Source organism: Mauremys reevesii, linkage group 13 (assembly GCF_016161935.1).
Source record: "Mauremys reevesii isolate NIE-2019 linkage group 13, ASM1616193v1, whole genome shotgun sequence".
NCBI classification, from domain to species: domain Eukaryota; kingdom Metazoa; phylum Chordata; order Testudines; family Geoemydidae; genus Mauremys; species Mauremys reevesii.
In genome coordinates, this window is record NC_052635.1 from 48,255,299 (window position 1) to 48,399,477 (window position 144,179).

At 49.3% G+C, this 144,179-nt stretch overlaps 1 protein-coding gene across 5 annotated transcripts; it reads right to left on the reverse strand.

Annotated features, from left to right (window-relative positions):
• Nucleotides 1-16,823: 16,823 nt before the first annotated feature.
• Nucleotides 16,824-103,490, reverse strand: CTNNBL1 (catenin beta like 1). Of its 5 annotated transcripts, XM_039498365.1 has the most exons (17): nt 103,280-103,488; nt 88,597-88,785; nt 86,217-86,323; nt 83,015-83,154; nt 78,377-78,474; nt 75,143-75,236; nt 72,118-72,209; nt 68,352-68,424; nt 68,064-68,122; nt 66,718-66,866; nt 55,649-55,830; nt 37,815-37,912; nt 35,814-35,894; nt 22,065-22,202; nt 21,849-21,937; nt 21,365-21,437; nt 16,824-17,059 (listed from the first exon to the last, which is right to left on the reverse strand). In XM_039498365.1, the coding sequence occupies exons 1-16, from the start codon at nt 103,307-103,309 to the stop codon at nt 21,410-21,412; spliced, it is 1,647 nt and encodes a 548-aa protein (XP_039354299.1). In that variant the 5' UTR covers nt 103,310-103,488; the 3' UTR covers nt 16,824-17,059; nt 21,365-21,409. The 5 variants fall into 5 exon arrangements, with proteins under 5 accessions (XP_039354299.1, XP_039354298.1, XP_039354302.1 ...); XM_039498364.1 differs by lacking the exon at nt 21,849-21,937 and having other exon boundaries at nt 103,280-103,484; XM_039498368.1 differs by lacking the exons at nt 21,849-21,937; nt 103,280-103,488 and adding an exon at nt 102,743-102,997.
• Between the last annotated feature and the right edge of the window lie 40,689 nt (nt 103,491-144,179).

Consider the following 144,179-nt stretch of genomic DNA (forward strand, 5'->3'; position numbering starts at 1 on the left):
CATCAAAAGCCCATGTGCACACGCTCCTAACCTCCTTACTCCGCTGGGTGTAACGTTTCCATGGTGGGGCTGTGCCTGAAGGAGAAATCGTTCTGGGAAGTCTGAGATAAAGCCCGTCCTCTGTTTTCCAGTGGCAGGGGAGGCAGAGAACACTCTTCCAATTAGACGACCTTCTTTTATCGCCCTGATTTTCTGGTTAAGTGACATGGCTCAATCTATTACAGTTAATACAGTAACACATGGAAGCCGATACCCTCAAAGAGAGATTTTAAACACTGCATTACTGGCGGCTGTTTGCAGGTAGCACCCACAGCTTTTTGTACGAAAGGATTTCTCATGGAAATTTGAAAGTGTCTCACAAATCTCAACTCCAGCAAGTTCCTCTTCATAACAAAAAGCTTAATAGGCTCTAATACAAGGCTGGAAGTATTCTCGATCTACTGTATATTACCGAGCAGCAATAATCTAAGTAAATCCTATCTTGATGATTTCATTATGGTATTTTATAGGAAGACAGGCCCCTTGAATGTATTTTCCCTCCCCCACAATGGAAAATGTATTATTTATAGTGAAATAAAAGAAGCCGGCAGCATTAGACTCTTACAAAGACTAGGCAATAGCTCACACACCCGTTTGCTTTAGCCACGGGGATGCTGCGTGATCCCAGCCAGCACTGGGGCTGAGCACGAGCCAATGGCTCTAGCACTGCTGTTTTATAACGATTATTGTAATGATTAGCGCACTGCATTGTAATCGTGCTGCCTGGGGACAGCAAGGACACGATCCTGAAATCCTCACTCGGGCAAGGCTCCCATCAATAGCAGTGGGGGTGCTGTCTGAATAATGGCTGTGAGACTTGGCTCATATACAATCTAAGGCCTGTGTGAGTGAGAAGAGACACTTTGCACCGTGGCACTTTCTTGCTGTAAAAGATGTTCAGGAAATGATTTAACACAATGGGCCTGATTCTGATCTCATTTACACCCATGTAAATCTTGGAATAATTCCACTGACGTCAGTGCAGTTTTCCCAGATTCCACCAGTGTAACAAATCAGAATCAGGCCCACTCAGAGGGCACGACCTCTAACTTCTGTCGACCTGCTCTAAAAAGGTAACAAACACAAATAGGAGCCCGCAGGCAACATATCACCCGTCTAAATACCAAGCTTCTTCTCTAAGTCACAGCTACTGTCTTCACTCCTCTGATGGTATCTGTGCACTGCACAGGAATCCAAATGACATTTCCTCTCTAGATAAACAGTCAGAATCAGATTATGTCAGATATTGCTGAGAGATGACAGACACATCCCCCCACTCTTCAAAGAGATTGTTTAAATTGGACTTGAAAATACAACAGTATTTCTTCACCCTTCACTCAGCGGGATTTCTCCCACAGAAGTGGCAAGAGTATTTTTCATATTACCACCCTGGAAGGCAGGGTCCCTGGAGGTCCAGCTGAAAAAAGTGCTAGACTATAGACCGTGTAACTACTGACAGTGTAATACCAACATTACAAATCAATAGGTTTAAAAAAAATTCTGCATTCTGCAATGTTTTCCACATGTCAGAATAAATCTCCCATAAGGACAGAGCAGATAGCATTGATCTCTACTCAGGTTCATTACTCCCTCTAGGATTTGGGGAGTGGGGGGCAGGAATAAAGAGCAATAATTGATCATCCTGGCCAGGTTGTAGTTTTGTATCTTATGATGCTCAGACAGCTGGTTGCAGTTCAGAAGGTTCTTGCTTTGTAACATCAAAAGTGCAGCAGCATCAAAGGCGAAGCTTAAGGAGTTCCCGGTGGACAGGTTCTTGGAACCGCGCAGCAGCCTGAGCAAGTTTAGGGAGATTTAAAGTTTTAAGCAGATTATGGCAAAACCTTGGGAGAGTCACTTGTCTCCTAACTTCAAGGGAGGCCTTGACTGTAGAAAAGTGAGGGCATCTCCGCTGCATCGGTCTCCTTGCGCAGGAATCTCACTAATTTTAAATCAGTTCAATAGAATCCCACTTCAGTGGAGCATTTGCTGCACTTGACCAGATCACCGAATACGGCGGTGGAGGGCAGGGTGTAGCGAAAGCAGAAGCCTGCCCCACGTGGGCAGAGATCCAGAAGACAGCGAGAATACTTCACATCAAGTAACTAGCTGTGCAATGTGGCACATGGAGGAAAAGTTCTCCCCAATCCTGGCAAACCTCACTTTACAGTCAGAGCCATGAGAACTGGTTGCCTTTAGCCAAGTACAACTGGAAGAAGAAACCAGCAGTGTGTAACAAGCATACGGCAGTTAACTAAACCGTGGCAGCATGGCCTAAAGCGATGGGCTGGGGCTCAGGAGACCCGGTTCTGGTCCTAGCTCTCCTGCTGGCCTACTGGGTGCCCTTGGAAAAGCCACTTCATCGCTCGTGCCTCCGTTTCCCCATCTGTAAAATCTGGATAATTATGTTTACCTCTTTTGTAAAGTACTTTGAGCTCAAAGGATGAGACACGCTTTACATGAGCTAGATATTGTGATTATAATCACAGTCATGGCTAAAGCCTCCCAGGAGGTGAACATTCGCCTCTTGAATACCAGTAGGAATCCTTGTCCTGAGGTACCGAGAGCCCAGCCCTGCCAGGTGTTCTCTCTTACCTGGCTGGTCGTACCTGCTGAGTGACATGCAGGGAGCATACGTATTGATGGTCTCTCTTCGGAATCTGGATACTGACGTCGTATCATCACAGTTAAATGGCTGGAATCTGCGAAGATCTTTTATTGCATAATCAAATATATTTAAATGATGCCACAAAGAAGCAACGAGAGCATGAATTTCCTCTTAAAGCTCGGAACATCTCCAGATGTAGAGCCTGAATTAAGTTCCATTTCCAGATGATTTTCTATCTTCACAGCATGATGATTAACGGACAATAAGTCTTCCCTGCAGCAGGGTGACCAGCCCTGCAGCAAGAGAAAGGGAAAATGCCGGACACCCTTGCACCATGTGCACATGGTCAAAATTTCCCTTTCCACCCTGATCGTAACTCACCGGTGAATGGCACCAGGCCCTGCCCCCTGTTGCACCAGTACAGCCCTGCTGAAGCCAATGAGGTCACCCAGCTATGAATGAAGCAGGATTTTCTCCTTTAACCCCATGCCTGTCTCAGCCAGACACAGGTGACTGGCATTCACAGTGCAAATAGGGTCCCTTTATTTGCGCATTCTGTATTTTGTTTTTCAAACCCGTGGGCACTCTTTCAGGGCTGGTCTTAGTGATAATGGAACACCCGCTGCAGCCTACTCTCAAGGCTGAAGCATTTCTTGTTTCATTCAGTGACAGATTTCCCACCCTCTTTCCAATGTTGCATGTGCAATGGATTCCGCTTGCAAAGTGCTCATCTGCAAAATGGATGAATATCAATCATCATTTGCATATGCAAATTAGACAACCAAGCTCCCAGCTGCACAATTTTCATATGAAATTGAAAGCTTTGCATGTGTAGAACTGGTGTGCATCTGCATTTAGTTGTGCTTGCAAAAGTGAGCATGCAAAATTGGAAGCTGAATTTGAAACAGTCTAAATATTTGGACATAAAATAGAAAACTTTTATATTTGGAATCATTTTACCTGCAACTGAACTCAACTATAACGGGACAAGAAACAGAAATTCTGTTTGGTGCAACACACAACAGCATCCTTTTACACCAGACAAAGCTGTGCTCGTCCTTCCAGCGTCTTTCCCCCATTGCAGTCTGTCACGGACTCACAGATCGTGCCCACTCTTGGTTCCGTGCGGTCCGAGGGGGGAACCCCCTTTCAGTGCGACAGCCCTTCTCGGGGGTCCACTCTCTCTCGGGGTCAGGCCCCTCCACCTCCTGGAGCCGCACCTCTCTGAGCCTTAGCACGTCTGCCTCTGCCGTGGGCCCCCTCAGGGAGTCCCCTCGTTCTGGACCCCCGGGGCCTCCTCACCTCCAAAGGGGACGATGCAACCCTGCTCTCTAGACCGGAGCGACTCTCAGCCAGCGTAAAACAGGAGGGTTTTTTGAGCACTGAACACAGCACAGGAAACTCTCAGGCCTCAGGCCTGGCCTCCCTCAGCCCAGCACATCCCCGTCTCCCTGCATCCCAGTGGGCTCTGCCTGCTCCCCCTCTCCAGCCCAGAGCCCCGCTGCTTCCCAGCTGGGCATCTGACATCCCCAGCACCAAGCCCGGCCTCTGTCCATTGTCTTCTCTCCAGGGAAACAGAGTCGTAAACCCCATGCCTGGGCCTCCCCTCTTCTGTCCTCTGGCCCATCTGGCTGGAACCGGCTGGGCAGGTCACCGGGGTCCTCTCTTCGCAGCCCATTGTCCTCCCACTGGCCAGAACCGGCTGCGACTCCTGAGCTGGGTCTCTGGGTCACCAGTCGCTGGGGTCTCCATCCTCCAGGCCATTGGTCGGGGTCCCAAGTTCCCTCTCTGGTCCTGTGTAACCACAAACTCCCTCTCCCCTCCCCTCGTTAAACCCGTAACACCCGGGGACACTGAGTCCCACCCTGTCTGCGTGCAACCCACTGGAAACCAAGACAATCCCCCACTTCGTCACATTGTCAGTGTTGCTCAAAATTTCATTGCAGGAGGAAAACTGGAATCGCATCTTTACCGAGTAGCTGATTTATTTGTTATGCCTGTAAGTGCTGACAACAATTTTGACTCTTAAATTCAGATTTCAAAATAATTTATAAGTTAATGGAGAAAAAACCAAAGGAGAATTAGATGCCATGCGCTGGGCTCGACAATAAATAAAAACACGGAGCACCTTCCCGATGCCGTCCAAATGCGGGGCCACAACCTCAGCGGGAGTTGACCGGCGCAGCTCCATTTGCATGCGAGTAACTAGGGCTCGGGAGGGGTAGTGACTTCCATGCAGCCAGGCCGCTCAGGGGCTCTCAGCAATCCTCAGCTGCCAGCTAACGACGTGAAAACAGCCCCCGCCCAGCTCCCACGAGAGCATTACCCTGACTGAGTCCTCACTGAATGCCTTGTTCGCACTGTATGTCCCCAATACAGGCCCCTCCCGCAACCGTTACTCCCTGCCCAGCTCCGTCCTCCCCACGCCGCTCACCCGTCCGTAGTGGCAATGGAAAGAGCAGGCTGAGGCCCAAACCTTTCACCCCCCAGCAGCCACTGCTCATGGCTGGGTCTTCGATGCCGGGAATAACAGGTGTCAAATGCTGCCTATTGCCTTGTGAACTCAGCCCAGTGAGAGGCTCATTCCCTACCAGTGGCCTCAAGCCCCCGAAGACAAAGCTTCTAACGGTATGAAGAGGGCTCTCATTTAGAGTCCAGCTACTAAAGTGGACCCAGGCCCTGTTAGCATGGGCTCAGGTTAGCTTCTACCGCTCCACTCCATGCCTAGAACGGTGGATTGGTTTGTTCATTTTTTTCCTGGGCAGAATAAATACCATTCGGACTGATACTGGACCCGTTTCTGGTCCTTGTTTTGAATCTCAACAATCTCTGTTGGAAAGGTTCCTTTCACAGCTGAAGTGTGACTGTCGTGTGCTATTCGATTATTTGCCAAGGTCTGTGTGCATCGCAGGAAGGCACATTACCACTATCTATAAATAAGATATTTTATTACACAAACAGGTTATGACAATGATAACAGCACCATGGAGACGGCTTAGGGCTGATTTAAGCGATATCGGAAAATCAAAGGAGGGTTGTGTCGACACGTCTGGGTACTGCCAGACAAGAGAGCACAGTCCAAAGCACTCCGTGAAAAGTACAGGCGAGTAGGACCTGGGTCTGGGAGAACACAGATTCCAGTGTCAGTCGGGAGCGGGCACTGCCTCAGCAGGGGATGACGGTCTAGTGTTGAGAGTAGGGAATCATAGAATCTCAGGGTTGGAAGAGACCTCAGGAGGTATCTAGTCCAACCCCCTGCTCAGTCCCCAACTCAATCATCCCAGCCAGGGCTTTGTCAAGCCAGGCCTTAAAAACCTCTAAGGAAGGAGATTCCACCACCTCCCTAGGTAACGCATTCCAGTGCTTCACCACCCTCCTGGTGAAATAGTGTTTCCTAATATCCAACCTAAACCTCCCTCACTGCAACGTGAGACCATTGCTCCTTGTTCTGTCATCTGCCATGCATGAAAACGTGCAGCGCCGAAGGAGGCTGTTGGTCTGTGTAAAGAACTGGACCAAGCTTTTTGAGTTCTAGGGGAGTGAAAAGTCTCGTGTTGCTGGCTTATGCAAGAAGTGCCCATTATTCCTCGGGAGAGGGGGAGGGGGAGGGCTGCTCTCTAGAGTCATTCTGAGCTTTGAAAGGACCCAAGACCATTGTCCTGAGCCCTAACCACTAGCAGGTGCTCGATAGAGACCTGAACGAAAAGAAATCCATAAACCCTGCAGTATTTCTGCACCGAGAGGAAGGGTGGGCTTATAACTAAGGCCCTGGTCTGGGACTCGGGATACCAGGGTTAAATTCTCTGCTCTATTAGTGTCCTTGTGTGACCTTGGACAAGTCACTTTCTCTGAGCTTCATTTCCCATCTGCAGCATGTTGTTAATACTTCTGTACCTCAGAGGGCTGAGGCGAGAGAGAATCATGGACTCTGCAAAGTGCTCACATCCTGAGGTGGTGGAGATACAGTTTCAGGTTCAAGGCCAGAGCCAGCAGATCCTTAAAGATTATGTCTTTGCTACGTGAACATTCACCAGGAAAAGAGGCAGCCAAATTAAAGTTTTCACAGCTGCCCATGACCAACCAACTGAAAGTTCCCGGGTAGCTTGACAGAGACTGAGGTAAAGGGAGGATCACACAGTGTCTTACCACTGGTGGAGCACACTCCACTCTGGGCATACGGGCTTCTCTAAGTCTCACAGATCTGACTGGAGCAGCCCACCTGCTGCGCAAGATTATCCAAACCCTAGAACCCTCCGGACAAAGAGGCCTTGGTAAAAGAACCAGCATTTCTTTAGGAATGATTAAAGTTCATTTTCTGTCATTTAACTTCTTCCTCTTCTCCAAAACCCACCGTCAATTTCCCAGCAGACAAAGGGCTGTCATGGGGTATCAGTGTCATTTCTAGGACTGTTTCATGTTCCAGATCATGATTTTAATGGCCAAAAATCAAACACAAAAAGACTCTTCCTCCCTCCCCCCAGTGCCTTTTCTGGTTTATTTACTGCTGCTCATGATAAGATTTCCTGCAACCAAGATCTCTTAGAAAAATCCCTGGTGTAAGTGACTGTATTTGCACGTCAGACGGTTTGGTTCTCAATTCTGACAGTGTCTCTTTGTATTTAGTGTTGCCTTGGTCCCTGTACAAGGATGCCAGAAAACATTCCTCAGTCATGATTTGCACTCACCTCGCCCCATTTAGAGATGCTAACAAGCTGTTCGGGGGAGCCAAGCCGGAGATGCATCCGGGCACCCAGTGAACACGGCTATTACTGTTCTGTGCACACCAGGGACCCCCGCATAGCTTCTGCTGGGTTCCCTCCTGCAAGGAAATCAGAGAGGTTATGTTGCTTCAATTTGAAGTCTTTCCAGGCGCTATTATCTGGTCCTGTTGCTCTGTGAGAGATGCTCTAACCCAGCACTTATCAGACGCCAAGGTTGGCGGGAGCCCCAGGGGGTTCCAACGTCGGCCGCTTGCTTTCTGGGTTGCTGTCACACAGGGGCTGCACCCGGCCCCGGCAGCGTTTGCACGCAGGGCCTTATGGCTTCAGTTGCCTACACTCAGGCCCTGCATCGGCTCCTGTGGCAGCCGAGTCTGGCTAAGGATGGGTCTGAAGCCCTGAGTGCAGATGAGGCAGAAAGAAAAAATCAACAGCAGGCTCCCCACAGCCGCCACGATGGGACTTGGGCTGGGGCTGGGGCAGCTACTCTCCCCTGCCCCCAGTGTAATGCCCTCTGCAGGCGTGGGGCGCCACGCCGGGAACGCTGATCTCGTGTGACGCGGCACATTCGGAATTGAACAGAAGTGTCCAGGGAGGTCGCACGCCTCGGAAGGGCAGTTGATGTCAGCAGGCAGGCAGGGCTCTACAGGCAGCCACGCGGAGCTGGACTCTGGGGCCAAGATCACCCCCCGTCTCGCATGTGCTGAGCCTCAGCCAGCGAACCCTCATCTGAATCTCCACCTCATTCACCCTGCGAGCAGGTCACGTCACGGCCATGGGGGAGCCAGGAGCTGGGGCCGGGACAGCACTGCGTCCCCGACCTCTGGACTAGTCCTCCCAGCGACTCTGAATGGAGCGACGGCAAGAGGCGTCCCGCCTGCAGACGATCACCCACCCACGGCCACGAGTTGGGCTTCACACAGGAAGAAGCAGAGCCCCTAGCTGGGGACTTCAGCAGAACCACCAGGCCTTCGCAGGTCAGCAGTACTGATGCCGACAGATCTCAGGGGATCAGCCAGCACCAGCAGCCAGTTCAGTTGGGTGCCAGGTCTGAAACCAGATCGCCGAGGGATGGGAAGCCTGGGGGACTCCAGCACAGTCCAAGACTTGTCGCCAACGGAGTGAGATGAGACCCAAGTCGAAGTGGGAAGCGTATCAAGAAACGGGCCCTAGAGCCAGCCCTTACGATAGGTTCCTTGGGGACAGCTGGCATGGTGGGTGCTCCACCCCCGTGGAAAGAGGCAGGGACAATCTGTGCCAGCAGAGCCCTTGTTTCCCCTCAAGCCGTCAGCAGCCAGAAAAGAGGTGGATTTGGTTCAGAGCCCCCCCGACTCCCCAAGAGGCAGGCAGTGCAGCTTGGAGCTGAGTGACATGATGCACAAAGCACCATGAAGACTGCTTGCAGCAGGACAGACTCTGCCCCGTTAGCCTAGACTGACCAGGCCACCCCATGTCTGGGTCCCACCGCTTGGGCCTGTGGGTGGCTAAGGAAAGGACGAAATCCCCATAGCTCTCTGTGCTGTGAGATGGGATACATACCTGCCCCGGCACGGGGGCCTTGGGGCAGTGCTCTGACATGGGCAATTAAGCCCTCTTGTAGTAAGATGAGGCCCTGAAACAAATTCTTATGTCAGAGGCCCAGTCTGAGGTCTGAAGCCTGAACCAAAGTACTTCCAGGCATTGCTAAGCAAGAGCTGGGCTGTGAGCCAGAGGCAGGCCCCACCCACAGAAGTTGGCGAGAAGAGGGTTGCTAGAAGCAGGTGCATCCACACGTAAGTGCCAATAAGAGGAACTTGTGCCAAGATGACATCAGGACACTCCACAGAGATAACGAGGAACAGGCAGGTGCATCTTAAAGACAGAGTCAAAAGGACAGTAGGATGGGTAGCTCTGTTTGAAACATGATCAAAGGAGGAGACGGCCCCCAATGGGCCAAGGGGCTGTACCTCAATGCGTCAGGAGGGATGAGTGATCTGTTCTGTAACGGTATAAAAGTAGGTCCCAAACTGTGCGTCTTTGTCCGGCCTAGGGGCAGTGGAGAGTCCTGCCACTGACTGAGCCAGTCCATTGCCGGGGGCACATATTCGTAGTATGTCCTGTAGAGTCTGCGGGGAACTATTACTGTGCTTCGTTTGACAATAAACCTGGCCAGGTGCCTTTGTACCTTACTAGAGTCTGTGGTCTTTGGGGTCTCTCGGGGTTTGCTGTGTCAGCGACCTGCGCAGAGCAGGGGCGGCACACAGAGGGAACACGCACGCAGCCGACTGTTCTCATCATTGAACAAGAGCAGAGCACCACACCGGCAGCTACTGACAACACCGTATCTGTCTAGTGCTGGTAAAGGGCTTTGAGCTCCCTGCTCTGCAAATGCAGATTCCTTCTCCCCGGAGCAGGAGGCGGCTGGAAGCCAGGCTGGGATAACTCCAGCCTTCCTTTCGCACGGGCATGCAGGGGCCCAAAGGGCTCTTCCCAAGCAGGCCCCAGCTGGTGGGACAAGGAGGGCAGACAGCATGTTCTATTCCCCTGCCTCAAGTGCAATGTCACCAGCTCCAGGGCTACAGATCCCAACCCACCCACCCAACTCCATGGCCAGAGCAGTCTGCGTGGCAGCTGCTGCTGGGTGGGCCCTGCTGGGTGTGACACTGCCAACCTCTCGTCCGGGAAGAGATTCAGAAGAACAAGGGCTACAGTGCTGGGGGGGAGCGGGGGGGGGCAGGTCATCGCACCAGCCGCAGAGGCCCCCTGCCCCCCTTCTGCTCTGAGTGTAAGAAGTTCCCTCACCTCCCAAATCACCACAAAGTGTCTCATCAATCATGTTCCCTCTAATTAACTTCCAATTTACCTCTTTAGTCAAGTCTGTTTACAATCAGAGACAAGAAAACACGACCCAGAGCGAGGTGCAATAAATCGGTCTCTCTCCCTGCACGCTTCTCCGCCTCTATCTTATAAATCAGCTCCCAGCTGTGTGCTGAGCTACTCTCGGGGGGGGGGGGGGAGAGATGCCCAGTCCTCCTGTCTTACCAGAGCTCCGCTCTCCTCGGCCCTCTTGTCAATTCTCCCACCTCCTGCACACTCGAAAGGAACATGACAAGGGATTTTCTAATCCCCTGGCAGCAGCCAGAGAGCAGGACACGGAGCAGCAGCAGCACCACAGCGAGTGCTGCATTCTGAGCGCCGAGCACGCGGCAGCAAACAGAGGCCCTGGATTCCGGAGCAGATGAATCCACGTGCCAGGGGCTAGCAGAGGCCCAGCTGCTTCGGACGGGAGCCCAGTGGATTTACGTTACGCTGTCCACAGGAGTGCGATGTGAAGGAAGGGGAGCGCGACAGAAGAGACCAGTGCCAATGATGCTGAACCCGTCTGTGCCAGGATGAGCACGTCAACAGGTGCTTCTAGCCGGGGCCCTGGGCGCCCAGCACTGAGTGCACAAAGCTATCAGAGTCGTTTCATTCCCTGGAGCCAGCACTGCCAGCCTGGCCTGGCCGGGCGCACAGCACAGGGCTACGCAGCCCGCTCGGGTCCAGGCAGAGCGATGGCCATCAGGAGACTCCGGAGTCTGTTCCCAGCTCTGCTGGGACCATGGCAAGTCCCAACCTCTCTGTGCCTCAGCTTCCTCGTGTGCCAATGGGGGTTATTTCTCCCTGCAGGGCGGGAACGTGGCGAGAGGTCGCTCCTTCGATAGCTGGGCTGCTCCTCTGTCCTGCATGCAAGGGACTTCCCCTCGCACACCCCTCCCAGAACCCGCCTCCGTCCAGGCTGGCTTCAGCCCAGACACCTACCCGAGTCTCGCCTCCGCTCCCGAGTGGGCTCAGGCTTAGCTGCTCTGCACAGCAAGGTGGCTAAGAGCTGCACAGCTTCCCACTGATTTCTAACCCCGGAAAGAAATGGACCCTGCCCCCACCGCCTGGGCGGAGAATCTGAGGAAAGGGTTCTGGCTGCCGGGGCCAAGAGAAGGGAGGGGGCTGCGCTGATCCCAGTATCTGTAGCCACCCTGGGGGTGGGGAATTCCCTAGTGCAGGTGAAAAGGGGAAGCACAAGGACCAGCCGAGCACACTACAGGTGGAAACCCCCACCCCACCCCTCTCCTGCAGTCCTCCACCCCCAGCAACTTGTGACCAAGAGCCCCAGAGCTTCCTGCTTCGAGGGCCTTGGGTTATAAACTCAGTGTGGAACTAGGCAACCAAAACCCAGCACGTTTGCACCAGTGGGAAGAGCAGAGATTGGCTCAGCTCCCTTTATTTTGATGCTCAATTAGCAGTCTCCGGCAATGCTGGGTGGTGATTGTGCAGCATGTGTTGGTCAAACTCCAAGAGACCAGATTGGAGTCCAAAGGGGATTATCCTTAACATGGCATCAGAACGCCACTCCTCGCTAAGAGCCGGGAGAGCTGTTTTACCGGTGCTCCACGCGACCCCCGTGTCACAGCCAGAGCTCTATTTGGTGCTGTATGCGGGCAGGCGATGTCGTGGCTCAGTCCTACGCCCGGCCCCGGGTACCCGCACCAGCCACAGCGCTGCACTAGGGACAGCGCTAAACTTGCGATTCTAAAGCGCCGTTTACCTCCGGAATCCCAGCGCATTTCACAAACTGCCCTGGGCAATGCAGCTTCCACCCAGCATGGAGCCTGGGACGGGACACCTAGGCCCAGACACCTGCACAAGGCCCTACTTACACAACAAGCGGGTGCAGAGCCTTCTGCTAGGAAGAGAGAAAAGTCCATCTGCAGCCAGGTAACACAGCAGACGGCGTTCCCATTCCGCTGGACTTCACTGGCACGGCACACTGGAGACAAGAGTTGTCCAAATGCTCAATAAAGAGACAGGCCCTTCAGGTGTCTGTCACAGGCAGGTGAGAGCCACTTGTGCAGGGCGACCGTTCTGATCCCAACGCAGCTCGCACTCTTGATCACAGGCAGTTGTCTCTGCTGTCCCCCTTCTCCCAGGGGCAGGTGCTGTTTCTCTCATGGCTTTTGGCTGAGATGTCTGCTGACTCCGGACAGTCCGAGACGTCACTCTCACGCTCCTTCCTCCTTCCATACACGCTGCTGAGGTGCGGCCACCTCCAGCAGGGTGGTCTTGAAATGTCGGCCAAAGCCCCATAAATGAACGAGGCTCTTATTTCCTCTGTGAGAACAGGTTCTTCGTCGTCTCCTGTGGCAGCTCACGCTGTGGGGCAGTTGCTCTTCCCCTGCTTGGGACTTAAATTTAACTCCCTATTCACTCGTCACTATTAACATCACGCATTTAACACACGCAGCCCTGCTCGCCGTTTATTTTTTGCACAGCTACTGTTGCATTGCCCTCTGAACTTTAACCCAGGGTCAGCAGACCGAGGCAAGTTCACGGAGACAAATCCCCGTCTACAACCCACAGTTTTTTCATTAAAGAAGTTCACTATTCGCTCAACCCTTTAATCCTTCCCAATTATAACAACGTTATTTATCCACAGCTGCACAGACTCCTCGTGCCTGGCTTGCATCTTCAAGGCTTTCCCGTGCCACTGAACATTAGTGCAAAAGTGACCTGGCGTGCAGCAGGAGCACTTTAAGCAACAGAATTATCTTAATTAATAACCCAGGGCAGAGGAGACGGCATCTCACACTTTGCTCTGTGGTAAGAGGCTGAGTCGCCCTCCCCACCCCACGCACAGCAGCTTAGAGCGGGCTCTGGCATGTTGCCAGAGGGAATTCTCTTGGCTAGTCTATCATGGCCACTAGAAGTTGAAAGAAGCAAGTGCCCAGGTGCTGCAGGGGCAAATTTTGCAGGTGGAAAAGCTCAGCTTGCAGCAGGTCCCAAACTCAGACCACAATTTATTGCAGCTGTTTCTCTCCCACTGCAGCTCCCTCGCCTAATGAAAATTTAGTGCAGGTGGGAAGATGACTTCCCAGCCCCACAAGACTCTATTTATTCACTGAAGATACATATGTGCTGGATGGTTCTTCAGGCACAAATGCCAGCTAGCTGAAGAGAACCCAGAAATTAACCAGCGGGTACACACTGTTCTTTGGCATATCTTGAAAAAGGAGCAAGGATCCCGTGACTTTATCTTCAAGGGGAATGGTGCCTAGTTGTTCCACTTTTAGGAACCTCTGATGGCCTCACTGGAGTCCCCAACACCTCAGACACCCAGAGACATTTGTGCAAGATGGTTTCACTCTGGTTTCCACCTTCCCAGGGTTTATGTGGCCTTCGCTGAGGCAATATAGCAATGTTGCTGCTCTCGCTAGCAGAGGAGCATCTTGTTGCACTAGAATCACTCCACTGTTTTAAGAAAGCCTGTACCAAGATAACAAGCTCTGTGCTAATACCTCAGTGACATCTGGCCCACTCTTCTCATCTATCACAAGGAAGAGACACTCCGATTGCTTTGTGTGCAGATAAGCACTGGCATTTTAACTTTTTATAATCCCCTCAGACATTTCTTTCACTGGGAAAAAGAGTGAATTTACTCCTTTCTTGAAGCCCAGATTGGCCTGTTTGTGCTTCAATTGACTTCTCAATCAGGCTGCTTCTGAATCGCCCTCTAAGCACAAGTCCCTGTGATGGTTTTACGGGTCAGATAAGGGTGCTCAGTGACAGGCTAACAGATCAGCAGACAATGCAGAAAGAGGGTATTACAGCTCCGGAGGATTTAGGCTGGTATAAATGGTGTGATAAGGCTCCAACCTACCCCCTGGTCTGGGCCTCGATTCACTATTCCAGCCAAGCTAGTGCAAGAACTAGGGGAGGGGGTGGAGGAGGAGGAAGGCGGCATTACGCTTCCCCAGTTCTGGAGCTGGTTTGGCTCTGATGCAAGTAGAGCAGCCTCAAGGCTGGTCTAATTTGCCCTCTGCTGCAGTAGTTGTCTAGAGGCTGTTGCAGCAGCTTGGAATAGGCAGAGCACCATGTGCTCCAGCCCCAGGTCCTCACTTCCCAAGCCACAACCCTGCACTCAAGGCTGCATGGGAGGGAGAGTGGGGGGCAGACTGCAGGCCATTTCGCTGCCTCTGCACCACCAAGAGGGGGACCCCGCTCCCCCTCCCCCTCGCCTGAATCTCTAGCTGTCCTCCCTTCCAAGTGCCAGGGGCGCATCTGTCCCTGACCCTAAAGCTGAGAGCAGCTTCTGTACCTCAGACAGCCACTAGGAGGCACACAAGGCAAAGCCTGAAGACCGACCTGCGAAGTCAGGTCCTCCGCACCTCACAGCTTTTCCCACCAACATTCACTCCAAAACAATAATTCCCTTTGCCCATCCCCCCCTTTCATAAACATTCGCGGAAGGAATTCGCGGGCACGACTGACTGTGGAGACAGCCCTGGGAGCAAATGGAGAACGTGCACCGCCAGGGGTTGTGAAACCGCAAACACAAGTACTTGCACCAAACACCTGTTCTACAAGTGACTTTAATCTAGTCAGGGAACAGAAACCATATCATGTGGCCAAGCTACAGCAAACATAACTGGCTGCAAGAATTTGATACTGAGCTATCTGCAGACTGAAATGTAGCTGGCAAATAGCTAATCAGGTCAAGAGAACGTTTCACAAAGAGAAAGGCTGTTTAATAAAATGGTCACTGCCAGTGTTCTCTAAGCTCCACTAACAGCAGCACTTCTGCAAACACTGCAGAGCAGAGCAGAGCAATAGCCCTTTGGTATCTCCCAGCCCTGGGTCTCTGCACTTGATGGCCCAGCCAAGGCCCTGGGTCTGGACAGAGTTAACGGAAAACAAACATTAGATAGCTGTAAACTAAGGCCACTCCACAGCAGCGAGATTGGAAAGCTGCTCTCATTCCTGCCACAGACATGGTAGACGAATCTTGCCCCTCTGGTAGGAAGCAGAGTTGAGGTGCGACTGTGCACAGAATGCGTCCCTAGCTTGCACCCACAATTACTGTGATTAAAGACACAACTTGGGTCACTGTGCACAGAAACAGCCAACTCTGATCATTTGTGCCCTTTTGTGTGAATGCAGCTGCAGTAACTGAGTGCAAATTATGTGCACAATTGTATATCTAAACTAACAACCTGGCCTGTAGTCAATGCTTCACATTACTCTTTTCTACTCAGCATATTCAAAACCATGTCTCTCGCTCTCCTTTAAAAAAAAAAAAACCACATAGCGCCTAGTTTTTAAGACTCCTTTCATCACTACTGTCATGTCCCCCGCTACTCCACCCAGCTCCTCTTTTCCCATCCCCACCCCCTTGTTTCTCTGGTGCAAAATGCAGCTTCATGAAGGACCAACATGATTTCCAGCAGGTCATCTTCCAGTATGAAAGTCGAAAGGCCAGGCGCAAGCAGGAATTCACCGTGGAAAGGGAAGAATTCCAGGGTACAGCACTGGCAAGAACGGAAGCCATCTCTGAAAGGATAAGGTTAAAGATCCTCTTTTCTACAGGGGTCAAGGAGGAGGGAGGAAACAAGGCAGAACAGATCATTTCTGCACCACAAATGCGTTTTTGCAGCTTTGTGCAGCTGCTGCCACCACGACTCCCACGCTGATCCCTAAGTAATGGCATTCAATACACCCAGGCCAGCGGTGCCTCCTGAAGTCATGATTGAAGGAACCCTTTAAGCTTCCCTGACAAGACATTTTTCTGAGATAAAAAACGAATGCTGCCAGCATGCAAATCTCTCTCAATTAGGCACAGCCCAGCTTACTGGAGCTCCGCTGTTTGGTGATGACCGTCATTAACGCTAGCAGCGCAGAAAAGGAAGCAAGGATGCTCTCAGTTGGGTGCCACTGCTCAGAGAAACACTTGGGTTTGGCTGGCTGACATCTGGAATCACACTGCTAGCGAAGGAGGGCGAGCGAGAAAAGGGCTTTGGTCAGCTTCTTTACAACCCACTTGCCGTGATGCCCTGGAAAGGAACAGAGACCTGCACAGTGCAGCTGGGACAGTTTGCATCTGGGGTTCTCCTTCCCACCAGCACTGCATTCACGGATGTGAGATCCCAGATCGATAGCTCAGGGGCCAGAGTTCTGTTTAGCCACAGAACAGGGGGGACAGTAGGTTGAAACAGGAGGGTGAGATGTGGAGGGGCACCGTTTACCCAACTCAGAGCAAGTGCACTCTCCTCCGTTCCTCTTGGTTTAACCCCCGCTACAGCCAGGCAGGGCTCTCTAAGCCTCCCTAGGAGAGGGGAATTCTGTCTCCATGGCCCAGGGAGTCTGGCAACAAGAGTGCCCAATCTGGGCCACTTATGGAAGCTTGTGTCCTGTGGAAATTGCCTGAGACCATCCCCCAAGCTGCTGAAATGTGGTAACATTCCTGACCAGTGTTCCCCTGGGCTGGATTTGACTCTGCTCCCTGGAGGTGAGCGTCTCCCTACCAGGCCCCCCCTCTACTCTGCTGTCGACCCCCTCAGGCTGTGCGCATGGGATTGCTTCTCAACAGTATGCAGGAGAGAGGCCATGGGATGAAGCTGCACTAGCGTCTGCAGTGCTCCGAGGTCTCTTGGCAGAAAACATCAATCAAGAAATAAAAAAATTAACTTTAATGTCTCAGAAATCCCTATTAGAACTGGTTTAACCGAGAAGTCGTTTCTGTTGGGCAGCCGGCGGTGGAAAGACTCAATGTGCTGGCTGTGTCCTCGTTATGAGACACCCAGATTTCAAACCCAGGGGTCTCAGAAATTCTCCAACAGCTCCAGAATCCGCTTCTGCTCGCTCTCCCGGAATTCCTGGTTCTTCCCATCCCCGATGTTCTCTGCGTACTCTGCAGAAAAACACAAACAAGCCCTGAGCAAGATGCGATGGCAGATAAACCTCCCCTATTGCAGCGACACCACCGCAGAACCTAAACGTGTGTCCTGGCCTGTGAACAACTCACTTCAATACCTGATGGAGAGTCAGCCAAGGGACAGTGATGGACTCCTTTTCCTGGTGATTCAAACTTTGCATGTTAAACATCTACTGACTCCTCATTCAAAGATTTGTTTTGGAAAGGATGGGGCACTAGGAAAGGATAGGTGCTCTTCTCCCTCACTCCTCAGCACGATGGACATCAGCAGGGAGCCCAGAGCTCTAGTTCAGATTACACCCCCAGCCTCCATCTGGAGAGGAGACAGTTTAGGAACTGTCCCCAAGCCACATTCAAAGCCCTCCCATGAGATCTGGGTCAGAGCCAGAGGCAGTTCACCCTGCACCTTTACAAATTATTACAAAACAAAAGGCAGATTTGGGGCTGAAGACATGAGCATCTTGGTGAACTGATGCTGTCTGCCTAGGAAGATGTTTTCCAGCCTCTCTGGCTCCTCTCATGCATCCCCTTCTTCCCAACCAAACAGAACAGCTTGTATTCAGTGTCTGAATGGCAAAGCTGCAGAAGAAAGTTTGCTTTAATATTTATGTGTTCAGCATTGCTACACATTTCTGAGCTCCATCAAAGCCCTCATTATAAGAGCACTGAAAAGGCTGGGGACAGGGAGAAGCTAGTTGGTGTGGGAGCCTTCTCTCATGCACACTCACTGTCTCCACAAACAAAGCAGAGAGCTCTTTGCCAAGGCCTCTGGGATAAATCCGTTTAATATTTATAAACTGCTATAGTCTCTGCAACAAGAGATGCCCGGTGCCACCACGGTTTGCTGCTAGTGGGTCCGTCTGACTGGCATCCTGGAGACAAGGAGGTGGGGGGAGCACCTGACAGAGGGCTCTCCTGCACAAAGCAGATAACGCCCCCCCCCTCCATGGTTAACAGCTCAGATCCTGTTCCAGCTGCCCAGAGCTTGCAGAGTGAGGCTCAGGGCCATGCCCTCTCTCTGCTGCCAGGCTCTCAATCACCCTGGCCTGGGGGTGCATCTTGAGCCCAGTGACGGCCCAGCCCACTCTTAACACTCCTCTCCTGGAAGAGACCAATGCCAGGTGCTGAGCTGGGGAGGGGGAGGGGGGGGGTGCCTTCTCCAGGAAAAGGTACCGACGGATGGCAGTGTGTAGCTCAGTATTCCTGAGTGCGTTCCACATACCGGCACCATCCCCACAGGGAAATAAGAGGGGGTGCAGGTTCTGCCCCGAGCAGGCCATTTCACTGGCCCTTGTGACTCTGAGTGCCTGAGAGATGCAGCAAGTGGCCTGGCCTTTGTTCACGAGCAGCCGAAGGGGGACTCTGCACCCCATCTGAGTGCCAGGAGGGACTCCGTCCCCGAGTGTACTGCCCGGTGGTGGAGCAGTGGGATAACACCAGGCTACTCAGATCCTCTCACTTCAAGCAGGAACCTGTGGCCATTTTCTGCAGAGCAGGAAGCACTAGCCGAGCTGGATCATAGCTCAGTTAGCTATTAAGGATTTGTTCAAGGAAAAAGCACCTGCAGCACTTGCCTCAAGTGATGTAATTGCCACAGGGGTCACTGACAGCCATCCCCCCTCCTGAGCCAGTGAAATCTCCCATGTGAGAACAAGTCACAGATTTTTTGGTTTTTGCCCAAAGCGCAGCACTTTTTCCCTCCTAAGCATTTAGCTTTGTAAGACTAAGCCTCACAACGACTTGCTGGGAAATTGTTTATTAGGTCACTAACAGCTGATGACATGAAGTGAAAAAAAGGGAGATAAAAACCCAATGAGAGTGGGGTTTAATGTATTTATTTAAACGGTGTGTGTGTGTGTGCGCGCGTGCGCACCCGCCTCACCCACGCTACCTCAGAGCTGTATGCACTGCTGCTGCGCAAACAGAAAGTGCCTAAGATTGGCTTCTGCTTCATTAGACAAAAGAAAATACAATGGTTACAGAACAGTCAAAATCAATAGGGAAATATTTCCAGGTTTCTCAGAGGATATTGGAAACAGCAGAGAACATACACTGAGGGAACATGGGCCAAATTTTGCGCAGTTATAAAGCATTCGCCTTTTCTCTTTGGTTAAGCACAGAACGGGCTTTGGTTTAACTTTTAACACACATTCCTCCCTCCCAGCTATCTTACTAGTGGGCCCATCACTGTAGCATCTAGGTGCTTCTGACGCCTCATTCACCAATCAGGATATCATTCAGAAACCACACAAGGGCCCACGTCGGGGCTGGGGCAATGGCATGACAAGGGGACAGAGGCAGGACAGAATGGCCCCTCTATGGATCAGCAATCACCAGTCCATGTTCCTCCCTGTAAGGGCAAGTGTCCCTGTTTATACAATTGTTCCTTGAGCAGAGATCAGCTTAAATAATACCACCATCACCACCACGATTTAATACAGCACTTTTCATCAGTCTGTCTCAAAGTGCTTTACAAAGAGTCATTAATCCCATTTTACAGATGGGGAAACTGAGGCATGGGCAGGGCAGTGACTCAGCAAGGTCACCCAGCAGGCCAGTGGCCGAGGCATAAACACAACCCAGGTCCCCTGCGTCCAGTGCTTTATCTACTAGGCCGAACTTCCATTCCAAAATCTGCTCCCTCCCAGTCCAAGTACCCCTGAAGAGCATACTAAGGCTCCAGCTGTAAGTGCGGCTGGATATTCAGGAGAACAGGCCGGGGACTGCCTGGTCAATCTGCAGAGATTCACTTATCCCCTGCCCACTCCTCCCCCACTGAAAAGCCACCGGAGGAACAGAGGCTACCGCTTCACTTGCATGATAAGCAATTTGCAGCACTCCCCAGGGACCCATCAGCTGCCAGAGAAACATGGAGAATAAGTAGGCCATAAAACCAAACTAAAAAGCAGGCACCTAATTAGTATGCAAAACCAGAAAATAAAAACGGAACAAGAGAGAAGCCCACGGAGTGGAAAGCAAGACTATGCGTGAAGGGGCGATCCCAGACTGCGCCCAACCCGAGAGTGAGCCAGACACTGGCGGGGGGGAGGCTTCAGCAACGGCTCTATCCACAAGGCTGGTGCCGGAGTTACGCCACTTTGCAGTGCGGGATTCCTGCTCCCGCTGTGCCAAGGGCTGGAAATCCTCCCCCTCCTTGTCACTAGCCTCTCAAGGGGGACACGCAGGGCCAGTGTGTTGGACTCCTCCCCCAGACTAAACCCGGTCCTCCAACTGGCAGGCAGCTTCCCCAAGTTCATTCCTGGGGTAACTCCTGTTAAGTCAGTGGAGTGACACCAAGGATGAATTTGGCCCAAAGTGCATGACCCCTGACATCTAAACACCAGCCTGGAGCGCAGGTTAGCCCCTACATGGGCGGCTTCTGCACCACGGCTGCCAGCACTGCAGCAGCTGTCCAGTGCCCCCAGGAAGAATACCCTGGAGTCCCTAATCACCTCAATCTTTTCCCCATGGCCCCAGTGCACTGCTCACTCCTCGCCCTCCCCTCTGAACGGGTGGGGAGGGGTGAGAGAGAGGAAACAGCTGCTCTCTCTCTTCCTGTCCGCACTGACACTGTCTGGCGGAAGGGACAGGCCAACCGCGGTTCTTTGTTCTGGACTCAGAGCCAGGAGAGCCCTGATCACTGCACTGACAGTGGCACAACTCTCAGCCCCACACCACATTCGAGACATTCCTCCCTCCCTCAGAGGGAAGAGACTCATCCCCCAGCACCCACAGATACCAACCCAGCTCCTCAGGATCAGCCAGCCATGGCCGCACTGTACAATAAGGAATTGCAGCCTGGGCTGTCAGGGAATTTACAGATGTTTTAGCCAACTCTTAACAGACCAGCCACCTGGAGTGGCAAGTCAGAGGGGGAACTTTACTGCAGCCTGCCACGTGTCTCTGCCCTCCTGCTCCTCAATCCAGATGACTATTTATGTTGGAGAAGAGATGGGATGGCCTGGAGCAAGCACTGCTTTTTTGCAAACACTACATTAAAGCTAGGGCTGCAAATCACAACAGCTACATCTTAAAACTGGAGAGCGATACTTTAACGCCTTAATCCATATTCATCTGCTGCTAAGAACAAGACTAACACGCCATGGACACAGATATGCCACAGATGGGGCGGGGCGGGGCCATGGGAACGAAAGATGAGACTCAACTAGAACTTTGCTTAGTCTGAACAAGGTCTGTCTATTCCCTTCATCTCAGGGAGAATGGCCCTGGGGAAAGGCACATGACTGGGGTACTACAAACCAGTGAGCAAGAGAAACTCACCCTTTATGATGTGCCGAACAATTTTGATGGAGCTGCCTCTCATGTTCAGAATCTGATGGACTCTCTGACGAATCTGGTAGGGAGAGAAGAGAGGACAAACAGACATCATTCCCAGCACAGCTGCAGAGAGACCATGAATGTCTTATTTTCTTGGCAGGAGTGCAGAAATCCTGAGCGTTCTAAACTCCCATCTACCTTCAGAAGCCCACTCCTCTGAGTGCACAGCCAGGCAAGTTTTGAAAGGCTCACCCAATGGGTTTGCAAAAGGTGTGCCCACCCCCAGCCCACAAAGCTCCATATTCGTGTGCACAAAGGACCATGGCACATCACATGGTTTGAGAGACCCCTAGCCAGAATGAGCTGCCGTGGGAATTCACAGGAGACCTAGGTGGTGCCTACATGAGACTTCTGGGAAATGGCACTACATCCAATGGTAAGACAGGGTACCAACATTTCTACCTTTGGGACTGCTGGCCCTACTCACAGCTGCTCTAGCTGATGTGGTGGTAACAATGCTGGTGTTCTTGGCCCATTAGTGCATACCACTGGTGCAACTGTGATTGGAGCAGAATTCTTAAAAAAAAAAAAAAAAAAAGTCTAGTGCAGAGAAGTTCCTGTAGGGAAGAGGCGCAGTGGAGGGGATTCAGAGCGCTGCGTGTCATGGCTGGAAACCCATGGCTGAAGCAGGTGGTGTCTTTACCTGGGGGACATTGGCATTGCAGATCTCTGCCATGATGTAACAGATGAGCTGTAGAATGAAGAGACCAGCATCTAGGCGACGGAGGTAGAATTCATCCTCCATGTCATCATCTATTATCTCCCCCCGGCGCACCATATCCTGAAGGATGGCACAAGGAGGTGTTATCAGATGGATCAAGAGAGCGCCCTACCCCCATACTGCTGTGGTACATGTAACAAAAGACTCAAAGTATCTGGCATTTTTGTAATCTCACTATAGAGGGTTTACCTGCTTTGCCGTATATTCCCAGCTTTCCCCCACTAGGAAATGGAGTCTCTGACCGAGCTCCTAGGATCTGATCCCTCTGCTTTCCCACACCCCAAACTCTCAACTCAGCCATTATGCCCACCATCCTCCTCCAGGCCAAGAATCTCTGACATTTCCCCATAAAATAGGCTGTGCAAAACTAGAAAAAACGGGGAGGTGGGTTCTTTAAACAAAAATGATCCCAATTCCATTTCATAGGATTTTCGCACTTGCAAAATTTGCCAATACTCTTTCATTGGATATACTTTATGCATCAAAAACTGTAAGTTCTCATTTACTTCGCTTACAAAATTATAGTGCTCTTGAAAATGGATTTAATTTCACTCAATTCCATTCACTTCTGAGCAAACTTTCACCCTTTGTCTCTAAAATGTGCTCACCTGCAAAGGATCACGTTTTTGTTTTTCAGTAACAAGTTTATAAGTATTTCAAAGTCAGGCTGATTTCTGATTCCATGACAAAATGTGACAAAATAAATTTCAACTGTTTCCAGTTTTGATGTGAAAAATGTGCATAGTTCTCTCCTCAAGGTCCCTTTTTAGTGACGGGCTGCTACCAATCCTCAACAGACTCGAAGACCTGTCTATTGGAGCTCCACGCTTCTTATGGCCATGTGAACAAGACAGAACCAAGCCTAGAGGTCCTACACAGTATGCAGATGCGCCACCACTAAACTACTGGCTACTCCAGCTTCATTTACTGGGAACATTCATGCAGCAGATCCTCAGCTGGTATAAACAATCATAGCTCCACTGGCTTTCGTGACAGTTGCACCAGCTGAAGTTCTGCCAGACAGTCTTGGGGCACTGTAGGTACGATGACCTACAAGGGGTCGATGCAGAACAGCACGTTAAGGAATGCTATCCAAAGCACTCATTTCAGCATGATCAGTTCCCATTCAGGACAGAAAGGGTGTCTGGCATAAGAGGAGTGTGGGGTTGGTTCGTTTGGTTTTTTTGAAGGGGCCGGAGGAGGATCCTTTGGGAGCCTCTCTCATCCCCTTTTACTCCTCCCACTCTGAAAGGTTCTACAGCATGGTGATTTCCTGTCCTATAGGGAGGGCCAGATAGAGCTTCCTTTCAAAGCCAGTCAGTGCCCCCTTCAGTCAATAGGGGTTACAGAGAGCAACCTGGGCACTACTTCTTCCGCTCTTCCCCCAGGCTAAGCATCTGGACCTGTAAGCAGACCTCGGCAGGCCCAGCGCTTGTGTGCTGAGCAGACAATAGATTGTCAGGCCCAGGCAACAGCAATATGTAGGGGAAGCTGCCAAAGGAAGTTCTCACTTTTCCTACACACAGGGTACGGAGGTTAAAGGAAGCAGCTGCCAGCATCTAGCCCATCTCCGTGGAAAGTCATCACACTGCTTAGAACATTTTCTCCAAGGATAACCCAGCAATAGACTCAGACAGTCCCTGTCTGGGAAAGGCCCACCAAACCCACCCACATAGGTATGTGCCATCCATTCTCAGAGAGACCAGCTGTAACTCCTGTCACGTGTGACCTTTCACAATCTTCACAGTGGAGTTTTTTTTTAGAAAATAAAGGAAGCAGCCTGTCAGGCCCTGCTAGCTCTCTGCAGCTCGTTTGATTTATTATGCAGTGGTCTGGCAGGTGGGCACAAACCAGCAGAGCAATATTTTCTCATTAGAGCCATCGCCAGCGAGTACACTCTACCTGCAATGCTCAGCAAGGAGAACCGGGGAGGGGGGGGGGGGCACAGACAAAGATGCACACAAGGTCACAAGTGCCACCAGCTGATTTCGGCTACCAACTTTTTCTGGTTTTCGGAGCCTACCTCTGCAGTGCAATTACAGGCAGAGTCCCTTAGTCACCAGGAGGAGAATTAACCCTTCCCACCTCTGCAACAGACTCTCACATTACAAACTCCTGAGCCCAGCGTCTGCTGGAGAGGACACAGACAGTGCTCAGGAGGTGTCCCGCCTCATGCATAGCCCCTCCAACACATCTATTGGGAAGCAGAGTGTGTGTCCTGGAGAGAGATTTAACACCAGGCCAGCATCAGTGACTCAAGCTACCAGGGCCCTATAGAACCCCGTAAGGGGGGGAGGGGCACTAAGCCATCCATCTCACTCCTCCCCACTGCCCAAAATACTAACCACCCTAAGGGGTCTGTCTACAGGTTGAGTCCCTGCCCTGCACTTAAGAGTCATCCTCCGGGACCTCCTCTGCCCTAGCTCCTTTGTCATCTCGGGGCCCCGAGAGAGACTCCCTCCCGCTTCAGTTCCTGGCTGGAGCTAACTTTGCCCACCTGTCAGACTGGCAGAGGCCTGATGTACACTTACAGATACTGCCGACATCTGTCAGTTAGGAGTGTGGTTTAAAAAGTACCACACTCTCGACAGAGATCTTTGCTAGACACGACTATAATGGCAGTAAGCGCTTACTTTGTTCAGGGAACAGGTATAAGCTACACCAGCAGCAGAGCTCTTGCCAGTATAAGCTGGCTCTGCACGGGCAGGTTTGCCATCAGAGCCCTACTGGCAAACTCCTGCTAGCACAGACAAGAGCTTAATATTGACACTGCATCTTAACACAAGGTTTCAGCATCTTAATCTAGTGTGACTGGAAACCCCCGCCATGCTCTCCTCTGCAGGGTCCTACCGTCTGCTACCATTAGTCTTCCTCTTCAGATAGTCAAGGGCTCTTCTCAGTGACTGCTCGACATGCCTGAGACACAGAACTAGGACAACTCAACTGATGCCTCCGAAACGGGGAAGGAAGACAAATCTCCTGACCAGCCATATGTGGGATGAAATAAGTCAGTCCTCTCCGAAGGACTCAGTGTGCGAGACTCAGAAAAGGCTTTAAAGGCAACTGGGTTATCGACAACACAGGGATGCCCAGGTGGCAGAAAACCCTGGACTCTCACAGTCCCAGGTAACTTTAACACACTCCAGCTCTCTGAAGAATGGACACAGACATGGCTGTGCAGAGTTCAAGAGAAGGATGTTGCTGCCTGTGGAAAGGCTTCTGAATCTTATGCAAGCACTGAGTTCCCTCCCACTCGAGTTCAGGAGGTTGGCACTAGGACAGGCTTCCTGGCATCTTGCAAACACCTTCTGGAGAGCTCACCGGATGCCACCAGGCCTCACAGGCCGAGAGCGCTCGTGATGGACGGCAGCACTGCGGAGTGGGATGTTACAGCTCTATCTGCTGCATGTGAGTCGTCACAAACTGGCAACCCCACAAAGGAAAAACAACTGTCCTTGAGCCCAACTAAAACAAGCCTGATCGGGAGACGGGCAGGGAGACCGACTCGTGCAGTGACAGCCCATGCCGTACGAGGAGCTCTGCGGCAGCCCCAGCAGGGACAGAGAACTTTCCATTTGTAAAGCTCTGCTCTGAGGGCAGCCTTCATTCCTGAGTTCAGGGGAGAATGCCCAAACTGTCCTGTTTCCCCTCCACACTTGCCCACCACGCCACAGGCACAAAGGGTTCCAACAGCAGACCCAAAACGGGTTCTCCTGTTTGAAGTGGGGGGAGGGCGTGGCAGTTATAGGGGGTTACAGACCGTGCTGGGGGCCTGGACACCCCAAAGTGCAGCTCTTCAGGAGCTCCCTGTGCCCCAGGATGTAGTGGGGAGAGCTTGTGGCTACACCACCGTGCAGCTTGCCCAGACATTTCCCCCCATATGGCAAGGAATGCTGCAGCTCCAGGTTTATTCCACCCCATGGGGTTGGAGAACAACAGTTGCCAGTCAAATGCCTGGGATGCTCTGGGGGGGAGCGGGGGGACGACGACTCCTGACAGCCCGCCCACAGCTCCTATTAACTTCCCAGTACACCAACTGCCTACCTGACGCATACAGAGTCTGTTAGGGACGTGCTGGCCCTTTAAATGCTCTCAAAGTTCCATTCTCAGCAGCTCCTCCATCACCCCACAAGCCCCGCATGGCCTATCGCCCTTGACGGCACTTAATTCTTACACTGAGCACACAGTAACAGGTACGATTTGCAGACTGCCAGGGCTGCAGCCAGTTGTGGATTTACAGGGGTTCGACGCCCCAGCCTTTACAGAGTCTCTTTGGGAAAACCCATTAATCACTAGGCCTCAGCGCAGCTTTTTATAGGGGTAAGCCACCTGGCAACACAATGTGGGCGTTCCCACTACAGTCGCATGACTCTGCACAGAGTCCAGATTCCTGACAGAAATCTGGGCCTTTTAGGGAGCAATGCAGCCAGTGTCTGCAAGGAGGCAGAACAGGCTTTACAAAACAAGGCAGCGATTATTAGCCAGCTGGACTACAGCATAGGAGGGTCCAGATTAGAATGGCAAAGCCAAGTGTACATCAGAGTACACCGTAACAGAGTAATCTCCCCGACTCTTACTGAGCCTCCTGGGTTTCATCAGTTTCTCAGTCACTCTCTGACCCTCAATGTGCAGCAGCCACAGACTGTCTGGTCACTCCTGGACCCTTTGCCTCCGGTTGGAGCCACACTCTGGTCACACGGTCAGCTTCCTTGGCTCCCAGTCGCTGAAAGCTACTGTTCAGTCATTGGAACGTCTGTTGTCGCTTCAGGACACATCATTCACTGGCTCCAACCTAGGCAGGCATCCATTGTATTCACTGTTTAACTTCCCCATCCCGGAGAGAAATTAACCCCTTAGCACTCAGTGGGTAGGGATACAAAGTGGGTGCGCAAACTGAGGCACACATTGTTCATGAAGGTATTGCAAAAATTCCCATATTCTCCACATAAAGGCAACCTCGTTATTTCTCTTACGTACGTCGCTACCAAGAAGAAGTGATCTGGGGAGCAGCATTCAGCTATTTGCTTGACTATGCAGGCAGCAGCAAAGAAGATGCTCATACCTTCCATAGATATAACAGGCTCTGCCGCACTGACAGTGAGGCAAAATTGCTGTGTACCAGTAAATTAAGCAGATACAACTCATGAGACACATCGCAGGGAGATACCTACAGTACTAAGGTGCCTTTTTTGTGTGTGTCTTTTTTAACCACAGCCCCTTTAAATGTTAATCTGTCTAGCAGCACAACACCAAATAGCCACCTTTCCACTTTGTGTCTCTCTGAGCCGTCAAATTGCTACCCTCCAAATGAGACTCAGGTGCCATTTCTAATCTGCCACCAATATTCACTGAGATGCCCCTTGCTGATGGGAGAAGACAGCAAGAAGATGGGCTTCTGTGAAACTAAAATGAGCTCCTCTCCCACTAATGAGGGAGGACTGACAGGCCTAGAGTGTCACGTGAAGACTCAAAATCTACAGACGACGATGGATCTGCCACTACCATGTAGAGCGAGAACATTTCTCTGCACAACATGGCAAAGTGGGCTTAAGTGATGCTCCACACCCTTCTCCTCACATATACGGCAGTTCATCTCTCTCATCCGAGGAGAGCTGGGTCTGACAGTGCAGAGCCAGTTCAGACTGTCACGAATGCCACTGCACCATTCTGAAGGTCTATCTACTCTTAAACTGCTGCGGCACCTCAGTGTAGACACTAACCACAAGAAGAGGAGGGGTTCTCCCGTCAGCACAGCTAATTCACCTCCCCGAGAGGCGGTAACTACGGAAGAATTCTTCCACGGGCCTCGCACTGTCTTACACCAGGGGGTGGGGTAGGTCAGGCTCAGTACAGTTACGTCTTTCAGGGGTGTTGATTTTTTACCTCCCTGAGAGATGTAACAATGTGAGGTAAGTTCCCAGTGTAAACCAGCCCTGACCAGCCTAAGGAAAGCGTAGAGCTAAAAGCCAGAACATTCTACATCACTTCAGGCATGGACATGAAAACTGCTGTTAGGCCTTGGATCCTGCACTAATGTAGGCAGCTCATCCCCTCGTTCCCTTCACCCTGCCGTGTTGGGCAGGTTCACATGGGGAGAGGGGAAAGGCAAGGAAGGAGGATGTCTGCCACACTCCTGAGGTGATTTCATGACTGAGGCACTCAGCACATCCCGTGAGTTAGGTATCCACCAGCAACTCACTCACCATTAAATGCCTGATCCAGCCCAGCACAAAAAGAAAAGCCTGTGGGACAGAGAGCAGAGTACGTGCCTGTAGGATTGGCAGGAGGAGCCAACAGAGAACTGGGGCGTAAATCAGTCACCAGGAGGATCAGGAATGACCAGGACCAAGTGTAAAGATTTGCAATTTGCTCTCAAATCACAGCACCCCAATTGCACAGTGAACTGGAACAATGTCCAAAGCAAAAGGAGAGAGGGGAAGACAGATAATACTACAAAACACCAAAGACCTGGCAATTCCATCCCTACATCCCAGCAGGACCTAGCTTTGCTGCTGTGACCCACATGCACTAGGGGAGTCCTATAAGCCGTCTAAACTGAGATTTAAAGGTGAAACGTTAAGCTAATGCATAAGCTAATGTTCTTTAACACATACTAAGGTGGCCAAGTGAAAGCCTAGACTTCCCCTATGGTCCCCACTAGAGTTTGAGAGTGTGTTAGCGAACACCACATCTTTTATCTTAGTTTGGACACTTCACAGAATGAAGTGGTTTCAAAAGATTGTAAAGAAACAGCGTTAAGGGCCCTGAGTGAATTTACCAGAGTCCAAAAGGCACTGGAGGCCCCACACAGTGTTACCAAAGGAGAGTGACTTGTTCCATGCAGCCTGTGTTCTTGAACAATATGCCAAAGATGCACTGAGCTGGTTTTATGCATCCTGCCATCTCAGTGAAAACAGACACTCTGATCTCCCAGCTTCTCTCACACTGATTTGCCATCATGTTCCTTGAAACGCAGGCTTGGGACTGACTCCTGGATGGGGTCACAGCTCCTACTGCAGGCAAAAGGGCAGGTCTACATCTAGGGCATGTCAAAGTGACAGCTGAGTGCTCAAACCTGCATACGGAAAGCAACTGCACTGTCTTGTGAAGTTTTCTTCATTTCTGCCTACATGCCGAGATGTGCTTGTGCATCTGTAAACCGAGCGGCCAATTCGCAATAGCTGAAAAGCTCACTGGTTGCTACAATGCCTAGCATCTCCAGGGAATCAGTAAACATAAGGCTGCAGCTACAGTAAACTTTGGGGGCTAGAAATGGGAAGTGTGACAGGGCATTCAACATGACTTGTCTAGATGACCCAGCAATCCCAGCAGTGGAGCTTATAAAGCTCCACTTTAGCCTCTTGGCTTGTTCCTGAAGAAGCTCACAATACAGACAGCAAGACGACCAAACAACTGCATAACTGTAGCCAGATTCCGCAATCTGCATGCCCTCCAGGGAACATAGTTACACTGCTTATACTGTACATTAACCCCCCTCATTATCTCTGGCCCTCAATTCAATTCCATGCAATTCAAACTGAACTCAAATGCCAGACTAATACAAATCCCCATTTAAGCTATCAAAATCTGTGGACACTGCTTCAGTTCTAGTTCAGTCCATCTTGTCCTTTCAAGGGTGGAATGACTTAACTGTAGCACAATTAGCATGTAATTTGTAAGTCATTATAGTGCAAAGTATCTGGTGAGAACATTTTATTGAATAAACCTGCTGAGCATAATTTTCTGTGGAACTAAAAAAAATATTAAACCGTCTCTTGCCTTTTTCTTCCCTTTTCAGAGCTCGCCGCGGTTACTGCTGCCTATAATTATATCTCCTTCTAGACAGAGCTAAGAGCCCAGGGGGTTCTGCACCTTTTCCTACAGCAGGGATTAAAAAGCTCGAGAGAGAACAAGACACTTCCCTCACAAGCCAAGGATTCGATATTTTCTAGGCTTTATTTGCTAGAAACTCAGCCGAAAAGCACTAAGACGTACTGGTGTTGGAAAAGGAAGTCCCCTGCTTCACATGGCTGTTGGGATGAATGCTGCTAACTCATCGCCTGATCACTTCCAACCCCGCAGAAAGTGCATAGCTCCATCATACTGATATGAAGCCAACTCTAATACTGGGCCAAATTCTGCTCCACTAAGTCAGCCTCTCAAGCGCCCTGCATAATGTGGCTTTCATCTCGAAGTCTCACTCATCCCAGCCCAGGCAGTAATGAACCTGTTGGGGGACATGGACCTGTAGATCCAGATTCTCTGGGAACAGGGCCCTTCATTGCAGGAGATCAATCAGGAGCATGAGTGAAGCTCTGCCTAGGAAGTTACCTAGAAGGCGAAGGCCAAGAGGGCTAAGCCTCTCTAAGCATGGAATCCTAGCAAAACCTGAGGGCAGCTCCCTTCACGCCCATCACCTCGGTGAAGGCCTCGGGCACTATGTTGACCCTGAGTGGCAGAGCGCAGTCCTGAAGGCCCAAGCACCAATGGTAGATGGTTTGATGATTGGGGTACAGTAGGTATGTGCAGGTAGGTGTCCTGTGGGTATCAGCGTTAGGGGAGTCTCTGCTCTCTTTGCCTACTTCTACAAGAGTAAACTCCCTGAGCCACTTCAGAGCCGAATGGGGCCTTCAAAACAAAGCAAGCAGACACCTCCAAGCCTTTCCCAGTTCCCACTTCTGCAGTTTTTAGTGTCCAAAGCTCTTGTTTTTTTCTAGGCATCCAGAGGGGAGACAATTTATTTCTGGGAACCAGGAGAGCAGCAGAAACTTATTCCATAACTCCTGTGAATACCCACCAACGCGCACTGTGCCTGTGGTGACTGACTCCCCTGCCTCCCTGGAAAGTGAGAGGGACGCAACAGGGCCATGAACTCAAACGGTCTCGACTCCCCTCTGATGGGGGCATTTGCTGGCAGAACCATCTTGAAATGACCAACTGAAGGAAGATGCATCTCTAACCTCTAGCTTCTGTCCCTCAGCACCTGCTCCCGAAGGGGAAGCAACTTTACACATAACTGGAAGTTTCCGATAGAGGGGTGGAGTCCCAGTGCCCTTCTTGGGTTACTGCACGGCATGCCATACTTTCTGCCAAAATCCGCAGCCACCTTGAGCAGTCTTGTGAAGGCAAATGGCTGGACAGGACTTTCTGGGAGGGGCTTCCAGGCTTCTGTTACTCAGTTATGGCCTTGGCAGCACAGAGAATGCAGAGAGATTTAATATTACAGTACCATCTACAGATCCCAGCCAGGATTGGGACCTATTGTGCTAGGACCTGTAGGATCAACTTATTAATGTAATAGATTCCATACAGCGTAAGGCCAGAAGGGACCATTAGATCATTTAGTCTGATCTGTGTAATACAGGCCAGTCAGTTTCACCCAGATCCCCTACTCTGAGCCCAATGACTTCAGTTAAGACTAATGCATTGCAGTCCTCAAAAGACTAAACTTGTGTCCACAGGCAGAGAACAGGAGGGACTAAGGTGCCACCAGGGCCTGAAGTCCCTACACTGGCAGGGAATTGTTTCAGTGAGATGCCCACAGGAACCTAACAGGCGAACCACACTCACCGCTGCAAAGGAACCCAGAGTCCCAGCCAGTGTGACCAGGGCAGGAGGGGAGAAGATTCCTTTCCCACCTCAAATCTGGTGAGCAAGACACACAAGCCAGGCATCAAAGGATTCTCTGTATACCTCAGAGAACTGGTCCATGCTGTCCTAAGCCCCATCTCCAACTTTGGCCAATCTTTGATGCTTCTGAAGAAAGTGAAAAAAACCCAGATTGCATCAAGGCAATCGTGCATATGGGGTGGATTCTGTCCTGAGCCCCAGTATGAGATCTGGTTATAGTCATGGTCTTAACGCAGAGCTGCAAGGCTCATGAGCATGTTCAGGACAATGCAGGCAATCCTGTTCTCCCCGTGGCCCAAGAAGCACAGGGATAAACAGGAGGATTCACAGAGTCACAAAATCCCAGGCCGAAGGGGCCACCATGACCATCCAGCCTGACCCTCTGCACACATACGCCATAAAACTTTTCCTAGAAGCTTACAGTATAAAATGTTGGAAAGATCTTTCATCTTGGGGACCTGGCGCTGCCCAGAGGAGCTTATAATACAGCTTTCAGACCAATTATTTTAGCATTAATGTGAGTGCTGCAGTTAGGACACCTCCTGAGCCTCTTCCCTGGTGCCCACCACGGTGGAGCCAAAAAGGACATTGCTTCCAGTGGGACCTGCCTCGATGAGACAGAGGAAATTGGAGCTGCTGAGAGCATGCAGAGGGTGCTAAAAATCTGTTAGGTACTTAGAACATCAGAACGGCCAGACTGGGTCAGACCAAAGGTCCACCTAGCCCAGTATCCCGTCTGCCGACAGTGGCCAATGCCAGGTGCCCCACAGGGAATGAACAGAAAAGGGTATCACCAAGTGATCCATCCCTCTTCTATGGCCCCCATCACCAGAGGATCTGAGCAAGTCACAATCTTTAATGGATTTAACTTCACAGCACCCCTGGGAGGCAGGACAGAGCTATCTCCCCATTACACAGAGGAGAACAGAAGCCCAGAGAGATCGAACTTGCCCGGTGACACACACGATGTGTGTGACAGAGCAAAATTTGGACCCTGGTATCCCACAGGCCAGACTAGCGCACTAACCACTGGACCATCCCTCATTTAGTCACCTACTGGCTCTGCTGCTGCCTGCCAGCCTTGAAGAGGTGCAAACTGGCACCCCTGGATGCAGAACACAGACCTACTGCACATGGACGATCTGCAGCGTCACTTAATACCTGTAAAGGCCTTTGCGATGCTCAGAGGGAAGGTGCTGCAGAAGGTCGAAGGACATGGGGGACATTTCTGCTCTCTCCCAAACATCCCTAGAGCTAGCGGAGGCAGGGTAAGAGGGAACCATTTATTCTGGCCATTCCAAACTACGGGGAGCTGGCCCCGGGGAGTGGCGAGAACACTGCAGGGAGGGTGCAGCCTGTCTAGCTGCACTTCGCTAACGGAGGATCTGAGCTGTAAGAGAGTCCCCTTTTCCCATGCCCCTAAAATAGGTAAGTCAGGCAGCAAAGCCAGCTGGGCACAGCACAAGCGGAACAGATCTGTCACAAATGTGCTGAGCTCGGTGAATGCACAGGGCTTCCTAATGCCACTCATCTCTGAGTAGGAGAGGCCCAGACCTGGAACAGCAGGGAGTGGGGCAAACCTCAAAGGTGAAATATTTATATCTTTGGCAGGGTCAATTCAGCCCCTCATCGTTACCATGTAAATGAAGCGAGTCCTGCGCAGTTTAACTACAGGTGCTGTCTGCTCTCCATGGACGCTGAGGAACTCTGGCACAGTCTGTAAGGGAAAGGTCCCCACCCAAGCACCCTGGACCCACGTGCTGGCTGGCGGCTGCCCGAGGGCTAAAGGGATTCTGCAGGTGTAATATTCATGGAATGCTTTGAGATCCTTTTGGATGAAAGATGCTCTATAAAGAGCAAACAGAGCTAGTGAGGGGAGGGAGGAGGGAGAGGGCTCTAAGCAGCAGCTGCCCACACTCTGCTAGGCACCAGACAGTGCCCTTAGTCCGGATCTTCGAGCTCTGAACCCCACCCACCAACACTGAAATGCACAGAATCAATCATTTCTTGCTGCATTTGAACAGGAGCAATGGAGAGGGCGGGGAAGGAAGGGAAAACGCTGTTTTGCTGCAGGCCACTGTTCATTTGTGAAGCTGTAGCTGTCCATATGGAGCCTGAACGCTGGCAGCGGATGTGACTCAATTCATCACTCACCCCTCTGCCTTTTTGAGCAGCCAGGAAGCTGCTGAGCTCGAATGCCCTCAGAATGTTTGCCCGTGCCCAGTGAACTGGCCTTGGCACTGAGGAGACAGATGTTTGTCAGAGACTGGTGGGGGGTTTGCAGCCTGTGTCATGCAGAGTCAGCTCATGTGCTAGGGAGAGCCACAGCCGTGATTACTCTCCCTCAGTGCTAATCAATTTCACACTCTCTTCAGTGCTGATACCCATAATCTTGTGGGAAGCGGGCCAAGCTCACTAACAGCTCCGCAAGCTGCCTCCTGACTCCAACAGCTCGTCCTCTCGTTCAGGGAAGTCTGTGTCGGCTTCAGTTCCAAGAAAATACAACCTGGTACCAAAGCTCATGTCATTCAGAACGATCCACTGTAGGTATCTGGAGCAACCACCAGTCTTTGGCTACAGCCCCATCTAATCTGGAAGAAGCTCCCTCACAGCTGATCAGGACTCTAAAGAGGCAGGAAGGAGGCCTTGAATATTACCATGTAATTGTCACACTGCATGTCACTTACTCCCCCCCATCTGCCAGCCCCAGTAATGTTTCAGTCTAGTAAAAGTGACTGCAAAGAGAATCACAGCTACTGCAATCCTAGACTCAGGAATCACTGTACAGTGTGTGTGTGTACACATATATACACATATACACAAATAAACAAACCCAAATATGTTAATCCAAAACCCTTTACACCTAGCCCCTGTGCATGGTGGAAGCACAGCCAAGCTAGTTACACTGGTGCTGAAATGCGGCTGTTGCTACCAGGTCCTGCTATTAGCTTCCCTAGCCAGCGACGACAAGGATTTTCACCAGAGAACTTGGCTAGACAACTGTGCTGCAGAGTGAGCGACCCAACCCAGTAGGCTGTAGCATGATTTTACAATATGGTTCTAACCTTGTTTCTCAGACAAAAATACCAGCCCCCCATGCTCAAAGTAGTCATGCTGGGGCCTTGCTAGCAGTAGCTGTGTTAGCACTGTGAGGATGCCTATCTGGAGAAGGCTAATGAGGCAGGACAGAGAAGTGCTGTGTTACAGAGCTGAAAGCGAATAAAACACACCAATGGAGCTGTAGCTGAGCAGGAAAAGGTGGCTGCCATTTGAACAGTGTGGTGACAGGCAGACAGTTAGAAGTTAGAGGGTAACAGGAAGGCAGGGAAGCCTGGGCACATTTTAGAGACAGGGTTAATCTAAAGCACATAGGGAACTTTTAAAAATACGGTAGAAATCAAAGAAAGTGAGTCCTGGGATAGAGCTTTTGGTAAATGAAGACCCCCCCCCCCCCCCCCAGAGGAAACCATGGCGAGAGAGGTCTCAAAGCGTAACTCTCAGCACAGAAACGAAGGCTCAGTGCACAGCACTGGCTTGGCTAGCCAGGAATTCGTTGCTATGTTCGGCCCCCTCCCAGCAGGCAGAATGCACTGAGCTCTCTCTTATTACCTGCACAGTACAAGAGCGAGAGTCTGTGTGAGTGACACAAAGGTGCCTGTCCTTTGAGTGGTGAATTGTGTTCCCAGAGCTCGGGGATCCACTGTGGTCTGGCTAGAATTCACCAATTTGGCTGCTGAGCATCTATAGACAGGAACATCTGCTTCTTACACAGAGATTCACATCTTCCTTGCCCAACAGCAGCGTGCCAGTCAACCCCTGTGTACAACCTTGTCCCAAAGGATACCCACCCCTGCCAGAAGAAACTCCTCTGCAGGCAAGCAGGCATTCAGCTCTTTGCAAGAGGGTGGGGAGAAGGCAGCCAACTCAAAACCGTGCCATGTGCAGGACATTAAAACACCTCCTCCCTGGCTGAGGGCTCAGAGTGGGAGGAAGAAGAGGAGTTAGAGACACGAGCTGGCAACACAAGGAAGCAATACATACATGCTTTTCTCCTTCTATCTTCTTGTCAGCCACCTGCATTGCATCCAAGTATTTAAAATGCAGTTCCATCAGCCTATCAACCTGTGAGGGCAGGAGAGACACAGACCTAAGCAAGGGAAAGGCCCACTCCACTCAGCATTCAGCCCTTCCTACTCCACTGTTCGTCCTCCCAGAAATCTCACACAGCAGCTTGCAGCTCTGCCACTCCCAGGAGAGACACGGGAATGAGTGAATGCCGGACAGGTGAGTGCTTTGGATTGAAATGCCAGTGATCTCTACACCTTATCACAATGTGATCCAATCAGCTCCCACTAGAAGGTGGGCAACTAGGCCATGAGCTCAGCCCACTCCTCCGATCTGTGCTCCTCCACTTTCCCCAGCTCCCTAAATGCAGCTGCATAGATGGCAGATATAATAGGCCAGGGAAGGCACAGCCATGGGATGCCAGGTTGTGGGGTTTTACTTATTATTATGCGCTATGCAGGTTCCAGGGCAGCTGAGGAGGTGGGATCTGCTATTCAGCTTCCCGAGTTCATCAGTCATCTCCCTGGACTCAAGAGAGATGACTGATGAACCCTGGGAAGCTGGGTAGCAGATACCAGCTGCTCAGCCACCCTGGAACCTGCATGGCACATATAAAAAGCTCGGCATTCTCCCGCTGGGTGGCTGGGAGGTCTCGGGAAGGGAGGCACACCGCCTTTCCCATTCTCCGACCAGCGCAGCTGGGGCGGCTCGGGCCAGCCTGGGGCTCAGGTGGGCTGGTTGGCCTGGCTGGGACTGTTTGGGCCAGTGCAGCTGGGGCTGGCCCAGGGCTCCTCCGGCATTGGAGGGATGGGGTTCTGGCCGGCCCGGGGCTTCTCTGGCTGCGGAAGGGTTGGGGTGGAGGGCTCAGGGCCACAGCCATGGCGGGGGGAGGGGGGCACATAGGGCCTCAATGCAGAAGGGGTGGGGCTGGGGGCTAGCCTCCCCAAAGGGGGGGGTCCACCCACCACCCATTTGTGGCTGTCTGTCCAGCCAGGCTGTGACCACTCAGACCACTGTTACACATTACGGGCTAAGGCTGCCCTCTCTGTTGCACTGGATTAAGCAATTAAACAAGGCCTTTCAATATGAGAGACTTTCAGTTATGGGGACAGCCCGTGAACAGCATGTTGAGGGTTTATGGCTGTGTTCTGCACAGAGCGACCAAGATAATCCTTAAGGGCAGGGTGGACTGTGCACCGAGGCAGTACTGGGCGTTCTCAGATGCTTGGTGGGTGGCTCTTGCTCACATGCTCAGGCTCACACCAATCACCATTTTCAGAGTCAGAAGGAATCCTTCCCCAGATTAGACTGACAAAGACCTTGGTTGTGTTGGGCGTGGGTCACTTGCTGGGATCAGCTGGGTATATCTTGCTGGGCCCTGGACATTCATGCACCTTCCTATTGTCCCCCGAGGCACACAACAGTTTAGTCTCCCGAGACCTGGCATGCTTTAGTCTAATCCAGGTTACTGGGACCAATACAGGGGGAGCTGGGTGGGTTTTAGTGGCTGTGGAATGCAGGAAGTCAGACCAGATGACCTGATGGTCCCTTCTGGCCTTAAATTCTGACTGAATTTACAATTCCCATTGGAAGAACTGGTTTGAAAAAGCTGCTTCTTTGCAGATGGCTACCCTGGCTATCCATCAGCTGGTGGTACTTCAGGGTCAATTCCATGCCCAAATGCCACTCCTGCTAAGAATGAAGCACTCCATGGATTAGAGGCGAGGGATACACGTGTGGTACGTAAGAGCACTAGCCCACGTACTGGCCAGCAGCTAGCACAAGTAACTAGCATATTCCTAAGTCTCACTGCTACTGGTAGGGTTTGGCTTTTTTCCACCCCTGGAGATACAGCAATTAGACCCATTTTTCATTTTTCCACAGCCACTGAAACGCTGGCACCATGCCAGTTCTAACCATCTTCCCCTGCCCTGTACTCCAGCAGTGGGAGCAGAGTTGGGCCTCCAGCGCACTAACCTTCTCGCTGTCGTTCTCTGTGAATTTATTCAGCAGCCGCGTTCTCTGCTGCCCTCTCAGATTCCGCAGCAGGGAGGCCAGGATGGAACAGATGTGCTCTGGTGGTGAAGAGAGAGAGTTGCACACAGGTCAGGAAAACCGGATCATTTCCTCGCTGGGACAAGGTGTAAGAGAGGCACACGTTTGGTTCCAGCTGCAGGGATTTCCTGCCCATGATCTGGGGTGTGGTTATAAAAGAATGGGGAAGCTGTTGCAAGAATGGGTCCCTAGGTGCCTCGTCTCTTCTCCCAGCTAGCTGAAAGCTGGAAAAACCTCTAGGCTTTTATCAAATTTGTGTGTTACTTTGAACCTGTTTTGGAATCTTCTTGCTGTTAATTACAGCCCTGAAAAAAAAAGGACGTTATAAAATAAATGGAACCAAGTTTGGGCTGTAACTCCCCTGGCTGAGGTCTCTCTCAGTGGCTTTCACTCTCCTTCTGGCACTTCCTTTCCTAGCTAATGGGATGGCGTTGCTGCTTCTTTCACGGCTAACAGCCATACTGGACCCAAACCAGGCTCCATTCAGAAGCTGGCACTGTCAGCTGAGCGACCCTTACGTTACCAAGCAGGGAGCAGTTGTTAGACCAGCATAGCTCAAGGAAGGTAGAAGCACGCCAGAATACAGCTCCTGCAGAGATTTAATTGGCATTAGCTAGAGCAAAACCTTCAAACAAACCTTTTATTTACAGAAAATCCTGTGTTCGGAATACAAATTCAGCACAACACACAAGGAAATAATGAACAAATAAATCTGCTCTACAGCCTTCTAGATTCTACTTAGGGGTCAAAATTTTCACAGCCCAACCCTGGAACAGAATAAAATATTAACTGTGCAAAAACACAAGAGGCAACCCAAGTTCATGTTCAACCCCACTAAATTTCAGAGTCTGAAGGGCAACTGAGCTAAGTGCCTCAAATTTGTCCTGATTCTTTTCTTGTGTGTGGCAGGTCACAGCTTCAAGGTGTTCTCTTTATGAATAGCCATGCCGATGTCCCACAAGATGCTGTTCTCCAAAGCCACAGGAAGAACAGGGTTTCAGTGAGGGGAGAGAGCATGGCAAGCGTCACATAATTTCTTTCATTCTTTACAAATTTCCTTCAGAAGCTCTTCCCTGTCAAACTTTACAGCAGAATCTCCTCTCCAGAGCCTTGCTAACAAGAGAAGGCAACAGTCTCACTCCCGGGGTCTGATTCTCACAGCACTGGGCACCTACCATGGGAGTTCAGGTCACTCAGCATCTCATGGGAAGCGAAAGCTCTGTTCTAGGCCTCTTTGCTTGTAGGGTGTGATGTGGCTCTCTAATGCTTCCCAGGAGCTACATTAGGTAGAAAAGGAAGATTCCCTGCTGGCCCCTGTTCCCTTAGAAGGAACACCCATGGAGGGGAGGGATAGCTCAGTGGTTTGAGCACTGGCCTGCTAAACCCAAGGTTGTGAGTTCAATCCTTGAGGGAGCCATTTAGGGAACTGAGGTAAAAAATCTGTCTGAGGATTGGCCCTGCTTTGAGCAGGGGGTGGGACTAGATGACCTCCTGAGGTCCCTTCCAACCCTGAGATTCTATGATACGCAGCCCCAACCTCGCTCGAGGCAGAATCTGGTCTCACACAGGGCCTGGTTTTTAGCCTGACCTTAACTGGGCTTCCCTCTTTGTGCCCACAGTTTACTTCATGTGAGTGTCTAACTACTCGGTATGTACCTGCCTGAAAGACAGGTTGTGCTTGAACACGTTCTGGGGGCTGGACTAGACGACCTCTAGAGGTCCCTTCCTGTCCTACAATTCTGTGATAGGTTTTTCAATGTATTCCAAATAAAAAGTGAATTAAACATCTCCATTCCTTTCTAGCCAGGTTCTCCAATTGTAACGCTTTCCTCGGCTCCTCTATCTTGCCCATCCTTCAGACACTGACAATGGCTGACAGAGCCTGGATTCACATTTATTTTGGGGCACAAAGGTGGGTGGAAGAGGAGAGAGAGAGATTAATGGGAGGCTGTGAAAACAATAGCAGTGACTTACATGCCCTGCATCACCCCACTACAGGCATGGTCACTGCAGGGGGTGCAAATCATTTGCAGAGTTTGTGCCAATGTCAGATATGGGGCAGTGCACCAAAGGGCAACATTTAAATAAGGGCAGATAGAAGCGAGCACAAAGCCACAGAGCAAATGACAGCCTTCACCTTCTCTCCCTCACTGAATCATTTGTTATCGCTTCCTGCCTTCCCGTATGCATTAAGCACAGACCTCAGGTTTCATACATTTCAATGTATTCTGAACTAGAACTTCTCAATGATGTCTTTGCTTTAATCCTGCTGATTAAGATTGATGAGAAATAGTGGCCGTAAAAATCTCCTCCACTGCCTCACTGACAAGATGGGGGAAAGGGGTGTCAAGGTCTGTTATTTTCACAGAAGAAAATGCAATATACAGAGAGGAGGGATCATCTTCTCATTGCCATCAAACCAGATTAACATGCATTTCCACAATTCTGCCTAGCCTGCAGCCAAGAGAAGCCTCGCTCAATTGCACTGGTGTACAAAGAACAAACGACATTTATCTGTTTGCATGGCACTTTCAAATAAACTGACAGCTCATCTTTTCATTAAAAGGCTGCAGTCACCTAAGTAATCAGTGTGCCATGCCCCAATTTGGGGTCTGCCCCTTTGCACCACAGGTTATCTGCGTGCCACATAAAGGCAGCAAAACAACCACAAAAAATAGAAACACACAGTTTTATTTGCTACTAATAAATGTAGCTTTCTCAGGAACAGATTTCTGCTGGAGGTGGTGTCAGTTTTTCATGCACCAAGGAGATGGGGAGAGCTGCTGGCAGGAAAAGCAGAGGAGATAACAGGTTTATCTGGTGGCCGGCACCGTTCAGCTGCTCTGTCATTTCGACAGGATAAAATGGAGGTGAAAGATGGCCATGGATACATCAGTGCAGCCTGTGTGAATGCAGGCTCACTGCAGAGGGGCCTTCAGGATAGCAAGAGGCAACTACACCACACACACTATATCAAATGAGTTGTCCATGTAAAAAGATATGACAAAAAACCCCAAATGCTATTGAGCCCATTTGTCCTTAAAATGAGGAGGATGACATTCAAAAAAGTTGTAAATATCCTAGCAGCTTGTTCTGCTGGCTTGGAGGAAAGCTAGTGTTTCCAATGCGCCAGAGTTCACCTGCTCTGCGTCTACGAGAGGAGGCTATGAGGGGGCTGCCAGTGGAGTAAGAAGTTGCTTCACTTCCTGTTGTACCAGGGCGGCCTGATCTTTTCTAATATGAGGACCCCTTGTCCCCCAATCCTGCTCCCATGTACCAGTCTCACTCTCTCCTGTGCATCACCTCCCTCTTCAGGATTTGTAGTCAGTAACTGAACACCGAGCCAGTTCCTTCAAGACGAGGTGGATTTGTCACGGATACGCCCTAGGGTCTGTCTACCTAGCTTCACTGATGTATAGGCCAGAAGGGACTAGTATGATTCTTTGTCCAACCTCCTCCACAGCACAGGCCATAGGACTTCACCCAGTGATTTCTGCATCAGGCCCATTATTTCAGGATGAGCTAGAGCACATCTTTTAGAGACACATCCAGTCTGGATTTAAAGACTGTAAATGACAGACTCCACCACATCCCTTCGTAGCTGGTCAATGGTTAGTTCCCTTCATTGTTAAAAATGTGATTTCCAGTTTGAATTTTTCTACTTTCAATTTCCAGTCGCTGGATCTTGTTGCTTTTATCTGCTAGATTTAAGAGCCCTCTTATCAGCCCTCTCTTGTGTAAGGTATTTACACATAAGGACCAGGTCACCTGTTACCCTTCTCACTGATAACCTAAATAAGCTGATCTCTTCAAGTCATAAGACAGGTTTTCCAGACTTCCTGCCAATTCTTGCAGCTCTTCTCTGGGCTTTCCTTTTTTTAACGTATGGACACCGGATTCCAGTAGTAGAATAACCAATGTCAGATGCAACTGAATGTCACCCCACTTCTCCTCCTCAATATTCCGCCACTTAAACATCTACATATTAGCCACAGCACCTCCCCACAAGCTCACAGTCAGGTGGTTATGTATGAGGACCCCTCAGACCTTTTTAGTCACTGAATTTATGGAGAACCACAAGGACACTAGTCATAAGAATGCTTCAGTGTTTATTCTTTGGCTACAGCACCTATCCTGTCCACTTTCTATAGATTCCTCCACAGATACATGGATGTGAAGTCTTATTTCATGATACAATGCATGAACAAAAACTATGAGCCCAACCATACAAACACTTACTAGTGGGTGTAGTGCTTACTACTGGGAACAGTCTCATTGACATTAATGGGCCCATTTTTAATAGTGAGCACTATGCTGGGTAGCACTGGCAGGATCTGGCCTTCTCCATTTAATCTCTCTTCCCAAATGATGGTGTAATTATTCTCCAAGTCTAAAATATTTCTGAGCCAAAAGGAGGAGTCTCCACTTGCTTGGCCTATTTCCGATGAACATGCTCTAATGCGCCCTACTGCCCAATTAATACCAGTACCTATGGGCAGCACAGGAACACAGCTAATTGAACTGCCATGGACAATTCTTGGCTTATTTAAACCGAAGTTGACATGAAGCTTGGCTGAATCCACTGTTTAATTAAATCAAGCAGCAAAGAATCCTGTGGCACCTTATAGACTAACAGATGTTTTGCAGCATGAGCTTTTGTGGGTGAATACCCACTTCTTCGGATGATCAGCTTTGTCCTCATCCTACATCTACAGGCCATATTTCATCATTCCCTTGGTCACATATGGCCCTCAGACTACACCTAAGGCAGCTCAATCAACTCCATAAATACTGGCCCTGTTATGTGGAAGCTTTGCAAAATCTGAATGGAAAATGTTGGTCTGGGGGAGGGAAACAAGGTTAGAGGCCAAAGGTGCTACCTACCCTGATGCCCCACCCAGAACAATCACCTTGCAAGACAGGCCTAGATGCTTCTCTTTTGAAAAAGTGTCAGACCCAGACCCACAAAAGCCTGGTCTGCACCAGGGGAAAAAGGTGTGTTCTTACCATTATTAGCCAACCTACGATAAACAGGAGGTAAAATCGGAATGAAGACAAGGCCTGTTAGTAGGCTGAGATAAATAGTAGGCTCACTTCTACTGTTTCCTTTGACCTGCTAACACATGAAAACTAGCCACCTTTTTTCCTAGTGTGGATGCAACCGATTCCCAAGAGTCTGCAAAGACATGCATGAGTGCAAAGCAGAGCTGGTGACCAAAAGCTTCTGCTTTGGACTCTTAGCCATACTCTATCCTAGGAGATAACATTGTCTTCTCCAGTGTAATGGGCCAGATGTGATTAAACTGTTAAACTCCTAACCAATGCTATGACTCGCCTTTGTTTCTGAGCAACGCACAAGGCCCTTAGGTCTGTCTTTGTTCTAGGTAGGTCACATACGGCACATGGTCTCCTACTGCACCAGAGATTCTTCTCAGTCCAATATCACTTTAGAACCTCACAGACCTCCCTACTCCTCCCTAGAGAAGATGGCCATGGAAGATTTAGGATGCAAGCAGCTCTTAAAATACCTAATTAGATCGATCCTGACTTCAGTAGTGGTGTGTTGGAATACAGATGAATCTAGTCCACGGCTGGCACTGGCAGCTGCAGCAGCAGGAGGTCCTGTCAAACCAAGCCATAACATTACACTCTCTGCCTTTATTATTATTTCCTCCCCTTTTTAAATTTAATTCTAACGGACATCTGGCTGGCAGGGCAGGGCGCTGGCAGACAGAGCCATGCACAGTGGAATACTGATGCAGATTAAACCAGCCTCATACCAAAGACAGAGAGCTGTACATTTTGGGGGTATCAAAGCGGTGACAGCACACACTTGGTGGAAAGGGGAGAAGAAAGGACGGGGCAAGAGCCCACCTAGCATGAATTCTGATGAACCAGTGGAATAATTTAAAGAGTTTTAAATCATTTAAAATCAAAATTAGAAAGATCTACAGGATACGCCCTAGTTCAGCCACCAGTTCTTGGACTCAGCGCAAGAATTACTGTGTGGAATTCTAGGGCATATGTTATGCAGTCACAAGGAGTAAGACTACATGACAATAATGGTCCCTTCTAGTCTTAACATTTATTCATTTATGTTAATACTTTGCACTTCTACAGAGCCCTCCAGCCATGATTCTGAAAATGGTACAAAGATGAATTACCCCTCGGAACCCCAGGATAGAGGAGGGCATCACTCCGATTTTACTGATGGGTAAAGTGAGGCCAGAGCCAGCTGTCCAGGGCACATGAAAGCCTGTAGCAAGACAGGATTAGAGCACCACACTAGGCAAAGTTCCCTTCACACCCTTAGCAATGTTATTTTCCAGAACAATCTCTTTATTACAAGAACATTAAACAAAGTTGAATCTTTAAAACTAATTAAGCCCTATTTTAAAACGCTAATTTAAAACATTAAAACTAAGACTCATTCACATAAGAGGATCCTGTTGTATTCTGAAAAGTTGGTGGTAAAATAATAAATTGGTGCAATAAATTTGTTTAAACAGATTGATTTCTTTAGTGGGCATTCGTTTTGGCAGACCATTGTGTGAAAAATATTTTCTGCTGGCTCACAGATGATGTTCAGTTAGAAGAACTAATCTCTATCTTGTCAGTTTTCTATTATATTTTACCCGTTTCATGCCCTGGGAATGTAGTCACATAGCAGATACTCATTTTAAAGGGTGTTGCTACATTTCAGTGCATGTTACCATGGATCAAGAGAGCATTTTTAGTAGCAGAGCTATTCCTCTAAAGGAAAACTAAAAAGCTGTGTCACTCTAATTCGCTTCTTTTTATTATGGGGCAGACTGGCAAAATACACAAACTGCAGATACTTGGTAAATAGGAAAGTGGGTGAACTTCTTCCAAGGTTAGAAAATAAATTATTCTTAAATAAAACTGACATTTGGGGAAAGTGAAGGCAGTTAAATTTGGATGACTTGGTATGAACATCCTCCCAGTTCATTACAATCTCTTGGCGTGCAAGGGAAAGATTGTTTTCTCTCAGGCTGGGCACACTAGCCAACATGTGGGTCTAAGGCTACCTGATGATCCACAGAGAGGAGGGCCCTTGCCTCTCATACCTGAATTTATGTTTCCTCCATTTTAACCCACTGAGTGTGTTCAGGAATTTTAAACCAGTAGATTGCTCCAAGAGCAACAGCCTAATAGCACAGTTTGAAGATCAGCAGACAGGCCTCTCACCCCTATGGGATGCTAAGGTGCCCCATCAGACTCTTGGCTTTTTTGCCAGATGAATACGCTTTCTGAAATTTAGGAGTGCTGCTTTTTTAAAATGTTAATGTTCTGCGCTCACGTACCCAGGAAAAGAACATTTTATCCCATCTACCTCGCATTTAAAAATCCAGACGCTTGTCAACCTTCTTTATAGAATTACCGAACTCTGCCACATTCCATTTTATTCCTCAGCTCCCTTATACTCTTCAGGTACCAGACATCATTGCATCTTCCTCCCGGCCTGTCTACAGTGGTGGGGCAGTCAGTCCTCCTGCGATGACCCACTATCTGGAACAGAATTCCTGACCCTCCTTCACAATTTAAGACTCCCTTTAGCATCTTCCTCTCCTTGGTTTATGATTCATAACCATCTTTATAACAAAACAATCAAACCCAAATCTCAAATTCAGTTTGCTTCTGATCCATCAGTTCCTCACAACCCTGTCTACAGATGCTAGCTGTAGGGAATGCCATACTTACACATATTACTTGCATTTAGCTGTATAGATTAACAGCCTGTGAAAGGCCATTACCAACCCACATTGTACTGTAAATCATGCATGGTATTCAGTCGTCTACTGGGAGGCTCGTCTGGATTACACTTCTACAGGAATCCTAATCCTTAATCAAGAGGATTATGGCAAGTAGCTAATCCTAAAAAACAAACACAAAGTGTCTAGTGGAATTAAACTTTTTTCTGTAGAGCCCATTTCTCCTCCCTTTCCCTTCCTTGTGACCTCAGCAATCTCAGACAATATCTAGAAGGGCTTGGTTAACTAGGTCCAAGAATATCAAGACCTTATCTGCTACAGGGCAAACTCTCAAAAACATTCCGTTTTAGATAACAAGTAGTGTGTTAAAGAAGCAGACAAGCACCAAACTAATATATTTTTATATATAGCGAGTAGAGAGGGCGACTCAAATAAAAAATTCTCCACTTCTCTGGGAATAGGCAGATGCGTTCCATCTCCTGTCATACCTCAAATACTCATCTGGATACAAAAACCAGAGCACGAGTACAGAAGTAGACAGGATTGCAGTGGCTTTCTTGCAATAATAAAATTCAAAGTGCTCACTGTGATCAAATATACTCAGCGTCTCTCCTTCACAGCCTGAAGATGACTACATATACTATTGTCTCCAGTTTTAGCAAGACAGAAGAAATTTCTTTTCATCAAAGGCAGTTTTGTTTGTATGCAGAAGTATCAAAGATAATGCAAACAGCAAGACTCTTGATAATGTAACATCACCAGACTTAAAGTATTAACAAAATATCAAAATAATAATAAAATGCAACAAAATAATCAAAAAGATAACAAAATACTTAAAAATTCATTGCATGAAGACTAACAGTTTTGCCTCAGAAAAGTCTAAACTCAACACTATTCTGGTACCAAGACACACACATGTAATAGAGTTCATAGGAGTAAGTTTTAAAGCAATCACAGGCCTTCGCCAAAACACAACATTAATGGCAAGACCGTTGGATGAGGCAATAGCTCCCAGAGATCAGTTGGATTACATTGTTGGTGTGTTACAGTCGAAGTTACACATGATTATGTCCCAGAAACCCAAGTTTTAAGATCCAGCGTATAACTCAGGAAAGCATATCCCATAACAGACTTCACTCTGGCCGAAAACTGGAGATTAGAACAGAAGTCCAGTATGGTCAATTACACAATGTGGGTCAATCTTCAAAGTTTAAGTGATCCAACAGGACTGAAGTACAAGGAGTCTCTCATTAGTAGGACCTATTTTTTACTTTTATCCCTTGCTACATAATGTATAAAAACCACACCTAACCCAAACTATGAACGAGACACCTTACAATACAAATCACCCATTAGGCACCATGTCATTTTTATTGGTATCAATACTATAGAAAATTAGAGACAAAAATGTAGTTATCCCAATCACCAGAGTTGGCATCTTCATGCTAGTTTTTAAAGCGATAAATACATTATATGAAATTGTGCCTATAAAATTTAATTTGGACTATAAAATTTTCTGTAATGAATGAAAACTGGCCAAGTTGCATTGACAAAATAATAAATACTCTAGCAAAAATTCCATAGCCAAAAAAAGATTTTTTTAGCTATGAGGATCAATGCTATTTCACACATGAACTCCTATCTGAAAAGCACATTCCTGGTGTACCCATCAAAGTCAAGAAAGTAGAGAAGCAGGATCCTCTCGCTGTCAAAGGTGCATGTGCAATGGCAGCACCTATCTACAGACAAATGGAACATAATGCCAGGTAGGTATGAGCTCACTGGACAAGTGCTACTGATGAATGTGTTTTGTACATTGTCCAGTGGTAAACCATTTTAACAGGGTAATTATTTAAATGGTAATTAGGTTTTAACATTCAGATGTTTGAAGAAAGATGCGAACAACTGCACTGCAAGGTGTGAACTGTCTAGCTGCAGTCTCAATTGCTCTCTAGTGGGTTTGTTTATCGCACGAAGGCCATCAAACTTCATTTTTAATGAAAATACAGATTTTGATTATGAAACTACAGTAGTTAATGCTAAGGAATTATTATGATGTTTAGTAGAAGTAGCAAAGAATCCTGTGGCACCTTATAGACTAACAGACGTTTTGCAGCATGATGCATCCGAAGAAGTGGGTATTCACCCACGAAAGCTCATGCTGCAAAACGTCTGTTAGTCTATAAGGTGCCACAGGATTCTTTGCTACTTCATTATGATGTTTGATTCTGACCTCTTTTCTAGTTTCCAGGCAACGTCAAAAGGTCCTTTCCACCTGAAAGTTTGCATGTGCAATCGCTTGCTGGAAAAGAATCTCTCTCTTTTTGCAGCAAGGTGTCAGGCAGGTGGGATGAACTGTTTATGAACAACAACATGAAAAGTGACTACTAGTACCTGTCAGTTGGAATCACTTTCTAATGCTTTTTTGAAGAATCACTTTCTAATGCTTTTTTGAAGAATCAGGGCTTGGAACAACTCCATGTGTAGACAATTAATTGTTCCTGATTAATTCCAGGTGTGGACACTCTTCCAGAGCGCTTTGTTCCTGTTTATCTTAACCCACTTTCAAATGCGGTTAAGCTAAACAGGAACAAGGCACTCTTATTCTGGAATAAGAGAGTTCACACATGGAGTTAATATCAGGAACAACTCTATGTGTAGACAAGCCGTCATCTCTCAGAAACTGAAGAACTCCAGTTGTGTTGCATTCACCAGTCCACCCAAGAACTAGTGCATAAGATTGTTTTCTTTAAGCTGTTTACTTTCGTGTTATTTTAACAGACACCCACCCCCCCATTATGTGCACCACTGTAGCAGAAAACGACAATACATAGGCATGCTGATACAGACATGAATGTGCCTGGGTAGGACCAAAGCACATTTCACAGGCTTTAATGGGGCTATATCCTGAATCCCTCCTGGAATAATAGGGTTTCTAATGGAAATGCTGATAAATCTGTAGCTACATACAGCTACTGGACACTCCTATTAAAACATTCTTGGAGGCTATAGAGGAAGTATCTAATATCTACGTATTTAAAAAATGAGAGCTTGGTCAGGTTTTTTGGACACATCTTTCTCTCTCTCTCTTTTTTTTTTTAAATTAAAAAGCTGTTTCCATACATCCTCTAGTTTACCCTTTACGACCTCAGAGCTTGCCCTCAGTATTCAAAGGGAACACCGCAAAGCTTTGTATTTTGCTACTACTGAATTTTCCTTTTTTGGATATACAAAAGGCATCCACATGTCTAAAAGTGCATCATATCATGTTTGTTTTACACTAATCTGATGCGTGAGCTTTCTCCATGGCAAGGATATCCCAGACTCTAGCATACCGTGCTGAAACAGCAGAGGGATTCTTTTTTTCCCCTCATTGAGCCAAGACAATCTTGCTTCTACTGTGTTTACTATTGAAAGAAACTGGGCAATTTTAATGGAACATTTAATGATTAGTCTATTTGTTCTCAAATTTTGGACCAGCAGTTACTGAAAAAAGGAAAAATGTGTTTGGGAGATAATCTTAGAATTATTTACTACATAATGTGACCCTTCAATGAACATTGCAAAATAGCCATAGACACAATTCATGAGGAGCCCATAGACTGTGTCTCTTTCACACACCATAGGCAAAGCTTGCCCAGTTCATTAACTCTGTACTCCAAAGCCTACAACAGAGAACTCTGAAGCACCATGAGGCCAAGCCTTGAGGCAACGTGCCAGGGTGTCAAAGCATCAGGACAAGGACATTGAGATGCCAGTGCCACGATTATTATTTGTGTTACCATAGCACTGAGGAGTGCTAGTCATGGACCAGGACCCCATTGCGCTAGGCGCTGTACAAGCACAAAACCAAGACAGTCCCTGCCCCAGAGAGCCGACAATCTTAGCACGAGACAAGAGATGACAGGTTGATACAGTCAGATGGGGAGCACAAGGGAACAATGAGACGATACTGATCAGTATGATGGGCAAACTAGAGGCCTAGCCACTGTAGGCACCACAGAAAAGGAGAGTTTTAAGGAACCACAGAACTGAAGCTCCCCCAGAGTCCCTGGGAGGCGGGAGCCTGGGGCATTGGTGGCGCTGCCAGAGCAAGTGGTCACCAAAATAAAAACTAAGCAAAAGAAAACCCAGGTCTAACTGGAAGGGAGGGAGCAGAAAAGACCCCAGGAAGATGTGCCGAGAGGGAAGGTGACAAACACCTACACAGGTGCTGATATCAGTCAAGGACTGAAAGGGTCCAGTGGCGAGAAAGTTAAGCTCCATAGTGGCATGTGGCAATGGGAGGGGAGATGGCTTGGGCTCTTACTCACTACCACTGTCTTTTCGGACCTTCAGCACTTGGGGAATCCCACTCGTCTCATGCCACAGAGCCGAGAATCATCAAGGAGAACCCTGCAGCTGGGGTTTCTACTGTTCCCGGCAGACAGAGAGAGAGCGAGAGAAAGCTGAGGGGATGGAGAAGGACGGATGATAGATGGGTCTGAGAAAAGAAGTGGATTCAGAAACCACTTAGTAACAAGGTTTCCAAACAGCAAGAAAAGCATCAAACATACATTTTAATCCTCATTTAACAAAGTGCCTGTTAACAAACGGCTTAATGCCATTCTTTAAATTAAACACTGTTTACTCCTCCCACTGCTCATTGGCTAAGCTTCCACAGCAAGGCAGAAAAATCCCCTTTACCATTTCCAAGCTCAGGAAAAACAAAATGGAGAGCAAACACATTCTCTGTGTAACATGTTTCACCAGGAGGTTTATTTTAGACCCTCAGATCTAAACGCTTGGTGAAGATTTTGTAGGTGTTGGTCTCTGTCTGAGGGGTTAGAGCAGATGCGGTTGTACAACATCTCCACCAAGCATTCTCAAAACTACAGTACCCGCACGAGGAAATAAGGAAACAGATCAACAGAGCCAGACGTGTACCCAGAAGCCTCCTACTACAAGACAAACCCAAGAAAGAAACCAACAGAACTCCAGTGGCCACCACATACAGTCCCCAGCTAAAACCCCTCCAACGCATCATCAGGGATCTACAACCCATCCTGGACAATGATCCCTCACTTTCACAGGCCTTGGGTGGCAGGCCAGTCCTCGCCCACAGACAACCTGAAGCATATTCTCAGCAGTAACTGCACACCGCACCATAGTAACTCTAGCTCAGGAACCAATCCATGCAACAAACCTCGATGCCAACTCTGCTCACATATCGACACCAGCAACACCATCACAGGACCTAGCCAGATCAGCCACACCATCACCGGTTCATTCACCTGCACGTCCACCAATGTAATATACCATCTTATGCCAGCAATGCCCCTCTGCTATGTACATCGGCCAAACTGGACAGTCTCTAAGGAAAAGGATAAATGGACACAAATCAGATATTAGGAATGGCAATATACAAAAACCTGTAGGAGAACACTTCAACCTCCCTGGCCACACAATAGCAGATCTTAAGGTGGCCATCCTGCAGCAAAAAAACTTCAGGACCAGACTTCAAAGAGAAACTGCTGAGCTTCAGTTCATCTGCAAATTTGACACCATCAGCTCAGGATTAAACAAAGACTGTGAATGGCTTGCCAACTACAGAACCAGTTTCTCCTCCCTTGGTTTTCACACCTCAACTGCTAGAACAGGGCCTCATCCTCCCTGATTGAACTAACTAACTTAAAATCTACCTTTTATAGTCAATACATTTGTTTAATTGTTTATATTTACCAGTGAATTTGTATGAGGTGTGGGGCAAATCTGCTCAGGTTTGCAAAGGCTGGTGTATGTCCACTCTCCAGCTAATAAATGTGCATTGCCCAGCTTGAGCAGTGCAAGATGGTATATTCCTGAGGTACAGTGCTGGGGGGATTTGGCTCTGGTACCTTTCTCTGTGTGATCCATGAGTGGCTCTGGGAGCATTCATGCAATAGAGCCGGGTGTGAGGCTCCACATGCTGTTGTGCTGAGTGATCACAGCCCCTGGAGGGGTTTGCTGCTGGTCACTAGCAAGGCCTTGTGAGGGGCAGCCCAGGCTGGAGACAGTTCAGGGGGCACAGTGGTCCCCCAGTCCCAGGCTGCACCCCGGGGATGCTGTCCCAGCATGGACACCAAGAAGAGATTTCAGTATTCCCGTTCTATCAGTGACTCGCAGTGGCTATCCTCAAGCTGTATTTCCCCAAAGCACAGAACTGCTATTGGGTTGTATCACTGCTGGCGAAACATTTGGCAAAGCACAGGCACACGTACACATCAGGACAATGGCCCTGACAGACTCCAGGGGAACCCCGTTAAACATCCCAATTAACTTAAACGGCTATAAATCCAATAACTCACCTGCCCAATGATGCAAAACATAGAAAATTGGACTTATGGAAATAGCGGATTTAAAAAAAAAATAACTCTATAAAAATCATCTCTGGACTCTCATCTCTCTCTGTCCCTCATTTCCGCTGACCAATAATGATCTAGAATTATGTGAACAAGGAGCCCAGTAACTGCCACTCCCCTTCCCCCAGAAGACAGAACTCTGCTTCACTTTACAATATAAATAATAATTAAGAACCTAGCCCTTTTGTAGGGTTTGCAATACACTGGCTAATCCTCACAGTACACCCATGAGGTAGGTAGCCAGGAATTGTCCACAGACTGAAGAGGAAGAAACTGAGACAAAGATTAAGTGACTTTCCCAAACGCACAAATCAAATCAGTGGCACAGCCAGCAGACCCAGGTCTCCCTACTCCAAATCGCACAGCTTGGCATAGTGATTAAGGTTCCTGGATAAAGGGAATGAGGCAATCGTTATTTCCTCCTGGGAATAAGATTCCCAAACAGCCTCAAATCTATCATCAGAGTGTCTCACCAGATCCCTCTCTCCAGTTTTATTATGCAAATCCAAGGAACAATGTAAAAGAGCATCTCTTCCTCACCATCATCTATGAAAACAAGGAACACGTATATAAATAGCTAATGGAACCTGAATTAGCCAACCTTCGTATAAATCATAACTAGCCCTGGCATTGATGTGTTGGCGGGCAAGTAAGCATCCTCCCCACATCAGAGACAAACAGCTAGGAAAGCAGCAGCCACACCAGGCCTGCATTTCTTGTTTTGTTTTAGCGTCTCCCTCTCCCAGTCCTGTTGTATTCAAGATGCAGAGCTCATCTCAACAGCTATTACAGCCCAAACATGCCTTCCAGGAGCTGTCTTGCCAAGCCATTGCCTTCATTAATATAATGTTATCAAATTTCTAATGCTGGTGCTCTAAAGCAAATGTACTGTTACCAGCTCACTACTGGCACATTTTTCAGGAGGAAAACAGCTGCTTGTTGAATCTGTCGCTTTTCTTCCCAGCCATCCAGACTCCCTCTCAAACACAAACAAGTGCCGACTCCCCCCTACCCGGCTGCTTTTCAGCATTGCTATTCTGACCATGGTAAATACTCTACCCTGACTACAGATGGCTGATGTTAGTTCAGTACGGGGTCTGAGCCAGTAGGAGGTAACGTAACACAGTCTTGGAGGGGTCATGGTATTCTCCAAATCAAATTGAAAGAATGTGAAGCGCAATTAGATAAAGACAAAAACCAACAGCAAAAAATGTGTAAATACATCAGAAATAGGAAACCTGCCAACCAACCAGTGGGGCCACTGGCTAATCGAAGGGCTGAAGGAGCACTCAAGGAAGACAAGCCCATTGTGGAGATGCTAAATGAATTCTTTGCACTGGTCTTCACTGCAGAGGTTGTGGGGGAGACACCCCCCCCCCCGACCCGAGTGATTCTTTTTAGGCGACAAATCTGAGGAACTGTCCAAAACTGAAGTGTCAGTAGAGGTGGTTTTGGAACAAATTGACACATTAAACAGTAATAAACCATAGGACCAGAGGGTAGTCACTCAAGAGTTCTGAAGGAAATCAAATATGAAATTGCAAAACTATTAACTATGGTATGTAACCTATCACTTTAGCAAGCCTCTGTACCAGATGATTGGAGGGTAGTTAATGTAACACAGATTTTAAAAAAAAAGTCTCCAGAAGCAATTACAGGCCAGTAAGCCTAACTTCAGTACCAGGCAAATTGATTGAAATTACAGTAAAGAACAGACACATCATTAAACACAATCTGTTAGGGAAGAGAGTCAACATGGCTTCTGTAAGGGGAAAATCATGCCTCACCAATCTATTAAAATTATTTGAGGGTGTCAACAAACACATGGACAAGGGTGACCCAGTGGATATAGTGCACCTGGACATTCAGAAAGCCTTTGACAAGGTCCTTCACCAAAGGCTCATAAGCAAAGTAAGCTATCATGGGATAAGAGGTAAAGTCCTCTCCTGGATCAGCAACTGGTTAGAAACAGGAACAAATGGTAGGAATAAATGGTCAGTGTTCATGTGGAGAGAGGAAAAGAGCAGGGTCTTCCAAAGATCTGTATTGGGATCAGTACTGTTCAACATATTCATAAGTGATCTGGAAAAGGGGTAAACTGTGAGGTAACAACATTTGCAGATGACACAAAATGACTCAAAATAGTTAAGCCCACAGCAGATTGCAAAGAGCTACAAAGGGATCTCACTAAACTGGGTGACTGAGCAACGAAATGGCAGATGAAATTCAATATTGATAAATGCAAAGTAATGCACATTGGAAAACAATCTCAACTACACATACAAAATAATGGGGTCTAAATTAACTGTTACTACTCAAGGAACAGTTCTTGGAGTCAGCACAGATAGCTCTCTGAAAACATCCGCTCAATTTGCATCAGCAGACAAAAAAGCCAACAATGTTAGGAAGCATTAGGAAAAGGATAGATAATAATGCAGAAAATATCATAATGCCACTAGATAAATCCATGGCAGCCCACACCTTGAATACAGCATGCAGTTTTAGTTGCTCCATCTCAAAAAAGATATGTTAGAAATGGAACAAGTACAGAGAAGTGCAACAAAAATGATTAGGGGTATGGAACAGCTTGCGTATGAGGAGAGATTAAAAGGAGACGACTAAGGGGAGATATGCTAGAGGCCTATAAAATCATAAATGATATGGAGAAAGAAATAGGGAAGGCTTATTTACCCCTTTGTGTAGCACAAGAACTAGGGGTCACACAACTAAATTAATCAGCAGCAGGTTTAAAGCAAGCAAAAGCAACTACTTCTTCATATAATGCACAGTCAACCTGTGGAACTCATTGGCAAAGGATGTTGTGAAGGCTGAATTATAACCAGGTTCAAAAAAGAATTAGATAAGTTCACGGAGGACAGGTCCATCAATGACTGTTAGCCAGGGTGCCTAAATCTCCAACTGCCAGAAGCTGGGACTGGACAATGGGATGGATCACTCAAAATAAGAGTTACCTATTTAAGATCCACTCATACTCCTCACTGTTTTTGCCAACCATTTGAATTGCTCCCCCCCCGGAAAGTTCAGCTAGGAAATCTCTGGTACAAAGCCCAAGTATCATTGTCAGTATTTACAGTTCTCCCCCAGCAGCAGGAGGAGATTGGGCCAGACCCAGCTCAGGTTGCAGGGTCCCGGCGTACTCCAGTGAAGCATTCTGTAAAGCAGAGTCTCCCAGAGGAAAAAGGAAACAAAGAGAGGAACTTTAGCTGCTACTAGTTTATTTCTGCAATGCCTGATGTTCATTGAGTCACACTTCAATGCTCAGAGCCCTGAAAACACTGCTTTTGAGGTGACATTTGTAGTTGCCTCATTACTCTTTTCAAAAGAGTTTTGCATCAAAGAGACAGATCTTCAAACAGCAGACACATGTACACATATACAATAACTTATTAACAGCCACACAGGAAATGGAACCACTATGAGCTGCTGGTACTGAAATAAGCAAAGCAGCTGTGTGAACAGCTAACACTGCACCAAGGTGACTGCACAAGCTGTCGTGCATTTTATGCTGCTGGGGAGTAATGAAAGGGCTGGTGTTCTATTCATAAACCCAAGTGGGCTTTTCAGAAATTTACTTTCCCATTCCACCTCGCACTGTAACAGGACAGATCTGGCTGAGTCCTACCTTCGTGTTCCTTTTCAGTTGTTCCAATTTTTTTCATCTTCTTTGGAGACTTCATGAAGAGTGGGAAGATAGTCCTCAGACCCAGGATGTCAACAAACTTGTGACAGTTGTCTGTGCCCTCGGGTCCAATCATGGCATGGTCCAGTACCTTCAGAGCACTGCTGCGAGAGATCTTTTTTTCTCTGTGAAAAGAAAATACCCGTGTTCAGAATCGGAGTGATGCACAGAGCTATGGAGTAAAGCTTCATTTATAGAAGTCTGAAGAGACAGTGTGAAAAGGCAAAATTAACATGGCAAAACCAAGTGAGAAGAGTCTATACACAAATTCCTCTAAGTGTCTTGTTTTGCGATAAGCAGAAGTGTTAGCTCCCTGGATCTCTCCCTTTCAAATCAACAATGAGGGCAAAATAGCCTTCATGCTCTTCTGCTACAACAAGAGCGGTCTACCTCCAGATTGTCTTACAAGAGGCCACACAAAGAGCATGGTGTGCAGCACACGGAACCAGGTACTGTTACACCGTAAGGACCAGGATTCAAATTTAGTGTGAGGTCAGCTGAGAGGACATGAGTAGAGTAACCTCCGTTGGGTTCCTGCTGGACAAGAGTCCATATCATGAAAGCAAGGAAGGGTTCCTGGTGACGTTCACAAAACCACCACTAAACCTGCCACATTCAGAGGCAAATGGAGAAGGCACCTCTTTGTGCAGGCTTTCCCACAGCAGTATGCTTGTTTTCACAGCCCCATCCACAGGCTGGCCGACGGAGGGGGCAAAGGGGGCAATTGCCCAGGGGCCCTGGCGATTTAAAAGGACCCAGGGGCCCCCGGCTGCTGCCGGCAGCACAGCAGCACTAAGGCAGGCTTCCTGCCCTCCCTCGCTCCGCGCCGCTCTCAGAACCAGCGGGAAAGCCCTGCGGCCCTGGTGTTTTCATGCACTGCCCCCGCCCCGAGCACTGACTCCGCAGCTCCCATTGGCCAGGAACTTCAGTCAATGGGAACTGCAGGGGCACGTGGAGACCTCCTGGGGTCCCCACCTAGGATCTGCTGCCAGAGGGATGTGCCGATCTCTTTCGGGAGCCACCCAAGGTAAGCGCTGACCCCCGGACTCCCTCCTGCACCCCAACACCCCCTGCCCCATCCCAGAACCCACACCCAAACTCCCTCCCAGAGCCCACCCCACACACCCAAACTCCTTCCTGGAGCCTGCACCCCAAAACCCTGCCCCGGCCTGGTGAAAGTGAGTGAGGGTGGGGAAGAGCGAGCAACGGAGGGAGGGGGGATGGAGTGAGCAGAGGCGGGGCCTCGGAGAAGGGGTGGGATGGGGGTGGGGGCTCAGTGAAGGGGCAGGGCAAGTGTCTTTGGGTTTGCACGATTAGACAGTTGGCAACCCTACCGGGCGGGCATGGGGAAGCCCTGGCTGTGCCAGAACAGCGTGCCCAGCAGTGCAGCCTGCAGCTCGCTTGACACCAGCCCGCACAGGTGCAGCGCTGCCCAAATGTCAGGCGGAGCGTGGACACAGCTTGCGCGTGCGTGGGGACCCACTGACTGTTCTGCCCTGGGGCCCAGAATTGCTGTCAGCGGGCCTGCCCGTTCATCTGAAAAGACCATCGACCTGCTTCTTGGTGGCAGGGAAGAAAGAGAGAAAGAAACTGATTAACTATAGGGAGGTTCTCAGATACGCTAGAGATGAGGACCATAGGAATACCGGGAGAGATAGATGTACCACAACTGCACTTATAGGGTATCGAAAAATAAACTGCCTGGCACAAATTGACCCCAAAAAATAACAGAACTGTTAAATATATTTTCTATGCAGAGTAATATTTAATAAGAGTCCAGTCCTCAAAGTGTTATGCTAGGCACCTTAGAATGTCCCCCACAAGGTTATAAACCGACCTCTCTCTTAGCAATGAAGGAGGCTTGAAAACTCTTAATACGTGCTGCACTCACCTGAGCTGGGAATCTGGCTCTCGCTATGATGAGATGTAAACATTTTATTAAGATGATGTTTAAAAAAAAAGTGAACGGTACAGAGTTTAAGCAAAGAAGTTTCTGGTTATCAGGGAATAAGGTACAAGATTACTAAAGGCATGTTTCGGTGCCTGCATCTAGTATGTTCTGTTCATGCTAATCACCATGGAAACAGTTCAGAGCAGGAACCATAACTTGGGAGAAACTTCTGTTTCTTGGGGTACCACACACAGACCAAGTCAGCATTTAAATAATTAAAGAATAAACTTGACGTTTCCCCCACAAGAGGTAGTGGAATCAATAATCACTATCATTCCATAAAGCAACTTTTTTGGCTAAAGCGGAATCAAGAGTCTTTACCACATATGCCAAGTTCCCAGTTTGGCCTTTCTATGACCACAGTTAACAACATCAATAGCAATGAACACACTACATCTTTTCCTGTTAGGGTGATGTCAAATGTAGCAGAGAAAACTCAGTCCCCTGAAATCATGTCTTGGAGGGAAACAGAGGGATTTTCAGCTATTTGGCCTTAACAAGAATTTATAATTTTAATATTTGCAATTCACATTGTAGGCAGGTACCTCAGAAGTAGTATTTTAAATTCTATGCATCTCACATCAGCAACATAATTGACCATAATAGATTTGAGACATTTAACAAAATCTGTGAAACATGAACTGCAAAAGGCGCCATGGAAACGTTTAGCTAGCAGGCCAAGTGGATCAGATGAACACACGCAGGGACAACACAACCGGAAGACAAAAGAATCCATGCAGCCCCTTCCAGCCCATGCTGCAGAACACTGAGGGGCTGGCAAGAATGCATACTCAGGGCCCAAGTCTGCATCCCCATCATACCCCAAACCACAATGAAACCTGACAACGCAGGATCAAGCCCTTAATTGGTAAAAATTTTCACTGCTCTTAACAGGCACATACAAACAGAGCAGACCACTAGTCCATCTAGTACAGTGGCCCCCAACATGGTGCCCGTCATCAAGAGGTGTCGCTGCCGAAATGCCACCGAAAATCAGCACTTCGGCGGAGACGCCTCTTGACGTTGCCGCTTCTCGACGGCATTTCGGTGGATGCTTGTCCACCAGCCACGGTCCTCGCTGGCTCGTTGTCCGGCGCCTGCCAGACGAAAAAGGTTGGGGACCACTGATCTAGTATATTATCCTCTCTCTGACAGCAGCCAGGATCAGATGCTTCAGAGAAAGGTGCAAGAAACCCCATAGCGGATAATTACAGAAGAGTATGTCTACAGTGGAAGCTTCTTCCTAACCTCTATGAATTAGTGGTTATCTTATGCCTGAAGCATGAAAGTATATAGCCCATCTAAAAAAAGTTACCCTGCCTAGTGTAACTGTGGATGTTTTCAATATCCATTAAATGTTCTTATATATTCTGCTAAGACCTGGGCCTTACTCATGCTAGTTATGCATTAAATTAAAAATATATAAATTGAGATATGGGGGTTCAACCTTTTCCCTGCCCTATCTGTTACCTGCACACCCTTCCCACCTCAAACTCTCCCTTGCACTCTGGGTCAAAGTAACAAAAAGCTAAAAAATAAAGTCCTTTTTTTGGCTGAATAGCCTAAGAAACATTTTCAGAGGGAAGTAATTGCCTATTGATCAGCATTTAGGCAGGTTGCACAGAGCTATCTCTGGAATATTCATTGGATTTAAGTTCAGGCTTTTAGAGATCAATAGCTGTTTGACTGGACTGTCTAGGGTTGATTTTATTTGAAATATTTATTCTACTGGAGGGCAAGTAGTTTATCTTAGTCTCATCTGGGTTTGTTGAAGTATCTTTTAGCTGAGCACTAATTCAAACACAAGCAGACGTGCAGCCCACCAAATAGAGAGTGAGCTCAGGTTAAAAGAAGGACTAACGCACTACAATGCAGAGTCTCCCCATTGCACATAGCACCCTGTGGTTTATTCCTTTGCTGCTGTTCAACATAAGAGAAGTATCCTTTGTAAAGTCTATTTCTTTAAAAGGATTGTTGCCAAGGTTTTCCAGACCCCACATTAGCATAAATGTAAAGCCAATTATTATAAACCCTGTCTCTATACATCATCCTCTCTCTTATAAGCAGGGTTTTCTAGTGTCATTCAGTTCATCCCAATCCATCGCATCCCAGTCATGCATCTCTCCCATTACATTACACAGAGGTCAGAGTACACGTTGTGCAAAGACGACACCCCCCCCCCTCCACCCCCACCCGAGCTGTAGTGTTATTTTTAATGGCAGCACTTACTGTCAGAGTAACAATCAACCTCCTGTGCACACCGCTTACGGACAAAGGCACTGTATGCATCTACCAGGGCCACTGCATGTGCTTCACATTTCTCCTTTCTAAAAGGTTTTCATGCTTCAAATTTGTATTTTCCCCGTATACATCAAGAGAAATAAATAATCATGGTTTTTGTAAAGGGAAATCATGTATCACCAATCTACTAGAATTCTTGGGGGGAGGGGGGGGGGTGTCAAGCAGCATGTGGACAAGGGGGATCCAGTGAGTATGTTGTATACTAGTCACTTTGAGAATCATAGAACTGGAAGGGACCGAGAGGTCATCTAGTCCAGTCCCCTGCTACTCAAGGCAGGACTAAGTATTATCTAGACCATTCCTGACAGGTGTTTGTCCAACTTGCTCTTAAAAATCTCCAGTGATGGAGACTCCACAACCTCCCAAGGCAATTTATTCCAGTGCTTAACCACCCTGTTAATAAGTTAGTAAGTTTTTCCTAATGTCCAACCTAAACCTCCCTTGCTGCAATTTAAGCCCATTGCTTCTTGTCCTATCCTCAGCGGTTAAGAAACAGTACAGCATGCTTGATGGACTAATGGACAAAGCCTGCGAGGCAAACACTGGGTAAAATGTCTATGCTTAATGAAAAAAGATTCAGCAAGGAGACTAATTCTGAGCTTTGAAGGGATCGTTGGGAACACCAGGACTAGTAAACAGATGAGAATGTTAAGAGCCATGAAAGATGCACCTTGAAAGGACTATAGACAGGCTCTGTGGAGCTGTGCACATGCAGACGCATTTGTCAGATTTTGTGCCTTGTACTGCTCACATATCCTTGTTTGTGCTGCACAGTCAAAGAGGCTTTTGCACAGGTTAAGCAAAGCCACAGTGAATTTCTTCAGAATAGAAATGTCTGTCGTTCAAGCAATGGAAATCTCTGTGCACCTGCTGCATTTGTCTGTGTGCATGCCTGCACCTTCAGTTAATAACCAAGATAGATTCACTTTATTCTTGCTACACAACAGAGATCCCTCTCAATATGTCCCTTGAGAACACGGTGGTCGCTTCTCTTCCAAGCCCTAACAGGGTTTTACAGCAAAAGTAATAAGCCTCGTGTCAATGTTTTCAAGGAAGCTGACAACACAATTCCGGTTTTCTCCCTTTGTTGCCTTTTTAAGAGAACTGAACCTTTTTTGGCTCAAGACAGCGCCTGCGATGCCACGCTGCATAAAGTGCTTCCTGGCCTGCAGAAACCTGAACTGTGCTGGAAGAAAGACTAACTGGATGTGACATTTCTAAACCTTCTGTGGTGGCCACCATCTTGCTGATAAATTATCTCATTCGTCAGAGGCAGCCCAGGGCATAATCAAGGCTCCATGCCTGGACACAAGGTGCATTCTCAAGCAATTCTATCTCCTCTAGGTCTCACCTTGTCTCAGATCTCTCTTCTGTCTCCACTGCCCACAATTCAGTCACTCTCAATCCTCTATTCTCCTGCTTCTTCCATAACTGCCTTTTGCAAATCTGTTTATCCCCACCTCTGCAATATCAGCCATCTGCCCCTCTGCTGAAGTGCTCATCCAGGCCTCTATCTCCTCCTGATCTGACTGGTGCAACTCCCATCTCAATGACCCCCCACGCCCCAGACACAGATCACAGACTTCAAGAGCAGAATACTGCCACCCATCTTCCCAGACATACAAAGGGTGATGCCCACCACAGGCGTGTCTTTGAATACCACTGTCGGCTCCCTATTAATTCAGGGCTCAGTTCAAAACTGCCATCATTACTGAAACAGTTGCCTCATGTGCATTGACTATTTCTTGTTTGCTCCCTCCTCTCTTCAGCTACTCTTGCCACTGTCAGCACAAGAACTTTCTCTGCAGTTTCTGCCATATGGAACAGCCTTCCTGTGTCACGCTGCTTTGATTCGCCATGCCTTTTATTTGTAACTTTAACTAGATTGACCCCGTGGAACATTTCAGCATCCATTTAGTTAAGCAGAATAAAGATGCATCATACAGAGGCCCAGTATATAAAGTCTGAAAATCAATTTCTGCTCTGCTTTAATAAGAACATTTGCCCAGTTTTTGTTGAATGTGTCACTTAAAAATACATTAACTGAAGACACTCAGCACTGACTATGGTTTGCTGTTTAATGGGAGCGTAGATGAAGGCTGTGCATAGTCCCCAAGGGAAGTAAGAAAACAAGTTCACACAAGGAGCAAGTTTCCTTTGCTGGTGGATATATAGTCTTAAATCTCAGCATAAGTAACCCAGACCTGTTTTCATTCCTTTGTCGTCCATGGGAATCTCTTGGGTCACTTTATCTGCTAAGCTAACCATTCAGCTGAAGGACACCACACTGTCTGGCAGCTCTGGATAGATGATCTCACTAATGGAGCAGTTACACCAGTGATACAGACCTGCTAACGTGCTTGGAAGCACTAGACAAAGAATGTAACATGTGCCTAGGAAATAGCCAGGAGTCAAGCCACAGAACATTCCTACCTAGCTCTCCTCTCTCCCACACCAGGTGAACGAAAAACGTTAGAACTTGGGACTTGTTAGACCTTGGGCGGGTGTAAGGGGGGGACTACATACACTTAACATTTCTTAAACTTCTTCAAACTTAAGCTAAAAAACACCCCCTGAAAAAAAACAAAACAACAACAAAGGAACCAGCTGCAGGAATATAAAGAGCATGCAGTCAGAAGTCCAGCAACAGAGTGGGGGCAAGCCAGTTAATTGCACCCAATGCAGCATGTATGATTACCTGCCCTATGGGCAGATGGCGTACGTGTGCGTTCGGTGTAAGGCGCTCCTGGCCCTCAGAGACCGTGTACGGGCTTTGGAGACCAGGGTGGCTGAACTGGAGGAGCATTTCAGAGAATGCTACCATAAATATATGGAGCTATACCTATCTCATAGAACTGGAAGGGACCCCGAACGGTCATCGAGTCCAGCCCCCTGCCTTCACTAGCAGGACCGAGTACTGATTTTGCCCCAGATCCCTAAATGGCCCCCTCAACGATTGGACTCACAACCCTGGGTTTAGCAGGCCAGTGCTCAAACCACTGAGCTATTCCTCCCCAGGAGAACCGTATAGTGACTTGCCTGCCTGGTGCGCAGGTTGTGGATCTCTGGGACGATAAGGCCATTACGGAGAAACTAAATGAATTCTTTGCTCTTTGAATTCGGTCTTCACGCTTGAGGATGTGAGGGAGATTCCCAAACCTGACCCATTCTTTTTGGTGACAAATCTGAGGAACTGTCTCAGATTGAGGTATCATTAGAGGAGGTTTTGGAACAAATTGTTAAACTAAACAGTAATAAGTCACCAGGACCAAGTGGTTTTCACCCAAGAGTTCTGAAGGAATTCAAATGTGAAATTGCAGGACTACTAACTGTCGTCTGTAACCTATCATTTAAATCAGCTTCTGTACCAAATGACTGGAGGATAGCTAATGTGACACCAATTTTTAAAAAGGGCTCCAGAGGTGACCCCAGCAATTACAGGCCACTAAACCTAACTTCAGTACCAGGCAAACTGGATGAAACTATAGTAAAGAACAAAATTGTCAGGCATATAGATGAACATAATTTGTTGGGGAATAGTCAACATGGTTTTTATAAAGGGAAATCATGCCTCACCAATCTACTAGAATTCTCTGAGGGGGTCAACAAGTATGTGGACTATGGGGATCCAGTGGATATAGTGTACAGTAACTCATCGCTTAACGTTGTAGTTATGTTCCTGAAAAATGCTACTTTAAGCAAAACAATGTTAAGCGAATCCAATTTCCCCATAAGAATTTTTGTAAATGGGGGGGTTAGGTTCCAGGGAAATTTTTTTCTCCAGACAAAAGACTATTACACACACACATGCAAAAGACTATTACACACACACATGCACGTGTGTGTAAAAGTTTTAAACAAGTTAATACTGTACACAGCAATGATGATTGTGAAGCTTGGTTGAGGTGGTGGAATCAGAGGGTGGAGGGGGGGGGAGTGGGAATATTTCCCAGGGAATGCCTTACTGCTAAATGAACTAGCACTTGGCTGAGCCCTCAAGGGTTAACACATTGTTAATGTAGCCTCACACTCTACAAGGCAGCATGAATGGAGGGAGGGGAGACAGCATGGCAGAGAGAAACAGACACACACCTTGTGTGTGAGAGATGTGCATTGCCCCTTTAAGTACGCTGACCTCACTTTAAGTACACTGCCTTTTTTAGTAGATCAGCAAGTTGAGACAGCAGCTGCTAATAGCAAGCTCCCTCCGTCCTGAGCCCTGTCGTGTCCCCCCCCGTGTGTGTCATCAGCATGGACACTTGTCCTCCAGAATGGTGGTTGAAACATGAAGGGACCATATGAATCTTTAGCGCATCTGGCACATAAATACCTTGCAACGCCAGCTACAAAAGTGCCATGCAAATGCCTGTTCTCACTTTCCGGTGACATTGTAAACAAGAAGAAGGCAGCATTATCTCCTGCAAATGTAAACAAACTTGTTTGTCTGAGCGATTGCCTAAACAAGAAGCAGGACTGAGTGGACTTGTAGACTCTAAAGTTTTACATTGATTTGTTTTTTAATGCAATTTTTTTCTTTACATAATTTTACGTTTGTAAGTTCAACTTTCATGATAAAGAGATTGCACTACAGTACTTGTGTTAGGTGAACTGAAAAATATTTCTTTGTTTTTTTACAGTGCAAATATTTGTAATCAAAAATAAATAAAGTGAGCACTGTACACTGTAAAATATTTAAATAAACGATATTCTATTATTGTTTAATTGCATGATTAATCACGATTAATTTTTTAATCGCTTGACAGCCCTAAAAAAAAAAAACCCATACCAAAAAGGTGTTAAGAAACATGCATTAGAAATGGGAATCAAAGGACATGTCCGCGCACAGAAAGAGTGAACTGAGTATGTTCAAGTTCTTTCATATCCTTTAAGAGAGAAGTAATTATTTTACTGTTAGTGAGAGGGTCGGACTCCCAGCCCATAGAAAGTGGAACAGAACAGACAGCACAGATGACAGCAATAAAAGCTCCCACTCGGTGCCTTTAACCTTGACCTACAGGAACCACTTTTAGCGAGCGGTGAGTAGTTTGCTCTCCAGGCCCAGCTAGTCACTGCTCCCTCTGAAACGTGCAACAAGGAGACAAATCAATGCCACGTGTGATGGTGGTTTGGGGACGTGAACATCTGTCTACTAGAAGGAATCAGGCAGAACACCAACTCCTGTTGCCAGGTCAAACAGCCAGGCGACAATGACTTCTGGCTGCTGCTGACCTGCACTGGATTTGAATAGTTCAAGGCTTCGCCCCACAAGCAATCCAGTCCCCTTTATCATTGACTAACGTGCAAATCCAGAGCCCTGCTCAAGCTTTGATAAGTCCTACTTTTCCCCTTTCACCACTTTGGGTGAGGAGCCATATTTCCAAAACTGCAACTCCTTTCACAGACTGAAGCAACAACACAGATGTTGATGGTGGTTTAATTGTGCTTTGCCCTTCATTGCTCCTTTATGGCCACTAAAAAAAGAAAAGTGTCAAGGGAAAAATTTTCCCCTCGTCATAGCATTCCAGCTAGGATCCTGGTGAAGAAGATGGTAAACATCGCAGTCCAAAAAAGGGAAAAAAGCCATTAAAAATCCAAATGGTAATTCCTACCCACGTGGCACAAGTACTCCAGATATTTAGTTCCGCAAGACTAGCTTAGCCACTTAGCATTAGAAACAACCTAGAGGCAGGGGGAGGCTTCCCCCTTGTCCTTGGCGTTGGAGCTTTTTTTAATTAGCCTTAAGAAAACACAGTGTTCCTATCTGAACAATCCACGTTTCTGGATATTTATTCAGCTCCCCACTGCTGCACATTACCCAGCCATACACTGCAGGAATACATCATTTCTCATTGGCATTTGCTAGCAGCCTCCACAGGCAGCTCAGCGCACCAGGCAGAATTGGACAGAGAGCCTACTCAACATGCAATTGTGAGGCTTGGGCAGAGCCCGTCAAGTCAGAGCAGATACGCTTCACCAGCAAAGAGGGGAGGAGGAGGAGGACTGGAGAGTTACGGTGTGACACAAAACATGCATGGATAGGAAATGCACATTTATATTCATTTCCCAAAAGCAGTTTCACCTCAGCTTTCACAAAAACACCCTTACCAACCTGGTCAATCAATGTTGCAAGGATAACATCTGGATACAAAGAAAAGCACTCTGTTCAGAGGCCCCCACAACCATAGTCAGTTTTTGTTGGAGTCCAAATTCTTAGTGGGTTAGTGGATTGACTTATAGTGTTCTTTCACCTGGTTTTCCAGGACAGAATTATACTTGCATCTTCCAGCAGCTACTTTATCTCAGTAATGCCTCACTAGGGGAAGTTTCACCCAAAAAAATAAATTTAAAAAAAATCACTTTTTTTGCATAAAATTCAGAACTGGGATTGTTACACAGAACTGTCAGGGATGTGAGATGGATGGAGCATTATATCAGTGAGATATTCAGATGTGAGCGAGGGGACTGGATGGAGAAACAAGCACATTAAGAATCTCTGGCTAGATCAAAGGGGAGTATTGCGTTGGGACAAAGAGGGATCACCCAAAAAGGAATGTGTCCTCCAAACTAGAACCTGGGTTGATTACAGGTGCATTTAGCAACCAGCTGGCAGGGAGACACCACCCAATTTGTCTCACTAGTGGTTGTACTTGTTGACGCTGCTGGACCGAAGAGGCAGAGCATGAGGACGGAGGTGTCTGGACACAAGGTGCATGTGTTGTTCTGGTTAAGTGTGAATGAGATCGAGAAGTCAGAGATGTACCTGAGCATGAGGTTCATCAGCTGTAGCCCCTCCCCTTTCAGGAAGCGATCTCGGTTGGAGCTCAGCATTAGACAGGAACAGAGAGAGTCAAACAGGTTCTCCATCATTTCCTGCTCCTCGGCCGTGCTTGGATTGTGTCGTTTAAACACCTGCATGCCAAAGGCAGCAAAAAAATGTAAGCCCTTACTTGGCTGCATATGAACACTGACATCAAACACAAATTAACATTTTGCAGGGCAAAGCTTCAGAGTTTAACTTGTAAATTACAATTTTGCATAAGCCTGCAACTATGATGGTAGCAACCACCCTCTCGGTGCATTACCCCCCATATCTCTGCGCCTCTCTCATTCCATTTGGCGTGACTGACTGTTATTGCCATGGCCCAAATGGCTGCTAGCAAATGGGATTCGATCGAAAGCACAACAGGAGGGTGTGCTGGAAAAATGGAATCAAGTTGGTTACCTGACCTATAGTGCAATGAGGATACAGCTGATTACCAGAGGCACAACTGCTGCTGACTGTGTGCTCAGATGACCTCTTCTTTGTACTAGTTTGTGTGTACTAACGAAATCTATGATCACTTCAAATAGCCAACCTACCACCACCCCACTAGCATCCCTCAATAGTCACTTATGCCATTCCTGACCTCCTCCCAACCAGCCTCTGCCCAACAATTCCACATAATTGTTAGTTTTTCCTGATTTTTTTTTCTTCTGCACCCCAAAGACAAGGCCTCCCCTGTTGTCACTAGCCTTTACTCCTGTTTTTTTGCTTAATTTCTTCCTCAACCCTTCTCTGTATGCAAGCCTCAATGACTACGATACTGCTGAACAGACCTTGATAGTGAACACCAGAAGTAGTTGTTGAGTGAAGTAAATATAAGCCTGACCCTAGACCTTACCCACGCATGTCACCATCACTTCAGCGAACAAGAAGTAGTTAAGGATACAAAGCTGAGTAAACCCCCTTAAAAGGGCAAATAGGCAATGCAGTCTAGTGCACTGAGCAGAGGATGCCAGGAGCACCCGAGTTCTAATCCTCACTTTACCTTCAAGTCTTGATGTAGCTTTAGGTAAACCATTAACTTCTGTCGTACCTCAGTACTAACAGCTCTAAAATGGGGACAACCCCCACCTGTCTTGGAGGGTGAGCTCCCGGTGGAAGTTTCCAAAGTACTATGAAAGTGCTGAAGAGTGAGCATTATAATGCAACAATGTATACAAGCTGCCAAGACAGAACAATACCTAGCATCTGTTCCACTCCTGCTACTATTTTTGCTCATCACTATTTTCAACCCCAATCAGTGAGTCTCTCAATGGCAGACCAGAAGCACATGAATTACTCACAGATAACTGCTGAAGCAGCACATCGATCCCATCCAGCTCCCCAAGCAATTCCCTGTTGTCTAGAGGGGAAAAAAAGAGAGGAAAAAATGAAGCTAACTGTCAGATTTTACAGCCGTCTAACACTGATACATCAGCAAACAAAATCAATACAGCTTGACAGAGTACAAAAGCTGCAGAGAGAGAGAGAGAGAAAGCAAGGGGAAGCCAGAGGCAGAAGAGTGCTGTCATGATCTGAAACAAGCCTGGATCCTATCCTAACAGAATATCAATACCAGGGCTGCATCTCACCATCATTATTCTGGAGCAGAATGGCCAGCACCTCACTGCAGTACAGCTTGTTGGCATCAAAAGGCATCTTTGCCTGTTGGAGAAAACAAGGATGAGAAACCCCTCAGGGGCACTGCTCTGGGTGTTTATTTTGATTTAGAGAACGTGCTAAGCAGATCACGCAACACATGAGCAACGATTAAAACAAAACACAAACAGCAATAATCTTATAATCTGATTCAGTGCCAAGAAAAAAAATTAATTCTTCTCACTGATTTAAAAAAAAGCAATCAAATCAACTCTGATCCCTGCCGATATCCTCAGAGGCAAAAGCTTGTGTATGCAAGTATGCCTGGCAGTGGGCTTGGAAGGTCTACAAACATGGCCTGCCACTGGGCGCATACAGGGAGAAATGTGTTAGGACAGATTTTTCATACCCACTTACAGAAATAGAGATTATACATAGGTCTGTACGCACGTATCCTCACCCCAGTGTGAACAACCTATACCCACCTCACCAGGAACTGAATTGGGGTCAACTGAATCACAGTAAAGCTACCCAGTGGCAAACACTGACCTCACACACCCGGACAAAGGCCTGAGATGCATCAAGAAGGGCAGCATGCAAGACTCTGGCACTGCCCCGGCCCACACTGTATCGGGGCTTGGGGCCCAATCCCACACCTTGCACGAACACTGCAGTCACTTGGACACGATGAAAGCGAACAGCCCGGAACTCTTTCTTGGAAGAAAGGCAAGACCCTTGGATGGGATCATGAATCGTGCTCAACCCCCAGTGTTACCTACCAAGCAGTTTCATTGGAGGGAACAGTTACAGACTGGCCAGTAACAGTTCAGAAGCACTAATGTGGGTCAGTTCACTGAAGGCGTTTACAAAACAGGCAGCCTCCTTTAAGGCTTTTACTTTCCACTGCCTGGCCATTAATCTTCCCTTGAACACAGAGAAAAAAGTAGTACACAAAAAGGGTTAGGTTTAAAATAGTGTTTGTCACCAGCCACACTCTGCCTGCCACACACAGCTACCTGCAGCGTCACTAAGGGAGCAGTCACCACGCAAGGTGTCGTCTGCACCAATCATCTCAGTCTGTTGCCACATTAGAGAGAACAAAAGACTAATATCTGGTGCCAATAACGAACAGGAGGACGCACCAAGGGGCACCAATGTACTGTTTCCACTAAGCCTTTTCCCCAGAAAGATCCCAAAGCGCTCTACAGACTGCAGCTCTTCATACCAATCGTCTGCCAGCTCTGGAGATGGAGCATGGCAGCCATTCTGGGCCATCTGTAAGAGTAACCAATGAAATCGGGGCATTCCTCCTCCCTGGTGAGCCAGGCCCTAGGAAATAACAGTCTGTGTCTGACCCACACTCCTGGGTGATACACACACTACACACTAGCAACCCAATACAATTTTTATGAGGAAGTAAATATAACTTCTCCCCTTGAGGGCGTTAACGTCTCCCCTTGAGGGCGTTTTGATGGCCAGAATGCAAGTAACTAAGTTAGAAACCAGAGTTCACATATCTTTACTCTTGTGAAAGAGCCAGGTCTCTTTAGAGATCTCTGGCCAGAGCCTTTGTCCAACATCTCCTCCTGAGGATGGGACCTCCAGCAGCAGAGCCCTTACCACATATTGAGGCACTGGCCTAACACTCTTCTCCTGGAACCGGCACTATCTACTAACTAACCAACGCCACTTCTTGGGAAAAACAAGATTCTGCTTGCAGGTGCTGACTGGACGAAGACTTCCTATGCTTATCCCAGCCCACGACGTGGTCCTGGACCAGCACGTCTGTTCGCATGCAAAGGGATAACGCACTTGGCTCAAAAGAAGCCTGAATGCGTTCGGGGAATAAATCAGCAGGATGCTCTCGAGGTCTGTGATGCAACTGAACAGACTGAGGGCTCGCTCACTGACACAAAACAGGGAACCAAAGCCCACACAAAGCAAGGAAGGTATTTCCCATCCAACACTGAAGCAATGGGAGGGGGCAGGCGTGTGTCTGCGGGGGCAGAAACGGTCAAATCAGCCAAGTATTGCCAAAAGCAAAGGTCACTGAATGAAATTTCATTAGCATGCACCTTCCCCCAGTGACAGCTGTAAACAAAAGCAAACACTGCCTGACCACATTGCACTTACGCCCCGCAGAAATTAAAACATGTCAGAATGAAGACAATGCCTGCCTTCAGCACCAGGCTCGCCAGCCTGTCAGTGGTCACGTCTGGCTGCACTAACCAGGGGAATCCAAGTGGTGATTATTTTGCTTTCCTAAGTTTCTAAGTCTTTCAGCTGTCAGAGTAATTACATAGCAGAGAGGAGGTCTGCATTTAGTACATACCTGCCTGGAATACAATTAGCTTTACTTTTTTTTTGTTTTGTTTTTAGCCAAAAGAAACATAATTATGTTACCACCTGCAGTCAGAAATTATAGGTTACTTCTGCTAACAACTACGTACGGGACACAGAGGAACATTTGCAGACTTATACAATTGGTGGAATATATTTTGTGGTTCAGTTGCCTTTTGACTACTAAGGTGTTCTGGGGTGGAGGGGAGAGAGGAGGGGGTTCTCCACTGCTAGAGGTGCTAATTTTCGAACAACACAAAGGCAAGGACTTGACCACTAGCACATCCTCAGCATATGAATAGAGCTGTTAACTTACTCGCTGCAGCAGCACCCCCCACAACCCCCTTTTTAAGGGAGACTCACCTGCTATTTCATACAGGATGTTTTCATGCACTCGCCATTGTTTTCAATAGACTCTTCAAGGTTAACAACATCTCAGCATTTTCCTTGTGGGCATCCAAGCACTGAACCCTTCTTAAACTTACCCCAGCCCAAGGTGGGTCTTGGCCAAACACTCCTTGGCATGCAAAGGATTAAGTACTTGGCTCTTCTTTTGACGTATTTATTTCCCCTTCCTACCCCGTACTGGTATTTATTTTTTTTTGCAGAAGCAGCCAACCAGGCTGCCTTTTCTTTACTTGTCCACCAGCATTACCAGGAGGAACACGCGTGACTCAGAAGACAAGTGCTTGCTAGTGCATAACGAGAGTGGAGAACATTAACATGTGGTACCAATGGTCTGGGCTTATTTATTGGCAACAGTGTAATCAAAACAAAACACAGATCCTTCTGATTCAGAGAACATTCCCCACCACATCCTAATAGTTGCACACAAGGGAGTGTGGAGCCTTAACAAGTGAAAATTACTAACATAGGCCCCGATCCTGCAACTGCAGACACAAGGGTGGACTACACCACCCATGTAGAGCCTTGTTGGTATCAATGGGACTTCTTGCAGGCAGAAGGGCTGATCTACATGGGTTCTCATTGCAGGATCAGGGCCATATTTACCAAACAGAACACACGAGAAACAAATAGAAAAGCAAAGTCTCAGAAAACACAAATTATTACAGACACTCTACCAGCCTGAGACTCAAATTGGAACACTTCCCCACAGACTCCCTAAGCCCCATGCACAGGTGCTAGCATACAAAAGCATGTTTTTCCGATTTTTGGTGCTCCACAAAAAAATTCAAGAGGCACATTTTCCAGGCTGGGAGAGGGAAGGCTTGAAATCTATTGCACTCACAGGTGTTGGGAGTGGAAGTGAAGGAGAAATTGAAGGGACTGTGAAATCTGCATTAAATGGAAGAGTCAATACTAGCCCTGGGCCTTTGGTATTTATGCCGGACAGTGCATCAGTTTCCAGGTCACTGGCTTGTTGCTTATTATTGAAGGATGAAAGGGGAATAAACTCACCTTCAGTCTCTTGAGCAACCATTGCATGAGGCCCTGCTGCGCAGCTTCCGTACACATCTCTGGCCGGAACTCTGCCATGTTCTCAACGATCGCTGACAAGAAAGATACAGATCATAGCCTGAGCCCATTTTGTTTCCATTTGTGCTCCAGTCCCCTCCCAAACAGAGGCACCTCTCCCAGCTCCACACTGCTCAGTCAGTTTTAATGTCCTTCCAAGGGCTGCAGTTCTTGTTTCAAAGTTAGAGGTCTTATTTAAGCTACACTAGGTACAGGGCACTGTCTCAATTTTCTCATTTCCACGGTGATCCATCTCCAGACCGTGTGTTACCAGCTCCTGCAGGGGGAGTCTGAAGAAGCTCTGAACTACCTTCCCCTCATCCCTAGCCAGAGTTCCTGCACCATCCCATGCAGCAACTCCCGCTGGGAAAGGCTGAATTACAAACATTAGTTCCCAGAGAGTGATGTGAACAAAACAAAGATTCCTACTTCCAGCCTCACGTTCCTCCAGCTCTCAGGAAGGATGCAGAGCCAGAGAAATGACATCTTTAAATGAGTACCAAAAGTCCCCGACAGCACAGCTTTGAATGTTCTGCAGGTCAAATTTGAACCGGCCACAGAAGTGTGTGTGTGAAAAAAAATGAAATAGAGCCCACCTAATGGATTACTCTAAAGAAAAAGAATTTTTCAGAGAACAGCCTCTCATTCGCTTTAAGCACTGTGCTTACAGAAAACAATAATGAACATTTAAAATAAGCAAACATTGTACCTCAGTTGTTAACAAATTGTGGCCCCCAGAGACACATGTGGATGGTCACAAGGTACGAACACTCCATTTTCATTTGCATGAAGAGACAAACCAAAATATCTATTTATTTTCCTAATATGATTTGTTATGAAGCCATTGCTGTGGTTGCCAAAAGGATACTCCGCGACTCTAAGAGGGGAAGGTGATAACAGAATGGAAGCATTCTGCAAAACAGTCACCACATTGCGCAAAAGTTTGAGGGCCCCTAAGTAAATGTTGTTACAGCAGTAGTTCTCAGCCAGAGGACGTGGACCCTGCAGGTACTCAGAGGTCTTCCATGGGTACATCAACTCATCTACCTGTTTGTCTAGTTTTGCAACAGGCTACAGAAATAGAGATGTGCACGGATTCGCATCCGAGCCGCGAAACACAAATCTGGTCAGCAGATATCCGCAGATATGCAGAGCTGTATACATAGAAAGCACTAGCCAAGTAAGTACAAACTAAAATTTCATACAGATAATGACTTGTTTATACTGCTCTCTATATTAGTGGTTTTCAAACTGCAGGTCGCAACGCAGTACTAGGTTGCAGAATGGAAGGCACTGGGTCATGACGGCGCTGATCAGCATCACCGACCAGGCCATTAAAAGTCCCGTCCGCGGTGCTGCCCATCTAAGGCAGGCTGACGCCGCGCTGCGCCCTGGAAGCGGCCAGCAGCAGGTCTGGCTCCTAGGCAGGGGGACCGTGGGGCAATGTGTGCTGCCCTCACCCCGAGCACCAGCTATGGAGCTGGGGGGTAGTCCCCACAGGTAAGAGCCGCGCGGAGCCACTTGTGTGCCTCTGCCTAGGAGCTGGATCTATGCTGGCCACTTCCGTGGCACAGCATGGTCTGAGGACAGGCAGGAAGCCTGCCTTAGCATCCCTGCTGTGCCGCTGACTGGGAGCTGCCCTAGGTAAGCCCGCACCCAATACCCTGCCCCAGCCCTGAGCCCCCCCAAACCCACAGCACCTTCCTGCACCCCAAATCCCTCATCCCCAGCCCCACCCCAGAGCCTGCGTCCCCAGCCCAACCCTCTGCTCCAGCCCAGATCCCCCTCCTATACCCTGAACCCCTCATCCCCAGCCCCACCCCAGAGCCTGCGCCCCTCCCACAGCCCAGAGTCCTGACCCCCTCCCACAGCCCAACCCTCTGCTCCAGCCCAGATCTCCCTCCTATACCCTGAACCCCTCATTCCCAGCCCCACCCTGCAGCCCTCACCCCCACACTCCAACCCTCTGCTCCAGCCCTGAGCCCCTCCCACACCCCAAACTCCTCATCCTCAGTTCCGCTGGGTCACAGGCATCAATTTTCTTCAACTGGGTCACCAGAAAAAAAGTTTGAAAACCACTGCTACATACTATACACTGAAATGTAAGTACAATATTTATATGCCAAGTGATTTATTTTAGAATGATATGGTAAAAATGAGAAAGTCATTTTTCAGTAATAGTGGCTGTGACACTTCTGTATTTTTATGTCTGATTTTGTAAGCAAGTAGGTTTTAATTGAGGTGAAGCTTGGGGGTACATAAGACAAATCAGCCTCCTGAAAGGGGTACAGTTGTCTGGAAGGGCTGAGAGCTGCTGTGTTATAGGATATATTTCCTAGGCTCTAGATCAGGGGTTCTCAGAACAATTTTTTTGGTGGCCTAAGGGCCTGAAACCCAAAGTCTGCTGAGCACACACACTGGCCCCATGTGTTTCTTGAGGTGCTTCCCGGAGCCCCCAGGAGGCTGCGTGGTGCAGGCTGCTGATCCCCTGCTGGCGGTGCCAGCAAACACCAAAGCAGCCAGGAGGAACAGCTGGGTGCTGCAGGGAGGGGCCACTGCTTTGCCCCCCTTCCCCCATCTCCACCCAGGAGGCTGTTGGGCCGCAGAAAAATCTGCATTTGAAAAACACTGCTCTAGATGGTAACAAATTAATGGCACATTTATTCCTAAGAAACACAGCTGTGATAAATGAAGCTACTCTTTTGGCAGACCACAGAAAAATACATTTAATACTTTAATACATGAAGAGGAGGAAGCCTCTTAAAATAATACAGCTTCCTGTAATGAAGTTATCTATCGAACAGATTTATGCTTTATTACTGGCGAGCTAAATGAAAGCAGTATTACACGAAAGTCATGCAAGGCCTTTTCTGCCCCCTGTGGTAGTTCACAACAGGGACAGACTACATACACCCGCCCCTCTGTTGACTGTGTCAGAAAGAGATACTGTACTGTAACATCCCCTTACCAAGCGTGTTATGGACTCCGTCAGCCTCCTCTTTTACTCCTTCATCTAGGCGCTCTAAATTCTGGACCAGCAAGGCCACAACCTGGCCATCAACCTAAGGCATTGCGGCCACATGGAGAAAAGAGGATTGGGGTGGGGATGGGAGAGAAGGAGGGTGGGGGGGAGAAATCAATAAGCACAACAGAAACACTCCAGAAAGCATGCCTCTGATCAGGAGACATGAACAATCGTGCTCTGAAATCTCAGAGCTAGCAAAGGATTCACAAAGTAAATTCACAACTTCGTTTTTCTTAATTAGACAATTTTTGTGTCAGATAAAACAAACATCTGGAGGAAAAATATGAACCTTTTCACAGTCTGTTATTCCCTAAATCACCCTGATTGACTTATAATCTCCCTGAATTTCAAAGTGCTAGACACTAAAAACCAACTGGGGATCAGCTGCCTGTCAGCTATAAAAGCAGCTCCCCTAGTTTCAACTGCTTGTTGATGGTTTATCTGCATTTTTTCCTTGGCTGTCAGAAAGCAGCTGAAACAATGCCTGTGAAGGCAGCATCACAGCGTAAGGAGTCAGCAGTCACACAGAGGGAAGTCTTAGTTCTAGGTGCAGAAAGGTTTACAAAAGGATGGGTTTGGCTTCCATTATGTGTGACATCACGTAGCCACCCGGGCCAGAGCCAACTGTAAATGATTAAAAATGAATTTGACTTTTCTGGCAGTTTGGGGGACGCCTTGGACGGCATTCACTTGGGCACTGCTTTGCCTAGGATTGAAAGGTGTGATGTAAGCTCACGCTAGCTAGCTCGTTCTAACGCCTGCTGATGCTCCGTCACAACAAGGTGAGTCGTATTTACGCACGGGCTGAGCTGGCTGAGTAAAAGCCCAGGCTCTGTGCAACATGAAGGGAGACACTCCCTGCCCCAGAGAGCTTACATACCTCAACACATCGGTACAGTTTGGCATGCAACACCCATGTTAAGATCTCCACTCCCCATACATGGAGATGAAATGACATGTTCCAGTCCACAGAGCAAGTCAATAGCAGAAACGGGAATCCAGATTCTGAAGTTTGTGGATCCCAGCATTACTTTAGTCCTGCTACTAGCTGAAGTCTAATGTGACAATCCTCAGTTTTAAACAGGAGAGTGGGAAATGCAAGCACGGTGTCTCCCCAATCACGAATCCCATTTGCTAACTGAGGTTTTCTATAAGCTCAGCGAGTGCAGTAACAGCAGGGTTTAGCGTGCTGTAGTAGGTAATGCAACAATCTCTAAACAGGCCTCCCAGGGTGATGCCCACATCCTTAAAATAAAGGAGCCATCTAGATTCTAGAAGCAGATAGCTCGGGTTTTCTCATGACATGGCTGACCTGTTTCTTTCAAGTGAACAATCAAACCTGGCTATTGTGGGCTGGTGACAAGAAATACACAGAAAGAGCTTTTGTTCAATGTACTGCTTTCAGTGCATTGTATAGAAAGGACCCTCCCTATCAGCTCCCCTCTTCCATTTCATTCATCCAGCAACCCTTCTATGAAGGGACAGTAATTAAAAACAGCCCAGAGGCCAGCCAGAGGAACTCAACTCAGGGCCACTGTAATTAACCTTTGGAAGGCAACATTACAGCAACTAGGCAAGAGGGATTGTAGGAGAAAGAATACAGCTGTCTTCTCACCCTGCTCCTCTAAGAAACCATAATCCCCTAGCCCCTTAATCTCAACATAATAGTTAGAGACCAAGCCAGAGTGCAGGTGTTTCACAAACACAGCAATTCACTTGGAGAAACTGCCTGAAAGGAGAATGGACTCCATCTCTTGCATACCGTTACAAATAGTTCTAATGGCATCCCTTCCCTGCAATGTACTCCTGCTCACACTGACAGCTTTCACCTTCTACTACAATGCAGTAAAAAAGGATATCCTGCCCAAACACCAGGAAAAGAGGGTATCCCACCAACATAGCAGATGAGAGGCACTCGATACTGTTAACTAAACAGAGAGTTCCTTCATGAGGGAAAGTAAGACATCAGTAGTAGTGCCTTTTCAACTGGTACAGGACCACGCACGCAGTTTACGCTCTGTGGAATAAGGGATAATTAAACTCTCTTCCACCCTTAGCATAAGTATGTGGCAGGATGAGTTTGCTGGATTATACATGAAGAATTCTGAGCATTTTCCTTGATAGGATCATGCCATTGTTCGTTGGCTTGAGGAAGGCAATATTGGGTGAACATCTCTGGGCTGCATTATGCAGGAGGTCAGACTAGATGATCAAAATGGCCCTTCTGCGCTTTAAAAAAAAGTAATAAAAATCTCTGAACCAACTATGACGGATTTCAATTTTCCCAGTATGAGCAGATCAGAGAACTGCCTTGCTTTGCAAAGGAAGCACAAGAGCAGGTATCAAGTTCCTATTTAACTCAATATGACACTGTGCTGCTGTCACAGAACTGCCCTCATTCTCCTGCTATAACAATACAGGAAGCACAGTAAGATACGACACAGAGAAACATGCCGTCTCCACACAAAGCAAATTAAAAACAAGCTCTTCCTTACTTCCAAAAAATCAGGTGGTCTGGTGATGCAGAGGAGGAACTTGCCCCAAGAATTCACTCATACCAGAAAAGAAACCCATCATGGCTGTATTCACAGTATCTCAAGCCATTCAAAAGAAAATGGATTATTCAAACAGACTAGGAGCAACACTGTTCTGCCTTGCACTGAGAACCACAGGCTACGTTCCCTCTAAGCTGCACGGCTACATAGCAGGCTATCAAGGGCCGTGCAGGTGGGGAGAGGCTGCTTCCCCTGGCCCCAGCCCCAGAGCTGCCTCGGCCAGGGAAAGGCACCTGTCCCCCGGCCCTGGAGCTACCGCAGCCAGAAAGGGCTGAGGGGAGTTCTCTCTCCCCGCCGCAGCCCCAGGGAAGCCTGCACCCCAAACCCCACATCCCCAGCCCCACCCTAGAGCCCAAGCACCCAGCCAGAGCCGTCACCCACCCTGCAGCCCAACCCTCTCCCCAGCCCCGAGCTTCCTCCCACAATCCGAACCCCTCAGCCCCACCCCCACCACACATCACCTCCATATTGGTGCACATAACAAAATTCATTCCGCACATGCATGTAAAATATTAGAGGGAACATTGACGCCACAGGTATAAAAAATCCTTTTATAAAAAGATCTAAAAACTCATCCTTCCACTGATCAGCCTAATCTGGAGTTACTGAAATTGCTACTTACTAGAGCATCAATGAGGACTTCAGCTCCGTCTTCACTCTCATGGAGCGTGTCTATGTCCGTCAGTTCTTGAAGCAGATCCACCACGGCTATGGACACATGTGGGAGATGTTAAGGATAACCAAAGTCATAATCAAGACCTCATTTCTCTTCATACTTGGCCCAACGTGAGTGTGATTGCTCACCGACTGCCAAGACTGGAATAGCAAGGAGCGTGTGCCGAGCAGAGCAGAGCAGAGAGACAGAGGAAGACCAAGCATAAGTGCAGGCACTGCTTTAGCAGCCCTTGTTTTCATAAGCACTAAAACTAACTGATTTTAGTAATTGGGAGTAATCCTGCAACATGATCATCTATTTGTTGTATTTGGCAATTTCACTGTTCCCCAGTGCCATTTGCTTTTTGTCATTTTTAAACCAATTAAATACTCTAGAGCTGGTTCAACTGGTTACCAGCCATTTTACATTGTAGCAATTGTTAAAACTCTAGTTAGGAGCACAGAAAAATGTAGCAATTTGATTTGTGTGCATTATCCTCCCAATGATCCCATCGCTAACTTGGCATAGCATGCACCCCACGAACAAGGCCGTAATATGACGGTGGAGTGATAACCCTCTTCTGCCTGGCCCAATTAGGACAGCATGTGTCTATAACCATGCACCCCACAGGAAAACTGCAAAAATCCTGCCAGCCAATTTTAATTCATTAACACTGGGCTGTATAACACATGGTTCTTTGGACAGCTACACAGCTCTTAGTACAGCCAGACGTATTCCCTCTCATTAGACCCACTTTCCTATTCTCTCAGACACACTGATCAATCCTGCCCAATTCCCACTGGGACAGAACAAGAAATCCAGTTGTCAAGATGTCCTACATAACAAGATTCTGAAGGATCTCTTTAAAATCCACAGGCTAATAAACTAGGCATCCATTTATGTAAGAATGGAAATGTATTTTTATATACTTCATTATTTAATAAGGTTACAGTCCTGACTTAACCAGACCCAGGAAATTCTGTAATACGACTGCTATTTCATTCCCACGTCAAACTGCTACATCCAGGCACTGCAGAATGCTCAGATCAGTAAGTGATAGTACCTACTTCACATGCAGCAGCATTCATGTAAAGGGGTGAGTTTGGCATGAGGAGGTATACCTGCACCAGCTTTAATCTAGCTAGCACAGGCAACAATAGTACTGCAGATGGGATGGGATGGACCTTGCTGAAGCCCATCCTGCCACGTCTACACAGCTACTGTTACCCATGCTAGCGAGACTGAGGCTAGCACAGGTATCACCTACCTGTGCTACAATCGCACCTTCACTTGTAGAGTAGACCTACCCTTAGTGAGGCGAGACTAGTTTTGCTGATACAAAAACACAGGTTACGCTCGCAAAACATCAAAGTCAGGCCTTTGCTCACCTAAACATAGAAGTAAAGTTTTGAAGTGTTTAAGTGACTTAGGAGCCCAAGACCCATTAAAAGCCAGTGACAGGTTCCTAGGTCACTTTTGAAATGGTCACCTACACATTTACCACTAATCATCATTCATTCATGCCCGTCACCCCAACCGGGGTATGGGCCGCCAACCACAGATCTCCATAGTCTTCTATCCTGGGCCATTCGCTCTAGCTGGTTCCAGGTATAGCCCATTTTTTTGCTATCAACCTGAAGGTCGCGTCGCCAGGTATTTCTTGGGCGGCCTCTTTTCCGCTTGCCTTGGGGGTTCCACTGCAGTGCCTGTCTGGTGATGTTGGTTGGCTGCTTGCGTAGTGTATGTCCTATCCAGCCCCACCTTCTCCTTCTAATTTCTTCCTCTGCTGGGAGTTGATGGGTCCTCTCCAAGAGGTGGATGTTACTGATGGTGTCTGGCCAGCGGATCTGGAGAATCCTTCTGAGGCAGCTATTAATGAAGGTCTGGATCTTCCATCTTGTCTCGCTAATGCCTAGTAGGGTCAGGTTGTTGCTCCTCATCTCTGCTGCAACCTGCGCCGTCTTTCCTGACTCATACATGGTCCTCACATTCCATGTGCCGATGGTAATCCTCCTGGTTGTAAGAAGGGTGATCGGCTTAGTGGCTTCCTCGCGGCTTTCACCACCCAGCGTCATGCATCTTCGAGTTGAAGACCCTTCTTTTTCCAGGCTAAAAGTCTCTGTTAACTCTATTGTTGGCGTTTCTGTAGCAAGCTGATTTTTACAGGGTGGAGTTGCTAGCCCCATGCCCAACCCTCCTCCTTTACCCTGACTTGGGACAGGCAGATGGCCCCAAAGGACCTCTCTGGTGGAGTTATTTACCACTAAAGACAACATCAAATTGCTAGTGCTAAAGAAACTGAAATCCTCTAGCCACGTAAGAAATGCACCATGGCACGTGCAGGATGTTTTCCCCCAGGCTACCTGTGATTGTGCTGCAGTCTGTCTAGTGGTCAGGATAGTGGAGCTTCTATGGCACTTCCATCCATGGAATCTCTACTGAGCCTGTCAACAAGGATGCCAGTTGTGCAGGTGAGTTCAGGACAAAGGAAAAGGCTTCGCTGGCTCTCCTGACTTTTGCTAATTTAAGTCACAGCCTAGTCATCATCTTTTACTCACATCTTTTGCACTAAAACTCAGTTGAACAGCTGCCTAAACAGATCACCTGGGATTCATCCCCTCACCTCTCCATCCCCTCCCTGCATTAGCCCCTCCAAGGCACTAATCTAAATGAAATGTGAAGAACCTGTCCTTTGGTGTTCCCTTTGGGGAAACTATTTTAAAACCTTATCCTGTTTAGTTTTAGTAAAGCCACCAGGAGACCTGAATGAAGAGCCCTATTTCCTGTATGTCTTGGAGCTTTATTTCAATCGTTTTTGCATTTTTGGCTTGAGCAATAACCTAGCATACAGAGAGGTGCTACTGCAGCCTACAGTCTGCTTCCAACACATCTGAAAAGATTTCTACAAGCCTGTAACAAGAAATACGTTTTCTCCCAGGTTTACAGCTCACAGGCCAAATTTCTGCCCCCAAACTAATTGACAAACAAGTTTTGACTCCTTTAAAAAAAAAAGGGGGGGGGAGAAGCTAGCAGTGCAAATACTGACAAGCCCTTAACAAAAGTGATCCCAAGACACATCTTTTTATGGCTGAAAGGACAAAACAAGCTGTGTTCCCATACGCTCCAGCTCTTAAGGTCACCATGAACCAGCCCTCTGATCCCAGTCAAAATCCCCATAGTTTATGTTTTCCCTGAGAATGACAAATTCAAGATAACCTTTCGGTGCTGTGCACATTGTACACAAAAAGCCTGAGGTCTCTGGTGAAAGTATAAAATATTAAACCATGATGTCCATGAAACTGGTTATGCATGGTAGGCATTTCCAGCTGTACAACAGTAAATTGTTAACAACCTTATACTTGAGAATAATTTCTATTACAGATCACAGATAAGACAGCAGCGGTGCTGGCTGTTTTGCAGAGATCAGCATTCTAGCAGACCAAGGTTATATTAGATGCAAGTTAAAATAGTCAACCCTGTAAATAGCGCTCTCTGACGAAAACTGCAATGTAATGAGATTTTTAAAATGTTTTTATAATATCATCACTATATCTATTTGCAAAGATTGTATCACTTTTTTAAAAAAATATAGTGCCTTAAATGAAAGAAAAAAATTGCTAAAAGAGAAAAAATGACATCCTTAAATCAAACAATAATAAATATTTAGCATTTTTACAGCACTTTTAACCTGGAAATCTCAAAGGGCCTAAGAAAAGTGTCAGGCATTATCATCTGATTTTTCACAAATGGAAAAAGGAGGCGGAGAGATTGCAAGTGACTTGCCCAGTCACACAGCGAGCCCCTGGAAGAAACCCCGGTCTCATCTCCCAATCCGGTGCCCTATCCTTGGACCAGGCCATCTCATTAGTTCACTAATGCTGGTTCAAACACAGTACATGCAGCCTCCCTCCGGAATGGAAGAGGGGGAAGCCATTACATGATTTTAAGTTAGGTTAAACTAGCCCTTTTAAAGAGGGAATAGAATTTTACAACCACTTTGGAAGTCTTTGCCTCTCATGCACATCACTGGTAAGCCAAGTATCTTGTGTCAGTCTGCTCCTAAGATGAAGGTCAGATGTCCTGGCAACAAAAGGGATTAGTGCAGTCATGGTGCTTCTGTTCAGGACAGACAAACCACTGGTACACAGCAGACATAGGTCAAAACTGAGGTTCCCTGCTAGAACCTTTGGGGAACAAGGACTGGAATAAATAGCATGAATGGATGCATGCTAGCATTCAGGTGCCATATCCTCAGCAGCATTTGTAAAGGAAAGTGCACTGCATGCTTGTCTGTGGTTAGCCCTCCACTTTACATGAGTGCCCAAACAAAACCTTTACAAATGAAATTAAGGCTAATTCCTCAAATGAGATGACATGTACATTAACAGCTCGGCAGGGGAAAATAAGGACACTGAAATGTTCAGGAGAGAGAGTAGCTGAGTAAAGAAGGGTTTCAGGTGAACAAAAGACGATGGAAATTTAAAGCGGTGGGAGGGAAGAGAAAAAATATCTAGCAGTCTGTGAGAAAATGGAGCACAAGAGCTTGCGGAGGTGCCTGCAGAAAGCCTTACCCCTGGGAGAAGCGTTCTAACACTGAAAGGATATCTGTATTATCGTGTCCAAGCAGCCCTAGGAGAGACTGCACAGCGTTCAGCTCCACCAGCAGGTGGTAAAGATCAGGCATGGTCGCAACCACATGCATTTCCTGAATGATGTCATTTAAATCCAGCTCAGACTCCATGAACCTGTGGACAGAGGCAGGGCAAAATCGGTCAGTGGGAATACAAGTGCATCAGCTATTCTCACAGTAGAACACAGGCCTTCCCAACACTGAGAACAAGGCAGCCACACAACCCACCAACCAAGGCTCATTCATCCAGGCATCACAGTGCCACTGTACTTCCAATTCCTTGCCCCCAGAGTTTCCTACAGGAGGTGTGGGAGCTCCAGGGGTGAAAGTAACTGAAAAGACTTACTGGTACGCCGGAGTCCTGAGGGGGGGCGTGACCTCAACCAGAAGAGGTGGGGTCTTTAAAGATTGCAGAGGCGGCTGGGAGCCCCAGGGCTGTGGGGCAAAATAAAGGGCCCGGGGCTCCCCGCAGCGGCAGGAGCACCGGGCCTTTTCAATCCCAGCCCGAGCCCGGCTGCTGGGCTCCGGTGGGGATTTAAGGGGCCAGAGGCTCTGGCCGCTGTGGGGAGCCCCAGGCCCTTTAAATCACCGCCGGGGAAGCTGGTCCAGTCCAGCACGGCGTACCAGCTCTGCATCTGCAAGTGTAGCCAAGCCCTGTGTGCGCAGGCTAGTTCCTGCATAGAGAATTCTTCTGCTGACTCATCTTAATGTTAACATGTGTGGGTTATATTAGCTCCAGTAAGGGTACAAGAGGACTTGGGTGTTTGTCTGAGACAGGGAGAATAGGGGCAGGGGCAGAGACCTAGCTCCAGCCAGCTTAGGAGAAAACAGGCAGAAAGTTTACTTTAATTTAAGTTAAATAAAGGCAATCCCCAGAAAAGGGGTACGTTTGAATCAGACCCAGCATCCCTGTACTGGTGTGAGGAAAGGGGTGGGGATGTCACTTGCTTACACTGAACTTCTCGCCTCTTGCTTCAGATTCAGAATAAGGGTTTTGTAAACTGGCCTTGCTGAGCCGAGTCTTTTCTTCTCACTTTAAGCAAGCTCTGACCTCCAGAAGGGATTGTCTTGGGGTATTAGACTCCCAGACGTGTGACTCACCAGTCAGGAGAAAGGGTCAAGCTAGAGGGCAACAACATAGTACCAAGTACCAACACTGCCTGTTAAAACTAGAACTCAGACTTGCAAAAGGGACATGGATTCAGCCTGACATGTCACAGAATATTTCTTTTGCTTCACACTATCAGAACTCTCTCCCCGCTTAATGTGGCAGAGCACATATCAGCAGGGCCTGCAAAGTTCAGGACTGCGAGAAAAGCAGCAAAAACTAATGAGTAGTGACTGCAGCCACAGACACACAAAGATTTCAATCCAAGAGCCTTGGACTAACTGTGGGAGGGAGCTCCCTGTGTTCAAACAACTGCAATTCTGAGAACAAATACTTCATAGGAAGAGTCAGATTATCAACAGATTTGAACCACTCATTTTGCTCAGTTTAGAGTCTTTTGAAAGTTCCCATGTTGTGAAGCAGGATATTCCCTTCACATACACACTTGGTAGTACAGTTACATGATTTGGCTGTGCTGAGCGTATCAAAAATTATGAAGAAAAATGGATCCATTTAGGATACACCCTTAAATTCATGGTCATCTCTTCACCTTCTGAAATGCCCAGCAGCTACATTTATTAGGTAAACTGAGCCCTCTTTAGACTTTGGGGCTGGCAAGGTTAGAAATCATGGAAAGGAAAGGAAAGTGTGGAGAAACTGAGGGGAAAGTACTAACAATGAGGAGAGATCGGTGAAAAAAGAGGGGACAACAAGGAAAGGCCAAATTCAAAAAGAAAAAAAGTGCTTTGAAGAGAAAGTTTTAGAGGGACAGTAGAAATGGGTGAAGAATTATAGGATGGGAGCCTGAAAATACTGAGAGGCACAAGACATCAGTATAGACAGGAAAGTGAAGAAGTGGGAGGGAGCAACAAATGAAACAGTACGTGTTACAAGAAGTCTGCCTGAGAGCATTCTGTAAAACTCTGGTCATGGCGGTCTGGACATTCTAGCCCAAGTCCATCTGACTTTCCAGGCAACAGACAACAAGACCATCTGCTCCTAGGGGACCAGCTGGGCACTCGGCACTTTTGAAAACTAGGTCTTTATTGGGGTGCCTAAAAAAGACCTTGCAAACCTTACTTTAAGCCCCATTTTTTAAAATCTTTGCCCCAAAATAGAATACAAACTAGAATTTTAAAATGGCACATTTTAAATAATCTAAGATCTTATTAGTAACACAGCAAGGAATTTAATATATTTTTAAATAAAATTCAACCTGTCCTCTTTTTCACAGCATAGCCACTACCAGCACGCGTCTCAGCAATTCCAATTTTTAAATTAAAAATGTTGATTTCTGTGATGCTGCACTCTATAATTTTATGAAAATATGCTAATGAGTATAAATATAATGTAACTGGAATATGCTTCATGAAAAAGGTCTCTTGTAAGGTATCATTACAAAGCTTATAATCTACTGAGTGTGATCATCCTATTTGTAAACGTTTCATTCTTGTATCTGAAACTAGAAATATGAAATACAACTCTGAGGGCCTATCGTAATTATGCAAAGGGTGGGCCATTAATGGCGGTTTGGAATCTTGATGGCTCCCATCAACCAGGACAATTGTTTTCTTACTGTATTAGGCATAGACTTGCATGTTCTATTTTATTTTGCTTGGTAATTCACGTTGTTCTGTCTGCTATTACTTGGAACCACTTAAATCCTACTTTCTGTATTTAATAATATCACTTTTTACTTATTAACCCAGACTATGTATTAATACCTGGGGGGTTGGGGGGGGCAAACAGCTGTGCATAACCCTCTATCAGTGTATAAGCTTTATACAGGGTAAAACGGATTTATTTGGGATTTGGATCCCGTTGGGAGTTGGGCATCTGAGTGTTAAAGACAGGAACACTTCTGTCAGCTGGTTTCAGTTAAGCCTACAGCTGTTAGGGGACGTGGTTCAGACCTGGGTCTGGGCTGCAGCAGGCTAGCAAGTCTGGCTATGATTCTATGATCTTTCACACAACTGAACCTGCATCTCTGATGAAGAGATTAACTTTGGGCTCAAGCAAGGAGGGAAGGCTCACAGTGGGTGAGGCAGAGGGACTGCACATGACCTTACTTTTCTGGATTATCTGGGAACTTGATCCGCAGCTCTTGGTTTTTGTAAGACCTCTTCTCAAAAGTGAGAATCATCTTCTTCACCGAACTTTCATCCAGAGGCTCATCCTAGCCAAACAAAACAAATATTGCTTAGCTTTCAGGGATGGACGCAACACCAGCCTGCCAATAAGCAAGAGTAACCAACAAACTGAGCGAGTCCTGGATACACCTGTGATATAACAATAACCAGGAGCAAATGGCAATCAGAGAAGGAAGCTCACCAAAAGTCTCACTGCAGAAGGCTGACATAGCCCTAGCGTGAGCCACATTTTCAGATTATGCAAGTCCAGTTAGCAAAATGTTTCCATGAGACCCACAGAGACTGTCTGCATAAACAAGTGCATCTACTCAGTAAATAAAAAAGCTATTTAATGGCACTGACATGAACTAAGCTACCAATCAGGGGACTTAGATTCTAAAGGGATTTTTAAATTCTTGCACCTTGGGCTATGGGAAAAACAGAATGCTTGGATGATATTCTTGTTGCTAGAGACCAAGAACTTGCACACTACATGATTCCCAAGATTCTAGCCAATCAACAGGGCTTCTGCTTGATCCATTCACCCTCCAACTCAAACACTAAGGAAATCCCGCATTATCTGTCTCACCATCAACCACAGCAGCAGTAGCAATAGCTCAACATCAGAAAGTAGAGGGAAATTTCAGAGATGAACATTAGAAAGGCTGCACACAAAGGACAATGATATTTTACAAACCCACGTGATTCCACTGTGGCAAATGTCACTTGTTTTTCATCAAACATGACACAGTTACTTCCTGCTGTCTATCTCCTGGATTTATAGCAACCCGTTTGTTAGATTTATACAATGATCTTCTCCCTGCCCCGTAACAGAAGGGCCAGTCCCACACTGGATCTCTGTCTCCAAGGCTTGAAATCATTTACCCTTGATAGCTGTGTGACAGAGACGGCAATATCCTGCAATATCCTTGAAAGACCTTCATTAAGTTTATGTATTACTGCGGGCTGGGATTGTATGTAACCTCTCTAGTGGGGAGACATAAGAACCGGGAGTATGGACTTTTGGGACAATAAGGGTTAAGTGGATTTCCAGGGGAATACCTAGTTAATGCAAATTCCCCAACTTCGGTTACGCCTTTTGAAGCTACCGAGTATCTATTACAAAAGTCCAAGATCAAAAGCCCAAGCTGTATAAAGAAAGGACTGAACTGCTCAGCCTTTGTTCTGGTTCTAAGGCAGGTGAACTTGTAGCCATGGGGAAAACCCAGCTGTGGGTTTGGAAGGACTAAAACCTACAGAAGCCCTAGGATGGAGTTGGTGTAATCTCTGGTAAGATTTTTAGCATGTCTGTAAGAACTTGTATTGGTTTTTACCTGTTTCTCAGTAATGTTTTTACCTTAAGATTAAACATGCAGTGTGACGACTTATACTTGCGAGCAATGCACCGGTCATTGCCTTCAGAGAGAAAGCACAGTGCAGGAGCCGGTTGCCAAGGATATCACAGTGCAATACTGGGAACTGTGCAGCATTAAAATTTCAGATCAAAAGGGAATGAGGCCCAGGTGAGGTGACAGCTAGGAGCCAGAAGCCTTTAAGTGAGTGCCCTTGTTGAAAGCAGGTGCAGTTGCCCTGAAACTGTGCCAAGCTGCTACCCTAATCCTGTGACCCAAGTCCTTCCCCCTACAGAAGGTGGTTTGCTGCTGCTGCTGCTGCTGCAGAGCTAGCAAGAGAGGGAGGGTGGGTGAAGCTATGAGGCTGAGAGTACCTATGAAACTAATGGATTTAGAAAATTAATAAGAACCCAGAAGCTATTTCCAGTCACAAATATTAGAAGTAGACTCAAGTAGTTTACACCTAAAACAGAGATTTTATATTTTGAAAGTTTTTTCCAAGCCTTCTTAGGATCTTTTGTTCATTATTTCAAAAGCCCTTTTTTAAAATGAGTGTATTCCCGGAAGGGTTAGAAATGGAAACAACAGCCTTGTGATGTTCTGAGCCCCAGGAATTAAAAATGACCAGTTAGTTTCATCATCCAAGCAGAGTGAAATGTAAATCTTAGGTAAATGATTGTGTCATTCATTTTCATATTTCCCATTGTTAAAGTGGTTAAGAAAACAGTCTCCTTTTTCCTCCAAATATTTGTACTGCAGAGTAGGCTGATAGGTAGGTACAATTAGGACTATCAATAGGATTTATGGTATTGAAAGTGTCTTCCTTAAAGGGGGGACAGTTCTGGGCCCAGACAACCTTAAAGCACCCATATTTTTCTCATTAGATTTATGTGGTGGAAAAGGCTCTGTTTTGAACAGAGGCGACTGCATCTCAGGCAGCTCATCCCCACCGAACACTGGAGATTTACCTCCTCTTCTTCCTCTTCTCCCTCTTTGTCAACCATCTGAAGAAGTTTTTTTTTCTCATCATCAGTTTCTTCCAGTGCAGCAGCTTCCTCTTCCCGGTGGCGACTGCGCTCCCGGGCACTGGCTTGTTTCCGCCGTGCTTTGATATCCTCATCTTCATCATCACGGGGCCTTTTTGTCCCTCTGTTGGGCTGAGGTAAGAGAAAGAAGAGGAAATGAAGTGAGTGAGCCAAGAACTTTTGCCTCCCTTTATCTCAGAGCCCCAGAGACAAAGGTTATTCATTTTAAGCACAGCTAGTTAGATTTGCTTACAATACTTTTACCAACTTTGAAAACTGAAATAGAGATTACTTTAGTGATGTTTAATATCCTATAAATAGATGACTAGTACCAGCAAGAGCTGTGTCAACCTTCTTCCCTACGTTGGCTCATGAACATCAATCAGGGCATCACATCCTTATCATGCAAAACCCCTGGAACTTCAAATCCAAGCAGGATTTAGTGACCAAGCTGACTAGGGAATGGTTCTGTGAAATGGATACATTTTCACTTGGGAACCAAAAACTTGTATCACTTGTGAGCCAACTCTCAGATGACCCCAGGGTCTAGAGGTGAATTCACTGAATTTCCAATACTGCAACCACGTCTTCTGACTCACCTCGGTGAAGACCCAATTCTGAATTATTTTCCGTACCCAAAATCCACTTGGGTTGGATGCCCAATTAATGCAGAATCAGGCTCATCATTTGCACACTCAGGGCAGTATTAGGCCTGTATACTGCAGTTCAGCAGAGGCAGGACATGGGAACTACATGAGCATAGTATGTTTGATTGCAACTGCCTGTTATTTTCACCCACCATTCTCATTCACTAGGCAAAATTAAAGGGGACCCACAGAGGGAAAAAAGGGCATAGTACTTTTTCTTCTTTAGGCTGGACAGAAAAAGCCTGAAAGTTCTTGGGTTGGGATTTTAAGGAGAAAAAAAAATCTACTTCCCCCCCCTTAAGAGATGGGAAGGTTAAGTCCTGTCTCCTCTGCCTTTTGCTGGAGGGAAAGGGAGATGGAATGGGAGCTCTCAGCCCTATATTGAAAGGCAGCAGCTGATCCTTTCACAAAAATCTTTTCTGCCAACTGTTTAGCAGGTGTCTATGTAAACTAGGTATTAATTTAAAGAAAAATAACTAAAAATTCCTCTCCTTTGCCAGCTGCTCAGGTTTTGGTTCCTTGATATTTGTGATACGATAACCCTACTAGTCTATCTTTCTCCCACAGTTTTCCACCTAACTTTCTATTGTACAAAGCAGATCTTTTTTCTGAAAAATCCTCTTTGGCCTTCTTAAGACATCAAAACCACAACTCTTTCCTTTGCTGTTCCTTTATCTACAATCTCAAAATCACAGCTCACTTCCACAAAGGTAGCAGCTACTGTTTCAGTGCAATCAGGACTCTTTCTGACTTTGAGGATGGAGAATTGTAAATAAATAAATTAAAAAACTAAAAAAAGCTTTGCAGAAGAAAAAGTGGAAGTGTCACTCTCTTGCCAGGTCCCATAAGAGCACAGGCTTCCAAGTGGGAATTTGCAGCTCCGCAGCATGTTGGGAACCGTAGCCCGCAGGAGGCACTAATTCTTTCAGGCTCATAAGGCAAGACCTGCTGTGATTTTGATTAAAATGCGTATACTGCTGCAGACCAGCTACGACACTGTCTCAGTGCAAAATCCAAAGAGCATTTCATTTATTTTCAGAGATTCCGTAGAGTTTAAGGGACCATCACATCATCTAGTCTGATCTCTTGTATATATCACAGGCTGTTCCATTTCACTCAGACACCCATGACTTCAGTTAGCCTAAGCATTTCAGTCCACAGGAGACTAAACTATTGTGTCCACTGGCAGAGAACACGAGAGTCCAAGGTGCCACCAATGGCCAAGGCCCAATGACAGGGAATTGTTTAGCTGAGATACCCCCAGGATCCTAGCAGGCAAACCACACTCACTGCTGCAGATGAAGGCAAAAAAAACCCTAAAACAAACCAACATCCCAGCCAATGTGATTTAGTTGGAAGGGAGGGGGATGTTCCCCATCCCAAATCTGGCAACCAGTTTGACTCTGAACATATACAGAAGTCACACCAGCCTGGTATCAAAGAAAGAGGCCATCCCATCTCCAACTGTGGCTAATCTTTGATGCCTCAGAGGAAGACAAAACCCCAGAATGCATCTGGCCAACTGTGCATCTGGGGAGGGAATAGGTGAGGGGATCCTTCCTGATCCCTGCAGGTGAGTGGGATGAAATGAAGCATGAGATTTGAGTATAGTCACTGTCCTAACGTAGAGCTGAAAATGTTAGGAGCACATTAAGGGACAATGCATGCAATCCTGTTCTCCCCAAGGCCCTGAAGGACAGGGATAAACAGGGGACTTCGTAGGATCCAAGGCCAGAAGAGACCTCCATGACCATCAAGCCCACACAGGCCACAGAATTTCTCCCAGGAGCTGGATTAAAACATACCTTTTAGAAAGGTAACTAATTTCACCCCAAAGAGCCCAAGCAATGGTGAGTCCACCACCTCTCCGATAAGCTGCTCCAATATTTACTTTCCCTCACTACTACTTTTTTTAATTAAATCAAAGACAGGTAACTGAAAACTTGGCTGTCCACATTATGCAAATGAGACTGGAAGTTTTGACCATATGCAAAGTGCAAATGGAACAGCAGGCGCAACAGTTTTTTAATGGACATAAAAGCAGCATAGTTAGGGGCACGGTGCTGTTGAAGATGCCATCTTTAGGAGGAGACTTACAATTAAGGTCCTGTGCGCATATAATCATGAGAAATGGCTTGGCACTTCTGGTAAGAATATGAATCCTAAGCCCTGGTCTCTTGCCAGATTCATTCAAATTTGGTTAACTCTATTCTGTCTGCCGACATTTTCCCTCCTGCTTCAACTGGATAGAGTATGCTTCTTCGCTTCTTATCCCAAGACAGTAGCATCTGTCTTGTGCAGTTCTACTGCAAACTCTTAAGCACCTGCTGAGGTCCGTTGCAGAAATGGCAGTATTTCAGCGCCTGGTGCAGTAATGCATGTATACACTGTAAAACACTTCAGGATCCTTTGGACTGAAAAATGCTATTTATTTCTAAAACGTGTGCTCCTTACATGCCTTCTGGGCACATTAACAACTTAGAACACCCCACAGGTCAACTTTGAAACGATGTATTGTTTGCAGCAGCCAGTAATTTAAACTCTCCCCTACCAATTAGCAACACTTTTGTCTAAAACAAAACTAAAAATGTTCTTCCAGCTGACACCCTCTCAGGGAAAAGTATTGGTAAACACATATTCCTTCCCTGCTGCCCTGAAAGGCAGACCATGCTCCTGTTCCACAAACAGCGATTTCCAGAGACAAGGATGTTCTACTGACTCCAGCCTGCTGCCGCCCACAACTCAAACCCAAAAACTATCAGGAGAAACGGCTCAAGTCATCCCAAACATTTCTCTAAAATGATTTCCACTGGAAACATAGAACTGAATTAGTGCTACAAAAGCCAATAAAGAGTTAAAGAAAAATCCAGCATTTTCCTTGGATGTTCCCTGTGTATCCAGACACTTTCCAACCTAGACTCCAGGTTCTCATTTCTCTCTCCTTCTTATTTTTTAAATTAAAAAGCAAGGAGACCGTAGCTGTAATGAAGGGCAAATGGGTTGTCGGATGCAAACTAATGTACCATAGTAAGAGGCTACATCACCAGAACGAATTCTAAATTAAAACTGCACCATGAAACCAACTCCAGTTCCTCTGAGCATGCAATCTAGATCATCAGCATTTACAAGCTGTTTCAACCTCAATTATACTATCTTTTTTTGGGAGGAGGGGGGTGTTCTCTAATATGCAGTAACAGAGTTATTATGATAAATTATGAAAATGCCTGGAGTGTAATTATTAATGCCACCAACACATTTGTAACAGAATGTAATTGAATTCTCAGACAAACTTTGTTAAGCAGGAGTTAAGGTTTAAAGGATCATAACAAAATAAAGGAAAGAAAACCTTACAAGAACATTGCACTTATCAAACAAGCATAATGAATAACCAAATAAATTCAAGGTTAAGATAACGTCTGGATTTCTGTTCATTTAAAAGTATAGAGAGAGTTAAGGTACCCAAACAACCTTAACTCTGCCCCCATAGCACACACTCAACATCATCGGAAAAGTTTCTCTCAAAATTATGTGGCTTTTTAAAAACATTTTAAATGCTTATGGCAGATTGTGTGGGAGGCAGCAGAACACTTCACACTAGTCTTATACAACACAGGGTAGTGAGTCTTGGGGGTGCCAGCAAGCCTGTAAATAACGTATGTTTTGAAGAGCCTACAACATTTCCATATGCCCAGTTCCAGCTGTGCTCATTTTCATAGTTCCACCCTGTGATGTCAACTACTCAAGAAACACCTTCTAACACAGGGAACTACAGGAGAACTTAAGTATGCAACAATATGGAAATGATTTACTATTTATATTGCTGTAGTGCCTTGGGGCTTCAATCAAGCGAAAGCCCTGTTGCGCCAGGCACTGTACAAACATGCAGTAAATGACATTTCCTGCCCCAGAGAGCTAACAATCTAAAATTAAGTTGACAAGGTAGGTGAGGTAATTTCTTTAATTGGACCAACTTCTGTGGGTGAGAAAGACAGGCTTTTGAGCTTACGCAGAGCTCTTCTTCAGGTCGGGGACACGTACTCCGAGAGTCACAGTTAAATACAAGGCGGAACAGACTGTTTAGTATAAGACGTTAATACGTATTTCAAGGGGCACGCTGAGGGCATTTCCCAGACCTGAAGAAGAACTCTGTATAAGCTTGAAAGTTTGTCTCTCCCACCAACAGAAGTTGGTCCAATAAAAGACATTACCTCACCCACCTGGCCTCTCTAATATCCTGGGACTGACAAGGCTACAACACCACTGCATAAAATTAAATTGTACTTTACACTTACAGATAACTAGAGAGATACAAATGTATGATTTTTAGATTAAAAAACAGATTTCTGTATTTAAAATTTAAAATCAGATTTTCTAAATACATTTTTCTTCTTCAGGAAGACCCATCTGACTCTACTGGGTAGGAGGGTGAAATTTATATTCACAAAATGCTGTCAAATGCAAAAAGTAAGTAAACTGATGGGAAAAACAAAGACTTTCTCAGTTATAGTTATTTTAGGTGTAATTAGCTACACTAGTAGAAAGTTAAAAATGACCAAATGTAAAGTTTTAAGATAACGCATCCTGGAAGGGGAATTTTTTGTTCTCACATGTGGAGTTATTCCACAACAGCTGTTCCTGATTAACCTTGTGTATGGACACTCTTATTCTGTAAAAAGCAACAGAGTCCCCTGTGGCATCTTTAAGACTAACAGACATACTGGAGCATAAGCTTTTGTGGGTGAATACCCACTTCGTCACCCACAAAAGCTTATGCTCCAATACATCTGTTAGTCTTAAAGGTGCCACAGGACACACTGTTGCTTTTTACAGATCCAGACTAACATGGCTAACCCTCTGATACTCTTATTCTGGAACAAGCGCGACTACCCATGGAGTTAGTCAGGAATAGTTAATCTGCTTTAAATGTACATCCTACCTCTTTCTGGATTAACCCTCAAGGTCTGTCCTTGGATCCAGTATCAAAAGAGAAAGAGCTCTGCCTATGGGTTGAGGTGGTGAAGCTCAGTGGTTTGAGCATTGGCCTGCTAAACCCAGGGTTGTGAGCTCAATCCCTTGAGGGGGCCACTGAGGGATCAGGGGCAAAACTCTGCCTGGGGATTGGTCCTGCTTTGAGCAGGGGGCTGGACTAGATGACCTCCTGAGGTCCCTTCCAACTCTGAGATTCTATCAAAAAAGTTGTGCCCTAAATCAATGAATAATCATACTAGGGGGCACCTGCCTTACCTTCCCCTGGAGCAGGGAATTATCCATCACTAACAAAATGGTGTGTCCCACAGAAATCTGGGAACACATTTTGAGCCCTGACTGCTTCCTCAACGAATCAGGAAGATTTAAAGAAACCAGGCTAACTTACTTATTTTAATAATACAGAGATGATGCAGAGGCACAGTAACTTTGTTACTATGGAGCTCAGAAATCACTTATTAAAGACATCTGAAAGGAATCTTCTTAAGGGATAGAGCTCCCTTTGTGAGCAAAACTCAGCCACTTGCAACCAGCTCGAAAGAGCCATCAAGAAAAACTATCAATTAGTTGTCAATTTAGAATGACTTCTGAAAACGAGTCCCAAAACTCCAGCCATCTCTTTCCAAGAACTTCTTAATCCTGTTTGTAACCCCTGTGTTAAACCAGCCACTCTCAATCTCACTTCTCATTGCCACAACTCAAAAGAGATGAGCAATTTTAGGTAATGTGAAATCTAAATATTTAAAAAAAAAAACCTAAACAACCAAGTATAAGAAAAATTCACAAATACTTCCCCAGAGCTGCGAGTCACACAAGCCAGCAAATACATAGGGAAGGGAACCTGTGCACTTCAGCCACATGGATGCAGTTTAAGTCTTAATTCTCCTTTAACTCCTTTCCTCTCCCCTTTCCTGCACTGGGTGCAAAAGTCATAAAAGGCAGCTTGCTACTGCTTAAGGGGCACAAAAAGGAAAAAGTTGTGAAGTCATAAAAATCTGAAGATTTCCCCCCCCCATCCCCCGCAGATTGACACTGACCAGTAAGAGCAGGAAAAAAATTAAGGTGATGACCCCTGGTAAATATTTGCATGGAAAGGGGATAAAAATTGATCATACCACATCCGATAAGTCCTGCAGTTGTCTGCCTTTGTTTCATGCTGGGGAGTGATTCAGAGATGAATGAAGATATGCCAGTTACTGAAAGACTATACCACAAACAGCTGCCAAAACTAGAAGGCTAGCCTTTAACAGACACCACAGCCTTGCCATAAGAAACCCATCTCTACCATCAAGATCAAGTTAATAACCAAGGCACATGTGCACAGACAGTGGCAGAACATGCACTGGCAAGAATAGGTTTAAAGGAACTTCTAGCATTGCTAAGACCCATCCATATAGTCAGCTGCACAATTACCAATACTTTTCTATCTTGCATGGTATCAAAGACTGAAAGGAGAACACCCCCCTTTGTGCTCAGCAGAGCAACCTGAAAGTTCCCAAAGAATCACCTCTCGCAATATGAGATCTGAACTGTGTCCCAAAATAACTAAATTCAAATATGCTATTCTGAAACTCCTGCTGACTCTCTCATCAAAAGTTGGGTCATTCAGCATAAGACCAAAAGCCAGTGGTCAGTTCAATCCTTGGCCTCTCTTCTGAGGGTAGGTCTATTGCAATTAGACACCCATGGCTGGCCAATGCCAGCTGACTCAGGCTAAGGGGATATTCAATTGCGGTGTAGACATTTGGGCTCAGACTGGAGCCCAGGCTCTGGGACCCTACAAGGTGGGAAGGTCCCAGAGATTGGGCTGCAGCCCTAGCCCACATGTCTACACCACAATTAAACAGCCCCTTAGCCTGAGCCTGATTTAGCTTGCACGGGCCACGCATGGATTTTTAACTGCAGTATAGCTATACCTTGAGACTGCAAAATGGAAGCCTGTTACAGTGGTTTTTGTGAGACATAGATACAATCTATATATATCACGTGATATATGCCATCATGTGCCAGCAATGCCCCTCTGCCATGTACATTGGCCAAACCGGACAGTCTCTACGCGAAAGAATAAATGGACACAAATCTGACATCAGGAATCATAACATTCAAAAACCAGTGGGAGACACTTCAACCTCTCTAACCACTCAGTGACAGACTTGAAGGTGGCAATTTTGCAACAAAAAAACTTCAAAAACAGACTCCAAAGAGAAACTGCTGAACTTGAATTAATATGCAAATTAGATACAATTAACTGTGGGTTAAACAAAGACTGGGAATGGTTGGGTCATTACATCAATTGAATCTGTTTCCCTATGTTAAGTTCTCCTCACACCTTCTATGGGCCATCTTAATTATCACTTCAAAAAGTTTTTTCCCTCCTGCTAACGATAGCTCATCTCAATTGATTAGACTCTGCCTGTTGGTATGCATCCTTCCACCTTTTCATGTTCTCTGTATGTATAAATATCCCCTGTCTGTGTGTTCCATTCTATGCATCCGAAGAAGTGAGCTGTAGCTCACGAAAGGTCATGCTGAAATAAATTTGTTAGTCTTTAAGGTGCCACAAGTACTCCTGTTTTTTTTATAGATACAATCGTTAGACATGCATATGAGAACCAGTAACTCACTTCACATAGGCAAGCAAGTGATACTTATTTCAGTTTTGTATTATTTTGCTCTGGTTTGTTTCTCCCGGGCCTTTTACAAGTTTCCCAGTCTACAGGAGGGGAGGGAGACTGCACATGGAAAGGCAGAGTTCAGGGTCATGTTTCAAGTTCATTATCTTAGCTTCAGGGCATTCATTCCTGATGAACTGGGCAACGATGAACCTTGCAAGCATTCCAAACAGCATACGATGGCTGGTGCTATGGACAGGGCCGGCTCCAGGGTTTTTGCCGCCCCAAGTGGTGGAAAAAAAGAAAAAAAAAAGCCACGATTGTGATCGGCGGCAGCTCCACCGCCGCTTTCTTCTTCGGTGGCAGGTCCTTCCCTCCGAGATGGACCAAGGGACCTGCCGCCGAATTGCCGCTGAAGAGCCCGACGTGCTGCCCCAAGCACCTGCTTGCCGAGCTTGTGCCGGCCCTGGCTACGGACTACTACTTTAAGCAGAGAGAATGACCACAGTTGAAGTTACTGGGAACAGCTTATCAGTTGCAGGAGATGCACTGGGTTAATAAGGTTGTAAATATTCACCAAGTCCACTGCTTCTCAAGCTGCACTAATTGTCTTCAGTTTCACCTGCATTCATTACCCAGCAAATGTATGGTAAGTTATCTGTACACCATCATGCACCTGCACTAATTGAGACAGATCCCACTGTGAGCCAAGCTTAGCAAATTTAACAAGAGCTATAGTTTAAGAACATAACCCCAGCCAGTGCAGCCAAGCTTTACATTGATTTCTACTTTCACTACTTCCTTTAATTTCACAAATGCCGTCCATCTAAAACCAATGCAGTTTGTAATTTCTACATACAGCAGTGAAATCCACATCTGAGCAGGATTAAAGACATCTCCCCTTCTCCCCTCCAGAGACAACTGAAAGAGATGTCTGGAAATAACTGGAGTTGGCTCTGCCCCCTTAATTACCACTGTAATTGGAAACCAGACACAGAGGGTATGGGCACAGCATTTCTGGGCAAAACAGCAGCAATATTTAATCATCGGTTTAGACCATCTGCAACTGTTTTGCAAAAGCACATAAAGTTTATGGATTCCTGAGCTCTGTATAAACAGCCAGGTGCTGGAGTCAGTTTAATTGTATTCTCTGCTGCAAGAAATTTCTTTTTCCATTTTGACCAGCACTTGGTGAAGAATTGGAGGCATAGTGTCTGAAATCTTCCATGCCAAATTTGGCACTGAGGGAGCACAGCTTCTTGATTAAGTAGGGACACATTAACTGTTCAGAGAGGAGAAATCTGAAACAATATAAGGAAAGCAATTACGGTTTGTGATGGGGAAAGCAGAGAAGACCAAGGGACTTTGCAGAAAGGCCACAATAGAACAGGATTTTAATTATGTGGCTTTTTGTCTGGTAGAGAAAAAGTGCAGATACCCTCAATAATCATGTGCTAGGAGGCACCTCTGGAGCAGGGATTATCCAACATGATCAAGATGGTTTATCCTACTAAAAACTTAAGAATGGCCAAACCGGGTCAGACCAAAGGTCCATCTAGCCCAGCATCGTGTCTTCCAACAGTGGCCAATGCCAGGTGCCCCAGAGGGAAGGAACAGAACAGGGAATCAAGTGATACATTTCTTGTCGCCCATTCCCAGCTTCTGGCAAACAGAGGCTAGGAACATCATCCCTGTCCATCCTGGACAACTGCCATTGATGGACCTGTCCTCCATGATTTTTTCTAGTTCTTTTTTGAACTCTGTTATAGTCTTGGCCTTCACAACATCCTCTGGCAAGAAGTTCCACAGGTTGACTGAGGGTTATGTGAAAAAAAAATACTTCCCTTTTTTTTCTTTTAAACCTGCTGCCTGTTCATGTCATTTGGTGACCTCTAGTTCTTGTGATATGAGAAAGAGTAAATAACACTTCCTTATTTGCTTTCTACACATCAATCATGATTTTATAGACCTCTATCATATCCCCCCTTAGTCGTCTCTTTTCCAAGCTGAAAAGTCCTAGGCTTATTAATCTCTCCTCATATGGCAGCCATTCCATACCCCTAATCATTTTTGTTGCCCTTTTCTGAATCTTTTCCAAGTCCAATATATCTCTTTTGAGACCACAACTGCACGCAGTATTCAAGATGTGGTTGTACCATGGATTTATATAGAGGCAATATGTTATTGTCTGTCTTATTGTCTATCCCTTTCTTAATGATTCCCAACATTCTGTTCACTTTTTTGACTGCCGCGGTACATTGAGTGGATGTTTACAGAGAACTACCCACAATGACTCCAAGATCTCTTTCTTGAGTGGTGTCAGCTAATTTAGACCCCATCGTTTTATACATATAGTTGGAATTATGTTTTCCAATGTGCATTACTTTGCATTTTATCAACACTAAATTTCATCTGCCATTTTGTTGCCCAGTCACCCAGTTTTGAGAGATCCTTTTGTAGCTCTTTGCAGTCTGCCTGGAACTTAACTATCTTGAGTAGTTTTGTATCATCTGCAAATTTTGCCACCTCACTGTTTACCCTTTTTCCAGATCATTTATGAATCTGTTGAATAGGACTGGGCCCAGTACACCACTCTCCTTTCTGAGAACTGACCATTTATTCCTACCCTTTGTTTCCTATCTTTTAACCAGTTGCTGATCCATGAGAGGACCTTCCCTCTTATCCCCATGGCAGCTTACTTTGCTTAAGAGCCTTTGGTGAGGGACCTTGTCAAAGACTTTCTGAAAATCTAAATACAAGATATCCACTGGATCCCTCTTGTCCACATGCTTGTTGACCCCCTCAAAGAATTCTATGTTTCGGCTACCAGTCCAATAATGGAAGCATCCCTCCCTTAACCCCCAACCCAGGTTTGATTGAAAGCTGCAGGATATAATAATTTTTCATTTTTTTTTAAAAAGTATCCACAAGTAGAGAATAGGTTGCTGGCAAGGCCAGCAGCCAAACCCATGAGAACTGAGAGGAAGAGAGGATTTCTTCATACCCTGCCTCCCAACAATCCTTCAAAAATTATCCATAGCCCTGTAGTAGAAAGATCATTTCCCTGGGAAATAGGAATTCAAAAGGTTTAGAGAAATCAGAGATGATATCAAATATTTCAAGTAGATGTGAGCAAGCCCTCCCTATCAGAGTGGAATAGAATCAAACAGGGACTTATCTTTCATTTTGAAACAAGAAAAACGTGAGGAATAAATCGTCCTTTCCAGAAGAGCTACTGAAACAAGCGAACTGAATGAACTACAATGCAACTTTGTATTTTATAACATCTTACATACAAACAAATTGTGCCACAAAATACTTAGAAATAAATAACAGAGCCTGAGAAAAATGAGAAAGTAGAAACCAGTGAAAAATGAATGTTTTCACTTGGGATTGGAAATTGGATGGAAAGTTGGTAAAATGGAGAGATACAAGAGCAATAGAGGGAAAGGATCTCATATCAACAGCAGCAAGATTAGTACTGACAGTCAGCAGACAGATGGCTGGATGGATAGGAAGGGGAAGATCGGAGACACAAGAAGAGCAAGTCCACAAAGAGTTTTAGAAAGAAAAGATGTGCTGAACTTGATCTGAAGAAACCGGACCCCCATGGAGCTGTCATAGGACAAGGTCGCATTTTGTTGACTATGCGAGAAGGTAAGCAGCACTCTGCAGTTTGGATGCCAGTGAGCTGAAGGCACAGAGGAGGAATTAGCACAGGCAGGATCCCTTCCACCTCCTTCCAGAATAACTCACTCATGTGGAAAAGAAAACACAGAAACTACCTAAAGTCAATGGAAGTTTTTCCTCTCCACCTCAAAGTAATGGTACTTCAGAAATTTAAACACACCCTAATTAATGGCAGGTTTCAGAGTAGCAGCCATGTTAGTCTGTATCCGCAAAAAGAACAGGAGTACTTGTGGCACCTTAGAGACTAACAAATGTATTTGAGCATAAGCTTTCATGGGCTACAACCCACTTCATCGGATGCATAGAATGGAACAGACAGAAAGAAGATACTTATACATACAGAGAACATGAAAAGGTGGGAGTAGCCATGCCAACGGTAAGAGGCCAATCAATTGAGACAGCTATCATCAGCCAGAGAGAGAAAAAAACCTTTGAAGTGATAATCTAATTGAATCTATTTCCCCATGTTAAAATATCCTCACACCTTCTATGGGTCATCTCGATTCTCACTTCAAAAGGTTTTTTCTCTCTCTCTGGCTGATGATAGCTCATCTCAATTGATTGGCCTCTTACCGTTGGCATGGCTACTCCCACCTTTTCATGTTCTCTGTATGTATAAATATCTTCTGTGTGTTCCATTCTATGCATCCGATGAAGTGGGTTTTAGCCCACAAAAGCTTATGCTCAAATACATTTGTTAGTCTCTAAGGTGCCACAAGTACTCTTGTTCTTTCTCCTAACTAATGGGCTGCCTGTGTCACAGGCAAGTAAACAGAGCATATTCACAAGTGCTCTCTCCCCTAGAGGGAGATATCCCAAGGTTATAACAAATCCCACTTCCAGACAGTTCTAAGGACTGCAGAAATAATCTACCTGAACATCTTTTAAATTGGAGTTTTATACTTACATATATGCTGGCTAATACATTAAAGTGTCTTTTGGTTTCATACTGTACTGAACTATAAGGCAAAGAACTAGTTTGCTCAAGAATGAATCTCCAAGTCCTTAGTAGCATAAGAGGGATCCCAACGTTATAAATCACCATACAAGGTCTCATTCAGTTGCCCACAGGACAGTATTCCAGGCTCACTGCAGTCAGGGGAAATAAGTGGTTTGCTACATCTGACTAGAAAAAGTTCAAACATTCTCTGATAAGGCTCTCATGGCTGTAGGCCAACAAGAGAACAAACTTCATGAAATAATACACACTATTCAAGAGGAGGGAAACTGGATTTAAAAGGATCTGGATAAAATACACTCAAAAGTGACTTGTGCAACAGATCTCCTAGAACTGGAAGGGACCTTGAAAGGTCATTGAGTCCCGCCCCCTGCCTTCACTAGCAGGACCAAGGACTGATTTTGCCCCAGATCCCTAAGTGGCCCCCTCAAGGATTGAACTCACAACCCTGGGTTTAGTAGGCCAAGGCTCAAACCACTGAGCTATCCCTCCCCCCAATGAGGGAAATTTTATTACTAAGAATAGTCAAGAGAATTATCAGATTAAGTCTTTTAAAAAACAAGTATCTCCTGTGTCACAAACTGCACCACATCGTTTTAGAAATCTAACGTTCTTTTCACCATTAATGTTGACATTTACTTTTTGCATTTCATTCAGCTGCAACAACAAAAATAGACTTGTCAGTTTCACTTTCCTGCTACAATATTTGAGGAGAAACACTACAGAAAAATTTTTTAGATAGATTGTGATTAAAAACAATTTCAAAAAAGTATGAAGACATTGACATTGATCTTGTAAGTTTTCTGCCTAAAGTGACCTAACAGTCAGTTAATGTGTGGAACAGCCCAAAGGCACAGACACTGCCCTATGGGGACAGACAAATAAACATTAGACAGTAATAGAAAGGCATGCAGGACATATGACAATGACAGACAGGTGGAAAGATCTCCATAGGTCCCATGGTCTCCTTTCATCCCAAGACATTACAAACTCTATATATGGGGGGGAGGTCAATTTGTGGATCCAAGAACGTCACTAGTTTGCCACCACCAATGGGAATGTCTCTTAAGGACTGACTATTGACCCTCCAATTTAAGTCACAATTTAAGAGAAATTGGCGGCAAAGATTTTTACATTGCTTTCTGCTGAAAACAAAGATAATTTTGCTTGGGGAACAAACCAAAAGCACACGTCACCCTCGCACGTTCTACGATAAACCTTCATCACCAAACCCCTCCGTTCATTTCCAACAGTGGCACTTGACAGCTCTTCATTGGGTCAGGGTTCGGCCAAAGTCGCAGGCACGCGGCAGCCGGCCTGTTGAGCCGGTGCCGGCCGGGGTGGCCCCAAACCCACGGCAGTTACACAGGCGTGAGAGCTGCCCGCTCCTGTAGGCCGGCGGTTCTCACGCTTGGCGAGGCCGCGGCCCACGTGCTGGCACCACGAGGCGCCCGGCTAACCCCGAGCCGGTGTCACTGCACGGGAGTCTCCTGCCGGCCCCCGCGACCCCCACGGCACAAGGGGAGAACCGGGGCCGGGGGGGGGAACTCGCGTTGTCCAGCTGCTGGAGCAGTCCCACTTTCACCCCCCCGGCCCCCCAGCACGGGCCCTGCCAGGCCCCCGCCCCGAGCAGGCTGCAGGCGGAGCCCCTCCCCCCGCACAGGCTCCGGCACTGGGGGGCAGGGCCCCCCAGGAGGGGGAAGGAGCCGGCCCCGGCCCCGGCCGCCCCTCACCTGGTAGCTGAGCAGCTCACCCACGTCCATGACCCCCGCGCAGCGGCACCCTCCAACTGTCGCAAAACCCGAGGGATGGACAACACACTGCCGTAAAGCGCGGCTCAAAAAAAAAGCGGCTCCCCCTCGGGGCAAGCAGGAGCCGCGCTGCCGCAAAGCGCGACGGAGGGGGGGCGCCACACTGCTGTGAATCCCGCTGGAGCGCGAGTCACGTGCCCTCAAACGCAATACTTCCGGACGCTCGGAGGCGCGTGGGGGGGCGGGATCGGCGCGCGGTCGAGGGGCGTGGCCATGCTGGGCAAGTGGGGCGGGACTGAGGGGCGTGGCCGTGCTGGGCGGGGCCGTGCTGGGCAGAGGGGGCGGGGCTGAGGGCGGGGCCGTGCTGGGCAGAGGGGCGGGGCTGAGGGGCAGGTGTGGCAGTGGGGCGGGGCCATGCTGGGCAGAGGGGCAGGTGGGGCACTGGGGCGGGGCCGTGCTGGGCAGGTGGGGGGCAGGTGGGGCCGTGCTGGGCAGGTGGGGCACTGGGGCGGGGCCGTGCTGGGCGAGTGGGGCACTGGGGTGGGGCCGTGGTGGGCAGGCGGGGCCCTGGGGCGGGGCTGTGCTGGGCGGAGGGGGCAGGTGGGGCCGTGCTGGGCAGGCGGGGCACTGGGGCAGGGCCGTGCTGGGCAGAGGGGGCAGGTGGGGCCGTGCTGGGCAGGCGGGGCACTGGGGCGGGGCCGTGCTGGGCGGAGGGGGCAGGTAGGGCCGTGCTGGGCAGGTGGGGCACTGCAGTGGGGCCATGCTGGGCGGAGTGGGCAGGCGGGGCACTGGGGCGGGGCCATGCTGGGCAGGGCAGGGCAGGGCAGGGCTGTGTTAGCAGTGTCCTGCTTTGCCCTGCTGGGGGCTGCGCTGTCTGGGGGGTGCCCACGAACTAGCTCTTTGCACCCCTCCCCACAACGTGTGCTAATAATTAATGGGGCCTGGCCCCTGAGCCATTTCTGACTCAGCTTCCGCCTGGTCCCCGCTTGCCCGAGCACAGGCGGCGCGTCTCCCTGTTAGACAGAGGGGGCAGAGCCAGGGCGGGGCCTGGGACTAGATTCTCACAGGGATTTCGGTGCTGCAGCGGCTCGCTGCCAGGCGCCCGGCAGCCCTGTGGCACTCACAGCCCTGAGGTAGGCACCCAGGCTCCTCCCGCTAGGCGGGGGAAGAGGTGGACACCTCAGAAACGGATTCATGGAAACCAGCAAGCTGAATGGGGAGCTGCCAAAGCCAGCCGGGGTGAAATGCAGGGCCAAGCGCCAGGCCTAGGGCCCATGTTCCCAGCCACAAACCCTTTCCTGGAGTCAGCCCATTCCTGGGCAGGGAACCAATAGCCAATGGTCAGGGAACTCTCCAAGGAATCTGGGACACCTGGTCTGCCTGACTTGGTGGAGATTTGAACTCGGGTCTCTTACGGTATGTTTTCGCTGCAATCAGACACCCCTGGATGGCCCATGCCAGCTGACTGGCATTCACAGGGCTCAGGCTAAGGGGCTGTTTAACTGTGGTGTAGACCTTCTGGCCTGGGCTCCAGCCTGAGCGCTGGGGCCCTCCCATCTCGCAGCATCCTGGCTAGAGCCCCCGCTTGAACACAAGCCTGCACACGTACACTACATCAAACAGCCCCTTAACCTTAGTCAGCTGGCATGGGCCAGCCACAGGTTTTTAATCCAGCGTAGACACACCCTTACAGCCCAGGGGAGTGCCCTGGCCACCAGGCCATTGGGTCTCCCACAAGATTGCCTGTTGAATCTGGTCCATTTTGTGTAAAGAATTAAACATTCATTGAGAGAGAAAGGGGTGGGGTGAGAGATGGACACTCTATAGCTCAGTGATCTGGGTATTCACAGGGGAGACTCGGGCTCGAGTCCCAGCTCCAATGAATATTTAGCTATTTATCCAACACTTCAGCAGGACAGATTGCGTAAGGCCTACGCCAGTAGTCTGGTGGTCAGGACACTCCCTGGGATGGGGAAGAACCAGGTTTGATTCCTCAGCCTGCCTCCGTTAGAGCAGGAATTGAACTCCCGCCTCCCAAGAGAATGTCCCACCTGGCTTACCCCCAGCTGCCTTTTGCACAGGTTAGGCGTACTCTGAGCAACGCTATCAGATCAGACAAGATAGGGGGAGGAATGCCCAGCGTGAGAATCCGGCCAGGGTTTAGGCCTGAGCTAGGGTGCTGAGCATCTCAGTGACCTCAGGACTTAGGTGACTTTGCAAGGGCTCAGCAGTGGAGTTGGGTGGCAGCCAAGCAGTGGTTTTGTGAGTATCAGTGGTGTCCAATGTTGGATTTAGGCATCTAAATCCTTTTGTGAATCCGGCACCCCTGATTGTCAGAAGTGCTGCGCATCCCCCACCCCACCTGAATTCAAAAAGGACTGTGGAGAAGTAGCTCTGGCGACAATCAGGGCTTCACAGACTTGCCTGAGGGTACCCAGCAAGTCTGCAGCAGAGCTACCATCCTAGTGCAGAAAACAGATCAACATCTGCATGGAGGAGATGTATCAAATCCCACTGGTTACCGAGGACATGACAGTCAGTCAGTTTTGCTTTTCAGCTGAATATGAAGCAATGACTAGCAGCATTTGTTGACTTTTAAAAAAAGGAATGATGAAAACAGAGAGCCAAACTGTCCAAAATCTTATCAAATCTATTTTAGCTGTTCTTTAAAAATCAGCTTTGAGGTAAAAATCCTTGTAGCATAACAATAGCAGCTATTGCAGTTATCTCAGCAGGTGTCTACTCTAAGGACAGTCATGAAATTAAAAATATATATAACATTTTCCAAGAAAGAAGCCCCTAGCATCCCTGTTGTTTCAATAAAGTCTAGGAGACAGCAGTCACGACAAAATTAACTCAACAAATCTGCACTCTAAAGAAGAGACAAGTAAAGGATAATTATTGGATCCTCTGCCTTTCTTTTATTGGGTATTCAGATAATTCTCCAGCTGTGAAGGCAAAACACAGTCATTCTATGAGTATTGACATATACTTGTGAGCATGATACAGGTATTGGAAAGCTTGACAAGTGATGCTAACAAATAAGACATACGGAGTTGCAAAATAAATAAAGTACATAAAGAGGTAAGAGCCAACCCTCGGTGTGCAGGCAGGAGCATAAACCTGGCGTACGTGGGAACCTCAGACAACAGTCACTTTTGTATTCAAAGTGACATTATGTTTTGTTGCTCTGACTTCCCTTGTCTCCCCTTTTGTTGCTTTTGTTCCTGTTGAATGATATTATCTGCCTAAAATGATGTTTTTCCTTTCACTGCGTAATAATACTTTGGGCACGTAGTTCACCCAAAGAGCTCACAGCGGTTTACACACAGAGATTACCTTACAGAGGGGCTGTGAGGTAAGTGTTGACCCATATCCTGCAGAGACTTACACGCTTGGACATTAAGGGGAAGTGTGTGAAGCCCAGCACATGGGTAAACCTTTGCACACTCAGAGCCTTCCTATGCCCATCTTGCAGGTGGGGAAAGTGAGGCAGAGAGAGGTTGTTACTAATTCATAAACTGCAAATGGCAGCTCTGCTAATAGTTTGCATTTAGACAGCGCTTGCCAGCTCCCAAGTACTGTCCGGACACTAACTATTTCATCCTGGCAGAAACCACTGAGAGAAAGGTGAGTAAGTAGCATCATTCTGATGTTACAGATTGGGAAACTGAGGAAGAAAAGGGAGGCCACAGCAGGAGTCAATCTCAGAGACTGGATTAGGACCCAAGCTTTTTTGGGGGCCTAAACCCCACCTCTTTGTAGACCCTCTGTCTCCAAGAGATTCTGCTTCTCTCCCATCAGCTTTTCAAAATAACCAGGAGGCTTCCTTGCCATTGGTTCCCTAATACTAAGGTCTCTGAAGTGTGCTGGGAAGAATGGAAAGGCAGAGGGTGAAACAAGCATAGGACAATGCAAGTGTCAGTGAAGCAACTGTCACCAGCTACTAGAGCCTCTCTTGGACATGTTCCCATCTCACACTCCGCCTGGCCTCATAAGGCTCCAAAACAACCTTATTGCTGTCTGCAAAACTGAATTCTGTCCAAGCTGCCGCAAGGCAGGATTCAATAATGCAGTATTTTTATCCAATAAAGGGAGCTGGAGCATGGGGACAAAATATCAAATTAAAAACAAATACAGAAACAAAACCGAGGAAAAAGAAATGCCAGGGGAATGTAGGGCTGGAGGAAAGCAATGTGCCCTTGGTCCTGGGTTCAGAACTGGAGCCTGGTCTGGATACCAGAAGGGGGCGGCCAAATGCACTGAGAAGTAGAAGCATTTTTCATGCTCGAGGGAAGGAGTGTTGATTCACAGGCTCATGACTGAGAGCTTCCAAAGGAGCACAACCATGGACCAATCCATCCTTGGTACAAATCCCCTAAAGACAATGGGGTTACTCCAGAAATGATATTGGCCCCACTTCTGTAACAAGTAGGTCAGCTGCCAGAAGAAAGGCAGGGTGTCTAGTAGTTAGACCAGAGGACTGGGAGCCAGGAGACCTGGGTTCTGTTCCTACCTCTCACTGGTTTGCTGTGTGGCCTTGGGCATGGAGATAATGCTATGTACCCACCTGTATGGAAGCACTTTGAAATCCTCAGCTGAAAGGCGCGGTAGAAATGCCAAGTACAATTCAACTAAAGGCTTGGGGGAGCAGGGCCTCTGCTGTCTACCCCTGAAAACGCAGCGAGTCAGGAGCTCTCTGCATAGCCTAGTGTCTCTCAGTGGGGGATGTGTGTGTGGTTTTCTTGCAGAGAGAAGCTGCTTCCCCAGACAAAGGGAAATGCCAAGTCTCTCCAGGGACTCAGCATTCATACACCTCCCACCCTGGCACCAACCCCGGTGACTTAGGCCCTGATCCTGCAAGCGGCTCCCCTCAGGCAGAACTCCATGCCCATGCAGAGCAGCTTGCAGGATAAGGGCCTTGATTTGTCACCAGCAGCTAAACAGCAGAGTCACGGGCACACAAACAGGCCAGAACCAGAGCCAGAGGGATGAAAAACAGCTCCTGCCATTCAGGCACCAGGTCTCCCATGGGGAAGGAATGAAAGGAACTAGGATTAGTTCTCTTGGAGGTGAGGGACTAAACAGCACTGCTGTTACAGCAGCAGCATAGAGCAGGCGCATGGCAAGCTCAGAGCTGCTCAGCTGTGGAAGGGACCTGCCTGCCGGTCCAGCGCTGGCTCTTCTCTGGCCAGAGAGCAGGAATAGTGTCAAATGGTGCCAGACATTTTGCAAAGCAGACACACACCCTGCCAGCTGGGGACTAGGCTGAGCCACCCCTCACTTGCTTTCCTTGTGCAAGTTTACAGGCAGGTCTGCAGAGATGAAGACTCGAGGAGTGACATGGTGGCCCCTCTGGAAGGCAATGGGAGTTTTGCCATGACTTCAGTGGGGCTGGGACTGCACCCAAAGATTGCAGCCTTCGTGGGACAGTGAGCCTTGTGGGGGTGAGAGGAGGCCCAACATGCAATGGCTGTTCCACCTAGTCCGCCATCGAATGTCACTTATTTACGTTAGGACATCCCTCCGCTACCAAGGAAACACCGAAAGGTGCTGGCGACTAGCACTACTCCCCTGGAATCTCCTCCCTCCACCACATGGATCTTCCCAGAAACTCATTTTTCACCTGCAAAGTAGCTCAGCAAGCGAACGAAGCCGATCTGGGACGTGCATTCAGCCCCGGCATTCGGTCGTCCATCACCCAGCCGACAAGAGCTTGCTTCCCACAGATAAAGTTATGACAAGCGTCTCCAGCCCATCCTCTCAGCTGTTGCATCCATGTTTCCATCATCTCAGACATTATAAGCAATCAGCTGAGCAGGGCCTCTGACAACACATCAGGAGTGTCAAAGCTGCTGCTCTGGGAGGCGGAAGTGAAGGGGAAAGGCTTCATCATGGTACCCATAAACACAGACCAGACCATTCAGCGTAGCGGCTGCAGGCTTGGCGCCTTTCACAGCTTGCCAAAAGCGTGCTTGGCTTTTGCTGTGCTCTGCCTTTAAACATCTGGTCCAAAAGACTCCCCTACAGACGCTCCTCTCTCCTCACTTCAGCACTGTAGGAGACAGGCTGAGGACTGAATGAGACCTCGCAGGGTCCTAGAGCCTGGGCTGCAACTTCACACTGCGATTAAACAGCCCAGCAAGCCCCAGTCAGCCGGCACACGCCAGCCGCGGGTGTCGAACTGCAGTGTAGACACACCCTTTGTTCTGTTTTTTTGCACTAACCCTAACAAGAGCTTTTGTTGCTTCCTCCAGCAGCACTGGGACAGTGCAGGCTCCTCCCGGAGGCAGTGCAGAAATGCAGCTTCTGCAATAGATACACGGGACTGATTCTGCCTGCCCCGCCCCTCACGTTGTCATTCACCCTGTGCTAAGTGAGTGTAATATGCTACCAAGTCCCAGCGGTTCAGAACAAAGCTGCAACCCTGGGTTGTCTGCACGCTGCTGTCGATCAGCGCTGAGATACCTTTGAGGCTCTGTCACCTACCCACTGTCAGATGTCGCTTCCTCCCCTCCCCCCATTCTAGAGACTCTGTCATTCCTCTAGAGCAGAAGACGATCTAGGTCAGCACATGCAGTGATACCTTGGTCACTCAGTCCTAGCAGGGCTTGCACTGGAAGAGAGCAGCAGTGACTCTGGGGAGGGCCCTGGGCTGGGAGTCAAGAGACCTGACTTCTATTCCTGGCTCTGCCACTGACTTGCTAGGTGACCTTGGGAAAGTCACTTCCCCTCTCTGGGCCTCTGTCTGCTTAGATTGTGAGCTCCTCAGGGCAGGGCCTGGCTCTCGCTGGTGGTCATGCAGCGCCTGGCACAGTGTGCTCCCTAGTCTCAGCTGGGGTCTCTAGCTGGTGCCATAACACCGACAGTGAGTTAACAGCAATAACAAATAGAGTCCTGAAAACCCAGGGGAAGCCTTGGCATTGCACCACACCCAAGGAGACACCGTGTAGCCATTAAACTGCCAGCAGGAAGTGTTCCATGTAAATTGTTCCACCAGGACAGAAGGAAGAGTCACTGAAAGTGAGGAGTGTTTGACAGAGGTTTTCTATTCCCTTTTATGTTTAAATTATTTATCATTTCCTCTCCCTCTGCCGAGTTCTCGCTTTCATTTCGGTTGTACGCAGCATCTCTCAGATGCCTGTGTGCATTAGTGCAGCGGCAGACACAGCTGTTGTATGTTGGGAGAGGAAGTGCCGTCTAGTGATTAGACTGACATGGGAGCAGAGGATCAAAGGATTGGACTTGTGTTGGTAGCAGCCTCGGAGCTATCCACTGCCTCTAGTTCCTGATATTCCTCATTCTGCTTTTTTGTAATGGAAAGAGGGAGCAAAAAGGAAAATTACCATCAAGGGACAACAGAGTCCAGGGCGTGAGACAGGCTCAGTAAACACCAGTCCCCAAGCAGCTGTCAGCACAAAGTAGGCGGAGTGGAGGGGGTGCTTTCAAAGCCACCCCCTTCCACTGGGAGGAATGTGCCCGGAGAAAGGGATTCAGCCATGTCTGAGCCAGATTGTGAGGATTACAAGAGGAGGCAGCTGGATCCATTATTAATGAGAATGAGCCAGAGAGAGGGAGGGGGGATGGAAACAGGGCAGGAGCACACAGTCATAGCTCTAGATGAGAGAGGAAATTGTATGGGTTAGAGGTTCAGAGACAGCCCCGTTCCTGGGTGGCAGGATCAGACACACACAGGCTCATGCCTAGGCTCCTGACTCCCAGGGAAGCCTCACCCACTTCAGGGCCAAAGGCTGGTTGGTGCAGCGAAGCTAGAGCGGTAACCACCACTCAGCTTCCTTCCCTGCAGCAGACCCTGAGGCCCAGGACTGCTAGGGCGGATCCTGCTTGGGGCTGTCCCATGCGACACAGAGAGGCTGGCGGTTCAGAGATGGCCCCTGCTTTGGAACAATTTCTTAAAAGGAAAAAACAAACAAACCATGATCATGATGATTTCCCATCAGTGCAACAGAAGCGCCACTAAAAAACCAACAGTTTTTCTATTCAGCCCGGCTGCCCCACGGGGAGGTGCATCACACTGCTGGCAGAGGGTGAGGGGGACGCCCCGGGGGGAGCCACAGAGAGATGAACACACAGAGGAGGAGAATCCCTTTTTAATTTTATTCCTAGTTCACTTTTCAATCCAGATGCCTCAAGATCTAATTCCGAATAAATAATTGTACTGAGTAACCCAGGTCCCCCGGTGATTAACTAAACACACGGAGGCTCACTGAAATTGAATTAGTGGTGTGCTCTCAGCCGTTATTACCCTCCCCACATCATGAATATTAATGAGGGGTTATTAAGAAATGTAAATGATGCCTCAGGGGGTTGGGAGCAAAGGGGGGATTGCAGGGAGTTGTGGGTTGATATGACAAACCATTAGGAAAACAGCCTGATTGAAGCCACTTTTGAATGATGTCAGATCTTGCTCTTTCCCGGGTGCGGTAATGTTTCCGGATGCGTTCGTGTTTATTACAATGAGAAAAGGGAACAAGTTATAATTGGAATGTAAAATTAGCATTTGCAAAGCAGTAAATCTGCAGCAACTAAGAAATGTTTTGATGGAGTGTGGCAGTGGGGCGGGGGGCTGGGCTGGAGAGAGTCTCTCTCTCTCCCGCTAGCTCTGGGTCTGCTTTAGAAGAGCTGCTCTCAGTATGTTTTTCCGATCAGGCAAAAGCAATATAAACAATTTTTCTGAGTGAGAAGTGCTGCACAGTGGAGAAGAAGCAAGTTTCCAGCAAGATGGTCTCTGTGCACGTACCCAGCCCCCCGATCCCATCCAGCTGCACCCTCTTTCACAGGGAATCTCAAACCACTTTGCAAACAGGAGTCAGTGAAGGCTCCCACCAGGCATTAGTGCCCCTGTTCCGGAGAGGAGCAAGCAGGCTGAGAAGCTAAGTGGCTTGCGCACCTCGAGCCAGGCAGGACTAGGACACAGGGGCCCGCCTCCCAGTCCCGCTTCGACCCTGCCCCTGGCTAACTTGCCCTTTCACTGGAGGGCACTTTTAGGCCAAAATGTTTGAAAGTGGCCACTCCTTTTGCCTGTTTGCCAGTGCCCAGTGCAAGCTGCTTTGGATTTCTCCAACTGGGACCCAAAATTCAAAGTCACTTAGGCCACAGCCAACATGCTACTTCTGCTGCGCCCGCCCTGAGCTCTCCCTCCTCCTGAGACTGCTGGCCTGACTCCCCTGTCACTGCCACCAGCCTCTCCCCATCAGTCCCCACCTCTCCCCGTCAGTCCCCACCTCTCCCTCTTCAGTCACCCCTGGATCTCATCCACCAGCGTCCCCACAGGAACAGAGCCACAAGGGCCCAGACGACTCACCCCAACCTCAGTGCTGCAGTGCCCCAGGGGCTGCCTTTGGGGGTGACTCACACAGATGGGAGAGGTTCTGCTCCCAGGGACCCTCCTAACCTCAGGGAGCAGCTTCGGCCATAGGCAGGAGGGAATTCATTCCTGCACTGAGCCCCATGCAGTCCTTCCCTGGACATCCCCCTGGGCCTAGCTTCCATGGGGCTGAGAAGGGCGTTAATTTCCTGTGTCCGACCTCCCCTGAACTGCTCTCAAACGATGCCAGCCCCATCTGCGAGAGATCACACCTGCCGAGAGGCTGGCACGACTGTATCAAGGTTCACAGCCCAGCCCATTGGGCCTGCTGCTGTCTCTGTAAGAGTGAATTTACCGCTGGTGTCAGGTGTTGGCTTGGCTGGCTTGGGGGCATCAGCTACAAACAAAACCCTCTGCTGGCCTGCAAAGCTGGGAAAGGAGCCAGCCCATTAGCCCCCCCTACGCTCCTGAGCCCTGACTGTTAGGGAGGAAAGGCAACTTATTCCCTCCTTGATCACTGTGCCGAGACTGCCAGCAAAGGGGTCAGGCTGTTCTAGACACGGGGTGGAGACCTTTCCAGATCAAGGCCACCAGTGGACGTTATGTTGCCCCCATGGCTGGGAGTCCTTGGGGCCTAAAAGCTGCAACGTCCCAGCTCATTTCCATCTAGGAACAACAGTCATATCCCAGGCCAGAGGCCAGGGAAAGCAGGAGTCACTGAGGATCAGCTGTTCCAGCGGGATTCTCCATTGCTCTCAGTGGGAGCAAGGAAGTGCTCAACGCTTTTGGAAACCTGCCCTCTCCAGCAGGTGCCTAAGTGGGCACTGAGCTCTTTGGCCAGGTCGCTATAACTGACTTCCTTAGAACCCCTTGGCAAGCCAGGGAATTATTTACTAGCCAGAAAGGGCTCTGCCTTTGGGTAGGAGCCAGCAGCTGCATTCTCCCTGTCAGCTCCATCCCGTTCCTGCTTATAGTTCAGCATGGTTGGCCACGAAAGAGTGAATGTGATAAAACTCATGCATTTTAACAGGTTTCTGCAAGCTACTCCCCGCTCCATGGAATAAAAGCTGACAGGTGCAGTTGAGTTAATCAGAGTGGATAATAGAGGGAAAGAAAGAAATCTCAGACCAAATTGCTGCAGAAAAAAAAAAAGAATGAAATCATGAGACTGAGCTCAAAAGTATCCAATTAATTTGTGATGGAACTTAAAGGACCAGCATCCTCCTTTCTGAAAACCCAGCACTGGCAAGAGAGTTTGCGGTCAGTCGCGAGAAGAACGAACGGAATAGCCGTGGTCAGAGCCCCAGATGCAATGAGTCTGCAGAGATTTGGCTGGCTCCTTTGCTGGGTAAATGGGCCACCCCCAAATCGGTGGTTTTGAGGATCTAATCCCAGCAGCCCACCTCTCCCCCCACGCACAAAACAACCCCCAAGTCACAAACAGGCAGAGGCCATTACTAGGGACACAAGCTGAAAACGCAGCAGCACAAACTGTCTCTGTCTCCCCCTCCCACCACGGCTTTGGGGTTTCACCTATAACCTGCCATGCAGAACTCAACTGCCCCAACCCCTCCACCCCCCAGCCACGCTTCTAGCCCTCCCAGGGCACCTCCGCAAGAGGTGAGGAAAACTGAGCTGAAGTTAACCCCTTAATCACCAGATAGCGCCCCTGCCGCACCTGCCACATCCACGTCTTTGGGGCACGGGCTGGTCCAAAGCGGAGGGTGCACAACGGCTGTAGAAGCCAAAGCAAACCCTTCCAACGTGACTGTTGTTACGGTGGCAGCTCCCAGCCCCTCCTCCGGTGGTGTGGACTCTGCCCAGTGACGAGATCTAAAACACCCCGGCCCTTATCTCAGTTGTATCCGACCCTACTGCCTGTCCGAAAGGGGAGCGGGTTTCTAGGGGGTCTGACTACTTCCAGCCCTGCCCCAGCTCCTGTGCATAGAAGACCATTGGGTTCTGACTAGAGCCTAGTGAACTACTGGTGGAAAATCCCAATCCCTGGGAGACTCCCCTAGCTCGGGGTTTCCTTACAGACTTGCATCCGACGAAGTGGGGATTCACCCACGAAAGCTCATGCTGCAAAACGTCTGTTAGTCCATAAGGTGCCACAGGACTCTCTGCTGCTTTTACAGATCCAGACTAACAGGGCTCCCCTCTGATACTTACAGACTTGACACTCTGCCCAGGTGCACTGGACAGTTCGTTAGCGTCGTGAGCCCATTGACAAACTGATCCAACCTGGACCGATTCCGCACTTCCCATTGGAACCAGCAGCTTCACAAGGGCTGGGTGCAAAACCAGATGAAACTCACCCCGTTTGAGCTTCGCTTTGAGCTTTTGGGGTTCATTTGATCTCAGAACTTGGGACGGTCCCAAGTCACGACATCCCAAGCTGGGCTGAGCTTCCCCACAGTTCAGGGCAGCTGGTTCTGGGGGTGAGGGGCCAACCTGGAGGGCAGCTACAAAACACAAACTCACCGACAGTCTGAGAGCGAACCACAGCCAGCCGAACCCTGCACTCAGCGACCCCGGGTAAAGCCAGAGTCCTGCTCTGGACTCACTAACGTAACCAAGCAGAGAACCAGGCCCCAGGTTTGGGAAGCTGCATAGAGAGAAACCAAAGGAAACGTTCATACAACCACTGTGAATCCAAACTGCTGGTCCCTCCCAGGCCCAGTCAGAGCCAGCACCTCAGGGTCAGGGCACTAGAAAAGAGCAGCTTCTTCCAAGCGCCTCGGGGGTGACTGGTTCTCCCAGGCTCTGCCCCGCCAGGCCCGCAGGGACAGGAGGTTTACAGAGCCCTGCATGTGAAGAGGAGCTGGTTGTACCTTTTCTGCCCTGACCCCATGCTCCTGCCCTCGGCACAGCACACATCCTGGGGCTTTCCCCGAGGAGAATTTGGTTTCGGAAGATCAAATGTTAATTGTCTGGTAAACGCCGGCTACACGCAGGCCTGTGGAAACCCAGCCTCTCGGGCACTGGGGAAAGGAGAGGTGTCCCTCCAGGCCGGGCCGGGGTCTGCTGGCAGCACAGCGTGGAGCACGCATTGGGACAAGCAAGGCAAGCAGAGTACAGGATAAGCCCTGCTGTTCACAGCTGGGCTACAGGGATGCACTTAGTGGCCTCGGAGGAGTCTCGGGTTTGCAGTTCTATTAAAATAACAGACGACTCTTTCTCTCTGTGGCTATCAATGGCCTATCCATAATGAACACTAAACCCATCACTTAAATGTCTTTTAGGAGGCTGGGCTATCAGACAAGTTAAAAAATGTGCATTTAATGTAGTCAAGCCCCATTACAGCGGCCGATGGAAATCTGCTGGCATTATTGCAGTTTTATCACTGATAAATCAGACGGCCCAGGAAGGCAAATGCATATTGGAGTTTGTTAGTATTCAGGTCTCTGCGCACTGATAGCTTCATAACTCCAGACTCGCCTCTTAATTGCACCCGTAAGTGCTGAAATTACTGAAGGGTAAAATGCAAATACGCTGTAACCTTTCCGGAGTTCACCCCTAGAACCGCCACACGGGGCTCTGCAGAGAGAGGGTTTCATTTTTTCCCTCTTTTATAATTGCTAATAGAGCTGTGAGGTGATACCACTGCAAGGCCCTCATTACGGGAGAGAACAAACCCTCTGTTATTGCATGTGATGCCACAAATGGGAAGGAGAAAAACAGCAAAGGGCTTGTTCCTTAATCCTCTAGCCAGGGCTGGCTGGGCCGCGAAAGCTGCTATCCCAGTCTGGCCGGAGCCTGATCTGGCTTTGGGGGACACGGCGCACGATCCAGCTCTGAGAATCCTGCCACGGAGGGTGGAGAGCCCAGGACCCTGCCTGAGCACACGGGCCTTGGGGTCCAATTTGCAAAAGCATCAAAGTGATTTAGGAGCCCAAGTCCCATTTCCAAAATTAACTAAGACCTGGTTTACGCAAAGTCGGTTTAACTACGTAGGTCGGGTGTGAAAAATTCACACCCTGAGTGCAGCAGTTAAGCTGATCTAAGTCCCCATGCAGACAGCGCTTGCTATCGCCTCTTGGGCAGGTGGAGTCCCTGTGCTGGCGGGAGAGCCCTGCTTATCGGCATAGGCAGTGTCTACACTGAAGTACTGCTGCAGCGCAGCTGTAGCATTCTAGGTGTGGACAAGTCCTAAGGCATTTAGGAGCCTAAATCTCACTGAAAGTCAATGGGAATTAGGCTGCTACAGTCTGGTCTACACTAGACTGGCCAAACTAGGCAGTCTCTACGCAAAAGAACAAATGGACACAAATCAGACATCAAGAATTAGAACATAAGAACGACCGTACTGGTCAGACCAAAGGTCCATCTAGCCCAGTATCTGTCTACCGACAGTGGCCAATGCCAGGTGCCCCAGAGGGAGTGAACCTAACAGGCAATGATCAAGTGATCTCTCTCCTGCCATCCATCTCCACCCTCTGACAAACAATCAAAAACCAGTTGGAGAAAAGTTCAACCTCCCTGGTCACTCGATTACAGACCTCAAAGTCACAATATTACAACAAAAAAACTTCAGAAACAGACTCCAATGAAAAACTGCAGAATTGGAATTAATTTGCAAACTGGACACCATTAAATTAGGCTTGAATAAAGACTGGGAGTGGATGGGTCATTACACAAACCTATCTCTCCATGCTAATTTTCCCCCTACTGTTACTCACACCTTGTCAGCAGTTGGAAATGGGCCATCCTGATTAGCACTACAAACGTTTTTTTTCTTCTGCTGCTAATAGCTCACCTAATAGGTCATCTTAATTAATTACCCTCGTTACAGTTGGTATGGCAACACCCATTGTTTCATGTTCTCTGTGTGTATATATATCTTCCTACTGTATCTTCTACTGCATGCATCCGATGAAGTGGGTTCTAGCCCACGAAAGCTTCTGCTCAAATAAATGTGTTAGTCTCTAAGGTGCCACAAGGACTCCTGTGTCCTGTTCTTTTTGCTGGTATACCTACGTCATTCAGGGTTGTCTACGACAGTTATACCGATTTCACCTCCCGTGTTGATAGAGCTATGCTCCCCTGCCCCGAACGTAGCTCTCTCCCATTGGCTTAGAACATCTTGACTGGTGCAGATGCGCCAATGCAGCGTTTTAAGTGTGGACCTGCCCTGAGTCTCTCGGGCCTTGTCCACCTGAGAAGGTTTTTTCGGTGTACCCTAAGGTGCAGTGGCTTTATCCTGATATCATGCTGCATTTGCTAGAAGGGGCCTTTTTCAACTGTCACTTGGGAGGCTGGTGAGCTGAAAAAAGCCATTCACACAGGGGAACAAGAGTGGTGGTGTATTCATGTAGATGGGATACATGGGCCAATCGCTGTCCAGCATTAAGCAAAGTCCAGGATTTGGAATACAGAGACCTCAGCCTGCTCAGCACTGTGGCAAACACCCCAGTAAAACTCCTTTTAACCTTTTATTAAAGCTACAGAGGAGAAGGGAAAACAGCTGAAGCCTTTGAAAGGTAAAGCATTAAATAAGGCTTTTGTTTTAACCCCATCCCTTGGGCCCTGTCCCTGTAGCTGGGGAGGGTTTTAGAAGGAAACCGCTTGTCTGACCATCTCTCGCTGGTATCAGCACAGGGGCTGGGGCAGCAGGAAAGAGGGTCCTCGTGCTCCAGCTCTTCTCAGCTGACAGAATGGGCCACAGGGGCTCTTGCAGCTGGGGTGCATGTTAGGGCCCTGTGCTGGGAGCAAGGCCCATTGCTCCCGCTCAGCCTTCCTGTGCTGGGTCCGGCCCTGGCACGCCCAGCCCTCGAGGCCAGTCCGGGAGATCCAGGCGTTTGCCTGCGCTCGGTATGGCCTCCCCGGGGGGATACATCCTGCAGCCAGCGCTCGCTGCCTGGCCCCAGAGAGGATGGGGGGTGGGGGGGACAGGTTAAAGGAGCAATTAAGGAGACGCTGCCCCACTGTAAGTTCGAAGGGGCTGGTTGTGACTCAGAAGCAAGTATCTGCCCCCCCCCCCGCCCCTCCTTGGGCTGAGGGTTTCGGTGTGTTCTTCCCACCAGCTTCAGTGTCACATCTTCAGATGAACGGTCAGTTCCCAGCCAGAGAGCGGCAGCAGGTCAGGAGAAGCCAGGCACTGCACAGCAATTACCGGGAGGGGGCAGGAATGCCCGCCGAGGCTGTGCACACCCGCCGGCTGCAGCCCAGCTGACCCCGCAATGGGTAATGTGGAGGGGCTGGAGGGCCAGCATGCCCCCCTCCTCCCAGCCTGACCCTCGGCACAGGTGGGGAGGGAGCAGGGGTGGAATTAAGGTTAATGAGATTTTTATGAACCTGCAGTTCCACGCTGGGAGAGGAGAGAGGATTGGAATCCCAGCTAATTAAAGGGAGCTGACCTGTGAAATCCGCGCACCCAGCGCTGGCTGGCTGGAAAGTGTCGGCAAAGAACAGGGGGGAGGGCGAGGAGCAGAGAGAACAAGGGGGGGAGGGGAGGGTGCACAGGGAGGAAAGGGAAGGGAAAGCGAGAGAGGCTGAGAGAGGGAGAGGAAAGAAGAGAAGACCTGTGAGGGGGGCAGGGGAAAGGGGGGGACAGCAAACAGCCATGCGGGGCCGTGGTGCTCCCCCCGCTGCAGAGCAGCCCCTCATTTGCCCAGGAGCCGCCCAGAGAGTCTGCAGAAAGGGCATCGCAGCCTCTCCCCAGGACCGGCTGGCAGGGGGGATGGCAGCTCGGGGCCCGACGAAGCGCTGCCCAGGAACGCAGGGTGGCAGATAGGGATGGGAAATCCCACTGTGCTGGTAACAAGGCCCCCATGGACACCACTCCCAGCGATGCCTGCCCCACGCTGTCCTGCCAGGGCAGCCGGGGAACGAGGGTCACGCCACGGGTGGTGCTGTGTTGTTGGGGAGCCAGGGAACCAGTGCTAGGCCCTCACGGCCACAAGGAAAGGGAACACCTGGTGCCCCAGGAGGTTTCACACCGACCAGGCCGTGCTGCAGCAGGAGCGCTGAGCGTCAACACGCTGGGCTGCGTGGGGCTGGTACCCTGCAGCAGCATCGTCTGAGCCTAGCCCCCCGCCCGCCCCCCTGGAGCACTCACCAGGCTGCTGTGAGGGGATCCAGCTGCTGGGGTCTGAACTGAGCTGAGGCCCTGCCCAGCTTGGGGGCTCCAGGCTCTTGGGGTGCAGTTGTGTTTAGCACCCAGGGTCCAGTGCTGAGCCCCAGGCAATCCTACAGCTTAAACACCCCCACCCCCTGAACCCCAGCCACGGGGGTGCTCTGGTCACAGGTCAGCTCTTGGAGAGCACGGGGTAGGCACAACACATCACACTTAGTCAGACTTCACACAGGATCCTAACCGCCATTGCTCTGTGCCTGATAGCACAAGAAACAGATCTGCACAAAAATATAAACCTTTCCCCATTCCCCTGCCTCAGCCTCTGTACCCCCCGGAGCATTCGGGGGGCTGGGCTCTGGGTCCGCTGGGGATGTCCAGGCCTCCTGCTACAGCTCCCAGCTTGACTTCTGGACCCCGCAGCCTCGCTCTCTCCCTGGGCCAGCCTGTCTGGACCTTGGCTGGACCCACAGCTAAGCCAGGCCCCATCTGCTACAAAAGCCAGCCTGTCTCTCCCCCGCCTGCCCAAGACTTCCTGTGTGGCTTTCTCCCTCTTCCCCAGGAGTCCTCTTAAAACCCTGCTTTGCCCGTCAGTCGGGGAATTTTCCATGCCCCCTCGTGAGAGGCTGGTGAGCACTGGTTCTCCCAGCGCCAGCCACCTCCTTCGCCAACCAGCTGAGCAGTCAGGTGCAGTCGTTAAGGGCACCTGCTCTACAATGTCCCTCGTCTAATGGGCAGGTGCTACCAGCCCACGGTGGATTCCACATTTACACAGAGGCAATCCATGCTCCAGCCGTGTTAATAGCAACAGCTTCACAGTTGCAACCAGAATTCAGAACCGGCACCGAGCGAGCCCCCAGACGGCCGTGAGCTGTACCTGGTCCCTACGCAGCAGAGCACCCAGTGCAATCCCTACCTGGGAGCGCTAGGGGGAGCCAGGGAAAGCGTGAAGGGGAAATTGAGGTTAGCGAGGATGGAAGTTTACAGCTGTCCGGTGTTAATTGCATTGTGCTGGGAGCTGCACGCACCCAGAACAGCACAATGGTCCCTGCCACAGTCGGAGGAAGGGCTATGACCCCTCCGGTCTCAGGGCATGGGCTGAGCCTGAGCCAACAGGGAGAGACGGCCCCGCTGGGCAGGTGACACCCTAAGGAAATATTTGGGGGTTCTTTCACCTTCCTCCAAGACAGCTGACTCTGGCCACTCTCCGAGAGCAGGCCTGGGCTGAGACAACCTGCCAGTCGCTACATTCCAGCATCAGCTGAAAGGATGGTGCGTTTACATGGGTTTGCTGAAGCAACCAAACCAGTTTAATCCTCTCAGCTCCGTCCTTCCTCCTGCACCACGCAGTCAGTGCCCCCTGGCACCTGGCTATAGTGCAGACTGCCATGGTCTGGGGACTCTGCCCCTCCACCAGGGGCTGAGTGACACAGAACCGAACCAAAGAGGGCCCAGCACAAAGGGAGGCTGGGGATGAGAGAGGGGAAAGGGGACGAATCTGGAGAGACGCACCTGGAGGAAGTGGGGTTTCGACGCTGCCTGTTCTCATTGGCAGTTTGGTTCCCTGGCACCGCTGCTCTGAAGTGGGGCCTTATTTAGAATTCTCCTTCCCTGATTTAAACTCCACAAAGAGTGACAATCAAAATGAAAGATTTCTCCAGAAAGCCAGCCTAGGGGGAAATCATTGGTGAGGCCACTGGAGAGTTCCCAACAGTGACTTTTAAATTAAAGGGGAAAAGAATTTCTTTAATTTGGTTGCGTACTTGGGATGCAGCTCACTGGGCACGTTATTAACCAGCTCTGCAAATGCTCCTGGAATTCACTCGCTCTCCAAAGTACCAGTTGATCTGGTAGGCAGTTTCCCCACCATGTTCTGAAGATGGTTTTGCTAAGGGAAAGGGTTGAAATTACAGCCCTATTCTGGCCACTTCTTGCATATGGACGTGTGTGTGTGCAGAGCCGCACGTTCTAGGCTGCCTGTACCCACAGCTGCCCATGTGCAGAGAGTAGAGATGGCACGAGCCAGGGAATGACCTCTCAGCCCAGACAGGAGCACCAGGTCTGAGCCCAGCCAGAGCTGGGGGGAGGTTTGTAGTCAGATCTGAACTCTCTGTCCATTTCAGCCCTACGTGTTCAGATGTGCACACAGTACATACATGTAGATATGTTTGCATGCCTGCACCTGCACAGGGGCATGCAGAGGACAGGCGTGTTGTCAGTGCTTGCGTGTCAGCAGCAGGCCGGGGGGAACCTACTTTTGGAGCCTTGCAGGCTTTTTGCATTAACAATGTTTGCAAAAGTTGTTCCAGATAACGAAGCATTTCCCCCGCCAAAGCTCGCTCCCCAGGTCACGGGCAGCCTGGCTCCACTGGAGAGACTGAGAAGCCCCCTCAGCTATGGGGACACGAGCGGGTGCCCTTTGGCCATTGCGCCCAGGAACTGGGAATTCAGTGTCACTGTCCTCCCCAGGGCTCTCCCACTCACTGCCCAGCCTCCGTCCCCCTTCAGCTCTCTACTTTCCCCTCCCAACACGAGGCTCTGCTCTGCTCGGCCCCTCGCTGCACTGGCGCCCCGGAGCGGGTCAGAAAGGGAGCAGCCGGGGTGGAAGGAGAACTCCCCCCTCCTTTCCCTGCCTGCCCCCCCACCCTGGGCCCCCAGAGCTCTTTGAACTGGGCTGTCGCTTCTCATCCCTTTGATGTGCTCCTGGCTCTGTCTAGCAAGGAGTAAAATCTTCCTTTGCAAATGAAAGAGCTGACGGGCGTCAGGTTAAAGAGACCAGAGCTGCCAGGGAGGCTGAGCCTGTGCGCAGTGGGACACATCCCACAGCTGCCTTTCCGTGGGGGGAAGGCGTTATGGGGGGAGGTTCGGCTGCTTGGGGGGTGAGTAAAGGTCCCTGGGTCACCAGTTCAATTCTAGCCCAGTTCCAGAGGTCGTGTGAGATAATGGCTTGTCTCAGTCTGACCAGGCATCTGTGCCCCAGTTGGCGCCATTAGAGAGGCCAAGGGCTGAGCAAGCCACACACGCAGAAGAGCCGTCTGCCCGGCGCAGGGGACGCGGGGGCAGGACAGTGTGGCGTGGGGAGCCTGCTGTGGCCCAGGCTATGTCAGTCTGTGGAGAAACACAAGGCTGCCCAATGGGCACCTTGCACCAACCAGCAGAGCATCTGCATCTGCTTCCACAAATGAACGACCTGTATTGCCCTGAGTGCTCTCAGCCCAGCGCTAGAGTCCTGCAGGGGCCTCTCGGCCAGGGCAGAGCAGGAACAGCGACTGGGAGACCAGCCGTGAGAGCCACTCGGGGGACTTCGATCCAAGGACAGAGGGCAAAGGATGGCACTGCGAGAGGAGACACGAGGCGGGGGACAGCAAAGGTGACGCAGGCTCTGCTATTCAACTCTCTCACAATACGACGACGAAGCAGCCGATCTGAAACTCTAGAAAGGAAAGAATCTTTCGTACAATTCATAACTAACCTGTGGAACTCACTGCCCCTTGATAGCCTTGAGGCCAAAAGCTTAGCAAGGCTCAACCCAGGATTAGGCTGTTATATGGCAGAGACAATCTGCAGCTGTGGTACATAGCACAGGGGATCCAATTTCCCCCACTTCCAGGCACAGACGACCACAAATCGATACCTGCTTGGGGGGGGGGGGAATTTAAACGTTCCCCACCCCCAACAGCTTGAGTCACACTGCCCCACTCTCCTCAGCCCCTTCCTGCAGCTCCCAACTGTTTGCTGCTGCCTCTCCCCACAGCTGCAGCTTGCAGCTCGCCACCTTCAGGAGCTGCCGCACAGGGAGGGGGCTCGGCTGGCAAACTCTGGCAGAATTTGGGGGGGGCACATGACCCTGCATGATCTGAGATGACGTGTCCTCAAAAGGGGAGTGTCTCTGTCACCTTCAGTAAGAATGCTTTGCTGACCCAGGTTTGTTCTCAAACCCACTGTTCTCCCAGGGAGTTCTACCCCTACCCCCGCCCGCGTGCAATAAGCTTCCCAGACTGAACGGGCTCCAGTGGGGAGCTGGGGGATCTCAGGACTGGCCCCAGCACCAATTTAACCCACAGCCATTTAGAAACCCACTTGGTGACCTGGGTGCAAACCCTTGCTCTGGACACACACAATTCAGATGGTGAGCGCCCTGCTTCCATTTACCTGAAACAGGTTATTTACCAACCAACGTGAAATCGGATACCGGGACCTCCCAACCCGACACACAGGGGCCCCCCCAACCCGACACATAGGGGCTCCCCCACAGCTGGCAGAGAAACAACAACAGGGTGAATCACAACCCAGCCCCTGATTTGGTGCACGGCTTCGCGCAGAGAAACCCTCGGTCCTCATGTCACAACGATGCCTGTGACCATCCTTGGGGAGGGGCTGCCCCCAAACTCCCCTCTCGCTTCCAGCAGAAGAGACAGCCCCTCTCCCAAGATGCGTCCTGGCTAAATCCTTGGGGCCTGATTCGCCAGCCTTCCGTCCCTGCCCCGCGCAGGAGCACAGCTTTGGAGAGCGCAAACATGGCTTCACGCCGCCTGCTCTTCTGAGGCTTGCAGGCCCTGCCCAGGCCCTGGTGCCAGTCAGAGCTGCCCCGGCCGCCCACAGCTCCCTGCCATTTCATTCGAGTGGGCGCTCGAACACGAGCGGGGGGAGGCAATCAAAGGAATTTTCACTGCTTGAGCCCCAGGGGTCACTGCAAGGCGATATAGCGTCAGACACCTCACCCCACGGTAACAGCACGTTGCATTACCTGTCAGGATGGGGCAGAGGGTCTCCTCCCCCCGCCCTGCACACACCCGAAAGGAGCTCCAAGGGTGTCTTTCTTCGCTCAGAGGCAGCACTGACCCACTGGTAAGGGACACTCTGGCCCAGTCGTCAATCAGAGATCCCCCATGCTCTTGGCCATTAAAGCCCCCACAGGACTTTTCATGAACAGGGGGTTAATCCCGGAGCCTCAGCCAAGTTCCAGCTCAAGTCATCCCCGTGCTCCTGTTGCCGTCTGGTCTGACGCCCACCCTCCTGGGCAGAGTGCGTGGAGGAAGCCCCCCTGCACTGGGTGTGCTGTTGGCAGCGGGTAGCACCAGGGACTGCACCCTGAGCACCGCGCCCTGCCCGGGGACGCCCTAAGGATTTCAAGAGGCCAAGTCCTGCCCTGCGGGAAGCACCCTGGGCCAGGCCCCGTGCTGCGCAGCTCGGTCGTCTCCCCAAATGAGCTCAGAGCTGACAATTCTTCTTCTTCTTCCCCCCTTTTAAGATGAAGCAATGAAATTATTTTTCTACTTGAGCAGTTTTCAATTTAGATTAAGAAAAATCTGTGCTCGGTTAGCGGCGTTGCAGTAAATCACAAGCAAGCGGCACTCGGCGCCTGACAGCCCGATCGCTTATCGGATGCAAACCTTTTTTCAAGTTGACAGGCTCCGAGTGTGACATTGAACGAGGGCAAAGGGCTGGGAGCAGCTCAAAGCAGGCGGCGCGGCCGAGACAAATGGCGGAACCAACCGGGGGGAGATGGAGGCGGCGAGCGAGGGGACGGACCTGCGCCGGCACTGTGCGGGGGATGAGGGCTAGCGCTGAGCGTCATGGGGCCCAGACCGTGCAGCGGAGGCCTGAGCTCGGTGGGATCTGTCCCTGGAGGCCAATGGCAGCTGGGTCAGGCCTTTAGCTGCAAGCTGCCTGTCTCCCAAAGCTCAGGGCCAGACACCACAAGCAGCCCCAGGCACCAGCTCCCAACAGCCTGCCACATGAGTCAGGCCCCTGTGTCGCCAGCCGCCAATGTCTCAGCTGCGTCACTCTGGCCCCCAGGAAGCAGGAGGGGTTTTTAGAAATAACAGGTGTCAAGACTGTTTCTTTACCATCCGGTCTCTGAGCCACAGGCCACGCTCAGGTCATGTTTTCAGGCTTTTCTTTGCAGCCACAAGGGCTAAAAACATAGAGTCAGAGATTCCCAGGCCAGAGGGGACCATTGTGATCATCTAGCCTGACCTCCTGCACAGCACAGGCCAGAGACCTGCCCCAATAACTCCTAGAGCAGATCTGTTACAAAAACATCCAAGCCTGATTTAAAAATGGTTAATGATGGAGACTCCACCAGGATCCTTGGTAAATTGTTCTAATGGTTAATTCCTCTCACGGTTAAAAATGATCCCTTATCTCCAGGTCTGGATTTGTCTCAAGCAACCCAGCCATTGGATTAGACGGAAGAGCCCTATTAAATATTTGTTACCCCTGTGGGTACCTGCAGGCTGGGAGCAAGTCACCCCTTAAACTTCTCTTTGTAAAGCTAAATGGATTGGGCTCCCGGAGCCTATCCTGACAAGGCAGGTTTTCTAACCCTTTCATCATTCTCCTGGCTCTTCGCTGAACCATCACCAATTTATCCACCCCCTTCATAGAACCATAGAATCTCAGGGTTGGAAGGGACCTCAGGAGTCATCTAGTCCAACCCCCTGCTCAAAGCAGGACCAACCCCAACTAAATCATCCCAGCCAGGGCTTTATCAAGCCAGGCCTTGAAAACCTCTAAGGAAGGAGATTCCACCACCTCCCTAAGTAACCCATTCCAGTGCTTCACCACCCTCCTAGTGAAACAGTGTTTCCCAATATCCAACCTGGACCTCCCCCACTGCAACTTGAGACCATTGCTCCTTGTTCTGTCATCTGCCACCACTGAGAACAGTCTAGATCCATCCTCTTTGCAACCCCGCTTCAGGTAGTTGAAGGCTGATATCAAATCCCCCCTCACTCTTCTCTTCTGCAAACTAAATAACCCCAGTTCCCTCAGCCTCTCCTCATAAGTCGTGTGTCCCAGCCCCCTGATCATTTTTGTTGCCCTTCGCTGGACTCTCTCCAATTTGTCCACATCCCTTCTGTAGTTGGGGGCCCAAAACTGGACACAGTAACTCCAGATGAGGCCTCACCAGTACCGAGTAGAGGGGAATAATCACTTCCCTCGATTTGCTGGCAATGCTCCTACTAATACAACCAAATATGCCATTGGCTTTCTTGGCAACCAGGGCACACTGCTGACTCATACCCAGCTTCTCGTCCACTGTAACCCCCAGGTCCTTTTCTGCACAACTGTTGCTTAGCCAGTCGGTCCCCAGCCTGTAGCAGTGCATGGGATTCTTCCTTCCTAAGTGCAGGACTCTGCACTTGTCCTTGTTGAACCTCATCAGGTTTCTTTTGGCCCAATCCTCCAATTTGTCTAGGTTACTCTGGACCCTCTCTCTACCTTCCAGCATATCCACCTCTCCCCCAGCTTAGTGTCATCTGTGAACTTGCTGAGGGTGCAATTCATCCCATCATCCAGATCATTAATGAAGATGTTGAACAAAACTGGCCCCAGGACCGGAATTGTGGCCAAGAACTGAACACAGGATTCCAGCAGCAGGCGTCCTGATACCGAATACAGAGATAAAATATCCTTTCTGCTCCTACTGCAGATTCCTGTTCATGCAGCCCAGGATCGCATTGGCTCTTTTGGCCACAGCATCGCACCAGGCGCTCGAGTTCAGCTGATTATCCACCCTCACCCCCACATCTTTTCCAGCCTCACTGCTTCCCAGGGTAAAGCCCCCCAACCCCTATCTCTGGCCAATGGTCTTTGTTCCTAGGTTTCCATTTCACCTTATTGAAACTCACCTTGTTTGCTTGTGCCCTGCTTATCAAGCCACCCAGATGGCTCTGAATCAACCCAGCCTCTGCATTATTTATCACTTCCCCTCTGTGTGTTCTCTGCAAACCTTACCAGGGGGAGTTTGTTTTCTTCCAGGCCACTGATTAAATGTTAACTAGCGTGGGGCTAAGAGTGGATCCCTGCGGGACCCCGCTGGGAACATGCCTGCTCCAGGATGATTCCCCATGTACGGATACGCCCTGAAATCCTAGCTCGTTACTAAAGCCATGCGGCTGTGACTGGAGGGGCAGGCCATGCAGGGGAGAAGGTGCAAGGAGCCCCTCATACAGCCCATATAACTAAGGCCCAGCTTCAGGGGCGAGCCGGGCCGTTCACTGTGTGCAGTGGGGTATGGAAGGCCGCGGGGGGACCTGACTGGCAGCAGCACAGAGAATTGGGCAGCTGCTACCCCGTCCCCCAGCTCCCCGGGATCCAGCACGACTGCCAGCGCAGGGCTGGGCTGGGCCGGCCAGGGCCAAGCAGAGGGGGAGCCAGGACCCCATTTGGCCTGGGCCTCAAGCTCAAAGGGGTCCTCAGATGTAGACACCTGTTAATTTTGTGGCATTTGATAAGTTTCGCAACTTATTTTTATGCACATCCCTATCGGACCGAAAAGTGACCCACTCTCTCAGCTTAGAGCAGCAAATCTAAGCAAATAAGAGATGTGATTTGGTAAGAGACATAATTTCTTTGTTAACTGATATAGATTTTGTCATATTAAAGACTTAAAAATGTTCATAAATATTAATAAAAATATATCGGTTCCGATGGCACAAGATTCGACCATGTGTTGTCATTTTTTGTTTATTATGCTAGGAGCCTGGAAAGCTGGAAGTGGCCCGGGCCTCTCTGGACCTGTGAGAGGGCCTGGGGCCGGCCAGGTGCAGTCTAGCCCAGGGAAGCGGGTCTCACTCATGTGGGCAGGAGGGGAATCCAGTTGGCAAGTGGACAGTTGGGGGCACAGGTCAGGAAACATGGCTGCCGGGGAGCACGAGCCAGGGTCTGCTCCTTGCAGCCCAGAGGATGTCCAGGGCTGGCGTCATCCCCTGGCCCTGCCATGCAGAGAGCACCAGGGGGGCTGAGCTGGGCGTGCAGCATGCATGGCTAGTCCCAGACTCCTTCCAGCAGGGACCCCGTGGGAATACAGAGTGTGTGGGGGGAAATTCAGTGACATGGACCCCTGGCCTCGAGGAGCCGGACTGCGCCCCGCCAGCTTGCTGCCCCAGACCCTGGGCCGGACTCCCACCAGCTGCCAGGAGCCACCATTTCCAGTGACTATTAATAATACCTCATGCTCCACCTTCCCCAAACGTCGCCCAGCCATGAACCCCCGGCACCCAGCCCTGCTTGGCAGACGAGAGAGCCAGGGCCCAGGGCTCTGCCCCCTGCCCACAGCCACAGGGGCCGGGAGTGCTAGGGCCAAGGATGCGAGCCCACGAGCCCCACCCCAACGTCCGGTCCCATTAGTGCCAGATCCTGGCAGGCAGGCGGCACCCAGAGGCCCCAGGCCGGCGGGCTGATGCCAGCAAGCGCCTCCCCTCGCAGGCAGGGAGGACACCAGTCCAGGCAGCGCCCGGGTGAGGCTGGGGCAGAGCCTTGCACAGCAGGGGAACGTTGTTGTTGCCCGTTGCTTTCGCTCAGTTCTCGCTCCAGCAGGCCGGCGAAGCTGTCAGCGTCTGCACCTCGCTCAGCCATTTAACCTTGGGGGAAGACACACATTTGTGCCGGATAACACGCATCAGATGGTGGCACCCAGAGGCTCCTGCAGCTGCGGCGGCTGATGGATGGGGTACATGGGCCTCGCCTGACCTGTGCTTGTACGTTATCTGCATAGCTGCAGGAGGCTTTTCATCACACCGACAGCCCAGCCGGGATCACACGGCTGGCAGCAGCTCGGCGCCGAGGCCGGCGGGTGGGAGGGGAAAGGCAGTGCGAGATGGGACGAATGGGCAGAGGTGGGGCGCTGGGGAGGCAGTGGGGCGCCTGCCTCTCCCTGGAGCAGGCTTGAAAGGGAGCAAATCGCAGGGAGCTCCCTCCCCCGCTCCACATGCTTCCCCCTCCCCAGCAAAGCGATCACAGCACAACATGGGAGAACATGCTGCCCACCCCCCACCTTGTCCCTCGGCAATGACCTGGGGCTGTCTCCTGCGCGCCTGCAGCTGGGCTGAAGTCCTTGAACTCCCTGCAGGCAATGCAGGGCCCTTCCTTCGCAGCTCCTGTGGTACTAACATGACCTGCAGGAATCGCTCACCATCACCAGGTGTTTCCATGGTACAAGGAACAGATTGGCACCTGCCAACCTCACTGGCGCCTCCCTTTCCAGGTCTCCCTCCAAAGCTCCGGCCAGGCTGGCTGCTGGGGTGCAAGGCCATATGGATGGTGCAGTCAGGTGAAGCGTGTGAGCAACACAAACCCAGGATGCAGTGTTCAGGGTACGCAGAGACCACCTCTTCCCCGCTGGTCTGGAGCTCTTTGCACCAAGGTCACAAGCGGCTCGTGACCGTGACGGATGCCTGAAGGTATTGTGCAAAGGCACTAGGAGAGCACAGCACAGCAGCCCCAGACATCCTCAGCTCACACAAGTTCCCCCCACACCCGCTTGCTGCGCACGGGGCAGATGTCATGGCTCCCTGGGAGCGGTGGGGAGTTGCTAGCAGGCTGCGGTCCCTGATTTCAGGGCATTTTTCAGTGGAGCGATGATGAAAGGAGCCAGAGTCTCCTGTCCCCAGCTCAGCCACACACAGGCGTGAGGGGATTGTTCGGCCTCCATGGCCTGTGGAGACCTTGGCCTCCCTGTGGAGAGGAGGTACTGGGGACACGTCTGTGGGGAACCAGCCAGAGATCCACTGGCTCCTGTGAAACAGGGCCCTGCCCAGCCATCGGATCCCCATGATGTTCAGGCACTGGCCTCTGGTGCCGATCTGAACCAGCTGCCGGGAGGAGGTGGGTTCCCTCACCCACGTGCCTTGCTTCCCCTGTCCTGCCTTCTTCCCCGTGATTTCCCTGTGGGCCAGCCCCCCGTGCTGCAAACGAGCGAAGCTCCATGGAAGTCAGTCAGTCTCCACCTCCGCTGGCGTGAGCCGGATCTGGCCCATGCCTCTCTCTCACAAAGGGCTTGGTTCAGCCGAGCACCGCGATGCGGGAGCTGGAGGCCTGGCCGCTGGAATCGCACCGAGGGCATAGCCGGGGGCGGCAGGAGCCTTCCTGCTGGTGGGACTCAGCCTTTCCTCCTCCTTGTTAGGCAACGAGAGCGTTTTCATTACATGCCGAGTCCCTTGTTACCATGCTCACCTTCCAAGCGTTTACAAGCACTCCTTTCCAATCGCGGCCGGCCCCGGGAGCAAAGGCTGGGAAATAAATGAGTCTGTTTATGAAGCCCATAATGTAGCCAGCAAAACAAGTCACTCAGCGCAGCCACGCTGCTCCTGTAATGGGATATTATTTATGTTGTTTCCCTTCTGGCGCAGGAGAGATTACAAAGCAGGACAGGCCGCGGTTCTCCTCCGCTGTTGTCACGTCATGCTGGAGCAGGCACGGCTGCTAAGGTGCCCGTTGCTCCCATCTCCCACTGCCGTGCTGCCTGTGAGATGAGCGGGACGTTCTCAGATCAGCCTGAAACGACAGGAATCCGCTGCTCAGCCCAGGAGAGTGGCATGGGGGGCCCAGCGACTCTCCCCTCTATGCAATGCTAAGTGGTCTGTCCTGGGTGGGTGTGAGGTCCTCTGGCAGGGTGCTGGAGGGGGTGTAGGGGTGAATGAGCCCAGAGACTGGGTTCCCTGGCCCGTAGTGGAACCAGACAGACAGACAATCCAGGAGTGAGACGAAATTCCCCATCTAGCCCCGAGAGCTTCCAAAGCTCCTCTGGCACCACCTGGCCCCTGTGCACCAGAGCCGGGCTCGGCTAGCCCCAGGAGAGGCACCCGAGTGTGCGGGGGATTCTCATACAGGGGCTTTCCCCACCCAGCCTACCTGCTGCCCGCATAGCCGGGGGGTGGCTGGAGCAAGGAAGTGGGGGCCAGGACTCCCCTTTGCCACACCAGCCCTGGGCTGGATTTTCACCCATTGGCTGCTCTGATAGCAGGCTCGGGGGAGCACAAAGGGAGCTGGGAGCCACCGTTGCCCAGCACCCCTTGACTTGCTTCCTCCCAGGGTTTAGCCCAGTGGATCCATTTTCCAAAGTTCCTGGTCAAACGTTTTCCCCCCTGGCCCCAGCACCCTCCAAGGAGACCACCATTGGGGGTCAGGGACCGGCACCACCTGGGAGCTCATGGGAGGCTTCAGCCCCCTGCGACCCAGTTCCCCTCTCACTGACTGTGGGGAGAATCAGGAGCGAGCACCCTGAGGCCCATGGCGTGAGAAGACAGGAGGTCCCCTGGCGGAACAAACCAGGCAAACCACACCATGTCCTGCGTGAGGCCTCGCTAAGGGAGCGTGGCGCTCACCTCTCAGGCCACGCCATCTGCAGGCACCGGAGTGGGCAGAGCCTGAAGGGAGGCACCTGCCCCAGCGGGAGTTCTCATACTTGGGGCTAAATCCTGCAGTTCTTCAGCAAAACTCCCATCGACCGTTCTCCAAGCCCAGAGCAAGAGCTGGCCACACGCTGAGAAGAGGAACTCGTTCGTGTAGGGTCACCAGACAGCAAGTGCGAAACATCGGGACGGGGGTGGGGGGTGATAAGTGCCTATATAAGATAAAGCCATGACTATAGGGACTGTCACTATAAAATCGGGACATCTGGTCACCCTACGGCCATGGCATCTGGCTGGGTGGTTGGCAGCACACAGTCACTGGTCTGGGCAACCTTTGCCCACAACCGTCTGCGCCCACATCTGGAATCCGTTTGCTCTCAGCCCTTGCCCGGTTTTGGCTCAGCTCACATGCCAAGTGGGTTATGCACGTCTCCGTGTGGTCATTTGCATTCCCAAGCGACAGTGCCCACAAGGTCCAGGAGCACGAGACTGCACGTGCCGAGTGGCCCATCCACAAGCAGCCCATGCTGCGGAGTGGGGAACGAAGCCGCGGAAGTGCCGAGCAAGCGTTTGCTGCTGTGCCTCATTGCTCCCGACCTGGGCAGGAGTCGGACTGGTGCTGCTACGGCCATTCCAGGTGTGCAGTCAGGACACGGAGCATGGGTGAGACTGGCTCACAGAACCAGCCGACTACAGCACCTCTCCCCTGGCTCCTCATGACAGTCAATGCAAACTCCACACAACGCTGGAAACGGAGAGTGAGGGGCAAATGGGTGCAGCAGTACAGATTCCCTCCGCCCCCACTCGCACACAGACTTTAGCAGCTCTGGAGTGACTAGCACAGAGTTCCTACGACTTAGCGACCGTCTCCGAGCCTCAGGGCTGCCAATGCTCGGCTCAGTGCGTTCGTCTCTCAAGCTGCTACGCTGGCTGCTCCCAGGCCCGGCCCGTGCAAACTTTCAGCAAAATCCTCTTGGCCGTTTCTGAGTCACGTATGGCAAAAAAAAGCCGGCCTGTGCCCCATGCGACCCTGGGGAGAGTGTGGGAGTGTGAAGCAGCGTGAGTCTAGAGCCAGCCTGGCTGTTCCCGGTGTGGATGCAGGGACTGCTGGGAATGAAGGCACATGGCCCCCTTCAGAGCATGGAAGCCGAGTCTCTTTACTCCCCAGTGTGGGGCAGGAGGGGGGGATTCCAGGCCAGAAGGGCTGCAGGTCAGCGAGGGAGGCAGTTTGGAAGAGGCAGGGGAAGCCTGTCCTGTCCCAGGGGCCAGGAGAACTTGGAGGGGAAAGGGAGAGAGTCCACGACGCTGCTGCGTGTCCTTTGGGTGACACCTGGCCAGGGGGCTGACAGTGACGGAGCAGCACGGAGCGGGGCAGCCTGGTGCCCTGCTGACAGATGAGCGCTGCCAAGTGCCGACACAAAACCGTTCGGAGGGGGGAGTGATAGATGCTAACACTAATTTTAACCACAGGCAGCCGAATTCCTTCCGACAGGCGCCGCGCTCAGAATTTAGGGCACAGCTGCTGGGTTCAGATAAGGTGTGCAATCAGGCCGGCGTGCCGAGTGTTACTTAATAATGACCGTGTGTGATGGATGCGGCTGTCTCAAGGATATAACCTCCGCATTTGGAGCCTTTCAACCCTGAAGCCATCAATCCTGGTCCCTGGGTGGCTGGGGGAGGGGACGGGAGAGCGGGCGGGAGGGGCGACAGCTTGTTTCGCTCTCTTTAGCGCCCAGCTGGGCACCCCCTGCCCTGAACCCGTGGGGACGAGGAAGCGTGGGGGTTGGTTCATGGTCACGTATCTGAGGGGAGGCCAGCGTTCCTGGGGCGACAGCCACCGGCTGGATCCCGTCTCCAAGGGCGCTGCCTTTTTCTAGCCCCTTGTTTCTTCGTTACGGCCACAAGTCCCTAATTACTCTCCCAGTCCCTAGGGAATGTCTTCTCCCAGCACCCCACCTCCGTTCCCCACGCTGAAGGCAGAGCTGGTCGAAGGAATGGATCACTGGGGCACGGGAGGCCCACGGGGCACAGGACGGGCCCATTCTGCACCGAGGAAGAGAGGCAGGAGCAGAGGACTCCAGCCGGGGGGCAGGGGAGCTGGGTTTCTAGTCTCAGCTGTGCCAGTGATCACCTGACCTGTGCATGGCTCATTGGTGACTCTTCCCCACCTTGTGACACCACCTGGCACCTACGCTGTGCTCCAGCCCCAATCGCTCAGCTCCCCGCGGGGCATTTCCCACTCTCAGGGCACCGGCCCTCCAGCCGCAGCCGGGTACCAGCGTTACCCCACCTGCGCAGGCAGGAGGGACGTGCTGACTTTACGCTGGATTACGCCATGGACTGGCCCCCTTTGCCCCAGACAGTAACAGGAAAAATCCCAACCTGCCGCTTGCTTTCTTCCTTCTTCATCGCCCCCCTTAGCACTATCCATGGCAGGGACAGCACCGTCCTATGCCCCCTCGCTGCTGGCCTGGGGCTGGGCTTGTTATGTAGGATCTGGTCCTTGCCAGCTGTCAGGATAGGGCCCCTGCCCCCGGTTGCTAGTCTGAATTCTCACTGAACATTGGCAGCTGTTCCGGGGCTTGAACAAACTGCCTGCGCAGGCTGAGCTGGCCTGGCCTGACCGGGGAGGAACATGCCAAAGGGCAGCTGCCCCCCTCCTGCCCTTTGGGGAGCCGGTCTCCCCCGCCTAGCCCAGGTCGCAGCCCAGGTCGCTGCGTGGCAGCCCTTGCCTGGGTCTGCCACAGGCTCTCTGCACTTTGCAGAAGCAGCGAGACCCGTTTATTCAGAACAGGTCCAGCCAGGGGCGGCTCTAGCTTTTTTGCCGCCCCAAGCACGGCAGTCAGGCTGCCTTTGGTGGCGCACCTGTGGGAGGTCCCCGGTCCCGCGGCTTCGGCGGCAATTCGGCAGCGGGTACGCCGAAGCCGCAGGACAGGCAGACCTCCCACAGGCATGGCGCCGAAGGCTGCCTGACTGCCGCCCTCACAGCGACCGGCAGGGCGTCCCCCTGCGACTTGCCGCCCCAGGCACACACTTGGAGCGCAGGTGCCTGGAGCCACCGCTGGGTCCAGCAGCCTCAGAGGCGCATGCACCACCCACTCACAGCCAAGTGTTTTTGCCTGGACTCCCATTCCACGCCCCCAGTTCCTTGCGGTTTGCCTGCAGACGTTCCACCACCGGCAAGCCAGGGCCTGGGCACCCAAACAGTTTTGTTTGTGCCACAACTAATCATGTCCATAAAACCCGAGGCTGGGTTAAAAAGCCTGCCCCTCCAGGAGCCACGGGCCGCCTCCTGAGCCGCCCGGCCAAGTCCAAGGACGTGACTCCCTCCCAAAATATTTGTGATAAAAACTAGCCTCCAACCGGCCAGCACTTGGCTCGTCAGCAGCATTTAATCTTTCATTTGACCTTATAAAAAGTCTATTTGTGTTGGGATTTTAAATTAAGTTTTCTTAAATCATCCACTGTAGATTTTACACTATATTAATTTCTATTCAAGCAAAAGAATTTGGTATTTGCTGTTTTCAGAAGCCGCTGCCTGGAGACGGAGGGAAATGCCAGGGACTGTCATTTCCTTTGGCTCAGTCTGACAGCCCTCAAACTGTGCCTGCGCTGTCCCCAGTTGGGTCCTGCCCCCAGCCCAGCACTGGAGTTGCTGGCTGCAGGAGGGTTCGGAGCCTGGCATGTTCTGCGTCCCCCTCTGCACAGGGCCAGCGTTCTCCCTTTTCGTGATTAAGGCATTTCTGTGGGATGGGCTCCTGTGGCCAGTATGGTCCGGAAGGCTGTAAATCCAGGATTAAACAAGAGGGAACAAATCTGGGTGCTGCTTGGCTGGGGGGCTTCTCTTCCCCTCCTTTTCGCCTCCACGTGTCCGTGGGACAGAGTGAAAAGGGCCCTCCCTCTCCGCTCGAGGCCAACACCGCGCACCGGGAAACCCCAGCGCAAACCCTGCGCTCGGTGCTCGGCCAGCGAGAGCAGCAGCGCGGCCAAGGGAGCTGTGCTGCAGCCCGCTCGCCGCCCCGCAGGCAGATGCTCAGAACCCAAGAGCGGCTGGAGGGAAGCGAAAGCCCAAACCGAGGTGGTAACCCTGGCGTGGGCTCCCACAGGGCTGGCCTGCAGCTGCTGCCTTCAGTTTGCTGGGGGTGGGGGCCTGTTCCAGCTCACTTTGCATGTCTGGCTTTGCCTTCCTTATCCCTCAGCTGCAACCGGGCTTAGTTAAAGTGTCTGGAGCAGTATCATTTACTGTCTCCAGTTGCTAGGCAACAGGCCCAGGTGAGCTCTTGAACTTTGTCGTAAGCGCTGAAATGTACTGGGGCCGGGCGCCGTCCCCTGCCAGCACCCCCAGCTCAGGGAGCCAGGGGTGTTTCATGGGGCTGTTTACTGCTTTCGCCGTGGGTCAGAGCTCTGGGGGAGCAGACAGGCCTGTCCCAAGGCCCCACACCAGACACCCCAGGGTTGGGAGAGCTTCGGCTCATAGCTCTGCTAAGGGCTCAAACGAAGCTGCCCTCAGAGCCATGGCCCTGCTTCAGGCCTGGGCCGAATTAAGCCATTTCCATCCTCCCTTCTTCACCTGCACCTCACACCCCAGGGCTCCACGGACAGCGCAGGCTGATATTGCTCTGATGGGGTCACCACAGGCTCTGCGCAACCAGCCGAGCGGCCCTGCCCTCTGCTAACAGGTCTGGGGGATTAGCTGTAGCTTCTAGGAGGAACCCTAATGAACTTTGTTACCAAACTGATCCATTGAACCCCACGGGGGGGTCTGCCGGAGACTAAGGGTGGAGCACTGGGGAGCAAGGAGACGTCTGGTTCCCTGGCTGTAAGCCCGTGAAGGTTGAAGCCAACCTTGTGCAATACTCGTGACCATCAGGGTTTGGCTACGGGTAGCCCTGCTGTACTTTGAATTATGGCCAAAGGAACAGGCCACCAAGTCCTCACTCCCTGTGGGGCCTGTCAGCAGGCAGCTGGTGGGATTCGGAATCCAGCTCCCCTCTTCACAGGCCCCTGAGCAGCCCATGACAGCTGCTGGGCTCACCAGCTCAGGTTGGAGCCGCAGGTAAAGGGCTCCACACCTGTCCTCAGTGTGCTGCACTTCCCAGCCCTCCACAGACATTTTCTCCTAGGCTTTATTTCCACAACCCCGGACTAAGCCTCAGTCACAATGTGAGGAGTCGAGAAGAATCACTGCACCAACCAGTGAGATGCAGCCACTGCTGGTGGGAAAGTGGGAGCAGTTTAACAGCACCCAGCAGTGCAGGATAGGAGGCTGAAGAAACCCACGCAAGGGAAGCTGCAGGGGATTCATGGGACGGCAGAGTGCACTCAGCTGTGTCAAAGTGTGGCTAAGGGTTGGTCACTCTTCCTGTGGGAAATGCCATGGGATCAAGAATGGCCACAAATGGACAAGACCTGTGTTTTATGTCTCATCTGGAGGTGCCGTCTCGTAGGATCCCAAAGTCCCATAGCACCAGGCTGGGACAGAACATTACTTCAGCATCAGCTCAGGCCAACTGGCTAGCAGGACAGTGGCCCCTTTGTCCTTGCTCGGTGCTGGAGCTGTCGCAGGAGAAACGGATAGAAGAGAGGCCCCTCCACCAGCCACCTCCCAGCCTGGTGTGGCTTCTGGGATGCTGTCAGCTACCACGTTTAGGGAATGACATCTGGAAAGGGAAGAGCGGCACAAGCTAAGCACAAGAGCTTTGAAACAAGTTCTTCAGCCTGTTGCTATTGATTTGGTGGAGATTGCGACGGGGTGAAGCTCGGTCAGCTTGCCTCATTATTGTGCAAATTGCTTTAAATGCAAATCTTTTGGTGCACCTGGGGAAAAATGCATTAATAATCTTACTGCTGATTAAGGTCGCAAGGCTGCTCTTTCGCTTGTTCACTGAAGTTTTGCTCCCATTCATCTTTTGAATTTAGTAGTTGGTTTATTTTTATACATCCGTCTCTTTGGAGGCCACAGAAGATATTTCATTAGGGATTTTACAAAATGTTCTTGCAATCACTTGACAAAATCCTGACTGTACTATCAGTCCTCTCTTCATCCTTCCTTCAGAATAAGAGACCTAGCTGGAGCCTTGCAAAGAGGAATGCACAGCCAGCCAGGGAATATACGCTGCACGAGTCAAAATGCAAGTTCCAGGCCTTCATTGCACATTGGAAGCAGCAGTGGAGACCAGGCTACCACACAGGCTCATCTCTCTTGTACTTTCCTACTTGCACAAACCCAGACCCACCTTTCAGAAACTTTGAGTGGATCAGTGAGGTTTAGAGTTTGGAACTTTCAAACACTCAGGAGGTCTAGAATTTAAAGCTGGTGAACCTTGGAATTCTGTAACTGAACGTCTTTTACAGTTAGGGGATCGTTCCGGTGTCGGACATCTTAGATCTCTGTGGGGCAGAGACCGTGTCTATGCCTCACCCTGCACACCAGGTCCCCGGGCTGAACTAGTACATACCATGGTGTGTCATCAGAAACAACAGGGTAGAGTCAGGGCCAGCTCTAGGTTTTGCCACCCCAAGCAAAAAGAACAAACAAAACTCAGAGCGCAACTGCAGAAGCAAAAAAAAAAAAAAAAAAAAAAAGGTGGCCGGATACCACCCCTGAAATTGTGTCGCCCCAAGCACATGCTTGGTTTGCTGGTGCCTAGACCCGGCCCTGTAGAGTTCGCTGCCTCTTACTATTTCAATTTTAACATTTTAGAGCTTTATGAAAGGCCCTAGAACTTAGAACCTTTCCCATTCTAGATTTTGAAACTTTTTGGAAGTGTTTGAGGGAGGGGTGCTGAGGGAGTTGGCTGATGTGATTGCAGAGACATTGGCCATTATCTTGGAAAATTTGTGGCAATCGGGGGAGGTCCCGGACGATTGGAAAAAGGCAAATATTGTGCCCATCTTTAAAAAAGGGAAGAAGAATCCAGGGAACTACAGACCAGTCAGCCTCACCTCCGTCCCTGGAAAATCATGGAGCAGGCCCTCCAGGAATCCATTCTGAAGCACTTGGAGGAGAAGTTGGTGATCAGGAACAGTCAACGGATTCACCAGGGGCAAGTCCTGCCTGACCAACTTGATCGCCTTCTCTGATGAGATAACTGGCTCTGTGGATATGGGGAAAGTGGTGGATGTGATATACCTTGACTTTAGCAAAGCTTTTGATATGGTTTCCCAGGGTATTCTTGCCAGCAAGTTAGAGAAGCATGGATTGGATGAATGGACTATAAAGTGGATAGAAAGCTGGCTAGATTGTCAGGCTCAACGGGCAGTGATCAACGGCTCGATGTCTAGTGGTCAGCCGGTATCAAGCAGAGCCCCAAGGGTCAGTCCTGGGGCCAGTTGTGTTCAATTTCTTCATTAATGATCTGGAGGATGGGATGAATTGCACCCTCAGCTAGTTCATGGATGACACTAAGCTGGGGGAGAGGTAGATACGCTGGAGGGTAGGGATAGGGTCCAGAGTGACCTAGACAAATTGGAGGACTGGGCCAAAAGAAACCTGATGAGGTTCAACAAGGACAAGTGCAGAGTCCTGCACTAAGGAAGAATCCCATGCACTGCTACAGGCTGGGGACCGACTGGCTAAGTGGCAGTTGTGATTTGCACTCCATAATGTTTTATGGAAATATGCTTATGAGTGTGAATATGATGTAACTGGAATATGCTTTATGCAAAAGGTTTCTTGTAAGGTATCATTACAAAGGTTATAACCTACTGAGTGTGGTCATCCTATTTGTATGCATGTATCATTCTTGTATCTGAAACTAGGAATATGAAGTATAACTCTGAGGTCCTATCATAATTATGTAAAGTGTGGGCCATTAATGGTGGTTTGGAAGCTTGATGGCTCCCATTGACTAGGACAATTGGTTGTAAATGGTCTGCTTACTTGCAAACCTTCCTGGGTGTGTGTAGGCCAGGCCTGGAAGAATGGAGGCTGGGGTCTCACAGGATCCAGAGAGACAAAAGATTTCTACCTTGTGCCAAAGCTATTAAAGGGGATGGAACCAAACAAAGGGGGCTGCCAGTCATGAGAAAACCCTTAGTTACCACCTGAGCTGGAGCTAACAAGGACTGTACCGGGGAAAGGATTGGGCCCAGACTAGGAAGGAATCTAGTCTGTGAAAGAAGCTTATTGGACCATTTCTGAGGGTGAGATATTACCTGTCGTCAGTTTCTTAATGTATTAGGCTTAGACTTGCATGATTTTGTTTTATTTTGCTTGGTGACTTACTTTGTTCAGTCTATTATTACTTGGAACCACTTAAATCCTACTTTTTATTCTTAATAAAAATCACTTGTTTATTAATTAACCCAGAATAAGTGATCAATACCCGGGGGAGCAAACAGCTGAGCATCTCTCTCTCAGTGTTATAGAGGCTGGACAATTTATGAGTTTACCCTGTATAAAACTTTATACAGAGTAAAATGGATTTATTTGGGGTTTGGATCCCATTGGGAGCTGGGTGTCTGGGTGCTGGAAATAGGTAACCTGCTGAGCAGTTTTTGGTTAAAGTCTGCAGCTTTGGGGATGTGGACCAGACCTGGGTCTGTGTTGCAGCAGGCTATGGTGTGTGGCTCAACAAGGCAGGGTTCCGGAGTCTCAAGCTGGTAGAGAAAACGGGCTCAGAGGTAATTCCAGCATATCAGGTGACAGTCCCAAGAGGGTCTCTGTGACCGAACCATGTCACAGTAGTTCTTCAGAAAAGGACTTGGGGGTTACAGTGGATGAGAAGCTGGATATGAGTCAGCAGTGTGCCCTTGTTGCCAAGAAGGCCACGGGCTGCATTAGTAGGAGCATTGCCAGCAGACCGAGGGAAGCGATTATTCCCCTCTATTCGGCACTGGTGAGGCCACACCTGGAGTATTGTATCCAGTTTTGGTCCCCCCATTACAGAAAGGATGTGGACAAAATTGGAGAGTCCAGCGGAGGGCAACGAAAATGATTAGGGGACTGGAGCACATGACTTATAAGGAGAGGCTGAGGGAACTGGGGTTATTTAGCCTGCAGAGTGAGGGGGGATTTGATAACTGCTTTCAACTACCTGAAGGGGGGTTCCAAAGAGGCTGGAGCTCGGCTGTTCTCAGTGGTGGCAGGTGACAGAACAAGGAGCAATGGTCTCAGGTTGCAGTGGGGGAGGTTTAGGTTGGATATTAGGAAACACTTTTTCACTAGGAGGGTGGTGAAGCACTGGAATGGGTTCCCTAGGGAGGTGGTGGAATCTCCTTCCTTACGAGTTTTTCCAAGGCCCGGCTTGACAAAGCCCTGGCTGAGATGATTTAGTTGGGGATTGGTCCTGCTTTGAGCAGGGGGGTTGGACTAGATACCTCCTGAGGTCCCTTCCAACCCTGATATTCTATGATTCTAAGTCTGTTCTGTATTTAAAGGTGGGTGGGATGAATGGATCAGGGGGATTCTTACAGTTCTAGAGTTTTCTGATACCCCAAACTCCTCCTGGTTCTATTTGTCAGCCTCTCCATTCCCTAGAAGTCTCCTGTTTGGGGGGCTCCTGCCCCATCTGTTTTCTGCAGACCACTCCTGATATGCGACTTGACCCTTCACCCATTCACAGCACCAGCAAAACTCCCCTTGCTCCCAGTGGGGCTAGCTGAGGAGGTAGGAAAGATCCAGGAACTCAGCTTGTAAAGGGCAAAGAGACACCTGGAGCTGATCCAGTGCCCACTGATATCAACACCACCCTCCCCTTGACTTCAGTGGAACAGGCCTCTAGGAGGACATAGCAACAGGACCAAACAAAAGCCCTGTTTTTTTCTGACGCCCCAACCCCCCTTCCCTCAGGGTACAGTCTGATCCCTTCCCCACCGCTCCCTGGTGTCCCCCCACAGCAGCCGCTGCCTTCCCTCCCCTCCAGCTCCTCTCCCAAGCACACAGCCTCTCAGCACTCTCTGAATTCCTCTCCTTTCCCAGCCCTGTCTTGCGAGGACCTGGAAATAGCTGCACCAGGCAGTTTCCTCCAGGGGTGTTTTCAGCAGAGGGTCATGGGAGATCACCCAGAGAGCCCGATAAGCCGTAATGGATTATGCGTGTGTGCTCTCTTATCATAGCTTTACCCATTATAGCGACAGTTCTAGTCAGTAACATTCCACGTAGCCAGCTTTTGGTACCGTCTCTTTTATTAATATGCCAATGGCTGCTTATAGAGGAACCTGTTAAACAGATCACCTTGTCCCCTGGCTGCGTTAGCAGGCGCTTAGATTGCTGCTGCCCTGTCTGTTTCACCTCTGGAGTCACGTATGGATGCAGGCTGTGGCTGATACCATAGAAGGGGGTCTCCATCTCCCCCCTGCTTAGACAAGGACCGGGCTGAGCACCAGCCCTCGCTTGCCTTTTGCAATATTACTGTTCATTTGCAAGCCTGCTGTGGCCGGAGGCTTTTCCTACAAGCTGTGAGAGAGGCCATGCTGGGAGGAGTAATTATCCTTCAGACGAGTAGATACTGACATGAGCCCAGCTTGAATGTAACTGCTGGACAGGAATTCCTCTGACCCTCCCAGCTGCTTGGGGGGACGGACAGAGAGTGAGGCACCAGGCTCTGTCTGCCCCCCGACCTGCACACACAAGCCCACGCAGCCACACACACATCCCCGTGCTGTGAGCTTTGAGGGCTTGTGGAAGATTTCCTGAGACAGGGCTGGGTCTGAGGGAAAAGGGCCACAGTGACAATATGTCAGGACTTGTGCAGCTGCCAGCGGCAAACAGCCAGCCCAAGCACCCCAGGAGAGGGCACTTCCACTGCAGACTAGGACCTCATGTCCTCAGACAGCAGCTCGGCCAGGAGACGCTGGCTGCAGGGAGTCCAGGGAACAATCGGAGCCTGTTGCAGCGCATGTAGGGCCTAACCCCGAGAGGCACCGATTTCCCACTGCCCCCCTCTCGGGGTTGGGCCCTTACGCAGCCCCTCATCCACGGAGCACACAGTCCTCTGCAGGTAGAGTGATTTAATGGACCCGTTTCAGCCTGGCCTGGTCTCGCTTGTGTGGGTCCAGCCAAACCACGTTACACCTACGCCAAGGAAAGAGGAGCTAGCCTCGGTCGGCAGGACGCAGCAGGGACATGGCTGGGTGTGCACAGGAGGTGTAAACACAATGGTACCAGTGCAGACCAGATGTCAGAGGCTCGGTTGCTTGGCTGGGAAGGTTAAAGGGTGATGGTCACAGGCTGCAAGTCCCTGCACCGGGAGCAGATTTCTGAGAGCAGAGAGCCCATCAGTCTAGCAGACCCAGGTCTAACAAGACCCACTGCCCAAAGCTGAAGTCAGGAATGAGGCTCACGTTTTCAGCAGGGAGGGTTATTCATCATCGACACAACAGACCGAGGGATGTGCAGGAGTCTCTCCTGGAGTCGGTAAGCAAGACAGGACAGCTCTTTCTGACAGATCTGCTCTGGATCAGTCACAAGCTCTGGGTGGATGTGGCAATCCCTGGGAGAGCGTTGCTGGCCTGTGTAAGATCAGAGTGGTCCCTTCTGGCCTTGGGATCAGCAGCGCTCCCTTGACGGATACTAAGCTGGGAGGAGTGGTAGATACGCTGGAGGGTAGGGATAGCATACAGAGGGGCCTAGACAAATTAGAGAATTGGGCCAAAAGAAACCTGATGAGGTTCAACAAGGACAAGTGCAGAGTCCTGCACTTAGGACGGAAGAATCCCATGCACTGCTACAGACTAGGGACCAGGGCCGGTGCAACCATTTAGGCAAATTAGGCGGCCGCCTAGGGCGCCTAGTGGTTGGGGATGCCTAAAAGTCCCCTCAGGCGAGGAGGTGGAGTGGAGGTGAGCTGGGGTGGGGGGTACACAGGGAGGGCCGCCTGCAGTAACGAGTGCGGGGCACACAGGGGAACTGCTCCCCGCCCCAGATCACCTCCACTCTGCCTCCTCCGCTGAGCACACAGCCCCTGCTCTAAGTCTCCTCCCATCGGCGCCACAAGCCTGGGCGGGGAGGAGAATTAGAGCAGCACCGGCGTGTTCAGTGGAGGAGGCGGAGCCGAGGTGAGCTGGGGTGAGCTCCCCAGGCAGGGTTAGCTGCTGGCGGGGGGAGTCTCCCCAGGCAGGGTTAGCTGCTGGCGGGAAGTCTCCCCAGGCAGGGTTAGCTTCCGCAGGGTCTCCCCAGGCAGGGTTAGCTGCCACGGGGGGACGGGGGAGAGTCTCCCCGGGTGGGGTTAGTTGCCGTGGGGAAACAAGGGGAGTCTCCCTGGGTGGGGTTAGCTGCCGTGCGGGAATGGGGGGGGAGAGGGGTTAGCTGTCGCAGTGTGGGGGGGTAGCTGCTGTGGGGGGGCTCCCTGAGTGGGGGGCTGAGTTAGCTGCCATGGGGGGGCGGGGTTAGCTGGG

What these genes read in the sequence shown, in the direction of transcription:
- CTNNBL1 (XM_039498364.1), bottom strand. Translation starts at nt 103,309, where the DNA reads ATGGACGTGGGTGAGCTGCTCAGCTACCAG. An exon ending in GGTTGCTCAAGAGACTGAAG is followed by an intron (nt 68,425 to 72,117) that starts GTGAGTTTATTC and finishes TTTCTCCAACAG; the next exon opens with GCAAAGATGCCTTTTGATGC. An exon ending in TGCTGCTTCAGCAGTTATCT is followed by an intron (nt 66,867 to 68,063) that starts GTGAGTAATTCA and finishes TTTGGCATGCAG; the next exon opens with GTGTTTAAACGACACAATCC.